Genomic DNA, 124,062 nt, shown 5'->3' on the forward strand with positions numbered 1-124,062 from the left:
ATATTTTCTGATTCATTACTTAATTTAACCTCTTTTGCAAGAAGAATCTTTATGACATAATTGTCCAAGATCTGAAAATTCAAAATTATTAATACCTTCGATTTTTCGCCAGGCTCGGCCGTATAATTTTAAAGCTTCAAGGAACTTCTTATGTTCTTCATCTGTCCACTTTTCTCTCTGTTTTGTGATAGTATATGGCTTCCTTGCCTATAAAAGTATACAAAAAATTGATTAAAAAATATGTAAATTGACACAAAAATGTACAAAAATCAAAGTATATAAAATTAAATAGACAGGAATGAAGGGAGAACCTTCAAGGCATGGTCATTTCCACATGAAAATTGATCAAGTAGTTTTTGAACATGTATAACAGAATGCATTCCTTCTTTTTGACCCTGCATAAATCCAAATAGCAAATATACAATTAAATCTAATGCAACAATCACAAATAAAATGAAAATTTTCTTATATAGTAGATAAGTTAAGTAGACTAAAATCATAACAAGAAAGGATTTTTTTTACCAAAATACCCTTTTTTAATTAAACTTTTCATCCCTTAATAATTGAACCATTCCATTCACACACCACAAGAAGACATAAACCAAATATCATACAAAAAAAAAAACACCATCCATCCATTCAAATTACCCCCACATGATTTTATTTATTTTTTATAATTAAAAGTATTCCAAAATTAGACTGTGATGACTCAACAAAGTTAGTTACAAGGCTAAGGCCTAGCTTCTTCAAAACAAAACAAAAAAATTAAGGCCCTGTTTGGCTAGTTATATTCTTATTTACTCTACTAGTGATGAGACCATTAACAAGAACCACTCAAAAATAACTTTTTTTCAAGAGCATATATTGAAATTAAATTAACCAAATAATTAAATCTATGCATATTTGACATGTGAAAGATGTAAACCAAATCACAACCAATATATTTATCATTTCTTTTTCTCTTTTCTCAAAATAGAATCTAACATATCCAACACAAATCAGAGCAAAAACAACCTTAACAAACAAAATAAAAACCAAATAACAACCTCAATCTCAGGTTCCTCACAAGTATATAGAATAAAATACAAAATAATACACATGAAAAGAAAACATAGAAGAAACTTGTAGTTACATGATATACATACCAAAATCTCCATAGAATCAGAATCCAGTGATGAAAATCTTTGCTTCTCTGTAAACAGAACAAAATTTTCTTCACAGACAAGTTAACAAACTTTTACAACTTCCTCAATGGTTGAAGAAAAACAGAAGAGGGAAGAGGGTGAATAAGAGAGAAAGAAGAAAATAGTTTTGAACAAAGTTGTGAAGTAAGAGAAAGAAGAAGAAAGATAGATAGATATAAAAAAGCAAAGTGGGAAAGAGACCTTTTGAAGGTGGAATATAAAAGGAGCAACCAAATGTTGCCACCTCAGCACGTTGAATTTTGTTTCTGTCCAAGAAAATATATCTTGTTTTTCTGCTCTTTTTTTCTTACTTGAAATGTTGAGAACTTGATTGAATCTTGTGGTTTACATAAAAAGAGCTCCTAACCACGTGTCGCTTTATCTGCTTTAATGTTTTAAAAATCAAACTAAAAATAGAATAGTCGATGGTCGAGATTTCCAACTAAATTGGATCATCTCTTTTGTTTTTCGCTATTTTCTCTTCTAATTCTCTATCTCTTTAATTTTTCTCTCTTTATTGAAATAAAAAATGAAGAAGATTCTATCTCGACTACTAAGTCATGATCTGATGATAAATCACTAAAATTAGTATAAAGTTGGGATCAAATTGTTCAAACGACATTGATTTATGATTTGTCTAATTTAATTTGATATTTTTATTCTTTAATATATAACTTCCACCAGAGGTTCCCTAAAAAGATCATTTGCGATGTAAGTTTTGTTCCAATAAATCACACAAAATTAAAGAACCAAAATTATTATTAAACACTCTTCGATTAAAAACTTGCATAAGATGTTCTCTTTCCTTATTCTATTTGAGACAATATCAACACAAGCATGAATACATAAATCAATCAAGATTCAAACCCTAATTTGACATCCATTGTGAAAGTGTAATATCACACAACACAACTATCTTTTGCTTTATGATTTTTGTATTATATTATTTGTAAAAAAAAGTGTTGTTTTTTTCTGATTGGGTGGGCGGAAACTAATACATTAGACAGCTCATTGTGGATAATTCGGTAACATATCATACTCGCGGAGAAAAATGTTGCATGCTACTCGCATTTTTAGTGGTGCTATGCCTAACATGTCCAAACTAATTTGTGGTCGTTATTTTTCCAGATATGTATAGATAAATAGAATTCTTTGTGGTTTCTGACTTTTTGGGAGAAAAGTTCTCGTTGGTTCTTTTGAATTTTTATTTATTTGATTTTTAGAATCACATGCTTTATGTGTTTTGAATTGGTCACTGGTCAATTAAAATATTAAAGTTCTTCTTATTAAAATATAAAAAATTAAAGTTCTATACATGGCTATTTTTTATAGTAAGTATTTACATTTTCAATAAATGGATTTTTGTTTGACAATTATAAGTGGATTTTTATATACAATGCAAAATATATGCTATGTTGATGTTCTTTATTATACATACTTTTGCAGCAAATCTTGAGATAAAATCCACCTTATATGGTAATGACTGTGACTTTCTAAATATCATTATAATTTGACTAGATACAAAGTACCTTTTCTATTTTGGATTCTGCAATATACTCATGTTTTGTTTGAAAATTTATAACATGGACCTCACCTAACAATAATATGTTGGATATGAGAAGTTATGTGGATTACTATATTAGACTTTGAATAATTTAAATGACTCAAAACATTAACCATAAATATCTTTTAACATTCACTTTTACTCGCATTTAAAATATCAAACATTTGCTTAAAAAAATAAAAAAATCAAACATAATATTATAATAAATCTTTTTTTACTAAAACAATATTAAATCTTAGACACGTATTTGACAATATTAAACCCCTAGCTTATATTGATAAGATTTAATTAGTATATCATGTTACAATTATTTTATGCATACATCAAACGATTTGTTATCATATTAATTAATGGATCATTATTTATTACTCCCTCCGTCCCAAATTGTATGTCGTTTTGGAGAAAAAAATTATCCTAAATTATATGTCGCTTTACAATCCCAATGAAATATTAATGTTACTTTTCCTATTATATCCTTAACTATTAATTACTCTCTCTTCTTTCAATTATTTCATTTATCTTTTCCATACCATTTATTAGGGATAATTTTGTAAAACAACTCATAATTTCTCTTCCCCACACAATATTAATTACATTTTTTAATATGTGTGAAATGGCCAAAATATCATACAATTTAGGACGGAGAGAATATGAGAAATTGTTATTTTTTTTTGTTTAGCATTGTAACAAAAAAAAAACTGTGAGCGAGTGGGAAATGAAGCTATAAAATAGCGTGACAATGCTGCTAAACAAGTGGGTCAGTGTACCAATCAAATTAATTCAAAAAATCAATTATTATGAGCTGTTATTATCATCATTCTTATTATTCTTACAAAATTAAAATAGAGGATATTTATGTGTACTAGAAAAAGTGTTTAAATATCTAGTGCTTTTTAAAAAAATTCAACGATGACAAAGAAAAAGTGTAAAGTGAAGGGTAGGCCAAAGCTTGTGGATGATAAAGAACGAGAAATAGAGAGCATCACTTTCTTCCATTGCGCTTTTAGCCACGTCAATGCCACTTGCCGCCAAGCTATATGAATCATGACACGTTACATTAACAAAAAGGGATAAACATCATTCTACACCACATAATTTTCTTTTGTTTGGCTTTCAATTTTCATCATCTCAAAAATTTGTGGCCACAACATTTTGTACGGCTTTTGTTTATTGAATTTTCATTGATTATTGGTAGACAAGTAGAAAACATGAAAATAAAATGAGAAAAAGTATCATGTTCATTTATTGTATGAGTGTGGTTTAGTTAGGTGAAGACACTAAACTTGCTATGTTAGATTTGTTCGGACCCATGGTCTTTTCTTTAGAATAACCCCCAAATCATCTACTAGTGTCTTGCATAAGATTCAAATAGATGATTGTTGTAAAAGGAACTTTTTTAATACATTTAAGTCCCTTAACACATCTATACTTAAAAGGTATGTACATTCTAGTTATTTGTCTATTGTTCAATTTATCTTTGATGAAATATCGATCGGTCTTATATATTCCGTCTCATTACGCTAAATAAGATTATGTTCAATACAAATAGTTAATTTATCGTCATAAAACAACTTCGTACGACATTCACATTATATCTTAAAATATTCTAGCACTTATTTCATCCAAAATAGTTCACACATTCCTTATATCATAACTCTAAATTATGTTTAACACTTGATTGAGCAATTACGTCTGATTTCTTACTCATTCAGGCAACAAGGTTCTCACACAATAAGATACAATAGTCTAAAGTAGATATTATATCACTCATTGAACCTATATAATCGATTTAGGGTAAGCATCCATGGTTAGAATTTCAATTCTTTTAAACAAGTTCATCTCCCTTGAGTGACTTTGAGGTATTTTAGAATGCAGTTTATATTCTGCATGTCTCTCACCTTTAGGTCATGTATAAAGAGTTTAAATTTGCTCAATTTATTGTTCATTTATGAGAGAGATAGATACATGTAATATCTTAACGGGGTCCACTAGTGATATCCGTTAAATCACTAATTTATCTCTTATGTATGTCTATAATATAAATGTACAATAAATGAAGCAAAGTAAATGGAACAAAGTCGAACTCGTGTATAAATTGGTTGACCATACTAATTATATATACCAAATATAGTCTATTGTGTGCCATGTAAATCAACTTTCTCATTAATCTCTGATATTGACCCTTGTCAACTTAACATTTTTCACCTTAAAGCTTAACTTATGATTTTGCTCGATAAGAACACATGTAATTTTGCATCCAAGTTTTTCTATTTCCTACAAAAGATCAAATCCCTTGCTTTGAGTATGCTACCGCTCAATTCCCAAATACTTGAATTGTCCAAGGTCTTTCATCTCAAACTCTAATAATGATTTTTCTTTATGTAGTTGTCTCTCGATCAAATTATCTCTTATAACAACAGTATCATCGACATAAATAATAAGTATAAACCAAGGACCTTATGGTTGCTCGTCCCATCTCTGATTTAGAAGAATCTTAATACTCTCTTCATCCGAGCCAACAACACTTTGTTCACTTTGTTCTAGCATAATCTCATCAAAAGATTTAGACGTCAATTTTCGAACAATATGCTGTCTTTTAATGGTTTCTCGAGGAGTTAACTTATTTTCTTTAACTAACCTCTCCTTTAATTTTGAAACTAGTTTTAAAATATTTAATCGAGTGAATCATCAACTTCGTCCCTGAATTTTCACGGGTCGGTCAAATTCGTCCCTTAATTATGCGAAATATCAATTTAATCCCTGAATTTATTAAATGTCAATCAAGTTAGTCCTTCGGTTCAAACAGAACGTTAACGGGGCTGACGTGGCCGTTAACCTCTCACATGTCAGACGCCACGTAGGCATGGACTAATTTGGCCGATAATAACAAACACTTCGAAGGACTAAATTGATTGATTTGCAGAAAATGTTTTAACTTTCTTCCCAAACGGCTCTTTTCTTCCCTAACGGCTTTTGCTTCCCCAATTGTATAACATTGGAACCCTAATTACACAATCTGCAATTTACACTATAAAATCACCAAAATATCCTCCAAATATAAATGGTCAAGTTCTTCCCCAATTCAAAAAACTTCAAACCCTAATTTTTTCGTATTGAATTTAAAAGCCAAAATCCTCAAAAAATTTTGAAGCAAAACTATTGAAATTGAATCTGAAATGATGGGGGTGGGAATATGTGAAAAAACAGTTATGAAAGTCGAGCTTCATCTTCGAGCTCCAAGTTTAATGGTGTTGTGAGAGTGCTTGAATGTTGGTGTTCTAGAATTTGTGTTGTTAGAAAATCCAATACTTCAAAAAACCCAGGAAGGCCATTATATGCTTGGCCTATGGTAAAGTTCTAATGAAAAGAGGTTGAAGATGATTGAGGAATGTAACATTTCTGTAATAATATTACCATCAAATTAGTCCTTGAATTATTTCTCTATCTATCAAATAGATCCCTACGTTATATTAAAAAATCATCAAATAAGTCCCTGAATTGTTTAATCAGATATCAAATTGATCATTGAAACTGTTTTATTCAACCTATAATTTCCTTCATTACAAACTTAAATGTTCATCAATTTTAGAAACCAACCAGAATTTTTTTTAAATTTTTTTAAGTCTTAATCCAAAACCCTAAAACTCTAATCAAAACAATTGTCTCTAAAACGCAACAAACACAAACAAAGAACAAAACAAACATCAACGATCACATAAACAAAATAAACAAAATGATAAAAACTTAAAACGAAAAACAAAAAAATGGACAAAAAAAATGGTAAATACGAACACAGAAACTTGATAAATTAGAGGAAAGGTGTTACCTTTAACCACAGCCGAACACAACAACTTCAAAAACGTGAAAATCGTCGAAGATGATGATTGATGACAGTATGTCATTCCACATTTTTAGAGTCTTTTTATGATATTTTTGAGTTCACAAGCAAGCTTAAGCAGCAAGAAAAGAAAGAAAAATAGAAGATTTTGAAGAAAGCAAAATCGTGTCATGATTGTTGAAAACGTGTCACGATTTGGAGCATAGGATGAGTTTCATTCGACATTGGTTAAAACGTGTCACGATGACTATTTCGTGACACGATTTTAGGGACATGTGACATACTTTGAAGTGCTTAAGAGTGAAGCTAAAAATTTATCATGGCTTAATTATCATATAGCCACACTTACGGCATATGCTTGGCAATTGGAAAATAGAAAAATAAAAACAAATGGGCTTTGACCCAACCATTTTGGTGTTGACTCGTGAAAGAAAAGAAAGAAACTAGCTAGGTTACCTGAACCTATAAAAAGGAAGCAAGTGACACAAATAAGAGGAGGATTGACGGCTTGGCACAAAGCGACTTTCAGCAATCACGTTTTCGGCAGAGAGGAAGGAAGCATATGGGAAAAGAACATCAACCGTAGTGATTGAGAAGTAATTGAAGAGCAAGCCGGCAACTACGGAATTCTGACGGTTTATTTTCTTTACTATGTTGTTTATTTCTTTTATCATGTCTAGCTAATTTTCAGAGATTAAGTCTAAGATGATTCTGTGTAACACTAATTGAACCATTTTGCTGTGAAACTCTATTTATTATGAATGACAATCTAGTTTTTATTCAATTCAATTGTTCAATGCTTTTTATATCCTGATCAAATATAAACATGATTTGTGAGAACGAATGACTACTGACCATAGCTTTCGACTTAGACCTAATTGAATTGTTCTAATAAACATGGTTAGTCTAGGAATGGATAATCGTTTGTTAGTGATATTAGGTTAACGTGCTTAAAACCTTCAAAGATTATTATGATTCGAAAGACCTGATCTCATCTCTCTTATTCTTTTCCAAAACTATATTTATATTCTGTTTATTTAATTTTATGCAAACCAAAACTACTGCTTCAGGCACTAAAATAATAATTTACACATCCTAAATATTAACCTTATTGATAAATTGAGATTAACACAGTCCTCGTGGAAACGATATTTTTATTACTTCGATACATTTTTAGTACACTTGCTAAAATATTTATCAATGATGGTTTTGGAGAGGTGAGAATGGAGAAAGTTTTAGCGGGAAGGAGAAGAGTCAATGACGTTTTTTATGTTTCTGAGAGAAATGTGAGGAAGGAAGTATGGGTAATGCAGGGGCAAAATGGGAAAAGCAGGAAAAAATTAAGTGAAAATTGAACTTTTTCCAAATCATTCAAATTATTCCTTGAACACGTGGCTTCCTTCTTGCTATGTGTACAAGACAACACAGCATGTAGGACGACATATCAACATGACTAACGGAGCACTTTGACAGAAAGACCTTTTAATTAATGGTCGTCTGACAAATTCAGAAATTAAGTTGATATTTCGCATGATTTGTTGACTTACAATGATATATATCAAAATTAAATTTTTATAGAAGATTATGACAAACAGCTAGTCATTTTGCCAAAGATTATTTAGGATCTTCATATTTTTGTTCAGGACTAATTTGGCTCAAATTGGTGATTATGATGGACTATTTATTGAGTTTTTTCTTTTTCCTGAAAAACTAAATAAGGTTTCTAATTTTTGTTTGATGTATTAAATTGGGACTAAAATGGATTTTTACTTATGTATAGGATTTAAAAATCTTAATGAAATATTGAACTTTATGAAGATAGAGTATTTCCTTCAAAAAAAATAAAAATGAAGATAGAGTATTTGACAGAGGCAGGTGTGGGAATAATGTAGGAGAACGTGGAAAGGTTGCAGTCTACATTGAAATTGAATTCAATGTTGGAGGGGCCAATATGTCTCTGGACAGATATATTCTGTATACGTTGAATCCATTGTTTGGTGGGGAAGACATAGACAAGCCAAACCATATGTATTTTCGTTAGCTAATGCTTCATTTCTATGGTGTCGGCTCACTATTAAACCAGTTTTTACTTTGATTTTTCAATGAAAAAAAACTTGGTTTGTATTTTGTAGTAATTTGTGTGCGGTTTTTATTGTTTTTGAACCAGATTTTAATACTTAGATAATGTGGTTTATTTGATTTTTTTTTCTATAGTAAAAATGTTATACTCTATCCAAAATTAAATATAAGTAAACTGATTTTTTTATTTTTATTTTTTTGATAGTAAACTGATTTTTTATCTATTTTTGACGAAAAGTATAACCTAAGTGGTTGAAAGGTCGTTACATATATCAACATTTTTATTATCATTTTTGTTCATATTTCAATCTAGATGAATTATAGAGTTCATTACTCTTCGTGTAAGAAACATGTTGGATACAAAGTTGATTATTCCCTTATAATCGAATTTTTTTAATACATAAAAATTAATAATCAAACATCGAATGGTATAACCATTTATTTAAGGTTCTTTCAACAAAAAAAAACATTTATTTAAGGTGTTCGAACATTATCACTTTCACTAACCACATGTTGGTAATTTATAGTATTATTTATAACCCGTGAACAACACCTGTTGAAGTGCATCTAAGTTTGTCTTTCTTATTTTTTTTTTTCTTATCCTTTTTCTTCTTAAATTCCTATCTTTAGGCCCTAATATGACATTCTACTAAATAAAAAAATATTACCTTAAAAACATAAGTTAAACATATAAAAAAAAATCACACATATTTTTATGCAAAAGTTACTATTATTGATTGCTTAAATAATGTCTGAAGGGCACTCGTTAGCATCTCCTATATTTAAAATTTTATTTTTGAAAAGTTATAGATTTTAAAATTGTGTTCCTTAGAACAACATAATGAAAATAATTTCAAATCTCAAGGATTAGGTATATTATTAAGCTCTGATATATTATACCTCTCTAAATTTGAAAATTTAAGAGACTAAATCCGCTAAACAAAACAATCAAGAACGCTTAGATGAGATGACAGGCGTATCTTCTAACTTAACCAATGTTATGGGTTAAATTCAACATTAGATATACAACAATGTTAAAACTTTTAAGGAGAGTTTTCCGCCTTATTAGGTCTCATTAGGCTTGAGGGATTAGTCTCAACATTGCACGCGGAGGATACCCAGTTTACACAAAAAAAATAAAAATCGAGAGACCAAAATTGTGCATAATATATAAAATCTCATTTTGGTACCTCTAATTTGTTTTCTTCAAACAATGGTCTTTCTAATGTTTTCTATCATCATTTTTTCCCTATGTTTTTAAGTCAAATTCATGTGTATCATTTGAAATTTTGAATTATATTTTTCATTCACGTCTAATATATTATAGAAATCTCGATTACAAAAATGAAGAATTCTTTTAGATGAATAATAAAATGAAGATTTTTTTAACATTAGATGGATTTTTTAAAATATGAATTCTTTGAAGCGAGTCATTCTCAAGCATTTTAATAGACATATACAGTGCAAACTTGAAGCAAGCTAAGTAATACAAAAACCAGGAAAAGAAATGTAAGAATGAAACAAGAAAAACAACTATGAAGACATTGAATCTCAAACACGATAAAGATGGAGTAGTCAATGGTGGCTTTTGAGTGGGTGCTCATATGACTTTTTAATTGAGATGACATCCATAACAACGACATGTGGAGGCGGTGGATGTGGTGGTGGAAGATCCGACGAAGGAGTTTAGGGGGGTAAATTGGTGGCCACAAAGCAGTTTAGGGGGAAGCGACTTGCACATAAAACTAGTTGGGGGTGAAATAAATTGAGGCCATAATCGATTTTAGAAATATTATATAATATCTATAATTTAGAAATGAAAGATAAGATTTCCCTCCCTTTTCATCCGAAACAAGACTTTTGGGGGCAAAATCATAGACAATTAACCAAATAATTGTGTTCAAGTGGTCAGTGAGGCTTCATCAAAAACAAATTATTCAGGAGAATTCAAATTTGGTTTTTGGATCGAATAATTCTTAACTAGAGTTTATTTACATGTCAATTAAACTTTTGATTACTAGGACTCTTTTCTTTGAGAACTGAAGGGGTAACTAAAAAAATGTATCACATGCAAGTTAGTTGAAGCTATAGGCCTGCATGCAGCCACAAAATGTCGGGAGTCGTTGTGTTAATGAACATATAGTTGACCTATGCGAAGTTGTGAAAGATTATGTAATACTTGCTCGAGGAATCATATCGTGGAATCCTTAGAGAACTATCGATAACCCTTTGTGGGCTAGTAGTGTAGCCTTTTGGGTTTCTTGAGAGCTAGGCCCTTTGGGCTCAAAGGAAAAAGATACGAGTATTACTTTTTCCACCCTATGCATGACTAGCTCGCCCTGTAAATTTTTCAAAAATGCCCTTGTGCAATCCGGATTTTAAAATTTGGATTCATGTTTCACTATTTCGGATTTTATAATCCGGACAATTCTTATATATAATCAGCTATCAGACTCTCTCACATTTCAACAATTTTGAGTTTTGGATTTAAAAACAACAAAAAACCTAAGTAAAAAAATGCTAAAAACCTATCAAATAAAATCATAAAAATAGAAAAATACCACCAAAAAATTCTAAAAATCAAATAAAACTAATGCAAATTGTTTCTGATTTTCTGAGAATATGAAGAAAAAAAAAATGGGTCTAAACGATGGAATTTTGGATTTTGAGGGGCGGAGTCCCATAAGAAGTCCCTTCTAGGGGAGTCATGATCCTTGAATTTTTTCTGATTTTCTGGGAATTTTCGGAGCAATCCGATCAAGTAGCCCGAAAACCCGATTTTTGACTACGAACATGTAACAATGACTCAAAATAGAAGGATGAGAGTTAGGAAGATTAATATTGTTCCCTAAAATGACTATCCATGTTACAAACATGTTTAAAATTTGTGCTGATACAATTCGAATTATATAATCCGAACTGTTTTTCCCTTGAAAAAGGGTGTTTATGGGGTGTTCGGATTATGTAATCTTGAAAAATTATCTAGCGCGCCCTATTTTTTGAAGTTTCCGGATTACAAAATCCGGAAAAATCCGAATTTGTGAAAAAACTCAAATTTTCACCCTATAAATGGAAAAATTGAATCCGGATTGCACAAGGACATTTTTGAAAAATATACAGGGCGCGCTAGTCATGCATAGGGTGGGAAAAGTAATACTCAAAAGATACATTTTGGTTGTTTTGAATAGGAAACTAAGGCAAATGATGAAGGATTTTGCTTTTCTCATTTCTATTTTTGCTTCTAAACACTGCGTGGCAAATGTTGTTGGGAGCAAGCAACAGTTAATTGTTGTTGGAGTTATTTTGGTATTTTTATGGTGTTTAAAGAGAAAAAATGAATGTGAGAAGAGTTGCTTTCAATGATGAATGGGAAGTGTTAATAACATTTACCTTTCAATGTACCAAAAACCCAACTTACTAGCTAGATTTTGTCTTTAACTTTGCTATACATAACATTTAGAAGAGATAAACATATGTTTTTATTAACGACAAATGTCATGATGTTAATTGTCATTTTAGTATTTCTTGAATAGTGATATTAGTATGTTAATTAGTAGAGCTGTTAAGGATATATTGATCTACTCATGAAATTTTTATTGGACGAGCCTTAAATTCTTACTATGTAGTATTTGCATCATCACCCATCAATCCCTTGTGATGGTGCAACCATACATATGTCCAATTCTAAAATCATAAATAAATATTGACAAAGTAAAACTAGGGAAAATAGCTTTATTTTTATACTATCTTGGTTCCGGAATGGAATAACTAGTAATAGTATATGTGCATATCTAGCTTCATCTTAGGCTTAGCTTAAACAACAAAAAATTGAAATATTTGCCCACACAGATAATGAAAAAGTGAAATATAGCATTAGTGGAAAGAAAAAGACATCATAGAAATTGTTACGGAAAAAAAAGACACGAATTTTTTGTTTGTTTTTCAAACAGCATGGTTTATTAACAAAACTCAGCACAAGCGTATCATTTTATGCATGCATGCATATGCTTGAATTTACAAACTACACTCACACATGATTTGTTTAAAGAATTTTTCAACTGAAACAATTCACACACCTATGGAAAATATTTTCAAAAAGAAGTTTCTAAACTCAAAAATCACTAATCTGGCGCTCAATAAAGGCCATTCAAAAAACAACAGGCCACAGGAAAATGAATTCAAAACTAATGGGCTCAATAGTGAGAAGAACATATTTTCTTGGAAATTTCTTTTTCTACTCTACTCATTTTTCACACGCCGCTTAAAATTCTCATTTTACGCCCGCTTATATTATATAATCCGAATCGAAAATACAGTTTGGATTATAAAATTCAAAACACGCCTATGCATAAGCAAACAATTAGAATCTCTTTTCAATTCGACGATTGTGACTTTTAAATTAGAAAACCACCAAAAAATAAAGTGAAAAATGACGAAACATTTAAAATAAAAAATATATAAAAACGCCATTAAAAATTTCTAAAAATAAAATAAAGGTATTTATTTTTATTTGTTTGAAAATATGAAAAAATTAAAATGGGTCTAAATGAAAAAATTATGGATTGTGAGGGGTGGAGTCCAATAAAAAGTATCTTTTTTGTACCTTCTTTTTATTCTGATGTAAGCTCTTTTGTTGTTAAGGGTTCTGGCCCTTTCGAGGTCTTTTATAGCATTTCTTTGCTTGATAAAAAAAAAAGTTTGTGTTTAGAGTTGTGACATTTTTTCATACCATTTGGATACAATTTTGGGTATTGATGTTAGATTGCATTTACCAAGATTTTTCGTCTTCATTTTATATGGTCTGATATAATGCTATTATTTCTCCTATTTTTGTTTCGACGTGTACTCTGCATGGCCACAAGAGTTGATTTTGTTTTGGTTGATCTATGTGTTTCGTTGAGCATATAATTGAATAATTTAGTTTTTTTAAAAGGGCAATTGAATTAATGTAGTTGTATGTGAATGTGGTGCTTTGTTTAGCATAACATTTTAGTCGTATCTCATATTTTATTTGCAAGTTGCCAACTTGAGTAATTTTTACAATTTTTATTAAAAAAGTAATTGCATTGTAGAGAAGATACTCATGGTAGTAGAAATGCACTATTCTTTGCGTTTTGCATAATGAAAAATATAAACAACTAATTTATATGCGATATGTGTAGCTATCATGCATTAGATACACCTTGAATAATGTTCGGAGATAAGTCCTTGTCCTTCTCATAAGGACTCGTTCAAAACCAACCCTTCTAACCAAGGGCTAAAAATCACTCTCCACATTACTGTCTCTTATTAACCAATCATTTAGTTTTTTTACGGGAATATTAACCCATCATCTAGTACTCAAATAACACCATGTATAACATATCTTATCGATTCTCTATCCATATTATGTCCCTTCATTCACCCACCCACTCCTTTGTTCACAAACTCCTCTCATCCATGCAAAGAAGAAAGGGTGGAAGGTCCGGAATAAATCATTCTCCGGTCACCTTGAAAACCAATAATATTCCATTGTTGATAGTTTCTCATCCCGCCAATGTCTTCATCGGAGCCTAAGTACGACACCCCACCGGCCCCAACATACAAGACCCCACCGGCTCTAGTAGCCTTCACCCTCACCGTCCTCATCTTATGCTTTGTGGCTTTCAGCGTTGTGTATGTTTGCAAGTATTGTTTTGCTGGCTTTTTCCACACTTGGGCCTTGCAACGCACGACCTCAGGTTCCCTCGTTCGTCTCTCACCTGATAGGTCACCCTCTAGAGGACTCGATAATACCCTTCTAGAAAAATTCCCCACTTTCCTCTACTCCTCCGTGAAAGACCTTCGTAAGGAAAAGAGTTATAGCTTAGAATGTGCCATTTGCTTGCTAGAGTTTGATGATGATAGCATGCTTCGTCTCCTAACCATTTGTTGTCATGTTTTCCACCAAGAATGTATTGACCTATGGCTTGAATCTCATAAGACATGCCCCGTTTGTCGAACAGACCTTGATTCACCTCCCAACCAAATGTCCAAACACGGGGAAGGCAACCACAACAACAACAATAACAACCTTAATGTGCAAGAGGGTATGACATCGTTACCATGCGATGATATACACATTGATGTTAGAGGAGAGGAAAGTGACAATGTTGGTGAAATCACTAGAGCTCAAGTACATGAAGGTGATCAACATGATCATCATGTGGGTATGAGTATGCAACAACAAGAAGATCATAGATTTTCAAGGTCACATTCAACGGGACATTCTATAGTAACTATTAGAGGTGAAGAAAAAGATCATGAGAAATATACATTGAGATTGCCTGAACATGTTATAAGGGGAGGGCACAATTACACGAGGAGTTGCACAAATTACAACGAGATGAAATTGACAATTCCTACACCTTGTAGTAATTGTGGTTTTGTTAAACCGGTTATTGGGTCCTCTTCACTTGCTTGTGCTCAAGAGGCTTGAAGCGTATCTTTTATCATTCAAAATCATTTTATTTTTTTGCTTTTACTTAAATCCTTTAATGTTTAAATTTCAAATGTATAGGTTAAGATTTTAGATAGAGACTATTAGAAGATAGAGATACCACACTTTTTTTAAGGTGTTAGCAATTAGATATATCATACACTGTGCTTACTTAGTTTTTTAATGAAGTTTTACCATTCAAGAGTTTGTAAATGCAAAAGAAATCTCATATAACTAGCTAGGCAAATACCTGTGTGATCACACAAGTTTGTTGTAGATATCGTTGTTAGAATATAGAATAGGTGTAAAACTATAAGTTTAAGATTGGATCGACGTTCGATTGTGAAACATATTTTAAGATCTATAAAACTCGATTTTAGTTTTTTTAAAACATATTTTATGCTTTGAAAATTCATAAATTTCAAGTCAACTGAAACCTATTTATTTATTTTTTTGAAAAACTCATTCAGTTTAAAAATACTTTTTTTTGCTCTAACAAATCTTATATTTCAATTTTTTTTAGGGATTCAATTTAATTTTTTGAAATATCTTAAAAAATAACTAAAAGTGTTAAGATGTTACATTAATGTTTTTGGCAAAATGCATAACAATTAGGGGTGGAAATAGATGAACTCAGTTAAAGTGACATACTCCTGAGCCTACTTGAGATCCAAACAAAATCAATTTATTTTCTTCCAAAAATAGACAAGGCTAAGTTTTTTGTTTTGAAAAAAAAAAAAAATCTATTTAACTAAGAAGAAAGTCAGAATTCATGCCACAAAAAAAAAGGCTTATAACACCTCTTTTGATTTAAAGTAAATTAAACAAAAATGAGTAAATAAAAAATATTTTTTTTGGAAAAAAAATATTTAAGCTTCTAACACCTCCTTTGATTTAACTTTTAAAGTTTAACATGCAAGATTACAAGTCCATCTCTACACCAATGGTCTCAACTCTTTCCCTCGAGTAGGACGTACATGTCTGGATTTACGACGTAAATAAGTTGATTTTGGAAAAGACATATAATTAAGAGTAGTTTTGTTATACATATATACGGTTTCTACCAAAATGTAGTGTGACTTGAAGAAATATTATTGGTTGTCATAAATGAAAACATATATTTTAGAATTCGTAGCTCAATGTCTATTGTTTTAACAAGGAAAGATAGGGCATCATGATCTAAACATGTATGCTTCAACCACTAGAAATATAAGCGTCCAAGTATATAAAGTTCAATTACTCACAATATAATGAACTATTCGACCGACATAATTGTAGTTTCATGGTGGACGAAAATATAAATCCAATACAAAGCCAATAGAAGAACAGTCAGTTTCCCTAAAAAAAAAAAAAAGAACAGTCAGTTGGTCAGTTCGAGGTCGATCTTCGTAGAAAATGTCGCGAATGCAGAAAATATCTGGTGTTACGTCTGCGTTGTTCACATGTCACAAATGCATGAGGTTTATGAGATTGCTAACGTCTCCAATGGATATGGTGAACATATCATTGTGGTGCACAACGGAGATACTACCCCCACGTAAAGGTGACAAAACATGCGACAATTTTGAGATTAGGAGACTTAAAAGGTCACCCAAATTGTATTCACATAAGAACTGAAAATGGACATCAACGAAAGAGGACTATAAAAATGCGTACTATTTTGGATACATGGACACAATAAAAAATATTGTCTGAATGTTGCCGATTCCTTTACAAAAATTATTTTTTGGTCAAGTAGTATAGTTATTAAAAATTCACCATTTTTTAAAGATGAATAAGTGAGATGTTCCGAGTTTGAACTACGACATCTGCATATATTATGCTCCCTTGCATATATTATATAACGTCCCTACCAACTGAACAAAACATAAGATGACATATAGTACATTTTAATTGTATTTTTCATATATTAATTAATATTTTTGATTGTTTTTTGTTTTAAATATATTTTAATTAAATATAACTAACCAACAACAAAAAATAGCTTGATAGGATGCGAAAATCCAAGTATAACTAAAGAAGATTTTTTTTTTGGTAAGGTGGTATATCGCATCTTTATGAATCTATGATGCATTGTACGGGGAGGAATAAAAAAAATGATATTTTGCTATATATCTTGAAAAAGAAAAAAGTTTAGTTGCATTTCTTATGATTTTTAACTAAACTCTCTCCATTATCAAGATCATAAGTTTAACAAAGTTTTATGGGTTAATAGTGTTTTTCACCTCTGTAATATAAGTCATTTTCGTTTTCGTGGTTTGATTTGCATCCTCGTAATTTTTATTTTATTTTTCGAAAAACATCCTTAATAAGCCATTGAAAAACCAAAATTTCTTCGAAAAAAAATTCTGAAAAATAGTCTATTAAGGGTGTTTTCCGGATTTTTTTTTTACGAGAATACAAATCAAACCGAAAATTTTATAAAAGCGAAAACCGAAAATGACATATATTACATGGAGCGAAAAACACTATTAAGAAAAAAGTAGAGTGAAATTTACTGAAGTCTCTTTTTTCTTATTTAGCTTTGCGTGAAAAACGCGCTACTCTTTTTCACGATTGGACGGTAGTACCAACCTGTGCATGAAAGAAAACCAATAAATACTAATTATTTTTCTGGTGCAATAGAAAAGCATATTCGGTTTATGTCTAAATATAAACTGAGTGACAATAGCGTTTTGTTTTCGTGTCAATTTCTTACAGCAAGATATCACCCTTAAACACCACACCTTCTCTTCATTCACTCATTCATCACCTTCTTCTCGCTCTCTTCTCTCCACACACACATTTGCATCTTCCTTTCTCTCTAGAATCTTCCATCGCCAATGGCTACCGCTACCGAAACCAATCTCGCCAATCTCAAATCCGCTGTTACTGGATTGGATCAAATCAGGTTCGCATTTTCTCAATTTCATCGATAATCATCGAAACTGTTAGAGTTTTTTCAATTTTTTCATGATCTAAGATTTCAAATCTGATATGTGTTGTTTTTGCAGCGAGAATGAGAAAACCGGATTCATCAACCTCGTTTCTCGTTACCTCAGGTAATTCAATCATCGATTTCAGTTTCACATTTTCATCTGTGATGTAACCGAAGAAGTTTGATCTGTGATGTAACCGAAAAAGTTAATGTAAATCGTTTATTGATTTGAATTTCAATACATTGTAGTGGTGAAGCGCAGCATGTAGAATGGAGTAAGATCCAGACGCCAACTGATGAAGTTGTTGTGCCTTATGATACTTTGGCGCCAACTCCTGCTGGTAATTAAATATTAACGAATTATTATTGTGTTCTATTTTATTTTGTAATATTGATGTGTTATGATGGATTGATTTCGTTATATTTACGTGAAAGAAAATCGGTTTTGATTTCAGGTTCGTCGGATATAAAGAATCTTTTGGATAAGCTTGTGGTGTTGAAGCTTAATGGAGGCTTGGGGACAACTATGGGTTGCACTGGTCCAAAGTATGTATATGTTGCCTATGCATGAAATTCTATTTGAGATTTGATATTTAGGCCTTGTTTGGATAAGCATCTTATTTTGCAGCTTATAGCATAAGCTATTTTAATAATAAAAGATGAAACAAAATTAAACTATTTTACGTATATGCTATATGTTGTTTTCTTAAGTTATCCTGGAGAGCATATGGAATAAACTGAAAACAGCTTATGTGTGTCATAAGTTTTTTTCATAAGTTCTCCCAAACAGCCTCACAAGTGCTTATGATAGTAGATAAGCTTAAATAAGTCAATTCAAAGTTCAAACAGGCCCTTAGATCATATATGATATTGATTAATTGTTAATATCCTGTTTTTAGAACTTGATGATGATCAAAAGATTGCCTCCTATTATTTAAGGAAAAAATGTGAACTATTTCTTGAATATATTGAATGTAGAATCTATGTAAAGTAGAGAATTCATTTGATGACATGTAGTGGGATATATTTTTTCTTGAACCATTGTTTTTTTTGTCCTAGATCATTATTTTTTGTTGATCTGTATTTGTAAGTGTTAATTTGTATGTAAATGAAATGCAGATCCGTCATTGAAGTTCGTGATGGGTTGACATTTTTAGATTTGATTGTCGTCCAAATCGAGGTTATTTTCTGGTCATTCTTTCTTATTGCTTGATTTTTAATTTTGTTTTCCCCCTTCCACGTGGACTTTCTAATGATAACTTCAACTGTTGTAGAATCTCAATTCCAAATATGGAAGCAACGTTCCTTTGCTTTTGATGAACTCATTCAACACCCATGACGACACTCAAAAGGTACTTGTAGTTTACCTTTAATCCACTCTGCTGAATTTAAATATAATCCAAATTGGCATGTAAACTGACTGTGCGTCTGTTTGTAGATTATTGAAAAGTACCAAAACCATAATATTGAGATCCATACATTTAACCAGGTTTGTAACTTTAATTTCTTGTTTTACTATGTTATGAATTTTCTGTAGTTTCAACTTTTAACTTCTTGTTTTGATGTTTTGTTGCACTATTTGAATTTATTCAGAGCCAGTATCCTCGATTGGTTGTTGATGACTTTTCGCCATTGCCTTCCAAAGGGAACACCGGCAAGGATGGGTGGTATGTCTTCATTTGTTCAGTGTTTTCACTCTATTATTTTATTTTATTGATTTCACAACTTTCACTAGATTTATGTCTTTCTTGTGTTTCCTTTATCCTGCGTATAAATTAGTAAATGATTAATATAGGCATACATCTAAAGGGATCCATGTTAATCTATCTGAGAATTATTCAAGGGAATGCCTTTTTGTGTAAAGCTCCTAATTGGTTTAGAGCACTCACCCTGTCATTTTTGTTTTCAGTATGATATTTTCTTAAAATGTCAAATGAATTAATTTATTATGGAAATATTTATTTTATTTATTTATTTATTTATTTTTTAAATACGATCTTCGTGAAAATAGACATAGCAGATAACAGAAATCTTGGGATGGATTAAAATATATCTGGTACTTGTTGAAGAAAAGGGTATAATATTTGTCTATGTAAAAAACTTTGCTCTCAAAGCCACATGGCGTGATATGATGTTTCTGCCCATAAATTGAAGGTCTTAGCAACAACTTATATATTTCCTTTATTTTTTTTTATTGTTGGTTAATTTTAAAGAGATATATAGCTTCTTCTCATCAATTAACATGTAGTCAAATCCTATTAATTCGTCTAACTTTCTGATAAATAACACATCATTGGCCTTTAACTCCATGCATTAGCAATTATGTACTTTTCGATTCATCAAACTGTTGTTGATTTTTGTATGTATATCACTTGTTTGGGTTCTTTAACACCATGTGTCTGCTATCTTGGAGATAAGTGGTCTGGATATAATTAATTTGTTTTTGCTTTGGGAAACATCTGCACTTTTTAAAGGCTTGTTTTAGCATTCCCTGAACGTTTTGGGCCATAAGTTACATGCATGACCTAAGTGTGATTGTGAGAGGCTTGCTAGTGTCGTGGTTCAAATTTGATATCGTGGTAATGATGTCCCAGACCTAAGTAATATCATATTATGGTTATGTGCATAGATGTCAAATTCTTAACTTGGAATTGTGTGTATTATAATTGGGTTAACTCGTTTGCAGAGTCATAAATTTATGTGCAAGTGCAACCTATATTGTGATCTGCAAAGAAATTTTTAATTGTGATGTTGTGTTTGTGTATTCTGGTCCATTCTATCAACCCATCTTTGTTTAATTTACTTGCTACTTATAGAATATTTACATTCTTTTTAGGTTGGTATGCTTTATTAATAAATTAGAATATTGAATATTTATCACAAACATATTATTAGATTATGTGTTAGGAGCAACATCTTTATCTAACAGAAACAAGTACCAACTACCCCAGCTAGCTATTTATTTGTATTCCTACCTTTTTTCTTTAGTAAACCCACATAGGCTTAGATTGGTTCCTAACATTACGTTTATATTCTTATATTCTGTAATAAGCATTTTACTTTTAAACATATGTCTGTATTAGCTCTATGAATCTAGTGTATGGCGATTCCACAATTTCACACAGACTAACAGCCTTGGTTATAATGTATGTGATGCATATGCTTGATGGTTGTTTTTTACCTTGGAAATTGTTAAAGCTAGTTGAAACTAGCCTTGAGCCTATCTGCAATTAGAATTTCAAGTTTGGCTCATGAGTAATTCTTTGCATAGGTACCCTCCTGGCCATGGAGACGTCTTCCCATCATTATCGAACAGTGGAAAACTTGATGCACTATTATCACAGGTTGACCCCAGAGCTCATATTGTTTGTAGTTTAACTTTCTTTAATTTAATTTTATGACCATTATCATCACTATTGTTTTCTTTTCCCTTTTGTTTTTACAGGGTAAAGAGTACGTGTTTGTTGCCAATTCAGATAACTTGGGAGCTATAGTTGACTTGAGTATCCTTAACTAAGTCCATTTGTTCATTGTTTTTAACTGTTACTTTCACATGAAAAGCATCCCTTTAGTTCTATTTGTGTGCTTGACTCATTGATCTAGAAATTTTAAACCATCTGATCGAGCACAAGAATGAATATTGTATGGAGGTAAGGAAAGATGATTGTTATCAAGTAGTTCCCTTTTACTTTTTAGGCTTACAGTAGTTTTAAAAATGTTATGCTCTTATCAAACAGGTTACTCCCAAAACATTGGCTGATGTTAAGGGCGGCACTTTGATTTCTTATGAAGGAAGGGTTCAGGTATGTCATTTTGCTGATTTAGTTTCTTCTGATCGATATTTCATCTGATTGCTTTAGTACTCTAGTTATAGAAGTATTTCATCTGATCAATTCTTTAATGCAGCTCCTGGAAATTGCCCAAGTCCCAGATGAACACGTAAGCTACTAATCTGTGTCTTTTTCATAAATCCTCTCTTCCAAGTGTAGGCAATGTTTTTAGATAACTTACTTAGTTATGTAATGTTAATTATAATTGTTTGAAAATAATTGTAGTGATTAAGCATTATAGAGATGGTGTTGACTTGTTTGAGTTCATTTTCTTTTGTGGTGAAAAACTCTAAGTTGGACTGATATGTTACTTGTTTTACCAGAGTAGTCATGTGTATGACTGGCTAAACCTTTCTAATAAAAAAGTGAAAGAAAAACCATACAAATCTTGATTGTTTTTCTCATTTTCATTGAAGTCACACCAGGTTTCCTTTCATTAAACTTTTAAAGGTTGGAAATGATGTACAAGTTATTCTATGCATTTATCATTTGTTACGTAGCAATGTACAGTGTCAGCTGTTACTTTGGTCCCTAATTTTAAGCAAAGTTCTGTTAAATCAAAACTGATAAGGAGTTCTTAATCTTATTTCAAAGCAATTGCATGGCGCAATTATTTCAACACAATTTACGGTGGCAGGGACGTGTTTGTAAATAGTGATTTTAAGCCTTCACTTTTGGGGAAAGCGGAGAAAAGATTTGCTAATTATTCCACTCACATGAAATGCTATTCTCTATGCAGGTCGGCGAATTCAAGTCAATAGAGAAATTCAAAATTTTCAACACAAATAATTTGTAAGTTTCACTGATTATTGCCTAATTGTTTTAGATTACACATGCACAAGTAGGTATTGACAGTAATCTATAGGTGGGTGAACTTGAAAGCAATCAAAAGACTTGTCGAAGCTGATGCTCTTAAGATGGAGATTATTCCCAATCCAAAGGTACAAATTGGTTATTTTTCAAGTGATAGCAGCCTTTATTTCCTTATTGGCAGTATGCTATACTGTGAGTTAGTTGTTTGACAAATATATTTAGTTGTGTAATTACTCACATAATTTATGGATTTCCAGGAAGTTGATGGAGTAAAAGTTCTTCAGCTGGAAACTGCAGCTGGTGCAGCAATAAGGGTACTCAGTGCTTATTAACTTATTTATAGGTTCTCATTGCTATAACTCTCTTCTAGTGCTTTTAATTTCACATTTTTTTAACAGTTCTTTGACAAGGCTATTGGGATTAATGTTCCTCGATCCCGGTTCCTTCCTGTGAAGGCAACTTCAGATTTGCTTCTTGTCCAGGTTCTAAGCTTTTCTGACTCAAGGCTATTTGCTTGGAATCTGACTATAGTCTCTTATTTGACATGGTTTGTTATCTCTTTTTTCAGTCAGACCTCTACACCTTGGAAGATGGATCTGTCATCAGAAACACAGCTAGGGCTAATCCTGAAAACCCTTCCATTGAACTGGGGCCAGAATTTAAGAAGGTTAAGATCTATATTACGGGATTGTTTTTGCTATAAATCTATATTACGGATTATTGGGTTATATTACAACTATGATACTAATTGTCTTTGCCTCCTTCACAGGTTAGCAACTTCTTGAGCCGCTTCAAGTCAATTCCTAGTATTGTTGAGCTTGACAGTCTAAAAGTGGCTGGCGATGTGTCGTTTGGAGCTAGTGTCATCCTCAAGGTATTGGATTTAATCATTAATTTTTTTTTATTTGAAGCGCGAAACATTTTAATAAGTCAAGCTATTAGAGTTTTAGAACTGTATTTCTCAAATTATTATCTTAAACTTCCGCCCCTAATATAATGTGATTAGTTTAGGGTTGACGGTAATTTAAGGCTTTACAGTGTTGACAGATCCATTAGCCGATCCCACCTGGCGGGAATAACTTTTGGTGGTTGTTTCTGGATACAAGAAATGATTTATGTTTCTTCAAAAATTATTTATCACGATCATTAGAAGTCATAGGTTATACTTGAGTTTTTCTTTTTCCCTAAGTTCTTTGACCCACACACACACACACACACATGCAAGAAACTGTAGTGTTCTTATAACTAACTTTTGAAGATTTTACTACCAAAAACTGTCAAAGTTATGTTTTATTAATAGGAAGCTCAGAATCGTTTTTCTAATGTTCGGCTGTTTGAATTAGTAACCATATACAGTTGAAAGATTCATCAAAATAATCTTTGTTAATGTCAGGAATTTTATACTGTCCTGGTTGAGATAACTATCCATGTAAGCAAGAAAACCGGGTCATCATTTTATGGTTTAAAGTGAACTTTAGTCCATATAGTTTCCATGGAGCTGGGTTTTGATTTCTATATTTTTTTGCTGTTTTTGTCCTTAATCAATCTTTTCGGCCCCTATCTGAGTTAGACTTAATGAGATGGGAAATGATCCACATATTTTAAGATTGGAGTAAATATTCAATTTGGTCTCTAAAATTTTAGGATTGTGTCAAGTTGACCTAGTCCTCACATTGTCATTATTCTAAAATGATCACTGTTATTGCTAAATGTTAAAACAGGTTTGATATGTTATCAATTGCATCTTTAACATCATTTAGTTTTAAATGCATCTCCATCATTTGTAGTACCTTAATGTCATTACAGTACCTGCAAATACTGATGATAGAGAGACTAACCTGATTAACATTTTAGAATATTGATAGCATGTAGGACTAGATTGGTACCTATAGTCGAACTTAATAAGTTTGGTCCCTATAACGAAGAAATAAAGTTATAGGGATCAAAACCTGAATGAAGGACAACTACATAGACCAGAGTCTACTTTGAACCTTATTTCATTGATGTACTAACTGGTCCAAAACTATTTTGATGTTCTCAGTTTATTTTATGACTGCCAGTAACCATTCTGTCTTGAAATTTTTATTTTTTGACATATGTTGTTTTTCTGGTGCCTTAACAGGGGAAAGTCAGTATCGTAGCGAAATCTGATGTAAAGCTGGAAATTCCCGACGGAGCCGTAATTGAAAACAAGGTATTTAACAGTACATGGAATTTTACATCACGCCATAAAATCACCGTGCCTTAGCTGAAAATTCCTGCAAATCTCTCTCTCTCTCTCTCTCTCCCTCTCTCTCCCTCGTTAAGGATCCATTTTCATAATTGGAATCAGGCTTGTTAATGTTGTAGGGAGGTTTGTCTTTCTGATTGTTCGACCTAATGGTTGGATTGTATGTGCAGGAAATTAATGGCCCAGAGGACCTGTGAAGAAACTAATGAGTTTACAATGACTGTATACAGTCATGGCAATCTTATGTTATTTCAATTATGTATTATTGAAGTTTGGTAGAATAGGGAAATAAGAAGGCACTTTTTGTTGGGAGTGTTTCAGTATGGAGCCTTGCTAGTTGTCTTGTGATTAAGGTCGGCTATGAGTTCTTCCCATTACATAAGTTTTCATGCCATTTTGTGTAACAACGTTATCCATCTGATTTTGTCATCTTTTCTGTAAGCAGTATAATGCATTCTCTTGCTATAAGTTGTTTAATATTTTTATTTTTTTGAGAATTGTTTAAGGCTACAACGTACCACATTTATTCCATATTACACAAGTTTAAAATTTTGACACATAAATTGTAATTAAATATCAAGTCCTCGGTGTTACAACCTAGTGGTTTGGATGTGAGAACATTTTATATAAAATCTTGGAATCGAACTTGGATCATCACATTCCTCCTCCATGTGCATGTGTGTTTGGGTGTGTGTTGGCAAACGTTACCAAACAACAAAATTCTCGCATATCAACAGCAAAGTTTGACAAACAACAACCTTTTAAGGTCAGGACCCTCGCTCAAGGGATTCAAATTACTTTATTTTTATAAAATAATTTTTTCAGTGAACATAATTTTTATGTTAATATCCCTAAAAAATATTATATATATATATATATATATATATATATATATATATATAGAGAGAGAGAGAGAGATAAACACGGTGGATAATTTATTTTGCATTGTCCATGCCAATTGAGCTATGCTCACGGAGACTTTATTTTAAGTATTATTAGTGGTTATGTGTATTGGGGCCATTAGTATAATAGTCTTGCCCATCAAGTTACATTAGCCTATATAAACACATTGGTGGTTGTAAATTTTTTAGAACTATATATTCAGTTTTCACATGGTATCACGAACTCTCGTTCTTGAGTGTCTCGCTTCCGCATAAAACCTAGCCGCCTTAATTGTTTGGAAAGTAGATGAATCAATTGGGTTAGATTGGAGAAGGCGTGCTTATCAAAAGAACGACGCTTCGGTGTCAAATATTTGCATATGTTTAATTTCTCGGTATAAGTAAAAGGTTGTAGAAGTTGAAGTTGGTCTGATTCGATTAAGTTTAGATGCATTCCTGCAGCAGAAAAATTGTTATGTTTGGAAGGTGCGAATGCGGGAAGGTTAGACTCAACTGGAAGGGAGTGCGATACAGAATCAAATTGGTTTGCAAATGAGGTCATAAGGGAACTTGGCAATGGTGAAATTATTTTATTTTGGAGAGATTTATGGTTTGGGGATCAACCAATTTGTCAACAGTTCCCACTCCTCTTCAATTTGGTTGTGGACAAGGAAGCTACAATATCTCAAAGTTGTACAGAATGAAGGAAACCTTCAGAATGTTTGGATTTTTAACCCTTCAGTTCATGCAATTGGTGAATCAATCTCCTATAGAGAGCACTTGGACGCAAACCTTGAAGGTTTACCGAGAGATTATGAATCCACAATTTCCTTAATCAATGATAAATTTGGCAATGTTTCCATTGTCGAAGTTGAAACAATATCCATTGCCGTCCATTAATGTTGCTACTACTCCTACTTCCTATGTTCAAGATGATGATTAAGGGTGTGTTTGGTAAAATTAAGTTATATGGATAACAAATGTGGTCTAGTAGTGAATAGAGTGACGAGCATTATGATAATGAAGGAATCACTTTTGTTTATTTAAAATGTTTTACATTTGGATGAGTTATTTTAAGCCTTAGAGTTAGAGGCTTAAGAATTATTTGCTTTACATTTGGTTTGAATGTTTGTAACAATGAACTTTGATTAATACTATGAATGTCTTTAATTTTGTATATATATTAGTTATATGGACTTTTTTAATTGTTTCCCTAAACTTCGATATAGTTGCCATGCCGCTAGAGCGTTTTGAGGGCCAGCCGCAATCCATCGTTGAGTACATAGATTTTGAGAAGAATAAATTGAGAATAATTAGCTTTATGTTGGTTATACTTTTGCTTGCATAACTTAAGAAGCCTTACCAAGAAATCTCTTATTTTATTTTATATTTTATTATATTCTAGCAAATGGTTCAACGTCTAATTTGCTGATTCCTTTTTTGTTGCATTTCAGTCTAATAATGGTCATATTGTTTGCTCTACCTGCTGTCCTAAACTTAGGAACAAGTGTTACAAGTGCTCCTTGCCCATTAGCGCAAAATGTTGTAAAGCCATTGAGAATTTATTGCTATCTATCGAAATGTCATGTCCGAAATGCAAAGCATGGTTGCAAGGAGAAAATAAGTTACACTGGAAAGAGTAAGCATGAAGAAGAATGCTTCTACTATGAGCCATGTTACTGCCCCCTTTCAGGTTGTGACTTTGTTGCATCATCAAACCATTTCAGCTTTAAACACAGGGATTCTCAAATCCAATTTTCGTATGGTCACTCCTTCATTGTCTCCTTGAAGTCTAAAGTTGAAACCATTGTTCTTCAAAAGGAAAATGATGGCAAACTATTTATTCTCAATAATAGTACTCTGAGTTTAGGAAATGCAGTTAATATTTGTTGCATTGGTCCTAACTCTTGTGAATCCAAGTATAGTTCTGATATATCGGCTAGGTCTCAGATATGCAAATTGAAATTACAGTCTTTTGTGAAATACGTCCAACGGTTTACTTTAGCAACTCTTTCATCAGAGTGCCTTGTGATTCCATTTGGTTCTTTTGAACCACCTCATAAGCTAGATATTTGCATAGCCCCCATGGTACCTCCTATCTCCTTTTCTTTTCTTTGCTTTTATTTTTTTTCTTCAAATTAAAGTCTTATTTTTTTTTTTTTGGGTTAAATATGTTTTTTTTTGTCCCTATAAATATTTGAACTTTTCATCTTAGTTCCCCTAATTTTTTCTTTTATGTCTTTAATTTTCAAATTCGTCAATTTTATCTCAAATTCGTCAATTTTTCAAATGCCAAAAAAAGGTTGTTAGTGAATGCTCTTTTTGGATCAGTTTTTGAAGTATCGGTCTCAATTTTTCTTATATTGATTTGATCATGAATTTCTTTTGCCTTGTTGAGCTGTAGTAAAGGTTGCAAGGGGTCCTCGTGAGCTTAGCTCCGTTGGTATGGACAATGCATAAAATATGCAAGGTCAGGGTTCAAATTCCGGCCACCACCAAAAAAAAGGTTGCAAGGGGTTTTTTGCTTTCTTTCTGTTGCTTTTATTATGCGTTGGACATTGCAATGCAGATGCAAATATTGATACCGACTTATTTACCGAGAAGATACCTCTGTGGGTTAAGAGTTCAGACACGATAGTCAATGTGAAGGAGATGATTCTTGACAAGGAAAAATTACCAATACACGGCCAACGTCTGATATTTTCCGGTAAGGAACTAGATGACACGACTTTATTTAAAATTTTCTTTGTTAAACTTTATAATCTTATTTCCATAAGCCCCAACCTATTTTAATATATTATTACTCTTTAGAAACATGTTTATTATAATCATTTTGCTTTTTTGAAAAAAAATTATTAAATAAAAAATTATTAATATAATTATTGTGTTTTTGTTGCTATGAAAAAATAAAAAAAAAATGTATTTTTTAAATATTTTATAAAAAAATAAAGTTTTTGTGGGTGGGGATGGGGGCAGGGCTGGGAGACCGTCTCCATTGAAGGCGGGGTTAGGTGTTCAATTTTTACCTCCAATATAGTTTGGGGACGGGGGCGGATGCATGGAAGCGAGAGCGGGAACGGGGATACTCAAACACGCCCGCCCCGTTGCCATCTCTAAATGGGGCGCTATGTCATATTGTGCCATGTGGCACATCATTTAAAAAAAAATTCAAATAAAACAAAACAGCAACAACAAATATGTTCCATTCTGGTTTTTCTTCTTCTTACTGTCCCTTAAAAACGAAACCCACAACCATCATCATCTGCTTTTCCTCCACCGCCGGTCGGTGCACCTCCGCCGCCTTTGACCTGCCATCGGAGTTGGTCATCGGCCGCCAGAAACAGTAAGAAACTCCATTCAGGGTTTCTTTTTTTTCATTATCGGTTTTCCCTTCCCCTCCCTTATTGCGCGCGAGTATGCGATTCTCACATAAATTTTGTGACACTGTTTGGAAGAATTTATGAAAACAACTTACGACATTTTTCATAAGCTTTTTCAGCTTATTTTCATAACTTCTCCTTGCTGCTTATTAAAACAGCTTATAGCATATTCAAAAACAATTTATCTTTATTTACCTTTCATTATAGTAAATAGCATATGTAGAGCTTATCATGATAAGATTTTGCGTTGTAAGCTGCAAATAAGTTGTTTATTTTAACTTTAATTCTTCTTGTGCTTGAAAGTTGAGGTTTTGATAGTATCAATATTATTATTGTATTGGTCTGAGTAGCTTTATGGCATTATCTTTCTTTTTTGCAGGAAGAGTTTTCCTTTCATCGACTGAATCTTTTGCATTTGCAGAAGGGTAGTTAACAGAGCATGCATTGAAGGACCACTTACAATTGAGTTGGGCGAGGTATTTCAATTACTTACACATTATTTATATAAGCTATAGTTTGCAAAGTATGTAATTCTTTGTAATTTTGTTGAAAGTGAACCCTGGTTGTACATGTCCATGTAAAGTTCTCCACTTCTTGCAGACTCTTAACTTGGTCCTATGTTATTTGCATGAATCTATCAATAACTACTCTTGGTTGTACAGTTCTCTTCTTTAATAGAAGACTTAACTTCCATCTCTTACAGAAATGTATTAACATGTTCGTAGTTAGGGATAGAGCATTGATCCTTGTTGGTGATCAAATAAATGCAAGTATTTTAATTTTGTATTACCTGATGAGATGCACACCATTGAAAAGCTCCTTAGAGGGGCTTGCAATGATTTTGTTTTAGTGGGCTTGGCATATATGACATATATGCTCTAATTTGAAAGGGTTTGTTATAATTAAGCACATTTATTATGAGTTGTTAGGAATAAGAACATGGATAATATTGAGTATTAGTTGTTACTGACATCTCAGTTGATCAGCGTTTAGGAGATTAACACTGGGGTCTAATGCAAATGGTTGGTCCGTAGTGTGTGTTGTAAACCTTGGTGTACTGAGTTTGATTCTTACTGAAAGAAAAAAAATACCGCCCCCATGGAAAACAACCTTATCCTCAAGGTTGAGGGAAGGATAATTCTTTGATAGTTGAAGCCAATCTTCCAAAGTAGCATCATCACTTGAAACCCCTTCACAGTGAACGAGTACTTGCGGTACTGCCTGACCTTGTTGAAGTAAAATGCAAGATTGTAGAATGGATTTTGCCTCTAGTATTGGACCTTGCTCACTTGTTAACAAAGGTTTTAATAAGAAAATGCGAAAAACACAGATGTATTTTAGCAGCTGATGGCAGCAACAATTTATATGTAACTGATCCCATTTTCTCAATGACTGGGAAGGGACCGAAGTAGCATAAACAAGTTTCTGATTACGGCTCAGTGACACCATGTTGACGAGAAGGCTATAATTTAACCAACACCATATTCCCAATTTGGAACTCACAGGAACACAGAGGCCTTAGCTTGTTAACATGGGATGTATTCAGAGACAAGCTTGTGAATATAAATTGGCAATTCTGACGTTGGTGTGGTTAATGCCAGCATGTCCACCAATGGGAGAGGAGTCTGGATTTCCAGAAAAGTCTGCTGTTATGTACATGGTAGTGAGGTTCAGTAGCAATTCCTTGCAAGCATTGTGCTTTGATTGGATTTAATTTAGGATCTGAATTGACTGCATCATGAATTTGTTGCAGCAGGGAATGGTGAGGGTTGGAGATAGCCATGAAAGATGATATGGAAAGTGCATCTCAAGTAAGACTAACCTTTCTGAGCTTGTACTCAACAGTGAAGTCATATTCCAACAATTTATGAAGCCAAGCTTCTTGTTCTTGAGTTTCAATTATTTGATCCGTGAGGGCCTTTAAACTCTTTTGGTTTGTGCGAATGAAGAATTTATGCCTCAACAAATAATGGCAGAGTCGAGCATTATTTGATCCATTCTGGTTTTTCTTCTTCTTACTGTCACTTAAAAACGAAACCCACAACCATCATCATCTGCTTTTCCTCCACCGCCGGTCGGTGCACCTCCGCCGCCTTTGACCTGCCATCGGAGTTGGTCATCGGCCGCCAGAAACAGTAAGAAACTCCATTCAGGGTTTCTTTTTTTTCATTATCGATTTTTCCTTCCCCTCCCTTATTGCGCGCGAGTATGCGATTCTCACATAAATTTTGTGACACTGTTTGGAAGAATTTATGAAAACAACTTACGACATTTTTCATAAGCTTTTTCAGCTTATTTTCATAACTTCTCCTTGCTGCTTATTAAAACAGCTTATAGCATATTCAAAAACAATTTATCTTTATTTACCTTTCATTATAGTAAATAGCATATGTAGAGCTTATCATGATAAGATTTTGCGTTGTAAGCTGCAAATAAGTTGTTTATTTTAACTTTAATTCTTCTTGTGCTTGAAAGTTGAGGTTTTGATAGTATCAATATTATTATTGTATTGGTCTGAGTAGCTTTATGGCATTATCTTTCTTTTTTTCATGGCTGGAGATAGCCATGAAAGATGATATGGAAAGTGCATCTCAAGTAAGACTAACCTTTCTGAGCTTGTACTCAACAGTGAAGTCATATTCCAACAATTTATGAAGCCAAGCTTCTTGTTCTTGAGTTTCAATTATTTGATCCGTGAGGGTCTTTAAACTCTTTTGGTTTGTGCGAATGAAGAATTTATGCCTCAACAAATAATGGCAGAGTCGAGCATTATTTGATCCATTCTGGTTTTTCTTCTTCTTACTGTCACTTAAAAACGAAACCCACAACCATCATCATCTGCTTTTCCTCCACCGCCGGTCGGTGCACCTCCGCCGCCTTTGACCTGCCATCGGAGTTGGTCATCGGCCGCCAGAAATAGTAAGAAACTCCATTCAGGGTTTCTTTTTTTTCATTATCGGTTTTTCCTTCCCCTCCCTTATTGCGCGCGAGTATGCGATTCTCACATAAATTTTGTGACACTGTTTGGAAGAATTTATGAAAACAACTTACGACATTTTTCATAAGCTTTTCCAGCTTATTTTCATAACTTCTCCTTGCTGCTTATTAAAACAGCTTATAGCATATTCAAAAACAATTTATCTTTATTTACCTTTCATTATAGTAAATAGCATATGTAGAGCTTATCATGATAAGATTTTGCGTTGTAAGCTGCAAATAAGTTGTTTATTTTAACTTTAATTCTTCTTGTGCTTGAAAGTTGAGGTTTTGATAGTATCAATATTATTATTGTATTGGTCTGAGTAGCTTTATGGCATTATCTTTCTTTTTTTCATGGCTGGAGATAGCCATGAAAGATGATATGGAAAGTGCATCTCAAGTAAGACTAACCTTTCTGAGCTTGTACTCAACAGTGAAGTCATATTCCAACAATTTATGAAGCCAAGCTTCTTGTTCTTGAGTTTCAATTATTTGATCCGTGAGGGCCTTTAAACTCTTTTGGTTTGTGCGAATGAAGAATTTATGCCTCAACAGATAATGGTAGAGTCGAGCAATAGCTTGAGTAACTGTATGAAGTTCATTTTGTCAAAAAATAAAATAACTATGAAGTTCACGAGTATTAGCGGATTGTTATAACAACCGCATGCTCAGTAAATTTTGAAAAAGGCAATGGGATGCTTAGTTTGGCTTACGACAACACCTATCCTTCAGTGGCGGAACTGGGGGGTGGCAAGGGGGAGCCACCGCCACCCCATCTCTAAAAATAAATAAATAAATATTTATACACTGGAAATTACTATAATGCCCTTAACTAATATGAATATTACCAATTCAATTTCATTTCCTCTTCCCCTTTCTCTTTCATCTGATGCGCGTTCCTTTTTTTCTTCTCCCAGCCAAAGCAAAACCACCGAACAACATCCACCACCACACCACTGCCGGCGAGCCGCGACCACTCTTCTCCTTCTCCATCCATCACCGCCGCACCCCCCTCAATCTTCTGTATTGATTCTTTAGTTTAGAGAGCTATCTCCATCCATCTCCACAAACCCTAATTGTTGTAACTTGTAAGGTAATGTGAAATTGAATGTAATTTCCTTCAATTCTGATTCTGATTTGATGATTACATGTTCTTTAGTATTGTGAAATTGAATTTTTTTAGTTTTCGATTGCTACTGATTACTACAGAACTCAGAATGTTTTACCAAGACATGAATGTTCTGCTTATTATTATGGTTTAGAACATGAACTCTGATTGCTACTGAACTGTTACTTGTGTTTAAATAATTGTATTGAGTGTGAGAGACGAATTCCAATTGAAAGCATCGGTTTTAAATAATTGTTTTAGAGTTACTATAGGTAATTAAGAAAAGTTAACTTACTTCCTTTGCCAATTTTAATCATGTATGGCAATGACTTTGAGAGGAGGACGTAATCAATAATCCTAAATAGTAGAGGTGGAAAAGATGGAAAATGTAGGCTTATTTGATTCAAAAAAATGTAAGCATATCTTCAACTTCTAGCATGCCTAGATGAGCTAATCTTCCTCTATTTTTGATAGTGTTTGGTTTTTCTGTATATGACTAGCATGTTCTAGCAACTTGTCATGAAAAGTAGCAACATTCATGGCATTTTCCATCAGAAAGATCTATCAAACCTGGCTCAACTTTTGAATTCAGCTATCATCGTCTTCTGTTTTTGAAAATCAAGTGAAATTGGTTCATTTTGAAATCATTTATGTTATTTCAATGAAATTGAAACCGGCTATTGTTATGAAATTTGAATGTTATTAGAATTGATGTAACATTGAAACCATGTATTGTTAGTTGATTTTGAAACTGTTTCAACAGGAAAAGTTAAGATGAAAAGTCGGGATGCGTAAAGCATCACTTTGAATATGATGATCGGTTTTTAGTATTATTTTGTTGAAATTTTTTATGAACTACACCGAAATGGGTCGTATTGTATATTATATGATTTATATATTTTAGTTTATTTTTAAAGCTGCCACCCCAAAATTTTAGGTCTGGCTCCGCCACTGCTATCCTTGATCTAGAAGTGTCTGTCTTGAGAACGAATGACTGATTAGAGTCAGGCAGTGTAAGTATGGTTGGAGTTCTGTAGCACCAGGGTGCCACTTTTTTTCCTTAGGCAAAACCATTTTGAACTGATTGTTATTTAATATAGGTAGAATATGTTCTTGAACTGGTTTTAAACCAATCTGAAATCAGTTCTTGAATTGATTTATTTGGGAACTGGTTTGTAAAACTGGTATAATAGATGATAAGGTCAAAAATGTATATTATACTGATAAATTCAGACCAAATTTACTGATTTCACTATTTTACCAATAGAATAGCACAATGATGATGAATGAAAAGTGTAACAGGACTTGAAAAGTGTATGAAATGAATTCCATTTCTTAGAATTATTGATAATACATGAGGGAATAGAGTAAAAGAAGAAGGAATCTGGGCTAAAAGAGAGAGAGTAGCAACCACCAATTTCAGCCGATCCAATCATAGGTTTCCTTTCCTATTTGATTTGTTAAGATTGATTTAAGGATTAGACTATATTTAAAATTCAAATCAGAATTAGATCAAATTTTGTTTGTTTCAGATTTGAAATTAAGAGTTAATTTAATTATTTGATTAGGCTATATTGTCAATCGTTGTGCGATTGCGCGCGATAGAAGCTTTGGTTAGCGGAGTCAATGTCTACTGTGACACACTCTGCTCTCTGCTGGTGATCTGCATTTGCAGCTGAAAATCGCGGCCCGATCGAAGTTTTCTCGGGTTGTTGGGGCTGCAATCAGGTCACAATTTGGTTAGGCATTTAAAAACTCTAAGCTAATCCTCGTATTTTAAACTTTCAGCTTCTTTTTTCAGTGTTTAGGTAATTTGATTTATTTTAAGTGACTTAACCCTTCATCTGCAAAACTTTCTTCTTTTCCATTTCTGAGGACGAAGATTGGTATTTTCGAAGAAGGGCTGCAGCTGAGGGGTCTGTTCACTGTTGTTCTCCTAAACCCTCTGCTGTCACCTCTACCTCTGTTTTCAGATTCACCTCTGCTTGTGTCCTCAACAATGGCATTATCATCTGAAACACCAACCCCTGTTTTCTCTTTCACCTCTTTATTCATATCTACTTCTGTTTTGATTACTGTTGGAACTTGATTTTAATGGGTTGTCATTTTGATTACGTTTGGAGAATATCTTTTGATGTTTTATTTTCCAGATATCATTTTATTCAAGCTTGGGAGAAACCCAACCCTACTTTAACTCTTGATTTGGAATTCCTTTACCTGTTGAACCACCACTATTCCCTCTTACTCTTTTCCCTTAATTTTAAGAAAACAAATGTATTGATATTTATTCGTTATGTTTCCATTGATTCATTGGATTTCATATTTGAGTTTCTTTGTGTTTTTTTCTATGCTTGATCCATGTTGATATAACTCTATCTTTTATCTAAATTATAGATTTTACTTATAAATAAAAACTATATTTTCTGAACATTTTGCTAAGTTAATATTGTTTTTATTATGATTATTGGTGGATAAATTTGAATAGTGTAAAATATAATACTTTATTCAATCAATCAATCCTCAGTGTTTACTTTTATTGACTAGACGAAAAACGACATCCATGTTCACCAATAACCAAAGGCAACTAGAGCGGACCGGAAGATATGGTACTTCCAGATTGCAATACCTTCAGGTGCTTTGACTTCTTTTTGGTTGTTTGTATTGTGATGATTTTTCTGTGTGAGAACCTTATATGAATAACGTTTGTTTCAGGAATTGGTGACTCAGTTTCAGAATTCATCAGAGGATGGTATGCTGTTTCTTTGAATCAACGCTATAAATTAAACAATCTTTCAAGCACCTTTGTTGGTACTTGGTAGGATTCTTTATTTTTACCATCTCCTTATCTGTTGGTGTTTCTCGTGTTTGTTTTGCAGAAATTAAAGAGAAGATTTTGGCAAATTTGGCCAACTTTGCCTATGATCCTTACAATTTTAACTTCTTGCGCCAGGTATGGACCCACTAATTGTCTTTGCAATAAGGAAAATGCACATTATGAACACTAAGATGCTCTTGTATATTTGCAGCTAAATGTTTTGGAACTTTTCCTTGACTGCGTAACTGAACCCAATGAAAAGATTATAGAATTTGGTGTTGGAGGGATCTGCAATTCTTGTGTTGGTAATTCTGACTGTTGTACCTTTCACAGTATTTTTCTATTTGATAAATAAAAATATTTTGTTTTTGCAGATCCAGCCAACGCTACAATTGTAGCTGGAGTTGGTGGGATTCCTCTTATCATTCAATGTTTATCAAGCCCAGTTAGGAACACTGTAAGGATTATAGTTTGCTTGTTGATATTGTTTCATTTTATTGAGTTGTGATTTTGTTTGAATCTCAAGTTGAAGAATGCAGACCCTTGAGCTTGTAGGCCAAAGGGATATTGGCATAATGCCAAATCATGAACAACCAGATTCTCAAAATTTCTTGTCTACACCTTTTTACACCCTCATGCTCAAGTTATATACTACCATAATTTGTGTTTGCTACGTCATCACTAAACATAACTTCTTAATGTTTATATATGAAAAATATGTTTGATTGTTCATGTGAAATTTAATTATTTGAAACATACTTTTGTATTTTCTATTTTTTTATTTGATTTCTCAGAAACATACGTTATTGTGAACCCTTATACTACTTAATTTGCATCAGTAACACCTGATTTCTCATAATTGCTTAGCACATAATGTTTCTTACATTGATTTGTACGTTCTAATTTTAATTCACTTCCATAAAAGATCCCCTAAAAATTTGATAAACAACTAATGTATTTATCTGATCAGGTAAATTATGCACTCGGGGCGCTTTATTACATCTGTAATGAATCTAACAAGGAAGAGGTTTTAAAGCCTGAAGTTATTGATGTCATCAAGAGGTATGCAGCAGCTGAAGAAGTTAGTGTGAGCTTCAGTAATCTGGCTAAAGCATTTCTTGACAAACACCTATCAAGGAACTACTAAGAGAGACAGTCCATCATTCCATTCTCTGTTATGATAGTGTATTTTTTGACTTTTATATCCTTTCTATCTTAAAAAATTGATAAAAATATTAAGTGACTTTTGTATCTTTTTGTATAGAATGAAGACCTTCATTTACTTTCTTTTTTTCCTCCATGGAAAACCAAACCTATTAATTGAGTAACATTGTTAGAGTCGTTGATTTGATAAAACACAACTAATGCCTAACCAAGACAAAACATCCAACAATAACTTACAAAATACGTAACAATAAAAAAAAACAAAATGTTTCATTTATCATACATCAAAAATAAATTCTACTTAATCATAATTGGATTCTCAAAAAAATGAGTGGGAATAAAAGGTTCTCATGAAGATAGGATTTAGTTCGGGTAACTATCTATATAGCCACCTCTCACAAATAATTATCAAGACCATGCTATTTTATTGTAAAAAAAAAAATTACTATTATTAATCAAACACATTTTTCTAAAAAAAATGTTTGGGTAATATTCCCATTCTTATTCCGTGCACGTAAAGTTATTCATGAGAATTAAATTTTCACTCATTTTTGTGCATGTCGACAGGAGCGGACTTGGAGGGGCACAATTTTTTTATCAAATAATTAAATAAAACTAAATTTAATAAGAAATTATATTAAAAATAATTGTAGCAACCAAAATTACAAAAATATTATATTTTCATTTGTTAAAAATGAATTAAAATTACATCATTAATAATTGTTCTAAGAACATCTCTTTACTCTGTACATATTCTTCATCCTGATTCAATTTCAAACAATATAAAATTAATTTTAGTAGTCAAAACCTAATAATAGCATGACAAACATATGTTGCTAACAATAAAAACTCAATTTTTAGGTCTTTTGTAAAACCACTTTTCAACAAGCAGCACAAAAAATATAGCTTGATAATCACAAAACTTATATTACTGTTAAATTAAATAATTAATTTCATTCTCTATTTTTTTTTAGAAGTAATTCCATTCTCTATATGTCAAAAAAATACTTCATGTTATATGCATGTGTTTTGTAAAACATAGACAGATACTAATTCCCACATCGGCTGCATTGCAAGCTTACAAAGCCAAACTATAATATAAATAAGTGAACAATATGAGGCAAAGTTAGAACAATAATCTTTGTGTTGCATCAAATGCACTGCACTAGTTTAAAAAATTTAAAAATTTGGATCTTCGGTGTGACACTTACCACACCAAGACCTTAACAGGTCCGCCCAGCATGTCGATAACTCTTTCTTATATTACAAAAGTTTATATTATCATAGCATTCTTTCATTGTCGTTTTACATCGTGATCTTTATACCCTTATTTTTTGCATGGACAACTTATTAAAAAACATACAAATATGAAACACACACAATTCTCACTCGATCACTTGACCTTGAGTCAATCTAGGTCTGCCCCACTTTGTATGTGTTTCATATTTGTATGTTTCTTTATACCATTGCATTCAAACTATAGACACAAAACCAACATTTGGCATGGACAACTTATTTTTTGACGGGTATACCAATACTTCACATGATATAATTCAGTTTAAAACTGAGTAGCAATACAATGAATTACTTTTCACTAGATATCAACACTCAAAGCACATATGCCTAAGTAATAATCTCTATAAGAGATTAAGAGTCACTACTATACTATAGTATATATGCAGGATTTCACTAATGCAAAATATTTTCACTAATGACATTTTACTTCATTGTTTCATCTTCAATCCATCATCCATCATCTTTTCCAATTCTTCTTCACATTGATTGCATATTTGTTTGTCTCAATCATTTGCTTATTTCAACATCATCAACATCTTGCTTTGTTTTGCTTATTTCATTTCCATTTACTTTCTATTATAAGTTTTTACTTTGTTCCTTATTTCTTTGATGATTTCATTAAGTATTTTAGCTTTCCAAAAATTTTTGTTTCGTTCCTCATTCTATTATGATTTCGTTTTGCTTATTCTGTTTGCATATCGTTTATTTTGTTCAAAATTGTGAATGGGGTATAAAATACACGTTCTTTGAAAATAAGCGATATCACTTGGTTCATTTTACAAAGGAAAAAAATAGTAGTAGTAATTCATTTTACAAAGCGATAAGGACCTGTTTCAATACTAAGGAACGTGTATTTTCATTTTCAAAGTAATATTAGTAATATATATCCATCTATATATCATACTTTACCTCATTCCTGTTATATCCACGTTCTTTGAAAATAAGCGATATCATAGGCCCAAAAACCCTTTTGTTTTCCCCTTTTCTTTGTTTTCCATTTTTATTCTAGGGAAACCAAATATTTTTACTATCACCAAATCAAATATTTTGATTTGTTATAATTTGAAAGTAAAACACATTTATATTTTTACTTTTAATCAAAATTAAAATTTCATAAAAAATATTATTCGTAATTTTCAAACGTTAATACAATAAAAAGAGCGGAAAGACAGACACATGAATGTTCGTCTTTTCGCTAGTGAAAATCAAGTGAAAATGTATTTTCTACCTTCATTACACACACACACACGTCTCGCGTGCGCACCTTCATTACACACACATACACAAACACTATGATAATCATCACAACATAAATATATACACATATATACGTACGGAAGCACGTGGAGCGAAACCCTTACCTTTACGATAACAATTCTTAACCTTCCTACACGACAATCTTTTGCTCCACTACCTCCTCTATATACCTTTACATAATAATCCACCCGTAGTTCCAAGAGTCAAATTAACTAACATTGTTCTTATTCAAGATTGCATGCTTTAACTAATATATGACTCACAATTAACTCCTACTTCATCCCTTCAAAAAAAAATTAACTCCTACTTCATTATTCCTACTACAAATTTAAAATAAATCACATAAATAGTTAAGAAAATATAACATGTCTTAAATAAAATCATTCAAGTAAATTGAATATATATATATATCGATTTTTTTCATGAAAGCTCGTGCCTTCGAATCAAACGTACGGTCGCAAAACTAGTTTGCTAACTTTATTACAAAAATAATTTAAAGAAAACACTTATAATAATAATAATTCAAAAATTTATATTTTTTTTAATAAATTCTAGTGCTATAAAAATTATGTAAACTAAACTACACTTTCTATAATAAATCCTTAAGCTTCTTACACTTTCTATAATAAATTATTTTTCAATCATTTCAACTTCCTAAAAACATTTCCAGCAAGCTAACCAATTCAAATATATTTTTGTTTATGTCTCGAAATTCTAAAATAAAAAATCATTGTAAAGCCTAGATTATGTTGAAAAGTCATTTCTACAATCACCTTGCTACACTAATGACATTTTACACTTTTTTAAAAATCTAACATTTTCGGCCTATAATAAAAAGCTCGACGTATAAAATATTTTTACAAGTTATTTTTCTTCTTCTTTTAATCTTATAAGTCTTACAAAAATCTATCCATACAAATACTTTAGCCACAATCATCATCATTTTCAATAACAATTTTCTGAATTTAAAATATGACCGAAATTGAAGCATTATTGCAAGTCCACGGCAAAAGCATGAAAGAACATTACCCTACAATGCCTCGATCCGATCTGTCGTTCAATAATGAGGGTCAAAACAGATTGATATATGATGAATTAAGATATGACCGAAATATTCTAAAAAATGAGCATAAACGATTGATGTCAACAATGACATTGGAACAAAAAACTATATATGACAAAATCATGTCAAGGGTTGTCTCAAACCAACCAGGATTTTTTTTCCTATACGGATACGGTGGAACAGGTACGATAAATGTTTGGCACCAGATATGTTATTATGTTTTAGTTATCAATGATATATAGATGTCTTTATTCAAATATTTATTGGCAAGTGTATGGTATTAATCTAATTAGGTTCCTTAATGTAGGTAAAACATTTATTTGGAGAGCTTTGTCATCAACATTGCATTCGAATGGTGAAATTGTGTTAATAGTTGCATCCAGCGGTATTGCCGCATTGCTTATCCCTGGCGGAAGAACAGCACACTCAAGGATTTGCATTCCTTTCATGGTGGACGAATGTTCGACTTGCACTATAAAGCCTAAAAGTTCGTTGGCACAATTGATTATACGGGCAAAACTACTCATCTGGGACGAAGCACCTATTATGCACAAACATTGCTTTGAAGTTGTTGATCGCAATCGGTCTTCTCACTCAAGGTTTTGCATTCCTTTCCACAATCGGTCTTCTCACATGGGCAGCTATATGTTGCAATATCACGTGTTACATCAAGGGATGGTATGAAGATATTATTAACAAATGACAATGGGGATTGTATCAGCGCCACTTCAAATGTAGTTTATAAGGAGATATTCGAAAATGTGTGACCCAATATTTTGTATGCCCTTAAATACTTTTTATGTTTATTTATTTTATTTTTTATGTAATGAATAATTTCGTAACTTTTTTAGCTTCTTCATTTTTAATGTCCCGGGCGTTAGCACGGGTAAAAGTCCTAGTTTCTACAATCACCTTGCTACACTAATGACATTTTACACTTTTTTAAAAATCTAACATTTTCGGCCTATAATAAAAAGCTCGACCTATAAAATATTTTTACAAGTTATTTTTCTTCTTCTTTTAATCTTATAAGTCTTACAAAAATCTATCCATACAAATACTTTAGCCACAATCATCATCATTTTCAATAACAATTTTCTGAATTTAAAAGATCACGAATAAAATAAGTTTTCTAAAATCCAAAACTACCTTGATATGCAAAACTCACTTTCCTATTCATCTTAGAATAAACCAACAAGAAAATCTTACTACTAATTAAAAATGAAATCTTTAATTTACCTCTTCAAAATTCCAGAATTAAGCATTATAGATATACTATCTTTTTTTTTTTTTTTTTTGACAAGATAGATATAGGATGTGTTTGGTTTTGCTTTTGGAGGATAGAAGCAATTTTAAAAAGTCAAATCAAACAACATTGAAAACTCAATTTCCACTTTTGAGACTTATAGAAGTGTTTCTTGTTGCTGAAAAGTCAAAACAAACGAACACATACTATCTATTAATAAGTTTTAGATAGAGCAATGTTATTTGAACAACCCTTTCTTGTGACAACTTGTTGGACAATCAAAATATAAAAAGAAATTTAGGTAGTAACACAAAAGTCAAAGCAATAGAAAAAGAAAGTATGAGAACAATGTGAGTATGAAAAAGAAAATTGTCACAAAAGTTGTCAAAAAATAGTTGTTCAAATATCATTTCTCTTAGGAATAAACTATTAACAAATTTTTAATAAAAACGATTTCAACACTGTTTTAAGTCTAATTTAAAAGAGTAGTGGTATTTGTACACCTTTTCTAAACAACTTCCATGACAACTTTGTTTTTCTCTATTTTGATTGGTCAAAATCAATAGAGAGAGAAAAAGGTAGAGAGATAATAAAAATATAATGTGAGTATGATAGAGAAAGTTGTCAAAAAGTTGTTAGAAATTGGTTGTACAAATATCATTTCTCAATTTAAAATATCAATATCCTTTTGGCTACTAAGTTTTTTTTTTTTTTTTTTTTTTAAACATGTTTGATATGTGATGCCGTGAATTGTAGAAATTGGATATAGTTTGTTTCTAAATATCCTAATATAAGTATATAATTCTAACTGATCAAAATTCAAGTTTTCAAAACCAAACATTTCTACCAGAAGGAAAACTCTACACTTACAATGAATCAACATTTTCTTAACAAAAATCAAGATTAAATTTGATGATCGAAAAGGTTTACATTTTCATTTTTTGTTTTTAAGGTACAACATGAAGCTAAGAGAATACATCTTTAACTGATAGTTGTAAATTATGAACGTCAATGTAGGGTGCAAGGGACCTTATGAAGCCAAGAGAACTCTAAGGACAGGACCAAAAAGAGGAAGAATCTGATCTGGCACGCGAGCGAAACCATCTTTGAGAATATTTCTAGCAAAGGATAGCTGACCAAATAACAGAATCACTAGAGTGAGTAGTAGCATAGGACTTTAGAACATGCGACATACCTGTTAGAGAGAATATCAACCCATAACTTCTTTGAGGATTGAACCATATCCCACACAAGCTTTCCCAATAAATATATATTTGTTTCCCTTGTTGTCATGATGCCTATACCTCCATGTTTTTTCGGCTGAGCAATTTTATTCCACCTAATCAGATGAATGCTCTTATTGTTTGCATTCTTCCAAATGAAATTGCAAGTGTTTTGATCAATGCTATCACAGATGCTTTGAGGAAGCCAAGTAACCTGCATGTAGTACGATGGGATGGAGGAAAGAACATATGATGCTAGAGTCACTCTACCTGGTTTATTCAACAACCTATGTTTTCAAGAAGCAAGTATGGATTGCATTTTCTCAATGATAAAAAGAAAGTCACTACGCTTAGCCCTTCCTTTTAGAATAGGGAAGCCACATATTTGTCAAAAGAGGTAGTGCTTCTGATGCCAGTGATGGAAGTAAGTCTATTAATTTTTGCATGAGGGGTACCTGATGAGTAGAAAGCCCGAGACTTTGATAAAATAATTTTCAACCCAGAGACCTGACTGAAACGACTAAACATATTTGTGATGAACCGATGTTGAAATTTTTTTGCCTTGGTGAAGAGGAGGACATCATATGCAAAGAGAAGGTGAGATATATGAGGTCTGTTAGCAGAGATTTGGATGAGATCCCAAGAACCTGCCTGAACGGCGCTGTTGATAGTTGTGGAGAGCTTTTCCATGCAAATGATGAATAAATAGGGAGAGAGCGGGTCTCCTTGGCGGAGGCCATGAGAAGGCTTGAAAGGAGGCAACTTGTTCCCATTTCAAAGGATAGATAGTGATGGAAATAATTAATGACATGTATTAAATGAGATATATGTATTATTCCCTAACTCTCGCCCCCTTAGTCATAGAATTAGTTTTTTCTTGTTAATGAATATCAATAGTTATAAATGATGCATTTTGTCCGTCGTCAAACACATTGATTTTTGTACTTTCAAATAACATTATCAGTAACCAAGTTGCTGGGCTCCAGTGACAAGAAGCTTCTTCCAAAGACGTATCCGGAACGATTTTCAAGGGGAACAACGCTTGACTAGTGCGCATACCTTTACGCACGAGCCGAATTAATCGTCCACCATTGGTGGGTCGGAAACATTACCGATTGTTAATAGTGAGAAATAATGGTTGTTTATTCTCTAGTGAATTGTTGTTAAAGAGTAATTTTATTTGAATGTTCAAATAACTTTATTTCGATATAAAAACATTGTTACACTAAGATTGAAAGTTAAACATACGTCTTTGCGATAAAATGACAAGAATCTCCAAAGTTTGATAACCATTGATTTCAATCCTTTGGAAAGAAAAACATGTATTGGTTGGTAAGAATGTTGGATATACATCAATATCAATATTTTGGACTGTATAAGATAAGATACTTTGTGTTGATGATGAATGACACTAATAATATGAATTAAATAAATCAAAATTTTTTTTTTGACAAAAGGAGTTAATAAATCATAAATAGTGGTATATTTTTATAAGGAAAAAAATAATGATAATCATCAATAGTGGTTGTTTGTTGGTTGAATATTCATATTGAAAAACATTGGTTGGGTCAATAAAACACACCATAAATAGAGTCGCGGCATAAACACTTTCTCACTCTCTAACATTTCTCATTTCTCAATTCTCACCTAACCTCTCTTTCTCCGCATCGCTTCTGATCACCACCATGGGATTCCAGAAAATCAAAGTTGCCAATCCCATCGTTGAGATGGACGGTTAGTTTCTTCAACCTTCGATCTGATCTATTATTCCTTCATCATCGATCTCTTTTCTTCATTTTTTTTCTTCTTGTTATGTCACTGTCGATTTGATTCCTGTACTGTGCCTCGATTAGATATTTTGTTTCGGATATTTTTTGTGTGGACCATTCTCTGTTTCGTTACTTTTTGGTTCAATTATATGATATGTTATGTGCCTCGAATAGATCGATTTTTCTATCGTTTTTATTTCACTCTTTATTTTTGTTTTCAAGAGTTCAGATTCAGTTTTAGATGCAGAAAATCGTTTTACAGTACTATAATAACCGGTTGTAGCTTTTATCGTTATTCTGCAGATTTGATTCTTGTTTGGTTAAAATAAGCATCGGATAAAGTTTAGTTCAGTCATTTTCACTTTTTTTTTTATTGGTCAAGTTTTCACCTTTTGTTTTAATTACGTTTTCCCGGCGAAAAGTGTAAAATTTAAATTATGACAAAAGATATCCAAATATTGAGTTTATGTTTGGTATCATTTTGAGATGTCAGAATTGTGGTGGCACACTGTGATGGTAGGTTTTGCAAAATCACAACGGTCACCATGATTCTGAAATACTTCATTGTGATACCAAAGTATTTTATTATTGGTAAAATGAAATACAACATGTAAGCACTGAAGTATTCTGAACACTTGTAGCTAGTTTGTATTTGGAACGAGTTGACTTTATGAGTTTTTGTGGTTTGTGCTCGTAATTCAGAGGAATAATTTCTTGTTCAGATAATTTTATGTGGCTTCTCTGCTTTGTAATTTTAAGGAAGATATGCGTAATTTATTTTGAGAAAAGATGTCTGTCTAATTGTAAGAAAATTACATAAAATGTGGGAGTCAGGTATAATTTTGAAACAAAAAAGGTGCGTGCAAGTGTAAATGTCTCTAGTTTTGAATACCCAATGTATAGGTCACTGAAACACTGACTTTTTAACCCAAAAGATAGAGGAATTGGAATATTCAATTTCATTCATATTAATTTCCTTGGTCTATGTTTATGATTTTATGCTTTTGGGTTTGACCAGTCTTTATCTTGCTTCTGACGTGTTTTTTTTTTTTACTGCATTGCAGGAGATGAAATGACCCGTATTATCTGGAAGTATATCAAGGATAAGGTGATTAATCATTTCCTTGATGTTAATGTGATCATATACCAGTTTCATTTTTTCCCGGATGAAAATTGCTTTTAATAATGATGTCTTTCTTTCTTTCATTCTTTATGAAATAGCTCATTCTTCCCTTTGTGGAGTTGGACATCAAGTACTTTGACCTAGGCCTTCCCTATCGTGATGAGACTGATGACAAAGTTACAGTTGAAAGTGCAGAAGCAACTCTCAAGTATGTTTTTATTTAATGTATGTAGAGTTTTTGTTTTAGGAGTTTAGCTAATACACTAAGAAATATATAGTGCACTGATTTTTTAGTTATAGTATTTTTTCCATATGATATAATGTTGAGTTAAATCGCTTTACATGTTGATCTTGTGTGATCTTGTGTGATTCTTATCATTGTTTTCTATGTAGGTATAATGTAGCAATCAAGTGTGCAACTATCACTCCAGGTATTGTAGCTAAATCATAACATATTATTTTAGTTTTACCTTCATGCAGACTTGTGTTAGTACATGTACGTGTTATGAGTAAGAAATAGGGGACATCCTATGTATTGCTTGTTCATGAATATTGCTGATTAAATTGCTGCATGGTAATGTTGTACTCAGCATTAAATATTGACAGGGCTTATACTATTGTTATAATTGACAGATGAAGCTCGTGTCAAGGAGTTTGGTCTGAAGAGTATGTGGAGGAGTCCAAATGGAACAATCAGAAACATTTTGAATGGTAACCGAACTTAATTTCCTTGATTATTGTTTTTTATATGATAATAAATACTAGTTAGTTTACATATTCTGGTCCATCATTGGTAGCTAATCAATTGTATATGAGTAGAGATATATATATTGGTTTCTTATTTGCGGTCTGAAAAATTTCAGGAACTGTCTTCAGAGAACCAATTATTTGCAAAAACATCCCTCGCCTTATTCCTGGTATTTATTGAATTTTTCTTTTCTATTACTCCTTTTCCTTGATGAATGGAGATGTTTGAATATCTCAACATTTCTAGGTTGGACAAAGCCAATATGTATTGGAAGGCATGCTTTTGGTGATCAATATCGGGCCACTGACTCAGTGATTAAAGGGCCAGGAAAGCTGAAGCTGGTTTTTGGTATGCTTCTTTTCTTTATTTTGATGGTTTCACGAGACTGTATTTAATACTACATATTCTCAAGTTAGAAAGCATGTAATTGCTTCTTGTGGACCTAGTTTTTTTTGTATTAATTTATGTTGCCAACTGACGGTTATTTATATATATTATTTTGTTTTTGTAGTTCCAGAAGGCCAGGGTGAGACCACCGATTTGGAGGTTTATAACTTCACCGGTGAAGGAGGTGTTGCATTGGCCATGTACAACACTGACGAGGTTGGATCTGCGTTGTCTTTTATTAATTTTGGTTGGATGTATAATATTTCTATGATATCTGCCGGTACTAAACTATATATTATTTGGTATGTGATGCAGTCTATTCGTTCTTTTGCTGAAGCGTCTATGGCAGTTGCTCTTGAGAAAAAATGGCCACTTTATCTTAGCACCAAAAATACAATTCTTAAGAAATATGATGGAAGGTATGCTATTTATTGTTAGTTTCTTATTTGTTTACTTTCAAAAGCCTTTGCAATATTAATTCATGTTTAATTAATTATATTCATTTATTGGTTAAAGATTCAAGGACATATTTCAAGAAGTTTATGAGGCAGGCTGGAAATCAAAGTATGAGGCTGCTGGTATATGGTGAGTGAATGTGCATTTCGTTCTTGAGAAAAAAATTATTCATATGATATTATTGTTTATACCTTTATCTAATGGATTTCTAGGTATGAGCACCGGCTCATTGATGATATGGTGGCATATGCACTCAAGAGTGAAGGAGGTTATGTATGGGCATGCAAAAACTATGATGGAGATGTCCAGAGTGATTTCTTAGCTCAAGGTTTGTTTTGTCATGCTTGTTTATCAGTCATTTTCTTTTGGCAATTTCGGATGGGTGGATTTTTTTTCCTCTAACTAATATCTATTCACACTTGTTCAGGTTTTGGATCATTGGGTTTGATGACTTCTGTATTGGTAAGTGTCATTCAAAGTCCTTTAGCTTACTTTTTGTCGGTTTATTTTTTCCCCACATTTGTTGAAAATCCTCTATATCTCTCAGTTGCTGTAGTGCTTCGTTAAGAATGAAATAAACTAATCTCTTTTAAATGAATTATTAATTAAAAATTTAACCAGATATTCTATTTATTCATTAAAATGAGGCTAATATAGTCCTTTGCGATAGATCTTAATGTTCTACAATCTGATACATACTGGATTGGCCTCTAGGCATATTTAGTATTCTTGGTGTTTTCCTGCTGGTTGGTACTATTGACTTAAGATTTAAAGGGTATGCATTGTCAGTGTAATTTTTTTTTCGTTGACACCTAATGAAAAAATCCACTACGCTGCCACAATACCTAACTTTTGTATGGTTATTTTGAAACCAATAGTGTGACATGGAAAAATGGTGGCTTCTCATTGATTGTTAGTGTAAAACTGTTTTACACATACAATGTGGTTAACTCATTGAATTATGGTATTATTTCAGGTTTGCCCTGATGGAAAGACCATAGAAGCAGAAGCAGCCCATGGGACAGTTACCCGTCATTTCAGGGTTCACCAAAAGGGTGGAGAAACCAGCACAAACAGCATAGCATCCATCTTTGCTTGGACAAGAGGTCTAGCCCATAGGTAATTACTGTGTAATGTACATAGTTCAGTGCTAAGATTTACCCATTTTATCAGAAATTCTTCGAAATAATATAATTGGGATACTGGGGAATTAAAAGGTGTATATGTTGACAGGGCAAAACTGGATGACAATGCTACGCTCTTGGATTTCACTGAAAAGCTAGAGGCAGCTTGTATTGGAGTAGTAGAGTCTGGGAAGATGACCAAGGATTTGGCACTTATTCTTCATGGATCCAAGTAAGTTACTTATCAGTTATCACTGGGGCATTGCCACAACAATGGCCAAAGCATTTGTTTTTCTACTAGACATTATTAAATTAACTCTGCTTTATTTTTCTTGCAATTAGGCTGTCTAGGGAGCATTATCTGAACACAGAGGAATTCATCGATGCTGTGGCTGCTGATCTTAAAACAAAGATCTCTGCTTAGATTTGTGATTTTAGGCAGGTGATTGCTTCGGTTCCCTTCATATTTGAGCACACAAAAATAGATTTTTTTTTTTGTGAAATGGCCATGGAAATATATACTATAACCATAATTATATCGCTTCTTATACCTAAAGGGATTTTTGTTTGTTTGTTGGTATTATCAGATGGGAAAAGGGACGAGATTGAAGGGATCAAATGGACTTTCAAAAGAAATAAGAAAGGGGAACGAAGCATGGCTACTTTTGCTTCATTTGTCTGATGGATGGGAATGCAAGGGTTGGGTTCTTCCCCATATTGTTTGACTGTTTTATTTGTTTGTAATTTTGAACTAAATGCCTTAGAAGTTTAAATGAATTTTCCTTTCTTTCTGTTGATTTTAACTTTTTAACTTTGCATGCTTGCCTCGTTTCGTTTTAAATCAATCTTGTTAGCATTAGAAGCCTTCAGCAAAAAACAAGGTAGATAATGTGTGTACCCTTGCTTTTTATGGTTTCCTCATTATTGCCATTTTTACCCATTTACGGTCCCACCATTACACCTTACACTCTTCGTGCTTTGCTTTGGTTCCATTCTCAATTACTGATGGTGACTTCATTCTTATCCCTTATGCAACTTCATTACTCTTCCCCACACGACTTTATCACTCTCATCGCATCTCCCCTCTGAACCTCTCAATGTCCCTATTTATTTTGGTCAAATGAACATCATATATATCATATGATAATAAAGGGTAACACCCAACTTACCCAGCCTCTTAACCCGTTGTGGTACGTTTTGTTTGAACATGTTAGACTTGATGTAAACTTACCCGTTTACTCTGCAAATGATTCTCACATTTATTTACTGCAAACTAATAGTTTAACTTTAAGGCCTAAATTTGAAAATTTAAATCATAAAAAAAATGTTTATGTAATTATGTTGACAAAATTGGAAAAAAGAAGTTTCACAGAAAAACTATAGAAATGAAGAACAAATAAACCATCAATTTAAGACCATGCATTCTCTTCAAGTTATTCTATAAGATAACCAAAACTAACAACTCGCTTATAAAAACTGTCAATTTAATTTCTAGATTGTATGAAAAACTGTCAATTTAGTCCTTAATATCTTAACAGTAGGGATTAAATTAACATATATCAGGAAAGTACAATAAAACTTATATAGCCATTGACAAAAACAGCGAACTGTTCTAACTAACCAATTAAAGTGACTAATATTTATACCTAATGGAAGCATTGGTAAGGAGAACTAGGTTTGCAAAAAGCTTTTACACTAAAAAGAAGTATGAAAATGCTTGAAACTTTTTTTTTTTGTCGAAAAAATGCTTGAAACTTGAAACCATCCCACCAAAGTTCTTGGAATAATAATGTAAAAAAAAAAAAACTCTAGGATAACTTCGTTGGTTCACGTTGATTTAATCTAGAATAAAGCAGTTCATTTAAAAGTGTCCTTATTTATTCCGCGTTTTTCTAAAAACACACTCCCTATAAAGGATAACTTGACTAGATATGACATTATTAATATAGATTCTCAATTTTGTTTAGGTGGTTGTGGGAGGGATGAAAATTCTCCACATTCATTTTTTGATTGTGCATTTTTTTTAAAGTGTGCGGTATCATGTTTTGAATTGGTTGGGTATTCTAGTGCTTTGCCTAATGAAACTATCGTGTTTGTATACCAAACTTGAGGACTTCATTCAGGCAATAAGACTTTTCGCGAATACTTTTTAGCAATTTGGTTGACTTTTTTTGTTTGTTTAAAGAAGCTGTTAATGAAACGAGATCGATAAAACTATTTAGTTGACTTACATTGATTCTTTATCGAAAGAACATGATAGTCCTCTTTTTAGCTATAAAGAATCAACTTCGAATCAGTTACTTAGACAAAGTGGAAATTTAAGTTTGGTGTTGGATTAAATCAAAGATTAAAAGTAATCATTGGTGGGTCCGCTAATCCACTTTGGGTGTCTTGTGCTAATTTGTAATGTAACTCAGCGATAAACCCCTCACACGAAATGGCACCAAAACCTTTCCACTTTCCCGCCAAACGAACAACCGCCATTTTCCTTCTAACCGCCGCCACCGCCGCCATAGCTACTGCCAACTCTGACGACCTCTCCTCCCAAATCCATGGCATCGTCCGCACCGCTCGCGCCGTCTCCACTGTATCAATCCTTTTCCATTTTCTTCTCTCATCGTTCAATTTCGCTTCTTCATCTTTCGTTTTTCAATTTTCCAGGTTACTTCCACTGTCGTAGATTACGAATTCTCGCTCCGCGGCCTTCAAAAACACTCCGATCAGTATCGTCATACGATTTCCCAGGTAACCGTCATCTCTTGAATCGTATTCATTGTTTCAATTGGCGTCGTAATAGTTTCAATTTTACGTTTTTTTTGGTGATTAGGTTCATCAACGTTCCGCGAAGAGGTTTCTGAAGCTATGTGAAGCTAACAAAGGGTTTTATGTGAAAGCTGGACAATTCATTGCTTCGCAAAAAGTGATTCCGAGAGAGTACTCTTCAACTTTATCAGTGTTACAAGATCAGGTGTGACGTGGCTTTCAATGTATCTGTTCAATTTCAATTTTCTCATTGGTTTTTTTTGTTTGATTTTCTTTCTAATTGGAACATTTTGATGATTTAGGTTTCTCCTCTTCCTTTTGAAGTCATTGAGAAAGTGTTGAAAGAAAATCTCGGACCGGATTTCTCTGAGAAGTAAGTTGCACTCACTAACTGAATTTTGATTTTATGAATTCTTTATCGTTCATTGTTTATCTTATAAGAGCTTTTTTGTGTATAAGCTTTGACTCTGTTTGGTATGGTAAAGGCACATATTTGAGTTTATAGTTTATGACTTATAGCTTTTAAGTTCTTCTGACTAAAAGAGACTCGTTTGGTAATTGTCATTTTCTCACGAGCTTATAGCTTATTTTTTTGAGCTTATAATGTTTTTTGATAAACTAATTCAAGTAGCTTAAAGCTTACAGCTTCTCACTTTTTATCTCAATTTTACCCCTGCAATCTTAATTGAAAAAAATAAATATTAATTAATATACCCTTTTTATGTCATTTCATATTTATAAGCTACTTCACGCTAATTTTAACCAAAAATTTGTCCACTATCAGCTATAAGATAACTTATAAGTCATTCTCTATAAGCTAGTTTATCAGCTATCCACTATTTTTTACCAAACAAAACCTTTATATACAATTAGAAAAGGAATAAGAGTAAACTCTGGATAGGCTCGTTATAGCAATAAAAATAAGCTGAAAAGAAGTTATGGACATGTCATAAAACTCTTGTCATAAGATAGTCCAAATAAGCGCTTTAAATGGCCATAAAAAGGCTTAAGTTGTTAGTATGAAGTGCATGAATATAGTTTTTAATTTACGATTAGTTTCCTCATGGAAGAGTTCTTTGTTGTTAAGGTGTGAACAATGCATTAACCAATTTTATAGCTTTGATTGGACTTACCTTTGAGACAACTGATACACCACGTACACCTCTTAAATCACCATGTACACTTATTCTTTTTTCTATAAGTTTACAATTTCACATTTTTTAGGTCTTCTTTTTGACGTTACAATTCTTATTTTTGTGAATTCCATTATTTCAGATTTTTGTCCATTGATGAACGACCTATTGGTGCTGCATCTATTGCTCAAGTTCACCATGCAGTACTAAAAAGTGGTCAAGAAGTAGCAATCAAGGTTTGTGTACAGGTTTTGAGACTTTACGGAATTCCCGATGGACTTTTCTGAAAATGACCACTAATTTTTTGAAGTTGAAGTTCAGTTTTTACATCTCAGGCACATTGCCTGCCTGCGACTGTGTTGTTTGAGATGGGAAGACTGTTTAACTTATTATTTGTTATTGGTTGGGTTGATACTATTTGGCATCACAGATTAGCAAGCACATTGTTTAGAATCGTACTAAGTTGATGTTAGTTTGAGCTTTTGAAGTTGTTATAGTAAAAAGCCCTGTCATTTCAAAAGCATTGTACCTGTCCAAACATTTTCATTTGTTACCATTGTACATTTTGTTGATAATACAAGTATTTTGTTGTCTTATTTTAAATGATTATATTCGTGATTTGTTAGCTTATTAGACTTTTTGGATCAAATCAACCACTTGTTTTCTCATCCCTTTAGTTTATTAATACGGTTTATCGATTCTATCTCCAATTAAACCACATTTATGTGCAACCACAAATGTCAAAATATGATTAGCTATTTGAGCCTAAACTTGGGTTTGAGAATAAGTGGATTGGTATAAATGATTTATAGGGTTTAGGGTTTACGGGGTACTGGCTGACTAGTTATGGATTGCATTTGAATCATAATGATGTTTTAGCAATCTCCTCAATTAGTGGAATTTATTATTTCTGATAATCATGCTAACTAGAAGATACTGTTGTTTTGCTGATCATATGTGGAATTCGGGTAGAGGATAGTAACACATGGACTACAAAATGCTAACACTATCTGTACTTCTGTCATTATTAAGTAAGTTAACAAGTCTTTCATTTCCTTCCATGTGATGCTTTTTCCAACTTTTTCCAACTTTTTCCAACACATGCTTTGAATTGAGGTAAGCTATATTTGGAAAAATACTTCAATTGTAAAGTCATTTTCTTCCTTGCAAACTAGGTGCAATATCCTTGGATAGAGAAGCAGATGCATTTCGATACAAGAACAATGTATTTCCTATCAAAAACTATTGGATGGGTATATGCTCTAACTCTTAACCACTCTTATTTAATGAATGGTATTAAAGAACTTATGTTGGGGCTGTTTATCGAAATTATAACTTTTTAAGCATCTTGAAGAGTAAATAGTCACTTTAGTCCCTATAAGTGACAGACGAAGTCAAAATGGTCTCTGTGTTGATTAAAAACATTTAAAAGCCCCCAAATGTAACATTCGTTGGCTTTTTTATCCCGGGCGTTAAATTAGTGTTGCTTCTCCATCAAATATGCTCATGTCTCATCCATTTTGCCTCGTCATCTACTTATCTGTCTCGCGAACGTTGGCAAGAATCATAATGACTGTTATTTGAACATTTTTGTTCCCTTTACATGTCGAAAAATCCCCAAATGTGAACCCTAAAAATATTCCAAATTTTATTCTCTGTTCTCTAAAATATGATGGCAGGTTTGTTATGATTAGAATTGTCATCATCTTTGTGGAATACCTACAACAACTTCTAGAGCTTAGAGCTGCCATAGAGAAAATAAGACCCCCCCTGCACACACAGCCTTACACCCACCAAATACGCCTCCTTTATATATTTTCACAAAGCTCTAGAAGTGAGCAGAGAGAGAGAGTGAAGGTTTATTCATTGATTCCGTTGAGTGTTCAGTACAAGCTTATAAAGTAACAGCTTAGATAGCTACCCTACCTGACTTGGAACCAAATAATGGAAAGGATAACTAAGTGTGCTGATTCGTAAGTCGTAACTACGGGCCACATTTTCTCTCTTCTAACAAACTTCCTACAATCTCGCTAAATAACTAACTATGTCACCAACTTGCCATCCTACCCCATTTCTTTCTCCTAGCATAAATTTTTTCAATAATTTAGGTCTCTCAACCAGTCAACCCCCCAACTCAATTTTACTCTTTTTCTGCATTACGGATTCTATCAAGACTGTAGTAAGTACTTCATCATTTTCTTGAAAAGAGAAGATTTCATGAATTTAATGTCTAATTACAGGTCGAGGTTGATCTACATGCTCGGCATGTCATGCTGTCTATATACTCTCTTACTATTTAGTTGCTTTTGTTTCTTTATATTAAGATTCCTTCCTTTGGCTGCAGCTATACCCTCAATACAGGTTTGGGTGGCTACCATTAGCATTTGCCAAAACTGTGTCTTCAGAACTTGGTTAGTAAGAAAGCTACGTAAATACGGATGACTGTTACTCCCTATCTGAAATGCATTCTATAATTCTGCTATCACATTTTTCTGTTTGCTTCTGGGCATATTGTTTATAATTAGAACTCCCAGAAAAAGTGCTATATGTTCATGTTCCAACCATTGGTTATTGTTTAGTATTTAAATTTTGTAACTATCCATGAAATTAAGGATAAGTAGTCTAAAATGTATTAATCAACTAAACATATTCAGATTTTTTTTCTTTGGAAAAAGTTATTTTAGCATTTTAAGGCACACTTAGTCATGAATGAGATATATTCCCTGACTACTTTCCTGCAGATTTTGTTCAGGAGGCAAGGAATTCTGAGAGAGCAGCCAAAAATTTCAGAAACAACAAAATGGTCAGAATTCCTCATGTATTCTGGGTATGATAACCGAGTTAGTTCTATTCCTCCTATTGACTATCCACATACTACCTCTGTCCCTAAATATAGGATCTTCTTGAAAAAAAAATCTTGTCCCATTTTCTAGGACTCCATTCAAATATTCATCCACATTAATTTTGTCTTCACCAAAATACCCCTAATTATATTTTGTAGCCAATAAAGAAATAATAAATTAAATACTATAAAGCGTAAAATTGAAAAAGTTATATCAATCGTTAGCAAATATAATACCATTACAATATTTTTTTTTTTAATTTTCGCGGTTTTGTCATTGGGATCTTATATTAGAGACAAAGCGAGTAATATTTAGTATACTACTTACAAACTTTGCATTAAAATGCATGCAGGAGTTGACAACAAAGCAAGTCCTAACCATGCAATTTTATGCAGGACACAAGGTATGATGGATCTATAATGTCAACAGATGATTATTTCTGGGAAAGACTCTCACTATAGGATAGTAGTTCTAAGATAGGATTTCTATTATATCTGAAGCTACTATTATACGTCTAAATTTCACATGATAGATTTTATCAGCATGAGCCACTATGTGTTATGTTGTCTTCTTTACGCTCTTTCCAAATGAATCTATTACCATATATTACTTTCCAGTTCCACTATCCCAATTTTTTTTTAGATGACATAAACTCTTTTAAAATTGTCAAGATCCTTAGATGAATCTTTTGTTCATGGTATAATAAAACAAAGTTTAATTTTAGGATAAAATTCTAATTCAGTTATTCAATTTTGGTATTATATTATTCTGATTTACAAAGGGGAGCCTTGATGCAACGGTTGGAGTTGTTGCCATGTGATGTGAATATGGTACCTGTTTGAGTTTTGGAATCAACCTCTTGCCAATGCAAGGCTAGGCTGCCTACGTATATCCATAATGGGTCCTACCCTTCCTTAGACCCTGCATGTAGGGGGCTTTATAGAACCAGATTGCCTTTATTCTCTAGATTTAAATTCTATTCAGAGCATCGTACAACTTATGAGAAGAGCTATTTAATGACGGCACAAGTTGAATGGAATTAATCTTGTTGAAGTTATGGGTTTTAGATAGAATAAGGAGAAGAAAAAATATTATTATGGTGAAATATGATTGATGATGATCTGGTACTAACACTAATCCCTGGATTCAAGACTCCTAATCCTAAACATATTAGAAAATCAAGAAGCAAATCATGATAATAACTAAGTAATCTGATAACTAATTCTAGGAGATAATCTAAGATACTCTAAGATTAGAAACTGATCCTAGAACTGAGATTAGGCTGGTGCATCTGGGCTGAAGACACGTCAAGACGAAGGCTGAGGCTAGAGTATCTCAGATGAAATTCTAGAGTTTTGTCCTTCACTTCAAACTTGTACAAAGAAGGGTCATCATGATATGAATGATAATTTTTTTCCTTCGAGAGTAAAATTAGAATGAAGGATGGAAAGGAAAATGTGAATATTGAGATCTGGATCTAGTATATTGAAATGTAAACTTCTGAAATATCTGCATTATTACTCTTTCTTATTGCGGTGGGGATTTTTTTTATTCTGGTGAGCAGAAACAAAAGCTTTATTATTGAAGTTGCATGGTTTTCTGCGTAGATAGCGCAAACTTGTGCACTTCTTTGCAATATATTTCTTTAGTATATGAACAAGCGAAAAACCTCTAATTTGTGCAATTAGTACTCAACAAAGATTTGTATGGTCCATTTCATATTATGCTACTCCAGTGTGGTTTTAGTAATTTTGCTTTTCAAGCTGTGCTTTGCTTTAGGTTTCTTTATATTAAATTATGTTACATTCTATTAAATGGATGCTTAATAAATTTCAGATTGATGACTTGGATTTTCTGAATCAGATTGGGGTTGATCCAGAAAAGGTTAACTTGTCACAGCTTTGGTGAACTCATGAATTGAATTTTTACGTTCTTTATATTGGATGTAATTGTTTCTTGTGGTAGAATATTAGCAATTGGTTGATGTTTAGTGTACAAAATCAGACGGCTATGGAATCTGAAATTCTCACTCAGCTTGTCCTACTATTGCTGTGCTAACTATTTAACTGATGGATTCTAAACCTTTTACTGAAGGTAGCAAAATCACTGTTTGAGCTGTTTGCCGAAATGATATTTGTGCATGGTTACATGCATGGTGATCCACATCCTGGTAATATACTGGTTTCTCCTGAAGGTCGCAATGGTTTCTCTTTGGGTATGTACGTTTATTTGAGATCAATTTCAGTCTAATTGGACTCCAACTGAAACTTAGACGAGTGGAATAGTTGAACTTTGGCCCACACTGACCCTTCTCTTTGGAACCATCATGCAGTTCTTCTAGATCATGCAGTCTACAGGGAATTAGATGAAGAATTTAGAAAAGACTTTTGTCAGCTATGGGAAGCTTTGGTTCTAAAGGACTCAAAGAAAACAATGTGGTTTGGCGAGCGATTTGGTGCTGGGAAGTATTCTCGATACTTGCCCATTATTTTCACTGGAACAACTATTGAAAGGTTCCTTCTTAACTTTGTCTATTAATTTAATGTGTCTAGTTTGCATTTTGACGAAAATATGGTTTTGGTCCCTGCAAATATTCCTCGTTTTCGTTTTAGTCCCTGTAATTTTTTTTTGTTGTTTTTGGTCCCTGCAAATATGCCTTGTTTTGGTTTTGGTCCCACTTTTGTGATGATTTACACACGTGGCACATGATGACTGAACCCATTTATTAGAAAAATAGTCCCTGCAAAATCTTTTGATTTTTGAAAAGGTCTCTGCAAAATATTTTACTTTTGAAAATAGTCCTTGCAATAAGAACAAATCCCTCTGATAGAGAAGTGAAGCTAGGTTGAGCAGAAAAAATACATCCAAAGGTGAGAGTGGGACCAAACCTAGTGCATTCTTCAATGTCACTTGGGTTCTTTCGAGGGAGGTGCTTCAGCAGTTTGTCCTCCTGTTTGTAAAAAATTGTAAACAGAAATCCTGAAGCATCAATTTCAGAACCGGGTGGCATGACCTGATCCAAGCCCAACCGATTCGTTGGAGCAGAATTCTTGCACATATTTGTTGTGGTATGTGATTGAATGTTTCCCCTCTCTTTGGTTCTTAGCCTATGATTCATTGCTTGAAACTCATCGACAGATATTAGCAGAAGGATGAAAAAAGTTTGTTGCGTCAATGAACTTGTTACGTTTTTGCTGTCTTTTGTTCGCATACTGTTCTTTTTGGAATGGCATCTGGTTCTCTTATGTGATCTTTGCTCCTAATAAGTTTTTTTTTAGTTAAAAAAATATGACGTAACTTTTTTCTTGTGAGTTGCAGCAAATATTCTTCTGGAATGTCACTCAAGGAAAAAGAGAGTATGAAACATGAATTGAAATCTCTGTTGTTTGAGGACTTATCTTCATTCATGGAGTCTATGCCACCAGATTTTATTGCTATATTACGCGTAGAGTAAGAAACAGTGTTCATGCTTGTCGTATTGGATGCTAAAATTTTGTTACTTGATGTAACTAATATTTCTTCGTCATTCTAGTGCACTGCTAAGGTCTACCATTAGAAAGATGGATGTCTCACGGCTCATCAGATTGTTAACTTACACCAAATATGCAGTATATGGCCGTCTCTGTCCAAAATTGGATGGTGAATTGTGTAAAATGCCCGGAACAAACGTTTGTAAGTTACCTTGTAATTTCTTGAGTCTACATGAAAGCTTGCATTGATTATCAAGGCCTTGCAGAATGAGTTTTGCATCTTATCTTTCTTTGCATGCTTCCAGATTTTGCTGTGAAAGCTGTTTTCTTAAGTTCCATATCAACGCTAAAATATATTCGCATCCTAATCAAGGTCCTTTTTGGTGAGAACTCTTAATTATAATTTGATATTATATAATTATCACCTCTAGTTTGAACTAACTAATATCATTTTTCTCCCTTTATCAGGGGCCATATTTGACAGTACCCCTTGGCAGCAGAAAGTGAAGAATGTACAAAATTACTTGTATCGCAAGATTGGTAGTAGTGACTTCTGGGGCATTCTGGTCCATTCCGCCTTTCTTCTTTTTTGTATTCATCCTAATGCTTTGTTTTGAACATTGAATTCTATGACTAAAGTGAGTGCTTGTTTGAATGTATACGAGCTCCGTCCCGATGCAGCTTGCAATCTACAAATAGCCAAAGAAAAAAGGGATCCATCTTCGTGCCTCCTTCTAAAAGCGAGTGGTGTATTGCCTTTCCAATTACATGTTTCTGTCAAATGCCACAAACTGTGTACAATAACAAATTATAGAATCAAAGTCTCAAACTGAATGATAAAATTACTACATAAGGTTTAGTGCCAAAGTCACACCGAAGCTTCTAGCACTACATTTATAACTTTATTATCTAGAGTGCCTTAAAAACAATTGATTCTGATTTTACTACCGAAAAATAAAAACAATTTGTTCAGATTTATCTACTAACATAAGAAATTGTGTGAGTATTTAGAAGAGCTAATGAAAATAATTTATGACATGTTTATAAGTTATCTTTGACTTATTTCAATAGGTTCTATTTAAAAATAATGTAACTGATTTTCACTTTTTCTTTGATTACTTAAAATTGCTTATAAGAATTTATACGATAAGTGTTTTTTATTTTATTTTTAAATTATTTAATTAAGCTATTTTTTTGGGACAAAATTTAATAAACTCTGTTTCTTTATAAAAAAAAAAGTCAATGTGTTTGTTCTAATCACTGAAATGAACTAAGTTTCATTTTCTGGCATCAGATAGTTTACTGCAATTAAGTATTAAGTTCCATATTGGCTCTTCTTAATATTGAAAATCACCTAACAACCAAATTACTCAAACCCCCTCAAAAAATAAAATCAGACTACTCAAATTGGTCCTTTGTTTTGTTTTCTATTGAGTTTTACTAAATAAATTATCTTTTGTTTCTATGTTACAATTCTCAAACTATTAATCTCCTTCTATTTTTTTTAACAATTAATCTCTTTCTATTATTAAGGTTAATTAAGTTATTGAATTGAATTAAAAGATTAACATTTCTTGCTGAGCAATGTTATATCTCTAGAAAAATAACATCAAGAATTCTTCAAGAATAAAAAGCAGCCAATCACAATGCACTATTTGCCACAATTCAAGGAGGTGTGGCTAAAAGATAGGAAGTGAACAAATAAATCATGCAATTAAAATTTGTCAACTGTGTCTTGAAAAATTGTTGATGCTATTTTTCTAGATAAATAGCATTTTCCTTGCTATATATCACAACAAAATTCTTCAAGAAAATTTTCCGAATCACCAAATATCATATAATCTTCAATTATTAAATTACTATTAAACTTAAAATCAGTCACCACATAACTAAGTAAGCTTCTTCCCTACTATCCACTTTTGTTTTATACTATGTTTGGTATCACATTTTTTTCACGGTGCACGTTTTCCAATGTCTTTTACCGTGATTTTATGAAGCTGGAAATTCCAGCTTTTGCCTAAACGTGGGTTTTTTTAGCTTTGCACCGGTATTCCAAACACATACTTAATTGTTTGTGTAGAAAATCTAGATGCCACCTCCTACTATGTGTATTGGGAAAACAAAAATGCCCAACTTTTAAAACTATCTATATTGTTATTTTTTTTTTTTTACGGAAATCATGTTGATTGTTACTCAAACCTTTTTTTCACTGTGATAGAGAATGGTTGGAGCATCTTATTGTGTCTAATGGTTTAAAAAAACAATTCGTGTATTTGTCGTGAACTTTTTTTTCGCTGGATTAAGCATTTCTGTTAAAAGATAGGTGCATATCTCTTAGATGTTTTTTTATAGATTAATACTGTTTTTTTATAGATTAATACATGAATTTAATTAATATACTCTTCTAGTGGATAATTATTTTACACATGCATCCAATAATTTATTGTCGTATTAATTAATGAATATGAAAACACATGAGTTGTCGTATTCATTGATTGATGTGGCAACACACATCATTGAATGCAGGGCTAAATAAGTTTTTCATCCCTATAAATATGGTAAATTTTGATTTTAGTCCATAAAAAATGAGATGTTTTCATCCTCACAATATTTTTTTTTGTTTTAGTTTTGGTCCCTAATGGATATAATTTTGACATCTATTTTTGAAACATAATATGAATATATAAAGGATAAACATAATAAACAGACATAACATAGATACATCTTGATCATAAAAGAGTTATAATCCGGACATTTTTATGAACATAAATTGGTCTTGTTCAAAAATGAACATAAATTGGTCATTAAGGACCAAAAACAAAATAAAAAATTGTGAGATGAAAACATTCAATTTTATTTTATAGAGACTAAAATCAAAATTCGCTATATCTATAAAGAAGAAAAACTTATTTAACCCTTAAACTCGATATATATTACATGCTTTGTTTTGACAAAGTATATATTACATATTGCTAAATGACTAATACTAACAAGTCTTGATAAAGGATAAGACTACATAACTTTCATTAAGAATAAGTTATTATTAGTTTAATAAAAGTATAAATATTTTTTGTAAGAAAAAGTATAAATATTTTTATAAACAACGTATTGGTTCAACTGGTAAGGAATTGCCCCTTCAGAAAAAGTGGAAAGGGACTTGGCGGCCTTGTTAGGTTTTTTTTAAGGAGTTTTATTTCTAACGTATGAAAAAAAATTCAATTGGAAGGAAAGACCCTGTGTTGTGTGTCTCACAGATTTTCTCATAAAAATTAGTCATTGCTAAATAGTAGTAAAACTTTGTTTGGATATCATGGTAACAAAAAAGTATATATATTTTATTTATTTTAAAAAAGCAAATGACACTTTTTTTTTTTTACAAAAGCTGATGACACTTGCTAAAAGTAAAACAATTCATCCAACAGTAATAATAGTAATAAACATACTAAATAGAGACAAATTCACAGTGCAATCCATATAATTCGGTAAATGAATGAAAATAGGATGGTGTAAGTTTTGTGATGATTAGTATTTACATAAGTAACTAACTTAATCACATTTCTTTCATACACACATCTTTCATCACAGCACTCACTCTCTCACTGAACAACAAACATCCATATCTGATCTGAGCTAGGCAGCCACCGTACACGATGGTTCTATCAGAAACTGCAACCCATATGGACGCCTCTGTCCATTCAACATTCGCCTCTCGCTATGTCCGCACATCCCTTCCCAGGTTTGTCACTTTTTTTTTATGTTACCATGTTATTGGTACGAAGTTTCCTCCGCCATTTAATTTCTAGCTATATGTATGTATTATATGGTTATCATTACACATTGATATACTGATGGCACATTATATATGTACAATGCATGTAGGTTCAAGATGGGGGAGAATTCGATCCCAAAGGAAGCTGCGTATCAGATCATAAACGATGAGTTGATGCTTGATGGTAACCCTAGGCTGAATCTTGCATCATTCGTCACCACATGGATGGAACCAGAATGCGACAAACTCATCATGGCTTCAATTAACAAAAACTACGTCGACATGGATGAATATCCTGTCACCACTGAGCTCCAGGTCATACATTCATGCACTCTCAATAATTAACGTACATATATGCATGTTGTTTTTAATTATTAAAATAACAAAATAAATTATTTACAAAATATTAGTCTAGAATTGCAAAATCATAATATGCGATCAAAGGTAAAATCATAATTAAGAGTATATTACTGGGCTATCTGTAAAAAAATAAAAAAATATACTGCTGGGCTAACTAAAAAAAATGGAAAAGAAAGTATATCTAGGGGACGATGAGTATGAGTATGAGTATGAGATATGCGAATCAAGTCATTCAAATCAGTCAACTTATATTTTAACCGAAATCCAATCAAGTCGAGATCCAACCAGTTTAAACGTGTTTGATTGGGGCAGCGGATTTTGAACATACAAATCCAATTCAATGATAGGATATACACATTTATATTTTATTTTTCTTAAAAAAGTAACACAACCACTTTCCCTGAATCTATTTTTTTCCCTTACAATTATAGTTTTAATTAATTGTAAAACTTAACTTTAAATCTAATTTGAGAGACATCATGATTCCTTCATTCACATTCTTCCCTTTGTTTAAGATAATATGCATTTGCTATTGAATTTGATTCAAATTGTGGATGCATTTTTAAACATTCAATATGTGTTTTATGTTTTGAGTACTAGAATTTTATATTTTTTTTAATGATTAAGTCGTACCACAAATTTGTTCAATGAATTACACTTTTTATAATTTAAAGAGTCATGTTAACAAGTGTCATTAAGTCATTGTTTAAAAAATCTGAAGAAGAAAAAAATGAAATTTTATTTTGGAAATACAAGGATTTGTTCCCTAGTATATTTATCAAAATTTTACGAGATTGAGTTTGCATAGCTCTTGGACCATCTGTTTTTTCAAATGAACCCCTTTCTCTTTTTCATTTTATTTTTCTCATAATTCCTTTATCGAAAATTAGATTTCTTAACACTTTCCCAACCCTTATCACAAACTAAGATGCATATACATTACTTCTACTTCCCCCTCTCATTATCATCCATATTCTCACATATATAGTCATACTCATGTTTAAGTTAATTTCTTGTTCAACATTAGATGAAAATACTCATCGTTATTATTATGAGACACATTTAAAAAAGAATGTATTGTTTAATTAATTATTTCAGTTGCTTCAAGAATTTCCTATATATATGTGACTCGGCATGTTCTAATTATTATTGGTCGTGATGTCAAACATTTTTTAATGTAAGTATTCATAAATCATCATAAACATATGCGAAAAACACAATATTTTTTATTAAAAAATTGTATACCATAAACTTAAAAGTTTACGTTATATCTTGATAACATAAAGGTGAGGTGTGGAAGAAAAAAATAGAGAAGAATATTTTTATCCGAATAGGAAATAATGTGGAGGTGTGGTACAGATGTAAGGACATGGATAATATTATCTTCCCTTCATTTTTCTTTAAAATAACCATTCTTGGCTATTACCAACCCGTGAGTAGTGTGTACCCAATAGACCACAAGATGGGTGAGAATTTTAGGGTTTTTTTTTTTTTTTTTTTGGGAAAGAATTTTAGGTTGAGTCGCTTCTCTTATTTCACACTTTTGCCTAAACCTTAATATTAAAATTGTGATTCATTGGTTATTGTAAATGAAATTCAAAATATTCTTAAGCAGAAGGCGCAGAGAAAACTATATGTTTTCAATATTTTTTCCTGTGCAAAATTTTGTTTTCATCTTGGAAAGTTGAATGTGTAAGGACAAAATTAAAACCTGTATTTTTTAAGAGTAAGATTACAACAGAATTTAGCAAAAATCCAAATCTATCCACCTCATTGCCAATCTTCTCTGAGTCCCCACATGCATGAAAATTCTCCAAAAATTAATAATTTAGTTAAGGAGAATATATCTTCCTCTATACAAAAGTAACTAATATTCTTACCCAATGAGAGGTAAACAAAAGTAAACGTCATCCTCTTCTCTATCTATACTAACAACAAACAAATAAGGTCATTATGAATCGCATGTGTTGTTGAAAGGAGGAACACCAAGTTGGCATGCATGTGGGTCTTGAATAGTAACTATATCCATACACATGCATAATAAATTAATAACTTCGTACTACAATATAGTAATAAATTTATAACATTGTACTAGCTAGAAACTAGGGGGCAATAATATTATTTGGGTGATTTAGTATTATCCTACATAATTCAAATGAGTATAGCTAAATATAAAAGACAAATACATATTAAATCTCATAATTTGTCAAATATTCCAAATGTGACACTTACTTAATATAAGACAAAAAAAAATATTCAAGTGATTTTTCAGTACTTGATTTTCCCTGTATTCTAATAACCCTCTAGCTATTATAATTTGATGTTTTTGAAAATTTCAAAATATTTGAGTTTGCTACTATATTTTGAATTTCAAATGACGTTACCATGCAGAACCGTTGTGTTAATATGATAGCTCATCTTTTCAATGCACCACTGGAAGACTCAGAACCTGCAGTTGGTGTTGGCACTGTTGGCTCATCAGAGGCCATAATGTTAGCTGGATTGGCATTCAAGAGGAAGTGGCAAAACAGAAGGAAAAGTGAAGGGAAGTCTTGTGAAAATCCCAACATTGTCACTGGTGCCAATGTTCAGGTCTAACACATGTTTTGTTCTGCCAATTGTACAAAGAGCATCCATCATGACTATTGTTGAAATTTGTTTCTGAAAATTATGGCTCCAATTTTTATAATGAGTCGTTAATCGAGTTTAATCGTGTTTGTATGAAGGTTTGCTGGGAGAAATTCGCAAGGTACTTCGAGGTGGAACTGAAAGAGGTGAAGCTGAGGGATGGATACTATGTAATGGACCCTGAAAAAGCTGCGGAAATGGTGGACGAGAACACTATCTGTGTTGCTGCTATTCTTGGTTCCACGCTAAATGGAGAATTCGAAGATGTCAAGCGCTTAAACGATCTCCTAGTTGAAAAAAATGCCGAAACTGGGTACTTCTCTCACTCTCGTTTTGTGTACCTTTTTTTTTTTTTTTTGTAGGATACAGATTCCCTACTGTTATAATACCAAAGTTAGTCATTGATTAGAGATCGAACAACTCCTGTTATACATAGATTAAATTAACTTTAGACGATCTTATTTCGCATATCAAGTTTAAACTTAGACTTGAATTGACATGTGAAATCCTTTGGCAGTTGGGACACTCCAATTCATGTGGATGCAGCAAGTGGTGGATTCATTGCACCATTTCTTTATCCAGAGCTTGTGTGGGACTTTCGTTTATCACTTGTGAAGAGTATTAATGTTAGTGGACACAAATATGGTCTAGTCTATGCTGGTATTGGTTGGATTATCTGGAGAAGCAAAGAAGACCTTCCTGAGGAACTCATTTTCCACATTAACTACCTTGGAGCTGACCAACCAACCTTCACTCTCAACTTCTCCAAAGGTAAACATAGAATTGATACAACCAATAGAATACACTTGGATCACTCTCACTATGATCTGGTACTATTTATTAGCTTTTACTTTATCATACTGATTTGTTTCATAAACTAACCAATGCAGGTTCTAGCCAAGTTATTGCTCAGTACTACCAACTGATTCGTTTGGGTTATGAGGTAAGTAAGACACTGAGAGTGACAAACTCTACCAACCAATTTTTTGCTGCTCTACATGTAAACTCACAAGTATCAAACATCTTAACTAAGTGCTTATCATATATGTATAAGCTATTTATGTAACAAAAGATAAAATCAAATCAAATTGTCTTTACGTAAACGAAAGGCTGTTTTCATACGCTATCTCAAAGAGCTTATGAAAATAAGCAGAAAACAGGTTATGAAAATATCATAAGTTGTTTCCATAAGCGCTTATAGCAGTAGAGAAACTCAAATAAGTCAATCCATACAGGCCCTATAACTAAAACTTTTAAGTGAAATGATTGAGGAGGAGCTTTGACATAACCATTAGAGTTGTAGTCAAATGATTAATTAGGAAGCTACAAGTTTGAGTTCTAGAATCAATCTCCCATAAGTGTAAGATAAGACTAAGAGACTCGCATTGAGTTCAACCCTTCTTGGATCATGCTGACATGGCAGGTAGGAACTTTATGGACTTGGATCCTCTGTAGCCTCTCAAGCCTCTCCAACTACATCTTGATCACTGGATTAATTTAGCGGATGAGTATTATATTTCTACATCTTGTTAGATTTATCTAACTACCGAAGTGTGACTGAAGAGATCGCAGAGGCAGCAGATGATCTGAATCAGAACATTACAACACCAAGTCATCCTTTTATAGTTACATTACAATACATGATCCTAATCACATAAAACATTTTTCTGAAACTTAATGCTGCGTATAATTGATAATTTCTTTGTTAATTGGGTTGTAGGGATATAGAAATGTGATGGAAAACTGTAGAGACAACATGATGGTGCTTAAGGATGGGCTCGAGAAAACAGAGCGGTTTGAGATTGTATCCAAAGATGAAGGCGTACCATTAGTGGCTTTCACTTTGAAGGACCACAATAACTTTAACGAATTCCAAATCTCTGATATGCTGAAGCGCCATGGTTGGATAATTCCGGCATACACCATGCCACCGGATGCAGAACACGTGACAGTGCTCCGTGTTGTGATCAGGGAGGACTTCTCGCGCACCTTTGCAGAGCGTCTTGTCATTGACATCACCAGGGTGATCCACGAGCTGGATTTGGTTCCTTCGAGGGTAGTCAGTACAAACACCATAACAGTTACTGGTGGAGAAGAAGATGCAGACAATGATGGCACAGTAACGATTGCTAACCAGAGTGTACTGGAGACTCAAAGGAAAATCACTACAGCTTGGAAGAAATTTGTGATGAACAGGAAGAAGACAAATGGTGTTTGTTAGAGCCTTTTTTTGGATAATTTTGAAGCTAAATAAGAGTGAGTTTATGTATTTTTTATACATGAATAAATTAGGCAGTATATTTGAGTAACTCAAGCCATTTCTCTAATTCAGATTTTGATTGAGGTGAAAACAAGCTATATATGTATGCTCTCAACTACAAGTTATTATTAATATATTCCCAAAATATTGTTTGAATTTTCTTATTAATTGTTCTTAAATTTATGTTTAAGCTATACTCATCTTTAGTTTTCCAATACATAATTTGATGTCTCTTATTTTTATTGTTTCACTTATTTGTGTGTTTGGGAACACTGCAATATTTGTAGATATCCATTTTTACTAAAAAAAATATTGGCATAACTTAGAAAGCAGAATATAATGTACAATTTCTAATAAAATATTAATACTTAAAATGTTAGTTTTAATACACTGTCAAATGTATAAAATACAAGTTTAATACATAGTATGTGTATTAACTAACCTGAGATAACATCTTCATGAATCAATACGTTCATTTAGCTCCCATTCCTCATCAAAGTTTTAGCAACTCTGAACTGAGAAATCCACCATGCTAGAAAGGTCAATATGATGGCAAGTAGAGTAGGAGTTGTGTAAACGATTAAAAGATAATCACAGTCATTTAGAGGTACTCACCTGCATAGTGGCTTCTCAATTTTATGTGCATGAAACAGAAAGAGTAGCTATTGACTGCATACCAGAAAAGGTTGACATCTAAACAGTACATATCAAACAAGATGTGTGCGATCATATAAGTTTGCCAAGGAAATGTCCATGAAATATTAAGTTAAAATTACGCGTTTAGTTTATTAAATATTGACAAATTACTAGTGGCACCAAAAATACAATGAAGTTCTAACTTCTAATGGCACCAAAAATAATTAGCAAAAGATGAACATTGAAGCCATCGGGAGTCAAAATTCTATCAACAGGCAAACACAGAAAGATAGTGTGAAATATTTAAAGGGCAGTTATTAAAGCTAGGGAGTTCAACATTAATCTACAGAAACAGGGTAGTAATACATTAATCTAAACACTTATCCCCTAAACTAAAACTTGCATTAAAGAGAAGTGCAATTTTTATTTTTATTTTGAAGGAGAAGTGCAGTTGTTGTAAGTCACAAAAAAAGAACACACTTGCATGCACACATAGGCATATTACTGAACTTTATAAGTGGAATTATACAGAAACTTGGAAAGCCATGGAGAAGACATAATAGATTTCACCTTTATTAATTATTATACCATGGTAACAAAATTCAAATTTTCAACAGAAAGGTTGTTTAACATCAATTTCTTAATTCAAACTTGCCTTATACAAGTCCGTGTCCATTAGAACTAGAACAATGATCTAAGCAAAAGTCCCATAACCTTCCCCAGATTGTGCTAGTAACATTCTACAGTAACATCTTGCGTTGCTCTGCATCATCAGATGAATGAACCACTTGTGTTGAATAAATTTGCGCCAAAATGTGTACACCAGAGGCAGAATTGCATAAATAAACCCCAAAATTTCTTTCTCAAGGTCCTTAATTGCATGCTATTGTCATTGACTTTACATCATGAACAAATGAATACATATATATCTCTATCTCTATTTACACCGAGTCAATAATTAAAAATGGCCGTGTTCAACCGAAAGATTTCCATCAGACTATATCTCCACCGTTGAAGCTGTTCTCTGATGTGGAAGTAGAGATGGTGAGTATACCATCACAGTCAGATACACTATCTTGCAAGCTCATTAAGAGGTGAGAGTGTGAAGTACTGAGACCCGTAGAAGGCTTCGTTCTCGGTACAATTGGCACTTCAGCTTCACCTCCTAGCATCTGAACCACGCTTCTCATTGTTGGTCTAGCCAAAGGATCAGGGTGTGAGCAAGCTAACCCAACCAAGAGTACCCTTGTCATCCCCGCTTCATCGAACTCGCCCTCAAGCCTTGGATCAACTGCCGCTAACAACCTTCCTTCCCTGTGTAAACTCCAAACCCATTCCACCAAATTGCTACTCACTCCAACCTTGCCAACACCAGCAGCATCTTTCTCTATTGGTCTCCTCCCACTAGCCACCTCAAGAACCACAGCACCATAACTAAACACGTCGGTTTTGTCGGTGGCTTTACCTGTAAGGAGATACTCGGGTGCTAGATACCCCATTGTTCCAGCAGCCACCGTCGCATCCGGAGATTTGTCATGCTCAGTTTGCCTTGCTAATCCAAAATCTCCCAAACGCGCATTGAACCCTTCGTCCAACATTATGTTACTAGTCTTAATATCTCTATGAATTACCTGATTTTCACACTCTTGATGCAAGTAAGCCAAAGCGGACGCCACACCCAATAAAATCTTTCGGCGGTGAGGCCACGGAAGAGGCGTTCTAGCCTCGAACAAAGCCTTATCCAAACTACCATTAGGCATCAAATCATACACCAACAAAATCTCGCCTTTCTCATGACACCATCCTTGAAGTCTTACAAGATTCCGATGTCTAAGGCTACCAATTATAGACAACTCAGATAAAAACTCATTCTTACCTTGACTACTATGACTACATCTCTTCACAGCAATAATGTCACCATTCTCAGTCAAAATTCCCTTATACACAGTCCCAAATGCACCATGACCAATAATCCTATTAGCATTGAAACACTTTGTAGCAGATTTAAGCTCCTTGTAACTAAACTGCTTAGGCATTTTAATTATCTCCGATCCAAGCGAATCAAATCTACTCACACGCTTCACTTTCTTCGAATACAACCAAATCATAGACCCAGCAAAAAGTGCTAAAACAAAAGCACCAGCAGTAACAACACCAGCAACAGCTCCCAAACCCTGCTTACACAACCCATTATGACAACTCTTCTTACTCTCTTTTCTTTCCTCATTCGAAGAATTCATTGTTGGAGCCATAGAAGGAGGCGGTGACCTTGCTGAATTCGCCGTGGTATTCATCATACTAACTGCTGGAGGAGGCGACAAACCACCCGAACCCGTCATAAAAGATGAGCTAAAACTCCACCATTCAATCCTATGAATCTCTGTACTACCTTGAGTAGAACCAGAAAAGCCAACATACATAAAATCATTCAAATACAAGCCCATATCAAGATTCATAGTCAAAATTGGATCTTTAGGCTTCAAATTAGAATAAGAAACCCAAACATTAAACCCATTATTAGATCCATCAAATTCAATCCAAGCATTGACACTATCACCACTTTTAAGATCAACCCCAATTGAATCCAAATCACCAACTTTACTAGAAACAACACTATTAAGATCAACACCAACATGATTCCCATTAATATCCTTAAACTCAACATCCATAAGGGTATCAAATTCAACCGCCACAAACCCATTTCCGGCAAGACCAAGATAACCACCAGCGTCACCAAGAGATTCATCGTCCGGTGAGATTATAAAGGCAAGTCCACCGCCGATGGAAGAAGGGTTCAAATTGGTGACTGAGAAAGAAAAGAAAGTGGTGAAGCTCGCCGGAGTGGTGGTGCCCGGTTGACGGAATCTGATTGGACGGGAATATAATGCTTGACCGGCGCCGGAAAATGGAACGGTGAGGTCACGTGTGAGTGTGACGGTGCCGTTGTTGAGATGAGCGTCGCCGAGAAGTTTGAGGCTTGTGAGTGTTAAGGTTCCGAAGTCGAATTCGGTGGAAGCGATTATTGAGAAGGTGAAGCTGAAAAATGAAAGAGTGAAGAAGAAGAAGAAGAAGGAAGAGAGAGAAAGTTGAGACATTGATGAGAGAGAGTGAAGTGAAGTAGTGAAGAGAGTGTTGTTAATGCTGTTTCAATTGGTGTTTATGTTTATGTTTTTGTATTTTTCTGAGAAATTGAGTATAGGCATTGAAATTGAAATTGAAAATGAAAATGAAAATGAAAGAAGAGGTGTGAAAGTTTCTTTGTTCACGGGAGAGATTTTTGAGAGAGAGAGAGTGACAGAGAATCCCATGGGAAACTGAACAAGACAGGTGGATGGTTAACACGCATGTTTATCTTTTTTTTTAACGGTTATTTTTTTCTTGTCTTTTCTTCTTTTTGTTTTTCTTCTACTTCATTAATATACTATTGACTTAAAGCTAAGTAAATGGATTTGTTTTGGATACTTGATTTAATTTTCGTATATACTTTTGGATTAGGTATAATAAAGGAGTATACCCCGTTACTCCTTTGGTCCTATTTATAAGAAACAATTAACCTTTTTGATTAATTGTATAAATAATATATTTAGTCTATATTATATATCGAATATATTAATTATTCAATGAATTTAAAAAGACAATTTTTTCTTATAAATAAGACCGGATGAAGAATTAATTAATATTTTAATAATATTGTCAAAAAAATAATCTAAAAATCAAACCGAATCGAACGATTTGATTGATTAATTTCCAAGAATGATATTATTGCAGTTGTTTGTGTTCTAATTTAGCAATTAAGTATAGTTAAATCGTGATTTAGAGATCTTGTCAATTTGAAGTATGGTTTAATTTTAAAAAATCGATACTAATAGACAAACAGTAGATTGTTTTGTCGTGACGTGGTGTTGGTATTGAGATTGATACATTATTTTAACGTTGTCTTAGCTTATGATTTGAATACACCGTTGTAACTACATCACGCAATTAGTTATCATATAACTATTTGATCTAAAACCGACGCCTGAGATTGATTATAGTTGACTTATGCAGTGTCTAATATGAAACGTCCAATTTAAAATCGATGGTTGAGATTTAAAACAATGTGTAAATAGTGTCTAGATCCTTAGTTTCATGCATATCTATTTGTCTTCATGCATCTATTTTGAACAAGGATGTCAATGGGTACCCATGGATACGGATAGTATGATATCTGTTCCCGCCCCGTTGGATAAATATGATACCCGTGCCCGTCCCGTATCCTCTTGGGTACCCACTACGCGGGTATCCATGAAATTTTGAATTTATTTATTTTATGGTACAAATAATAACTTTTTTTAATTAAAAAAAAAACTTCAACTTTTAAACATCTATACATAATCCATTAGGAATTTCATAAATAACACATAATCAATAGAAAATTCATGATTCTTACATAATACATAGGTTATGTTTCATGATGTGAATGAAGTGGAAACGGTAAACTTAATAAGATGAATTAAAAAAACTAAAAATAAAAATAGGTTATTAATGAGGAATCTTAAGTGAGCCGTAAAATTTTCTTCAATAAGATAACAAATTTAAGTAATAAGATAATATATATATATATATATATATATATATATATATATATATATATATATATAAAGAATATTTTAGTAATTTAATTTATTATCAGGTATGAGTACCTATGGATATGGATACAATCAAATCCGTGTCCGTATCCATATAATGATGGGTAGTCGAATACCCGTTTATTATACCCATAGATATCTTTTTAACTATCTGTCCTGTACCCATGACGGATTTTATCCACGAGTACCTGTGAGCATGAGTATTTTTGCCACCCCTAATTTATTTTGAAGATGTCTTACTTCATGCATCTATTTCTTTGTGTTTTTGCACCGTTATGCACCACCATGCTTTAGTACTCCTTGTATGTTTTGAATACGTTTTTCTATTTTTGTGAAATTTAATTCTGAGTATCATACTTTGACTAGCCGACACTTGACTAGCACCACAACCGAGTGCACCACCTCTTAAGTCAAAATACATGCAAATCAGTTCTCTCAAAATAAAAATTATGTAATCAGTATTCATATTATAGTCAACTAAAAAAATATAAATGTTTGTTGCTTTCAAGTTATAAAAAATCAAACTAATCATGATTATCTATTTCAACGACACCAATAATAATACAATATGATAAAGAAAATATAATCTAAATTCTTTTTGTAATGACACCAACAATAATTTTATTATAGAAAAAGTTGTTTAAGGATATAATTGGAATGATGAAAAAGTAAGTATAAATATACTCATTTAGTTTGTTACACATTTTAAATGAAAAGGAAAAATAAAAAATAAATATATATTCATATCGTGTTTGTTACAATAGTTTTAATATTTAAATTTATTCTTATTTATTTGTTACATGTGTTATTTGTATTGAAAATTGAGGGTATTTTTAAAAAGAAAAATACAACTAAAAAATACTGAAAGGGGTAATTTTCTTTAAATATAGTATAGATCATACACCTTACCAACGAAAGTGAAAATTTATATATTCATCAAATAAGTTCACAAATATATGCACACATGATACAATATAATTAGATGTATGCGTAAATGTTTATATATCGATAATAATGCATAAAGAAGTTAAACTCCAAATTATTTTTATAATCAAAATACATAACCATTCCATAAGGAATGTACTGTCTTTAGACCTTTATGGTTAGCAGTCATATGATATGATTAGTTTTTCGCAATATATGAAATAAATGTATTCTTTAGCTTAGTACGAAAAAAAGGTAATCTTTGGCACACCAAAATAATAAATGAAGGTATTCTTTAGATTACTAAGAAAGCAAACTAAAAAGTGCATGTAAAAGTCATTAATCATATATTTTTAAGAAAAGTGATGTTAATATACATTTGACTCTATTGATTATATTTAATGATAGTATAGTAAAAACACTTTTCATAATTAATGTCTCTTTTCTATGCAATTAAATAAAATGAAGGATAAAAATGAGATGAACTTTTAGTTAATTAAACAATTCCTCATTCCCATTTTTTTTCCTTTCTCAAATTATAAGTTGTCAACCAGCTTATTGTGCTTGTTAAACAGACCCAACAAACTAATAAAGGTTGAGTTTAGCATAATTGACTAAATTTTCATAATGTAGTGAATCAATATTCAAATTTCAATCGATAGAAATGCTCATTCATATTTAATATTTTTTTAAAAGACACTCATATTTAATATGTGATATGTCTCAAATAAGATTTTCTCTGATGAAGGAAACTTATATTAGGAAAAAAAAAGAGTATGAATAATTAATTTCTTTTGTCAAAAAAAAAATTAATATTTTTATGTAAATGATTAATTATTGGGTTAATTACGTAAATGGTTCCTATAAATATTCATAATTTTATTTTTAGTCCCTACAAAATCAAATCACAGTTTTTAGTTTCTAAAAAATTTTCCACCAACATTTTTAGTCCCTATCAAATTTTTCCATCAACATTTTTAATCTCTGTCAAAAATTTTCATCAACATTTTTTGTCCCTAAAATGTTTAAAGAAAATGTCACAGGGACTAAAAAGTGTGATTTTATTTTATAAGAACTAAAAATAAAACTGCGAATATTTATAGGGACTAAAAACTTAATTAACCCTTATTAATATTGTTAGTGTTTTTATGTTGAAAGTTGAGTTCGAATTTATGATTTTCTTATCAGTCCGCTCTTACATTCTTCCACCATGCAACCACCAATCATCATTATAGGTAACATAATTAGCAATGTTTCTTTATCGTAGATATGACATTTACAATTTGCAAGTGCATAACCCAAACCATCGAGCTAGATAACACTTGCTTTTATGACTGAATTCCATTAATCGAAAACATAATTTATGTTTAATCATTGTGTTAAGAGTGGTGTATATTTAATTAAGAAAGGTTAAGTTAGCGTATGAATGCGTTAAAATGAAATATGCAGACAAATTCTTAGCCTCGAGTCAAGGACTCTCATTCTCTCTTTCCCCGTCACAATCACGGACATGTGCACTAACCACAATGTATTCTGTATCCATCCCTTTTATGCGTACGTCTTTTTATATTTATTCCCTCCTTTGCTTCCTCATTTTCTAAGGTACACTACCTTTTCACGTGCTAACTAACGGTATTCATGAAAATATATACTCTATGAAAATGACAAGTTAAATGAATAAAGAAATAATTTGTGAAACACGAAACATTTCTCGGATTAAAGATGTTTTGGTGTCTGACACCAACACGACACTTATAATATATTGAAATATTTTATTTTATTAAATTATTATTCATGTCGGTGTTTTTGTTGCGTTCGATATCCGTGTCTATATTTGTGCTTTATCGGTATGGGTGGAAATAGGTTAAGCCGAATTAGGCTTTGTAAGGCCTAAGCCTGGCCTGTCAAAATTTTTAAGGCCTAAGCTTGACCTGCGGTCTGTCATAGACTTGTTTTTTAAATTTGAGTCCGACCTTTTGAAAGTTTGTTACGGTCTATTTAAAAGTTTATATCATAAGAACATCTTTAAATAAACAATGTGATATAAGTTTAAATAGGCTAGCGAACTATAGATCAATTTAATTAAACTATCTTTTGATAATCGACATGAGTTTTTACGGAATTTGACTATATATTGTATCATATTTCAATTCTAGTTTATAATAATACATTTTTATATGCGAAAAATTAATGTATACTAATAAACTTAAATTATTGAAAAAGTTAACAAATTTATATTTTAATTCAAAATACAAAATATAATATAATAAGAAATAATATTATTCATATTGATTTAAATAGGCTGGCCTACTAGGCTTAAAAGGCTTTTTGTTTGGCTTATGACTTAACCTCTTAAACTAAATAGACTTTTTTGAAAAGCCTATGCCTTCTCTATTTAAGAAAAAAGTCTGGCCTGATCTGGTCTGTCGTAGGCTAGGTCGTAGGCCCTTGTAGTCCGACCTGGCCTATTCCCATCCCTATTTATCGAATATAATAAAGCAAAATGATTTTCTATTTTATTAAAAAAAATAGTTAATTTAAGTCGAACTACAAATATAAGGTTAGAAGCATTCAACTTTAGTTAAAAAATAATAATTTCTTTTTAATTTTTAATTTTTTCAGTATGACCCATAAATTTACTATACCAATCGTATGTGAGTGTAATATTGTAATTTTAAATGCTGCGTTATTAGTATAGCTTGCAGTTTGAATATTGCCAAGATTCTTGCTAACAACATATGAGTAGAAAAGAATAAAGGGAGGTAGTAATAATTTTTTCTATATATTTAAGATAAAAAGAACAAAGGGAGGAAAAAGGACTTTATTTTTCTTGCTTTTTATATTTACAAGGATCCAATAGTAGAATTGGAAACGAATCCACCCTTTGTTATTTTGTGTTACTTTTTCTTTCTTTGGTTATTCCTTTCCTTTGGAGATGATGTCTTGATGATTTCAAGTTTGGTAAGGATATGTTATTTTAAGAATTTGGATTCTCTACTATCGCTTAAATAACGCATTCACGCCATCATCATGTTGTAGCAAGATCGAATGATGGAGATTTTAAGATCCGGATTTTAGTTTAATCTACAAAAAACACCAAAATAATTTATCGAAATTGGCACTATCCGATCTTTATCCAACAGTCATTGATGTCATCGACATAATGACCGCGTAAATGCAGAATTTTGGTGACACATGATTTCGTTATTTTACACTATTAAAAAGTTAATGGAAGCTTTTAAAAAAGGAACATCAACACTATTTTTTTATGAAAAGGACATCAACACTAAAAAATGGACAAGAGAAACAAGTTCAATTAAAACAGCCAACCGGAAAATGTTGCTCAAGAAACGCTTGTTTAAAGTGGACAAATGAAAACATACACCAATATTTCATTGAATATTGATGTGCACGCAACGTTTGTTTCAACAATTTCATAATAACAAGAAATAAATGGACCGTTATGATAAATAATTTGCATTAGAATAGTCTAAGAGGCTATTTTTCAATGATGATATCATTGTTTTATGATAAGTATAGATAAGATGCTGTTCCCACCTCAACAACTCATAAAGGTATATAAATGGAGCCAACCTTTTAGTCCTCTAACTTTACCAAACTTATACTCAAACTATGTGCCTTTTTGACATTTTGGTTACTTCATCTAAAAGCCCTATATGCTACCTTTCCACAAAGTTATGTAGCATCTCTTTGGTCTCAATATACACTTATGTTTTTTTATTTGTAAAATTTCCTTCACGAATATATTAACTAGTGTCTCTGAAGCACTGGTTAGCAAGATCCAAGAAAAAATTCATAGTTAAATTTTTTTTATATACATATATGTATGCGCGCACGTGGGCATATACATGCATGTGAATTGTGTGTGCGAGCAAAGTAGTTTGATAGTAGTCTTAGAAATCGTGGTTGGGTCTAACATAACCCCTCAAAACCGGTTTGTGAGGTGATGATTGCCTCCACTTATAAACACATTGTCAGATCATCCTCTATTCAATGTAGGACTCTTAACACACCCCTCACGACCAGCACTATTGGGTTTGGTTCGTTGACATAAATGGTGGGTGACCCGATAGCAGAAACCTGATAGCAGATGGCCCAATGGATCTTGAAGAGGCTCTAATATCATCTTAGAAATTGTGGTTGAGTCTAACACAACCCCACAAAACCGACTTAAATGGTATTTTTACCTGCTTAAATGAAAATGCTAGCAAAGTAATTTCCTCCCCAGTGAAAAATATTATTAATTCTTGTTATCTCTTAAAAGATTTCACACATGTGGGGGAGTTATCCTAAATAGTATGTGTGTGGTATGGATTGTTTTATGTGGCAGTATGAATATCATCAGTACATAGTGTGGATAATTCTGTTGGGAATTTGCTAGGGTTTGCCATGCTGCACAGTTGACAAGGGTCCCATATATGGTTTGGAATTTGGACGTTTGGTGGCATTGCTGATTCACTTGAACCAGGAAGTGTTAAATCATCATTTCTTGTTTATTTTGTAGGGCTACTCTTCAAGTGTGTTGGATCATTGTTGCCTACAAATGTTGTATGTTTTTTCATATAGTTTAAGTGGGCACACACATGTCACATGCTCAGCAACTTAATTGTACATTATTTTTATCATGTTTTATGTTTTCCCTAATTTTTCTGGTGAGATCCATTTGAGTTTTTCTTTTTGGTCCCTCCCTTACCTTAATAGGAGTATATGTTTGTCATTTTTATCTTTTACCTAATAATCCTTTTGAGTTTTAGTTATTTATTTTTCAAGATGTTATGCACGTTTGCCCTTTTAGCATCCATTTATGTTAATTGAGAGCTGAATTGACAGTTAATTTGTATTCCAATCTGAAACTCAGGTTCACAAACGTCCATTTCCCTGTGATATATAATATTTTGCTTAAGTGGCATTCTTCATAAATATTTCCTGACAAATCATTTCAAACTTCATGATTATTTACATCAATAATGTGATTAACTTAAAAGAGTATATATTTGAAACAAAACTTAACAAATTGAATGAAATGTTAAGGGATATATCTTCAAGCTTAATCAAAGTTTAGTCAATCATTACGGTCGTATCTGATTTAATGGATTATTCTCTGCAGTTACATGTAAATGATATCTGGTTAAATAAAATGATACAAACATATTTCATGTGTTATTAAGGGTTATATTATCATAAAGTTATAAAAAAATGTAAAAAAAAATGGATTTATATCCTATTAGTATACCCGTACATCAATAATGCTTAAAAAACATAGTACATCGATAATGACTTATTTAACTGCTTTAATTAATTGAAAAAATTGTGTTGCTGATTATAAATCTCAACAACTCACTGTTAATTCGTGTAATGGAGCCAAATGATGGATACTTCCACTTAGGCTTTCCAAGTTCACTATGCATGCTTGATGTGAAGTCACTTTCAGAAGACACAACAATAATGGATCTTAAAAGTTTAGCTTTAACGACGTTTAATGTTGATTTTGATCAAATAGGGAAGTTTCTTCAATAATAAAAGTAACAAGGTGGACCCATACCAATGGGCCTTGTCTGCGCAACAAACTGATGTGATGATCAATTTTTCAACGATTTATGCTCTTCCCCCGGCACAAAACACCTACGCCTTACAGCCATGCTCAAAATACCCATGCGCTACTTAAGTAACGCTGCGTAACTTAACTCACGTAGCGTGAATTAAGTCACGCAGAGTTACTGTTTTCGTACAAAACCCATCAGTCCATACTTCAAGCACCATTTTCTTTCCCTCCACCTTCAAAAACCCAAAAAGTGCGAATTTTTGGGTCAAAATTCTCATCCCAAACCATTGCAAATCGTCATGAAGCAAGTTTCTACACTCATCAAGCACCAAATATCAGGTATTGTATCATCAAAACTCATCTCATTTTCTGGTTTTTGTGCTTGGTTCATATGTTTTTCTGTATTTTTGAATTTTAATGAATTTGTGTTTATGTATTTGGATCATTTATTTGAGATTTTGTGATTTTGAGAATTTAAAGACAAATTGATGTAATTTGGATTGTTTATGTGTCATTATGTGCGATTAAGTGATTACGCGTCATTAACGACGGATTTGTATAATTTGGATCGTTTATATGTTATTATGTGATTTTGAACGATGAATTTTGGTTATTTGGACCGTTATGTGATTTGGGGAATTTAAGTGCATATTCATGTAATTTGGATCGTTTACGTATCGTTAATTATGATTAAGGGATTACGGGTCATTACCGGCGAATTTGTGTAATTTGTACTGTTTAGATCGTTATGTGTGATTATGAGAAAAACAATGTTTTTGTGTAATTTTGATCGATTGTGTCGTATTATCCGATAATCTTGTTAAACTGGTGTAATTCGGTCTGATTATTAGCGTGTAAAGATTACGGGTCATTAATGACATACTTTGCATTCAATGCATATCAGTATAGCGTGAGTTAACTTACGCTTGTGTTAACACTTTAAGTGAGTTAACTCACGCAGTGTTTTACACATGCGCGTCTTAAGTGACGATGCGTTAGTTAACTAACACATGTGTATTTTGGTCAGTTTTGTTGGGTGCGAGCGAAAAGTGTAGCGGGGAGAGCAAAAATCTTTTTCAACAAACAACTCATAATATAGTACCTCTTGTCATTATTATAAGCAAAAAATCAACTTTTTAGGTTCATTTATTAAATGATGTATTTAGTCTATAATATAGACTAAATACATCATTATTATAGACTAAATACATCATTTAATGAATGAACCTAAAAAGTTGATTTTTTGCTTATAATAGTGACCAGAGGAAGTAAACGGGTTTCTATAACGTGTGGTTAGAGTTCTATTTCAATTTTAATGATGATAATGAGTCTCTCTGATCATCATGTATAAACACGTCTTTTTTAGTCTAATTTTTATATTGTATGAAGAAAAAAAAAGTTAAATCTTTATGCAAAAGATTAAATGTTGGGAGATGTCAATGAATTTCCCTTCATAAAATACCATCAACGGATTTTCGAATGATACCTTAAATATAAATGGATCTTTCGGGTTGTTTTTATTTTGCTAAAAAAATTCAGTTGCAATCACACTATAGTTGAGGTAAACCTCTAAAATCGAATAGCACTTTAAAAGATACTTACAAAAAATTTGCATCAACTGTAGAAGTTGAATTGACACCTTTGTGAGATATGTAGATGCTATATTTAAAGAGAAATGATATTTGAACATTCATTTTATGATAATTTTTGTGACAATTTTCTCTCTCATACTCACATTACTTTTTACTTTATTTATCTATTGTTTTGGTTTTCGTGTAAATACCAACTTTTTCTTTATAAATTATGATTGTCCCAAAAGTTGTCAACCAAATGGTTGTTCAAATAACACTCCTCATATTTAAGTAGGATCTTATCCTTTTTTTTGTATGAGAATTGCTATATTAACCTTTTAATTTCTCATGCTGCTGATCTTGTACCTTTTTTCTTCACTACTTTGTCAAATTTGCAGCCGCATAAAACAATTGATTTTGCTACGATGATATGGTGCATTTGGAAACGGCAAAATGAGAAGATATGGGACAATGTCGAGAAGAACACTCACATTTCTGTTCAGTTTGCACGTGACTATAAGATCCAATGGAATGCAGCAAGACGACAACAAACTACACCGGAGGATAGCAACAACAACATCCAAATTCGATGGCTACCACCGATGAAAGGAGAGGTAAAATGTAATGTTGATGCTGCACTTTTTAAAGAACATAATTGTTTTGGTGTTGGAATGTGTCTTAGAGATTCTAGAGGTCATTTTATGAAAGCAAAAACAACAACATTTTATGGTGTGCCTCTTCCATACGAAGCAGAAGTTTGTGGACTCAAGGAAGCTATTCTTTGACTTGGAGATATGGATGTGTCAATTGAGCTAGATTGTAAGCTAGTAGTAGATGGCATATTAGATAAATATACAAACCAATCCGAGTTTGGCAAAATTATGTCTGATTGTAGGATGCTTCTTTCTAACTATCCAAACTTTAAGATAAGTTTTGTTAGGCGACGAGCAAATTTTGTTGCTCACTCTTTAACAAGGGCGTCAAAATTGTATGCTAGTTACCATGTATTTGATTACATATCATTTTTACTATCGTGTATCTTTACCACTTTGATGAATGAAATAATATGAGTTTGTTCTTAACAAAAATAAAGTAAATAAGAGTAAAACATAACCAAAAACTAAATATAATCAAACGGTTCATGTTCATTCGTTGAATTTCGTCGCTCATTATCTCATACTTTTTCTCTTTTTTATATAGATAGATGAAATGACAATACCCATTAAAAATTCAAACATAAATGAATGAGCCGATGTTCAAACTCTAATCACACAATACTACTTAACAGTTTTGACAATTATATTACGATTTATGGACAAATAGGATCTTTTCCTATTCATCCGGGTTTGTAATCTTTAGTTTGTTAGTATCACATTGTATTAACAATTTTTTTTTTTAAGGGACATAGTATTAACATCTTATTTATTAGTTCGTGTTTGAAAAAAAGTAGAGACTACTCTTATTAAAAAAAAAAAAAACAGATATAACAGTGTTGTATTTTTTTCGCCTGTGTAAAACCCCACTATGTAAATAATCGGCACATCAAATCCTAGTACTGGTACGTAGTAACATGACTATAGCATCAAATATCAATCTCTAATAGTGGAAACCAAATTCCTAGTACAATTTTACACATTCGGATGTGTACTATTCACTTTTCATTAAAATAAATTCATTTTTCTTGGTCCCCTTCAAACATTCCTGAAATGTTCCTTACAGCTGCAAATGTATATAAATGAATAGATAGACATGTTACTCAAAGTGTTGGAAAATTATGTTTTATATAGATAAATATGCTACATTAAACATTCCATACAAAAGGTTTAGAGAAGAGGTATCTTGTGAGCTTTATACTAAAACTGCCTCACTAGTGTAAAATCAATTAAATGGGCTAAGAAGATCTAGAAGCAATTTTTCCAGTGTACAATTAATAGATGATCTGTAAAGAAGTTTTTACGACATTATAAGGAATCATATAAACTTCTCTTAATTGAAAAATGAATTTTATACGTTTGGTTTTAAAATTTGGATGTGTAAAGTGGAATTTTTACCTATCTGGATTTTAAAATCCGAATGTATGTACAGAAAAGTGCATTTTTTACATAAAATTTGGACGTGTTAAAAATCCTGAAAGTTCATTTTGTTACGGTTCTATCGAGACTAAATTAACTCTGATTAATAGTTTTTAGGTCTTGCAAACATTTTAACCATTGCTAATATTTCAAGAAATCCAAATGTAGCAATTTTTCCATTGAAAAAACACAAACCTTGACTTTAAAGATATATTTTTTTTGGTTACATACTTTAAAGAAATGCACGACATTAAACACGATTTTTTTTATTATGAATTTATTGACATGAGTTCTTAAGACACACATGTTAGCATTTGTCATTTTTTTTTTCCTTTTTAAATGGTGGCTTTCTCATAATCGTTCGGAATGTTATAATTAAAAAAAGAAAAAAGTCTGATTTTAAAATTTGGAAAGAGTATTATATTCGACAAAAAATAAATAAATAATATGGGATGTGTGTAGGAGACATGTGCAAGAAAAGAATTTCACTTTTTTAATATGGGCTCCAATCAGAGTGACCCATCAAGTGTTTGTTACCACAATCATATTCATAGCAATGCCTACTCAAAATTGATTGTTTCTTTTCCCACCCTCCACACCTACTTCGGATTATATTATAAAATGTCGGACATTGAAGAATGTTTTATCGTATTTTTAGACCTTTCGGATTATGTAATCCAAAATGGTGTACGACACACAGAAATCTCATAGGTGGGATAAAAAAAAAACTCCCAGATGGCTCTATAGTTTATTACCCTACCTACCTACTTATGTATATATGTTTATTGTATCCATCATTTGATCAATGAAATACGATTCTTAATAATACCCTCTATATGGTATAACGATCCCTTATAGCCTAACAATCATATATTTTTTTGTCATCAATCATGTCATCTACTGAAAAATTGTGGATACTTTCCTATGAGAAGAATATCATCAACATAGATCATAAAGTAAGCAACAATGTCTCTGATCAAAATATTGAATAAAGAAGTAACATTGATTGTGACAAAGCAATATCACCCTTACGCAATCGCGGAGCCACACACAAGGTTGAGTGGGCTCCTGTATGCACAAACATTTCTTTAACATCCCTCTACCAAACTTGTAATATACCCGTATTAAATTTTGCAATCAAATTAAATATATGAATTAGAATATACTTGTATGGATTTTGCACACAATTTATTCACTTTATTTTGATTTCCCCACCACACAAACAAAACATGTTACACTCTATCTCTCATATATTTATATTTTTTTAAAATTAAAATAAGCAATTTTTATCACACCCAGCCTCACTATTTGTTAAAATGTCTCACATTGGTTGAAATATAACATGAATAAGTGTTTATAAGTGGGGACAATATTCACCACACATGCTGTTTTTGTGAGATTTTATTTCTAAACCCACCTACGATCATCTCTTTCTCTCTTTCTCAATGAAAAAAATGAAAACCATTCCTCCTTGTTTCATGGAACCGTAAAATCAACCACACAAACTCTCCTTCCTAACAAATTTCGTGCAATGGTGCCCCCTACTATTCAAAATTCCTGGCTCCTCTAATCCCTTATGGAACAATTGTTTCATGAATTCTCAGTTGTTTTGTTGTAAACAAGCCTCTCATCAATATATGACACATAAATAACTATCATGATAAGAGTGTAACTCAGATAAAATTATAATGAATAATGATGGTTACTCAAATTTATATTCATAACAAACCATGCCAAAAGACAATTATTCAAGCTAGCCAAAGCATTTCAAAGGGTACAGTACTTTAAGTGATTTATTTATTTTCATATGTAAACAAACCCAAAGTAAATATTAATAATAATCATATCAAATCAATGCCTAGACTTGGAAGATTGCATTCCCTTGACTACAGTAACCGGGCAAGAAGCATTTGTTACCACATGCTTGCTAACACTGCCTAACAACACACTGAAAGAAGAAGAAAAAAAATCAAATGTTTAAACAATCTCTTTGAATCAAATTAAACACAAAATCTTCAAAAAGCTTAAAATTAATTTACTGAAGGATAAACAATAGTACCTTTTAATGGTACCTAAACCCCTGCTTCCAATAACCAATGAGTCCAGATGAAGATCTTCCACAGCATTGCACAATTTCTCCCTTGGATCTCCCCAGTACACCTTTGCCACTACCTTTGCCTGCTTCAAAACACCAACAAAAACACACATAAAAAATCTACCATATATGTGTTAACTACACCATACTTCTATGAAGCATCGACACTTCAAATTTAAGACATGTCCGCTAACTGACACCGATACAAGTAATTACATTTAAATATAATTATTTTTTACTCAAATTATTATCAATGTCAGTGTAGTACCTGATATCTATATCTGTGTCGGTGCTTCATAGATACTTTCTCACACTTATTTCTTATAGTAAAAACACAAAAATAACACTACAAAAAACAACATAATACCCCTTTGATTTTTGAAGCAGTTTCAAGAATATCTATGACTTCAGGATCCTTAGCAATCCCATATTGCTTTGTGAAGTTTATCTCTCTTAATTCCTCTAGAGGCACCAAAGCTGCAAACCCATCAACAAAACAAAACAAACAAAAAATTGTCATGCTGCATAAGCACAACTTTATCATTTCCTAACATATAGTATGTGCTAAGCAAGGTTTAAAAACAAAAATCCATGATTGCAATCTGGGCTGCTATATCAAGATTTTGTGTCTCGACAACGACCATAAATGAGATTTTTTCAGCCAAGATTTTAAATAGCAGTCGCAGTAATTGTTGCGATTCTTAATAACTAAAGAAAACCACGGTCAATTATAGTCGATTTTGCCTCAATTATGGTCGTAGAGACATTGAAACCCTGATGTCGCGGCCCAGTCCAGACCACAGTCGTATATAACCGCAATTCTTTGAATTATCATAGACTGTGATGCAACAACTGCTGTTATTTAAAAGCTTGGACTGTTATTTATAAAAGAAAGAGAATGAAAGAGGTACTAACGTGATCCAGTGTCCTCAAAAAGCTCCTTTCTAGTATGATCAGCTGAGGGAGGCTGAACATTGATCATGATGATTTGATCATTTTTGTTGATCAGATTATCAACAGCCCATCTAAGTGCTAATTTGCTGGTAGGAGAGAAGTCCATAGCTACTCCAACTATGTGTGCTTTTGCCATCTTTTCCTAGAAGTTTTGTGCCTCGGAATTTCAGTGGTTTCTTGCACTGAGTTTGAGACCAATATCCTTTTTATAGGTGGTGTTTTGATTCAAAATAGTTTGGCTATTTTAGGAATTGACAAAGAATGTTCAAGAAAGTGGTAGAAAAAGAGGGAAAGGAATTTGTCAAAGTTTGTTTTGTTCCTTGGAGATAAGTGAAAGGAATTTGTAACAGTAATAACAAAGGTGGTATGTGGAATATAGCATAAATAAAAGTAAAACGTATGAAGAAAGTTAAACTTGTTTTCCTTGTAAAAGAAACAGAAAGAAAAATATAGATACAGCCATCATACAGGTGTATGTCATTGTCATGGATGCCATGTCATGTCTTGTCTTCCAATTCATCTGTCTTTTATGTTTAGCTTATAAGTGCTTGTATTAATTTGTTAATTGAAATAATGACATTGCTAGAAAAGAACAAAGAATAAGATTGTTCTTGAAATCACTATTATTCTCTAATTAATTAAAGCAATAATAACAGATGTAAATCATAAATAGGTTAAAGAATCCTTATGCAGCTATGCTTCTAAATTCTTTTTTTTTTAACAACCTAAAATGGAATTATATAAACAATAAGGCAATCCCAAACGCACAAGGTGTGCCCTAGAGACTACCTCCAAAATCAAGAGTTACAAGGGTTACAACCAAGCCACAACAGAAAGACATTAGCCAATACCCAAACAAACAAGAGGACTTGACCACCACTGCTGAGTTCCAAAAACAAAGGTAGCTTTTTTAACTTTAAGCCAACCTAAAGACAACATCTTAATCTTATCTAATAAACAAGGGATGGGGGTAACAACATGATTAAACAGACGGTTATTTCGTTCATTCCAAACAACCCAGGCACATAGAAGCCAAATTAGTTGCATAAAAGACCGTCTAGCAACACCACCACCTGTCAAATGAGTAAACTGTAAAAAATGATCAGAAATATTATCTGTGTCCACCCCATAGCAACCAATCCAATCTCGCACCAAATGGCACATAGAACCAAAAGGTATTACACAATAAAAAGAGATGTTGCGCCGATTCAGGATGACCACAACCAGCAACACACAAGGACATGTCAGGCGACAACACCCGTCTAGCAATCAAATTTGTCTTTGTTGGTAAACGATCTCGGATGAGCCTCCACGCGAAAACGGACACCTTCAAGGGAACCTGTTTGTGTCACACCAAATCCAGAGCATAGTCTGCGACCTGAGGTACCTGAGAGGTCAACAAACTATATGCACCACGAACTGTGTAACCACCATATGGATCCGGAAGTCACACCCTGCTATGCTTCTAAATTCTAATTTCTAAGGGTTTCTTTTATTGTTATTTGTTATTATTATTAAAAATTGAAAGGCTATAAAAAATCTCTATAAAACTGGCTTTTATTATTTATATATGTAATATTGATACATGTGTTATTTGATTTTGTCCCACATACATACATACATACATATATCGATTTAATAGTTGTACCTATTCTATTGAATACTTTGGGCAATAGAAAGTAATGACTATTCTAATTAAATTCATGTATTTTAAATCAAGTGTTTGATAGCATCTTATCATGGAGCTTTCAAGGAATATAATTATGGTAATGCTAATTTATGTTTGATTCTTTAATCAAGTTGTAAGAACCAAAATTGCTCTTTTTGATAAATTCTATGAAAAGCATGAAATTTTAGATTACAATGTTTATATTATTCCAATAAATCTTGCGCAGGTGAATTGATTGCTTCATCTAAAAAAAAATAACAATTTGTTTGCTTGAAAACAAAATAAGAAGTTTGGCGACTGAGTTGAAATTAAAAATGAAAATTCAATTCCACCTACAACATGTAATGTAGAAAATCAAAGGTGTTTAAATATATGACCAACAAAGACTTTCTAGAAGAATATAACCTGTGTACTAGTATGTTAGAAGTTAATTTAACAACAAAAAATCAATCAGCATTTGTATATAGAAAATAAAAAAATGATCTGTCTTAAAAATAACTTTTCACGTAAGTTGAAATAAGATTTAGAAGTATTAGCTACAAACTTTCTAAAAACTTAGTCCAGCACTCTATAAGAATTTACATGTGTCAAACTAAAAAAGTGAGCCTCGTTACCTATTTAGTGTGACCTATTTTTAAAGTGGTATAACTCATATGAACTTCACCGAATTATAAAGTGTTACGAGAGTGCATTGTTAACACTTTTGTAAGTTTTTTACCTTCATTTTAAGCTTTTCATTTAATTTCTCTATACTTATAAACTTGTACGTGTTTTTTTCTCAAATTATTATGAATAAAATACTTACAATTAAGAATTTCAAGTCAATCAAAAACTCATTCAAATTGGTCTAATGTTGCAGCTAGGAAGGTGATAAATGAAGGCTGTGATCCAAGCATCAAAACCTCTTAAATTACAACATACACTTTTATAATAAATAAATAAATAATAGTTCAACAGTCTTATACAGGTGCAGTGGAAAGTAGAAAATCAGGTTGTTTTCTCTGTAGCAGTATCCCACAAAAGGGGCACAACGGTTTTGAGGATACTGCTCGAGAGGAAGATCCATTTGAAGAGTCTGAATCTAGACTAGATGAAGACATTCTAAAAAGTGCTTCTGGTGCCAATCTAAACACATATCTGTGGCAACAAACACACAACCATAGGGGGCTACTAGGGCAAACCTCCATAGAAACAGCACATCTCAATAACTTGTGACGTTTAACATTACCACCTGTGCACTTTTCACTTTGACAGAAACCAAACTCTGGGGAATCGAATGGAACAGGTGCTGAACAATAACTGCATGACTCCACCGTTGAACATCTCTTGGTCACAAACCTGTTATTTAAGAGAATACAAAGTGATTAGCGTATATTTTAAGTTCAGAACTTAATCAAAACATATCACGATATAATGTGTCATGCATAGAAACGGGTTCACAGTTTTTACTCTGCAAATTCATGAAAGCAGATTTCTATTAGCTGTAAGAAATACTTTTATCAATTAGAATTTACTAATCTGTTCCGACCTCAAGTCCGCAATACCACATTTCTGATGTATTGTCAGTTTTGAGTCTTCTGTAAAAGGTACCTTGGAACAAAGGAAATGTTACAAAATTATCACAATACCTTTTTTCATGAGTAACTTTTGATACAATGAATTTCAACTGGTCGCGTACGTGTTCCTGATTTAAAGCAACCCATTTTTCCATTTGTGCCAATCCAACAGGATACCAACGGCCAGGTTGAGCTGGAGGTTCTTCCAGATGAGACATGGCAGTTTTGACAGCAGAGAAACTAAAACCGATTTGCCTTTCACGAAGCTCTCTTTCGCTGACTAAAAGAATTTCTATCCACTTTGTCATTTGCTCTTCAATGACAGGACATACCACTTCTATGTTTTGAACTTTGCTGTTTATTCTGGTTATCTGATCAGCATCCAGCTGTGCTAACATTACACGTCTACACATTATATTGAGCAAGTGTAGCAGCCGCGAAGGAATGTCTGACAACCTTGAAATGACACGTGATAACACTTCTTCAGCAGGAAGATTCAAATGAGATCCAAGAAATGATAACGAGAGCCATTTGATCACTAAATGTTCAACATATTTTGACTTGTTATCCTTGAAAGCCAATAATGCTGCAATTATATCCCAAAAAATCAGAGGCTTATCAAGACATTGATACTGGTTTAAAGACCATATGACATTGGCTCCCCAATAAGTTAATTCTTTCTCTGGAAAACTAGGAAGTTCTTCAATGTAACATGAAAATGGAGATTTCAACCAATCATCCACTTGTAGCCCACCAATCCAGAAGTATTCAATTGCTGCCTTCAGAATCCTGTCCAAATTTTAATTCAGAAAATCTCATATTTAGAAAAAATGCAAGGTACAAAAATAAAAATAAAATATTATCTAAGGAGTGTAAACATGAAGCTCCCCAATACTGTTTCTTGTTTCAACTTTAAAAAAAATAAAATAAAATAAATTCAAGCCATAAGGAAGGACACAAATCTGTAGCTACGAAATTGTGTTGATACCTTCCTTCATACATTCGATTCAACTTATCAACATCAAAGCAATGGACCTGAAATAAACAATCCATAAATAGTAAAGTAAACAATCAAACATCTATGAACAACATTTATCATTGGGAAGATCAATCAAGAAAAAGATATGATATAGGAAGTTACTGTAAGAAATACATTGTTATTCAGTAAAGAAATTAAGGACAACGGAGACTTGATCCGATCATATTTTGGTCCTTATATTTAAAATCTCAACATGAAACTGACATGGTTTGAACATATAGAATTGTTGGAAAGGATCTATCAGATTTTGGTAGATACAGGAGGTTACATGAACAATTAAACTATCTGACAATAATTAGAAAAGATATTCCTTTGCAATCTGTGTGTTGAGTCAATTCATGCAATTTGCATGTGTTGAAATTAGTGATGCAGTGTTGAAATTTGCATGTCTTGAGCTATTTCTTTGATTATGATTTGATGATTTGTTACAATGAACACTGAGATCTTTATATAGGCTTCTCACTATGTAACTAACTTCTCAGAGTTAGTTACAGAGATCAGGTTAAGCTACTACTGTCCTATATTAACTATCATGCAACTTTAACTAACATAATTTAGTTACAGTTGCTTACATTGCTAGTAGACTACTGTGTGTGTCATACACCTTAACTACTATATACTCTTGATACAGTTTTTCAAAGTTTTCTCTTATTAAGAATGCTCGGTTCAAGAATGTTTGTAAAAAAACAGGGAATCATCAATATTGTGTGATATTCAATTGCAGATAACACCTACTGATATGCGATGCACTCCAAGCTATTAGGTCTTAGATGGACGTAAACTTGTATCCTAAAAAAGTAACAAGCAGAATATGGTTACCCGATCTAGTGCTGAGGTTGAAAATCAAGCTATGGCAATGGTTACTTGTGAGCTTATATGGGTGAAACAGTTACTTCAAAATTTAAAGATGGAAGTTTGACAGTTTGTCGGATGAAACTGTACTCTAATAATCAAGTTACTTTCCACATTACTGCAAACCCAGTCTTTCATGAAAGAACCAAGCTTATAGAAAATGAACGTCAATTTACCAAGAATAAACCCTAAGGAATCACTGTGTGTTGAACACTAATGATCAACTTGTATGAAGTCTCTTTGAGGTCCTCCGATTTTGATGTATAAAATATACAATGTATATAGTGCCATGACTTTTTTGTTTTTATGTGTATAGCTGTCATATAATGTTTCCTTAGCTTCCTTATATATGTGGTTTCCAATGCAATTGATTGTGTGCTATGGGATTTCTAAAGCAATTCAATGAATATTTCCTCTTCTCCAGAAGAACGATCAAGATATCTTTGACGATGGTCAAAAACTCAAGGCTACACCGACGATTCCAGATATTTGGGGTATTGACAAATTGAAACATGCAAAGATTAAAATGGAAAAGAAATATCATACAGTTGCAATGATAAGATTTCCAGGGGACACGGCTACACCAAAACATGAATCAAATGCATCTCTTGAAGGCTGCAGGAGAAAAATGCATATTCTATTTAGTTGGAAAAACAAAGATCAAAACTAAAAACAAGATAAAAACTACAGAGGATGGTAACATCATACGCAGGTTGAATCGTTACTACGGGGCATCTCAGATAATATGGTGATTTCCTCTAGGCAGCGCTCGTGCAAAATCCAGCCACGCAGTAAATTATCCTACCAACATTTGAGCAATCAACCAAGAAACATAAAGACATCTTCAAATATTCATAGGAAGCACTAAAAAAAGGTTTAATGGACATCTTCGAAACCATATGGAAAAAGGGAAGATGGACATTCAACATTATGCTTGAAGTATTTGAATATTTTAGAGTTTGATGTTTAATTTAATTAGCTAATCTTGCTATTGAACTCTTTAGTTAAGATAAACAGAAAATTAATTATTGTAGGTAATTTTTTCCGCAGTATGGAAACCAGTCCTGAAAGCAGCTCAGATTTTCTCAGTTCTAGAAGTTTAGGCAGATTCGTCACTTTTTGGAAGCTTGCATGCGTGCTTAGAAAATTAAGTGGATCAGTTAAATATAACTTAAGAAAACGGTATAAGAAATGACACTCTAAACTAAAAATATTCAAGCATTTACTTGAATGGCCCAGTTGTAATCCATGATTAAAATTTAAAACAGTTAAGACGTCATGTTTATTTACCTAGAGAAATGAAAATACAGAATGTAATTGGTGGAAGATGGAAAACATGATGTGGATTATGGAATGTATTTATGTCCATATAATTATAATTTTGTTTGCATTTAGTTATAAATTTAATTAATGATACTCAGTAGAAAATTGACCGAGTAACTTGAGGGAAAATAAAACCTGGCTACAGCTGCACAAAAACCTTCCACCAAATGCCCAAGTTAATCCAGTAACCTGAAGGATATAAAAATGGAGAAATCAATAGAGGAATACAACCTCAAGTCTTCAACCATCTCCAAAAAAGGAGGGGATGAACTTACACCATAATAATGTGCATCATATGACCCAAGCTTATCAAATTCCCTAGAAGATATGTCGCATATCCATATCTCAATGGAACCAGAAACTTTGCCTATGGCTAAGAGCATCTTGGAGGGATATTGAACATGCACAGTTACTGAAAGTACCGAAACTGGGACAGCATTGACAGTTATAACCTAATTAGAAATTAAGAGTTGCATGAAGGAATCATTCACAAAGAAGGGATAGAAATGAAAAGAAATGCAAAAATTAAGTGGGATGTACCTCCTTCAATAACAAGAAGGAAGTTTGATCAACTTCTGACGATTTCAGCAATTTGTCAGTGTCCCCCAACCAAACCTTCACACTACAAAGCACATATACTTTTCAGCTTAGATCTGATAATAGGTGAAAAAAGAATAATATCATAAAAAGTTGATCTAATCAGAAGTGTGAGTGAAGTGAGGATCAAATCTTCGACCACTTAGTACACAAGATTATTAGTTTCACAACCAAAAGTAGCACATCTTATACACACCTTGGGTATTTATATCCAACAATTACCTCAAGAATGAAAACAATGAACTCATGAAATTCATAATAACACAATTTTCTAAGCTTAACCAACTCACCTCCCATCAGAGCTTCCGGTAGCTAGTATTATTAGAGGATTTGAAGATTCGTAAGCAAATAACAGCCAACTCATTGTTGTGATCCATGAATTGTGTGCCCGAAGAAAACCAACAAACTTCACAGCAGTTGGGGCTCTTCTCTCTTCAATAGTATAGCAATCTGGTTGGTGAAATCTCCAAAAAGAAATTTTACCAGACTTCGCTCCGACAGCAAGAAGACTGACCGAAGCACATGTATTAGGATCAGGATAAAATTCAGATGCTACACGCAGCAAGGGAGACCATGAAACGACAAGTGAATATAGCATTGCACTACGAGAAGCATATTCATCAGCGCTAATTAGTGGCGAGAATTGATTCTCAGGCAATTTTTTCGACCGTTCGTCATTAGATGTGATAGAATCTGCTTGACCTGAAGCCTTTTTCAGCAGACACGGTCTAATGCTAGGAACCTAAAAACAAAATAAACACAAATAATGGTGATCTTAGAATCAACTTAAATACAATCATTTCATATAGAACTTAACCATGGTTTACAAGAGAGCAATACTATACTGGTTTAAGTGCTACTAACTGTAGATAAAACTTAGTTGACACCACGTTGTGCATTTTACTTTTCATGAAACATATGAGAAACTACAAAGGATTTGTTTAGTATTTAACTTCAATGGAAATACTAAAACACATTTATCTTTATTTTTCCATATCTATCCGGGGGCAGCCGACCCCGCTTAGTGGGACAAGGCTTGGTTGTTGTTGTTGTATCTATCTAGGGGCTAGAACAAACATTTTGATCATCAAATTTAATTCCAGACATAGTAAATGACATTGCATCAATATTAAAATACAAACAAAAGTTAATTTCTTATTGGGTGAAACTAAAAATGTATACACATATGCCACGTGTATGCTTGTATACATGTAACATGGAAGTTTAACGTTGGCCAGTTGTTACAAAGACTCGTCCAGAAATATTGAAAGAATCAAAAAGATTTACTCATTGTTTTTATTGATTTGGAAAAAGCATACAGTAAGATCCTAAAGAAGTTGTGGAGAGGCTTTAGACAAGAAATGAGTTTGCATTTCTCACATTTGTGCAACAAAGATACACAAGAAGAGCCACAACTAGTGTTGGACACTTGGGTCACAAGGTTTTCCTAAAACTATAGGTTTGCACGAAGACTAAAAATTGAGAACTTGTATTTTATCTTAGTTTTGGATGTGCTTACTTTAAAGGTTTGTACCATGGTGCATATTCTCTATGCATAGCCTTGGATGGAAAGTGAAGATATGGATATGACCTTTGAAGACTTTCTTTAAGTAGAAGTAAAACAGAATACATGAAATGCAAGTTAAGTAAAAAGCACACAACTTCTACTTTACAGGTGAAATTGGAGACTAGACCGTATGCAGTATTATCGATGGAGGAAAGCCAAAAATCTGCCATTTTTAGTCAGCATTTGTCAACACTGACGGTATGACAAATCACACATGTATATCATGTCTATCGTATAAAATGACAGAAAGATAGAGGGAGTCGTCAACCATAGGATCCATGCAAGGATAAAATGGGAGAATGTTGGACGGTAAAGAACCAACAAGAAAAGACAACGTTGAAAGGTGAGAATGTGAAATCATTAGAGAGAAAGTTAGGGTGGCTTCCTTTATAAAAAATAGGGTATATCTCTTAGGTGGGTTTTATGTGTGTATAAAAGCTAGTAAGGAGGGTGACCAAATGAAAGATAAAAAGTTGGATAGATGGAAAGGAAGACACACTATTATCTAGATTTCAATGGTCTGTCTATAGACATTGTTCATGATATGACATCATTTGATGCATTTAGTTCACCCCACGTAATGGGAAAATGTTCTGGTCGTTGTTGCTTGTATACATGCATATTAATAGACTAGTTACATATATAATATCGGTGACATAACATTAGTTCACACGCACTTTGTTTATCTCCCTTAAAACAGTTTATTACACGTTTATGTGTTTATCTTAACTTTCCAACCGTTATCCAACTTGAACGGATGATACCCAAGTTGATTAATGAGGAAAAAGTGTAAATGGATCATACACATGGAGAACTATAAAAGAAGAGCAATAAAAAAATGGGTGAATGAGATAACTTACTTCCGAAAAATCTGATGAAGGAATCCCTGTATCTTGAAACTCAGTAAGTTGAAAATATTCATACATCCTTTCGGTTATGTCCACGACCTAAACAGAATAGGAATAGCATGTTATACTTACAAGTTACAACAATGTATGGATACAATATTAAACTCTTAAATTATATATGTTGCACAAATCCATAAATGGGAATTGCTGACAAAATTGAAATAACGTTCTTTTTGAAGACGTGTTCAATATATTATAAACCAGCTTGTTCAAAAAAAATATATTATAAACCAGAACAGATAGCATGCATTCCAATTCCACAAATTTGCAATTTCTATTGCACATACCTCGATCCATTCAGCACAAAAATCACAAAAAGGCGGGCGATAAACCTTCACGTGTCCTTCAGAGGTGCAAACAGCTAGCAAGCACCTGTTGCAAATTAAATCTGAAGATATGATTTCAATGCATAAAAGTAAAACTTTTCACTCTTCACTTGAATATAATGATACGTGAGATCGCCTAAAAGTATTTTGACCTATAATGTTTTGTGGTCTCCTTCTCACTTGTATGTTTAAACTTTTAAGGTGAGAACACCCATTTCTGCATTGGAAGCTACCCCAATTTTTTCTCTGGTGATTATATTTTTAATGTCATTTTGTTTAGTATGAACAATTTGATATCAAACCCCAAAAAAATTGACTCAATGATTCAGGAAAGATAAGAAACTGTACCCTGAGTTGGCAGCCATGCCAAGTGGAGACCATGATATTGATCGGACAACTGGCTTATCATCCCGATACAAAGACGTAGGCATGAGGCACCCAGACAGTAAATCTGTGAATAACTCAATAGCAACATGTTAACACTCTGCTTGGCACCGTAGCAACTGAAAATCTCAAACTCTCATTTAACACTACCACATATGAATTTATAATCCTAAAAACAAAAATTCATAAATGTCACTTAACAAATAAAACACACACTTCTGTTATATTATATACTTCATGATACAGTTCATGTATGCCAGTGTAGCTTAATTATGCAAATCAAACATGATCATACTAGAGTTCAAGATAAAAGATGTTGGCATCAATGCATTTTGAAGTAATACAACAATGATTAATGAGTTGTGACATATATCTTGTTCTATTTAAGAAAAGTAATCCCCTAATGGGACACATGGTGGTGGAATTTGAAACCAACATTTTTTTCTCCACATTCATGCATTCTTGGAATCTTTACTAGTTAATCTTCTATCTATCTTTTCTAAAGAAAATGTTTCAATTAATGACATGTGGAAGAACTTCACACCATTATTTCCCGCCAATTTTTTAAAATTCAAATTTTATGCAATATTTTTAGAAATTAAAATCTGACTTTGAAATCTACACCGATCTCAATCCAACTGTCATCGAAGTGGTGACTGCTACATTGCAGGATTTCGCTATCTACCTATATGGCCCTGTTTGAATAAACAACTTAATTTGCAGCTTATATCATAAGCGCTAATGTATAAAGTATTTCTATAACAAAAGATAATTATTTTCACATAAATCATTTTCATAAGTTATCTTGATCATTTAGTGAAAATAAGCAAAAAAACAGGTTGTTTGTAAATTCTCTGAACCAGTGTAACAAACAAATGCGTACCTTGTCTTTGTAGAAACCCTAGAATAAGAGGCTGACGTGGGAGGACTTTAATCAAGCCACGTGGACCATTAGGCATGTCTGGTCTCTGAAAAACAAATAGTACAAAAAAAAAAAACAGTCAACAATTGAAGAGTTTAATGTTAGAAGTACAAAACAGAGAGGGAAAGTACAGACAAGAATGGTGACGAAATGAGCAGAAGCAACAGCAATGAGGTTGTCATCAGACCAAGAAATGGCGTTAGGAAAACAGGGTGAACCCATTAGCATTGCTGACTGTAACGGAGTTGGACCCATGTTGTATTGTGTGAAGAAGAAGAAGAAGAAGAAGATGACTAGGGTTCGAATCCCTCCTTGAACTGTAAATTTTAATCTATTAATAATTCAATTTTTTCAGTGTGTTCGCGCTCGCTCGCTACGATGAAAACAATATATATACAGAAAACGAGAAAACAGAAGAAAAAAGGACCGCATAGCGCAGTGGATTAGCGCGTCTGACTTCGGATCAGAAGGTCGTGGGTTCGACTCCCACTGTGGTCGCTGAAATTTTTTTATTTTTTATTTATTATTTTATACAATCTAACTATTAATCTACTTATTTGCTTTTAAAATAAAGGTTAAATGTTTGTTTAAATCCTTATAAAATTATCAACATTTGTGTTATGAATATATGTATCAGTGGATGTCCATCAATTACCCTTTCACATGATTGTAACTCGTGTCTATTCATTCACCTATTTGTGTCTTATAAATAGGACTTATAATACACTATGTTTCTTTCTCTCTATTCTTATATGCTTTATGATATCTTGCAATGTTAATGATCAATTTCAAAACACGTTATCAACACGAAGCTTTACCAGAACAATGGCTTAATTATTAGCTTGGAGATAGATTTTCTTTTTCTCATTTTCTTTCAACTAATTTGATTTGTGATCATGTTATTTCTGATTTTATTTTTCTTTTTACTTGATTGAATTATGAAGATTTTACATAATTAGTAACAAACGTACATGAGCAAAGCATTTGCATTTGCTACAACAAAAAGTGATGAAGAAGCAAAAGGAAGAACTTAATTATACTTCAAACGTAGAGGGCACTTCTCTCCTTTGCATGCTACAAGGTAGTACCTTAACCCTACTTTGCATTATAATCCTAATATTAAACCTGATTACCAAGTTAACACATGATTGTCTACAAAGGATGATGGAAAATATTAGGGAAGTAAATTAGATTGATGGCCACCGGTCAGATATCAAAAGTAGATTAAAGTTTCTCGGTAGATCTTATTGTATGAAAAAATATTGTCGATTCAAATTACTTTTTATCAACACTTTTGGTTACCAAGTTTAATCGCAAACCAGTTATATCACTATCAAGATTATCAAATGCGATAATTAATTTGAGACGGAGAAAATAATTGTTTCCAGTTTTAAAATATATATATATATATATATATATATATATATATATATGTTATTATGTCCACCTCTAATACAAATCAAGGAAATGTGTTACTACAAATCAATGGAGTATGTGAGTTTTGTTATTGGGTGTTTGGTAAGTTTATGTTTACCATATAAATAACAGAAACTAACTATTATTTATATGAAATGAAATGAGGAAAACTATAATTGATTTAAACTAGCAACCAAGTAAATCAGTTAAGTTCTCTTGTATGCAATGGTATATCAATCAATGTCTCTTATGATCATAAAACTACTAATCACTCAGTCTTAATCCATTAACAAACTAATCTACACAAAGCAGCCCAATAATGAATAATGAATGATGTATTGTATATGATGACCAAAGGCACCCTTAGTCTTTCAAATGCTCCATAGTCTTTGATAAGCTACTCTTCTAGATTTCCAATTTTCTACCATCCATGAATTTGTTTTACTCGGTTGTTTTTTCTCTTAATTTTAAAATAAGTACACTTTGTTTGAAATTTAGGGATATAGGGAGAGAGGAGGGATCCACATAGAAGGGGAAGTTGGTCCACACCTAACTGTATACGATCCCAAACCTCAACAAAACCAGAGGTAGGTCCATTCCTAGTTCCCACTTCCCACACACTTAATGAAACATAAAATGCTGGTCCATGTCCAATTAGAACATTAGGTAGTAGACTTGTACAAATGTTTATTAGCTAATTAGTCTCCAAAATTGTTTATTAGTGATCATAAGTCAGACATGCATCTTAGTGGAAAATATAATGGCATGTAGAAATATGTTTATAGTTTTGTCTCCTTTTTTTAAGAAAAACAAATCTACTTCGTTTCATTGAATATCAAAGCTCTCAAATAAATTATTATTACACATAACGCAGTGAAATATACTCTCCATCAATTCTAAATTAAATATCAATGTAACATTACCTAACTCCACTTACTAACAAAGCTTGATTATACCAAATTTTGAAGTAAATCAAACTTTTGAATAAAAGGGAATTATTACAACACATAATTTCCTTGGATATAAATTGTTTAATATTGCCAGCTGGTCACTTTGTTGACTGATCATCGTTCAAACTTGGTTCGAACTAGCACACATGAAATTGTTATTGACTCTAATTATTATACTAAACAAAAATTCAAAGTATTCTTACATGTGTAAGTCGTCTATGTCTATGATGTGAATCAATTTTGTGATCTAAAATATATCAAAACTAATAAGTATTAGAAGACTACTCATCAAACAAAAGGTTGATTAGTTGTGTTCGTTGAGAGTAATTTGCATCATAGTTCATTATTTTTACTCAAAAAAAAAAAAGACTTGAATCATTATCTGGTATATTGCAATTTTAAAGCATGTTGCAAACATATCTTGAAACTTATGTACTAAAACATGATAGTTATTTTGATGTTGATGGTGAAATTGATCTATTTGCAAAAATTAAAATCACTAGAAAAAAGTGACTTATAGAATAATGATATTGACTATTAATAGTATTGTTGCATCTGTCCAAAGAAACTTTCTAAATCAAGATTGTTAAAATCTATCATACAACAAATTATTAAATAGTTTGCTTTGACTTCTATTGAAAATAATTTTAAATTATTAATGGTTTCACAACAAACAAATAATAGTTGGTTGGTCACACAAACAGTAGTAACCACCGGCCCTTGTTTTGAGTAATAATAATAAGCAAGTATAAATTGTAGGAACCTTAACATTAATTTATGTAAGTACTAGAATTTGTTTATGTCAGAAGACATGTACTTGTCATCATTCATTAACCATTCACAAACACGGTTCTTTTTCAACTCTTTATAATATTCATTCATTACGTACCATTTTAAGAAGTACGTGCAAATTCAAATCATATTATCAATTTTTATTTCATTTTGTTTTCTAAGGAATTGTCGTGGAAATTCCTTCTTCTCAACCACTCTCATCATGTACCTATAGGAACAAACAAACAAACAAACAACATAGCCATTGCATTTTCATTCTATGTTTTGTTTTGTGTCTGTATGTGGTTCTGTGTATATGGAAAAGTCAATGACATGTTTGGTTAGTGCCATTGTGATCCTATGTTGTTTCTGCTGTATTAACTATGTTACATCTGATGCATCAGATCATCGTTATAAAGAAGGTGATTTTGTACCGTTTTATGCAAACAAGGTGGGACCCTTTCACAATCCCAGGTTAGTTTTTTTAATGCTTTCACTTTTTCATTTACCCTTTTAAAATATATTTTGATCTCAATGCTCCTCAAATTATAACTTTTAATAAGAAAATAATTGGATTGTGTTATTATGACGTTACCATACAAGAATTCTTTAAGGTCGATGAAGAGGAGATGAATGTGTATGTCTTAGATTATATTTCCATCGATTGTTGTGATTTTATCAAAAACTATACTTCAGCGCTTCAACAAATTCAAGGTGTCATTATGATTTCGTCAAACTCACAGAAGTTGTGGTATTTAGTTATGCATACTTTAAATAGCTTCATCATTGAATATCGGAATCAGTAATGACATTTAATTCAATTAAGACTTATCTGTTCTGTACTGACATTTCTGATCGAAGGCCTGGTGTCCCGGACACGTGTCAATGTCCAACACCGACACATGTGATTACATTGGATTATATTATTTTCTAAAATTATAAACCGTGTCAGTGTTTGTGTCGTGTCTGTGTCCGTGTTTGATAACTTATCTTGACAATAAAAGCATTGCTCTGGTGTATCTCATTTCGACTTTTATCTGTCATTTGGTGGCAGGCCATTTCATTTTATTCCTTGTATTGAAGTGTGCTCATTTCATTTTTTGCTGAAAAACTGTTAAATTAATGAACTTTGGCTTAAATAGTAAAAAAAATAATAGTCTGAACCCTCCAATTACAATAGGAATGGGCTCTTGTATTCCGAAGTTCGACTGGAAGATTAATAACGTCTGGCCCAACATTATTTAAGTAAGAATTTGAACTCGGGTTTTCCCAAACAATTTGTCTTTAACTGAAACTCATTAAGGAGTTCAATCACTTGGTTGGTTAAATTGAAATAGCTATTAAATAGTGTAATGTATGTATTAATAATTTCTACAGCATTGTCATGGATTTCTTCCTAAATGGCTACTTTGTTAATACTGTGTTTTCCTTGAAATTATTTTATGCCACAGTGAGACATACAGATATTTTGATCTTCCATTTTGTTCACCAGGTTAGTTTGATGATATTCATTATCACTTCTCACCCAAATTTTCTATTACTGTCTTTGTATTAATTAATAATTAAATATACCTTATAGTTCCAAAATTTATTGGCTGCAGAAAATGTAGAAGAAAAGAAAGAAGATCTTGGTGAAGTTTTGAACGGTGATAGATTAGTTGTTGCTCCTTACAAACTTGAATTCTTGATTGATAAAAAACCTGAGAGCATTTGCCAAAAGATGCTGACAAGAAAAGAGGTTGCTCAATTCAGACACGCTGTTTTGAAGGACTATTTTTATCAAATGTACTATGATGACTTGCCAATTTGGGGTTTCCTTGGAAGATTTGAAACTGATGAAAAAGATGTTGACACAAACGAGGCCACAGTTTATCTTTTTAGAAATGTTCATTTTGAGATTCTGTACAATAACGATCGTATTATCGATGTTTTCGTTAAAAATGATCCGAATGCTGTTGTGGACTTGACAGAAGATAGAGAGGTAAATGTGGATTTCACATATTCTGTCAAATGGATTGAAACAGATATTCCATTTGAGAAAAGGTTGGAGAAATACTCACAGACATCCTCACTCTCACATCACTTGGAAATCCATTGGTTTTCTATTATTAACTCGTGTGTCACCGTTCTTCTCTTGACCGGATTCCTTGCCATGATTCTCATGCGCGTACTTAAGAATGACTTTGTCAAGTAAGAATCTACTTATTTATTTATCTCAGTAGCATGGTTCTAAACTGTGATTGCGATTTCGCTGCAAACTTTGATATTGCACAAAAATGCGAGCAAATGTGCTTGATGCAGCGTTGCATAGTCATCTGAAACCTTTATATTGCAGCTCCTACTGCAATTTAGAACTATTTTCATAGATTTAGACCATTTACTAGTTTGTGGAACTTATTGCATCTACATTACAAAATATTACGATAGGTTTACACCAGATGAAGAGGCACTTGATGACCAAGAAGAGACTGGATGGAAGTATATCCATGGTGATGTGTTCAGATATCCAAGATTTAAGTCTTTGTTCGCAGCAGCACTTGGAACAGGCACTCAGTTATTTACACTGTGAGTGAATTACCTTCTCAAAGTACTAATGGTATTCATATAATATAGTGTTTACTCATTTTCATGTTCAGCTCTTTTGTGACTGTATACTTGGCTTCCATTTTTCAGTGTAATCTTCATCTTTATGCTTGCTCTAGTTGGTGTTTTCTATCCATACAACAGGGGAGCTTTGTTTACTGCACTGGTTGTCATATATGCATTAACGTCTGGCATTGCCAGTTATTCTGCCGCTTCCTTCTATTACATGATTGAAGGGAAAAATTGGGTAAAATCCATCATCTTAGACAGCATAAACAGTTGGTGCTCCACTCAATACCCGCCTTTTACTACTTATTTAGGTTCCTCGAACCTGGATTCACAACAATCAATGATTTATGCAGTCACTGCGGTCAGTTGATCTAAGTCATTGGATAAAGATCAGATGACTCATATTGTAGCTTCAACAAAAGAACTTGGAATCTCAATGATCTGATATTCATCAATAGTCGAAATCATTGACTACAGTGACTGCTTACTGCATCAAATTCCTTTCCTTTCTTTTTCCAGTTGTTTTTCCTTTAAAACGATTGAAAGTATACTGCAGAAAGAAAAAACTAAGGGGATTACACTTATCAAGTATTTGTTTGTTGCATTTCAGGTGAAAATTTTGGTGTTAACTGGTAGTCTATTCTCTGGACCATTATTTTTTACATTCAGCTTTCTTAACACGGTTGCTGTCGCCTATAACTCCACTGCAGCACTACCCTTTGGAACAATTGTGGTTATTTTCCTAATATGGACACTTGTAACCTCGCCTTTATTGGTATTGGGTGGGATTGCTGGTAAGAACAGCCAATCAGAATTTCAAGCGCCTTGTCGAACCAACAAGTATCCGAGGGAGATTCCTAAACTACCTTGGTACCGTAAAACTCTTGCTCAAATGGCTATGGCTGGATTTTTGCCATTCAGTGCCATTTTCATTGAACTCTACTACATATTTGCTAGTGTGTGGGGTCATCAGATTTATACCATATACAGCATTTTGTTCATTGTTTTCATCATTCTTTTGATTGTCACTGCTTTTGGTAATGTGGCATTGACATACTTTCAACTTGCTGCTGAGGATCATGAATGGTGGTGGAGGTATGTATTATGTAACACCGAGTGCCCTCTCTACTTTCTTTGTTTATTCATCAGAAATTCGACCATGAAAAAAACAAATCAATGCTATGGGAATACACACTCCTTCCATTCAAACACAGTCACCTTGGCATGCATGACTAGTTTTGCCTGATTTAAAAATATTTTTCAAAGAAACACATGATGCTACAAAGCTTTGGCCATGCTAGATGGATCTTGATCCTCTTCTGCCTGCCTCTGAAGTCAGAGGTCGGTGCTCTTAATTCATCTAACAGTTGAATGCATTGATCTCTTTGTTGTAAGATGAATTTAGTGGCCGACATCTAAAAAAGTAGAGGTAGAAGAGGATCTAAGCTCACGCTCGACTCAAGGAAGAGTCAGATTCACGGATTTTTAAGAAAATGACTGTCAAAACAATACATGTGTATTCTTAAGCTAACATTGATGAAATTCATGTCCCTATATTTTCTAACTTATCATTTTTTTACATGATATTAGGTCTTTCCTTTGTGGTGGATCAACTGGGTTGTTCATATATGGGTACTGCATGTTTTTCTACCATGCAAGATCAGATATGTCTGGTTTCATGCAAACTTCTTTCTTTTTCGGCTACATGGCTTGCATTTGCTATGGTTTCTTTCTTATGCTTGGAACTGTGTCTTTCAGAGCTTCTTTAATCTTTGTCAGACACATATACCGTTCCCTCAAGTGTGAATAGCCCAGAAGAAGCTCACTGGAATAAACCAGACACTTTGTTTTACACTGTGCAGTGCAATACAGCAAAATCTCATTGCAAATGGTTTATTGAAGAGTAGTATAGGAGAAATGCAATTGCATTCCAAATATACAGTCTGATAGAAAATGTATCATGACAGTAAACCTAACAATTTTTATTTTTATTTGAAATTGTAGAAGAGGTTTTAGCATCACATATTCACATAGCTTCAGGTTTTCACCATTGTATTATTGCATCTTCATTGATGAAAAGGTTCTTTCACGGCCTATTATTTAATTACGTGCGGTTTATTTTCCTTTACATGAAGATAATAAAACTTTAACCTTCCTGCGTATTTAACTTTTATGTACTGTTCTAAAATGGAATTACACAGAACAAAAATTAAGCCAAAGGTAAGTGGCATGCAAATTCACTAAAATGAACCTACAAAAATAAAATAAAAAAGGCAAAATTACACAATTAGTCACTTAACTTTATTTTAGGTAACACTTTCGTCCTTTATCTTTTTTTTGTCACGATTTAGTCCTTTATGTTATAAAATAACAACATAGTTATCCTTTTTTATGAAAAAAATAATCAAAAACTCCAAAAAAAAATCATCAAACTCATAGGCAAACGTAAATCTTCATCATACACGCATATAAAATCAAATTTCTTTGAAAAAAATCTCATAAAAAATGATAAGATATTGTCATTTTATAACATAAAGGACTAAATCGTGACAAAAAAAAGATAAAGGACGAAAGTGTTACCTAAAATAAAGTTAAGGGACTAATTGTGTAATTTTGCCAATAAAAAACTATCATTTGTCAGATTTATAATATACTAATGTTGAGCAATATTATAGCATACACAATCCATCAATTTGCATCTAGACAGCAACTTATTCAGCAGCTTAGCATATTATAGCGACATCAGATTATTGACTCGGTTTAAAGCTCAAACTCCTAAAGGTGTTCAACATTAGAACATGAATTAAGTCTTTCATAACATAGTTTCAACTGAACAATGGAAGCATGGTACTTCAAGTCTCCATAAAATGATCATCAAGTCTAAAACTTGCAATTACAAAGCAGGGAATTCAATGTACCAGAAATAAATTTAGTATACATTATCTATATATGCTAAATATAGATGGCATTCATCAACCTATAACTTATGTCAACCAAGTGATAATAAAAGGCAATGAAAAGGAAAAATCCAATATGCTCTTTTTCAATGGAACAGTTATCCGGCATCAGATACAAGCATTCTGTGATCATTCTCAGTACTTCCAAGAAGAGCCACCAAGTCTAATAACCTCTTCACCGCTATTATCCCTTCTAGGAATTCTTTCCATGTTGGCATCTCCTTTGCTTTCACCTAAATCACCGTACAAATCTTTAAGTTTAGCTAGATTACTTGATGCAGAAGTCTTCTTACTTCCATCTCTCTGTGGACTAGAGCGTGAGTCATGGCGTGCGGTGCCAACTTGGCTCTGACTTCGGCTCCTGCTCCTACTTCTACTCCGACTCCTACTACGATGGCGCCTACTACCATTGCCAATACTGTTGTCATAATCCCGGCTACTTTCTCTCTCTGCGTACTTAGACCTCCTATCATAATCATAACTTCTCTCTCGGTCCCTATCCCTCCTGGATCTGTCCCTTTCATAGTCCCTATCCCGGTCCCAATCCCTGTATCTTTCAGCATCTCGGTCCTTGTTCCTATCTCGGTCATAATATCTGTCCCTATCACGCTCCCTATCCCTTTCTCGGTCCCTGTCCCTGGAGCGTGACCGCTCCCTGTCCCTATCCCTTTCAGGATATTCACGGCTCTGACTGCGATGATTGCTGGGAGATCTTCTTATGTCATCAGTGCCATTTTTTTCATGAGGAGCAGGTACCGTACGACGAATGGGTGAAGAATCCCTTGTAGAGGCTCGATGTGGCGCACGCTGACCAAAAGAGACTGAAAGGGCAGCTTTCACAGAAGGTGGTCTACGGGCAGTGTCATCAGAACCGTGACGGGTGGTTTCCCCTGTCGTACCACAATGTGTAGTAGGGAGCTTCAACTTTTCCAGATTCGCCACAACCTGTCGCATTACAGGAACTGGGATGCGAGGAAAAAGTGTGTCGAAGTAGTACTGCAACAGCAGAACAAAATCATCAATGTACTTATACAAGTTAAATTACCAGGAATGAAGGGTAAAAAAATGGGGCAACGGGGCATTCAACTTTGTCAATGATGACAGTTAATCATAAAAAATCGAACAAATAGAACACAAAAATGATAACCGCCAGAAGAGATAGTTACCCACTTTACCCTAAGAAACGGTGAGCTTTGATATAAATACTAAATATTCATGAAAAAAATGAAGGATGAGAAGAGCAAGATTGTGCACTTGTGCTGACAACATAAAAGGCTGAACAAAAATTCACAAGAAATTCAAATTCAAATAAAAAACAAAAGCAACCACGAATTCAATTCATACAAGACCAACAAAATATCAATGGGATAAAGAAGTAGCCTAAGTAGTATTTATTAAAAGAAGCAAATAAGGAGCATACTATAAGCATTAAGAATTCTCTCCAGAACCTCTTCTTGCATATGAAAAGATAATCAGTTTTTTCAGTTTTTGAATTTGTTCCTTCCTTTTATAAACCAAGAATATCAAAAGTTTGAATCATAAGTGAGGGGTTCCAGCAACTCCCCTACACCCAGAAAAAATGTTAAGGGAAATATAGGTTAAATGATCAGAAAATAAAGCAGTTGCAAAAACCTGATATACAAAGGCGTTTTACACTGACAAGTGGGCATTACAGGATACCCATTTCTTTCTCTAAGATCTCAAGGAAATTAAGCTTCATAAAGGATTAGAGGACCCTAAAATTTGCAGGGGAAACAAAAATGCAAAATTAACGACACGTAGGACAAATATCAGCTCAACCTCAGAAAGAAGAGGAGATAAAATTAAAAAAGTAGAAAGGAATGGATGATACACAAGATGGGAAAATCCTTTTTTGATCCCCCAACTAAAATATGCACTGGCTACGCTACAAATTTCCTCCCTCAATTTTATCAAATTTGAAAAGCCCTTGAAGAATAGTATTCTACTTGATTCTTAACTTATAATAATAGAAACACTATCCTTTTGGTGTTTCCGTCAAATTTAACCTCTATTCGCAGTCTCCCAAAATCTAACAATTTGATCACTCAAGTGCAGGTTCCCAATATTAGTGTCCCTTTAACCAGGACTAAAATAAGTCTTATTCTAAAGCAGATGTGGGATTAAATACTCAGTTTTCTTCTGGGAACCTAGGTGTAGTGATTTTAGAAATGAAACAAGAAAAGATGTCGTGGTAAAAAAGAAAAGAAAAAACATTCTATTGAACTAGTATACTTATAAGAATTGCTGGTAAGTGCAAAAAGTTTATGTCCAAAAATCTTGAAAGTGTGAAAGCACCTCATACTGTTACTCCAAAACATGTGATGATGAGGAACATATCTGCATTTGCATTCTTGTGATGCACCTGGATTCTGGTAGTAGAGCTCTGAAGAGAGATTTCTCAATTTAACTAGTCAATACTTCAGTTAAATGATTATTTTCCCTAGCCTTATAAGTCATTATGTTTAAAAATCTAAATATCAAGGGGTCGGGGTATAGTTTGCTGTTATCATGTAAATGCATTTGATTGTCTACAATCAAAATTAAATCATGAGCTCAAAGAACTTAAACCAGAAAGCACACTTCCATAAAAGATAACGAACCTGTCCAAGGAGCAAATCACGGATATATACACCCATCGTAGTCATCCGTCCATTAGATCCAGGAGAAAATTCCTGAAATAAAGCATTATCAGTTTTTATCGATAAAGTATCATAATTTGATATGACTAATATAATTAGCATGTTACCTAAGAGAGAACTTTTAAATGCTATCCCTAAAATAGATATTCATTCGACAAAATTGAAACCCAAACAAATAACTATCTTTCATGGAAAAGGACCATATAAGCCACAGCAGAACATACAATAAATACCAAAATCTTGATAAATTTGGCTAAAACCCATATCATATTTTTGACAAAATATACTACTTGCATAGCTCCATATCAAGCAAAGGTACAAAAAATTGTTATACAAGTAGAAAATAGAATGCTATGAAAAAGTACGACATCAAGACATCAGTGCCATAACAAAAACCCCTCATAGATAAAATTAAATTTTGTATATGATCAAAGTGTATGTAACAGGAAAGAAAGAAGTAGTCGTATAATTTGAAGTAAAATATAGAGAGAAAAAAATGAAATAGATTTACTCCATCCATCCCTAATTATAAGACCTACTTCTCATATCTCTTTATCCCTTAATGTAAGACCATTTTCAAACTTTCACTTGCATTAATACTTTTTTTATAAAAATACCTCTATATTAGTTTACAATTAGAAAACATAAATTTGTTTTCTCTTTCTTATGATATCAACTATGGAAAAGTAACTTTTTTTACAAATTTCTTGCTACAACAACTTTTCTTAATACCCGTGAATTTTGTAAATGGGTCTTATTGTAAGGGATGAAGGGAATGTTAGAATAAAGTAACAAGAAAAAGATGATAACTCAAAAACTTAATAAATGACATTGGATGACGGACATCCAAAGCGATAAATTTCAAAATCATATTCACATACCTCATCATCCTTTGCATATGGCTCAAACCAGCTCCACAGAGTCTTTGGATCAGCATAATATCTCAGATAGAGAAATCCAACCTATAACCAACATAAGGAATCAATGCAGATCACAAGATAAAATGGATATAAGGGCAAAACAATAAGAATGTTGATATATGCCTTAAAGCTAAAATTAAAAAAGGTTGAACATCTATGTACGCAACAGAGCATACTCTATTTTGATGCCAAACATTCCTAACTTCATGAAAATTAGAAGTAAAAGTGGAGGATTTTCATTATTACCAAAGCCTAAATTCACAACACTCGCAACAAAGTCAAATTTACCAACCTGTGGTATAAAACACAGTATTGTACAGCGCGTAAAACTAAAAGACTTAAATAATCATGGATATTGCGGGATAAAGCACCAAACATAGTACACAAATAGAGCAATCAAATAATCAACCAAGAATTCAGTAGAGCACTACAAACAACCCGAAACAAATGCAGATTGAATAAGAGGCAGGAAGTGGGAAGGTCAAACCAACAGCCAAGCTCTCTAAAATATCAACCACAAACCACATCTGATAGCAGCCACGGGCGTACAGATTACAAGGGAAGGTCAAATGATTGACAAATAGGTCCAGAACCTTAGGTCTTAAGATTTCAAGGGTGCTCAAGTCTTATTTTTCAAAAATGGACAACTTGGCCTCATGAAATTGGACCAAAATGGATCTAAGTGATCCCCTATAATCTCGCCAATTCATGCTTATAGATGTGAGCAATATCATAGCAGTAAGAAAAAACCATGGAAGTGTTCGATCCTACCATCTATCCCTGATTTTGTCTACCTTGGCTTTGATGATTCAACAAAATCCACAAACGCACTAAGCCCAAACTCTGTTATAACATTTCAAGAAATAGAGCCTGTTTGGATAAACAGCTTATTAGCAGCTTATAGCAAAGCACTTACCATGATAAGCGCTTACGTATAAGCTTGCATAGGCTAGTTTTAGAGCAAAAGATAAAATAATGTGTTTTTGTGTATGCTATAAGTTGTTTTTATAAGCTACTCTGTATATTGGAGAACTTATTAAAGTAAGTTGAAAAAGATTATAAAATTGGCATATTCTGTTTTCATAAGTTCTCCCAAACGGTCTCACAGAACTTATGTCAGTAGATAAAGCTCTAATAAGTCAATCCAAACAGACCCATAATTTAAATCAAACAAGTAAATGCTATATTATCAATCACACTGTCTCAGGTGCACTACTATTTTCTTGATATGCAAGATGGCTAATTATGAAGGTGAATATAAATTCAACACTTCCTAAACTCGATACAAAATGGTGAATAAGATATTCATACGCAAACTAACAAAAACATCATGCACATGAACACACACACACTCTTCATTGTTACAAACCTCTACATACCGCTCTTATGTAAGGAGAATCAGGGTGTTTCAATAGCCCATGCATCTGCTTGACAGTGAGCTTCATGGTGAAAAACTTGTAAAGAAGACAGAAAGCAGTTGAAGGACCACGACAGTTCCCCGTCATCCATGGTTCCACATGATCAACTTGATTGTATATCTCATCGATAACTTCATGGTATGTTTTTAATCGATAAAGTTCTTTGAAGTAATCAGATGACAGAATATTCATGCAAAGGACTTTCTCTAGCAAGGACTCAATTGGCCTGCCAGAAGTCTGTATCTCCATGATTGAGTCAGAAAATGTATTACCCCTCTCACTCCAACAGTTACACAATTGTCAAATGTTAACTCTCGGCGGAGTTATGAATATGAAATCACAACCTCATTCCTACAACAAAAGAGAAAACAAAGCTGTGAAAAGCCAAAACAACAATTGTAACAATGATAGAAGAACATAATAGAACTGGAACAAGCAGATAAAGAATAAGCCTACTGTTTCATTTCCATCACAAGTACATCCATTTAAAGTGAAGTGCTTATCATTGTCCCATAAGTACAGTCCCATATGTAACTCATGGTAAACACTTGCAGGGACATTTGATATGTTCGGGCATGGGTCAGTATCCTCAATTTCCAACTTCTCAACACTAAGGCCCTGTTTGGATAAACAGCTTACTTTCGGCTTATAGCACAGGTGCTTGTGTATAAGCTTACATAAGTTATATCTATATAGAAAAAAAAAAGGTTAATTCTTTTTTTTATATGCTATAAGCTGTTTTCATAAGCTATCTTGGAGAACTTATGAAAAATGTCATAAGCTGTATTCATAAATTCTCCCAAACAGTCAAACAAAACTTATGTCAGTAGAAAAGCTCGTATAAGTCAATCCAAACAGGCGCTTATGTATAAAAGTTTGTGAATTTCACCGCTAGGCTTATTGAAACAAAACAAAAAACAACCTATCTATCATTAAAGCAAAAAGTTCATAGAAAATTAACTAATAAGGGACAATAGAACAAATGAAGCGCTTCAAAATATCTTTTTTTGTTCTCTTTTACTTAAATTTCACATATATATTGCATTGAATCAATAGCACTAAGAAAGACCAAATTTCAGAACTTGTAGCAGTAATTCAATAAATAATTCACTATGATAAATAAATAAATTATTGAAATAAGCTACTTATTGAAACAATATTCAACATGTAAATAGAATTCAAATAGTACAAAGAAGGGGACAAGGGACGCGTGAAAAACCCTAAACGAAAGAAAAGAAATCATGGGGAAAAACCCCCCTTTTTATTGGAAATCAGAAATTGGGGGAAAATTGAGATTTGAGAATTTGAAGAAAAGAAAAGAAAAACGTAAGGAAGAAATTGGAAAAGGGGGAAGAAAACAACACGTACCAATTACACGAAGAGATTGGTTGAAACGCGATTATGAACCCTAGCGAGTTTTTGGTTCTGAGGCTTAGGTTTGGGTAATCGAAAAGAACGGAACGCGTATCTGAAGAGAGAAAGTACAATTACGCGTAAGTATCTTACTCCCACATATATATCCGGTCGGGCCGGACCGGTTCTCACACAAAGAAGGAAGAAAAAAAAAAGATGTACTTTTGTTTATTTGCAATTTTGATTCCCGTTTTTGTAATTAAGTTAACTTTTGAGGTGGGATTTAGCATGGGAAAGGATATTTGTTTCCCACCATGGGAAAGTTAATGTTAGCCATTAGATCAGGTAGAGAACTATACACCCTCAACACTAGATTATTTTGTAACCATCTTCCACCTTCATCTCTCTCAACATTTTCAGAATTTTTTTTTGGGAAACATTTTCAGAAATTAAAACTTAATAATCCAGAAATCAAATAAAAATAAAACAACTTAACAAAAAAAATTCTTCCAATGAAAAATACATTTTCATGCGTTGAACTTATCAAATGAAAATCAAACAACTTAAAAAATTCTTTTTCCTGCATTGAACTAGCCTAGGAGATCCAAATTTTTATTTATTTTTTTAATCTGGAAAATGAAAAATAATGAGAGAGAAGAATGCAGATAATTTTCAATCATGAAACAACAACAACATTCATCATCACATCACATAAAGCATATTCCTCAAAAATCCTTTCAAACTCATCATCACTCCAAATTTCCCACCCATTCAATTTCTTCAACTCCCATAACAAATCAAATTACCTTATTTTACCTTCTTTTATTGTGAGATTCAAGTGAAAAGAATAAAATCAAATTAAAGATAAAATAATAAGAAGATTAGATTATTAGAAACAAAAGTGGTAAAATATAGAATGGGGTTTTGTTACAAAGAGAGTGAATGAAGAATAATAAGATGATTAAGGAATTAAGAATTGTAGAAAAGAGTTTGGTATTTTTCATCTGTCAATTAGGGTGAAAACAATTAAAGAGATGGTTGTTCATAACATGTTCGTAACACGGTTTTAACTGGATTTGGATTTGATTTTGATGTGAAGGGAAGGAGAGTTGGGACAACCATTTTGATGGTGTTGCTGGTGGTGGGTTGGTTGGTATGGAGGAGAGATGGTAGTGGAAGATAGTGACAATAATCTAGTGTTGAGGGTGTATAGTTCTCTACTTAATCTAATGGCTAACATTAACTTTTCCATGGTGGGAAACAAGTATCATTTCCCATGCTAAACCCCACCAACTTTTGATACTCGTTTTTAAAATTCAGTTTTTCGATCCCATATTAAAAATATCAACGGAAATTTCCAGTATCTCTCTTTGAATTATGTGGATTATATGTGACATTTGTTTATTTGATATCGTTGTTAGACATCTCATTTCCATGTCATTAATATTAAAATATATGTTTCAATGTCATTCGTTCAATTAGTATAACCAACTCTAATTTTGATCCACAGGGGTCGACTTTTACAACTTTGTACTAATGGATAAAACCGACTCCTAGAAGGTATAAATGCAATATATATGTCTTGATCTTCTTGTCGCTTAATAAGGTAGGACTTTGAATGCGTCTTAGAGACAGAGTGTGATTATATGCTTGCAAAAACTATCCGGTTCTATCTGCTTTGTGACGTTGATGTGGGTGAAGCGATGGGTTATATGCCACAAAACAACAATAAATATACCAGAAAACTCCTAATGAAAAAAAGGAATTTATAGCGTAAGTTAGGGCTGACAATGAACCGAACCAACTCGAAAATAGTTCGAAACTCGATTCGGTAATTGATTCGTTAAACTTGGTTCATGAACCAAATGAGTCGAACTTGAGTCAAAAATTAAGCTCGTCAAATAAATGAGCCGAACTGGAGTTATGCATAGTTCAACTCGTTTTGTTCATGAGACAACTCGATATATATATATATATATATATATATATATATATATATATATATATATATATATAATGAAATGTTATTTCTACCTTTTTTGTCAAAGTTTTTTATCATACCACTTTAACAATATAAACTAAAAACGTCCAATTGAGTAAAAATAATGTTAATGCCCACAACGATAATTTTGATAGAGAAGTGTATGACATAATCCATATGCACTTGATAGATTTAAGCTTGTTTGTCTAGAAAAAATTAAGCGCAGTGATTCAAAATAGAATTGGAATTACAGGGATATTAATTAATTAATTTAATTAATAATGTTGTTATCCTTTTACTTAAGTTGTTTTTAGACAATTTAGAGGTTTATGAGCTGTTTTTGTGCTCATTTAAACCATATTCTTCTTTGTCTCTCTCTTGGTTCATCGAGTTATCGAGCTGAACCGAGTTGTTTGCGAGCTCGAATCGAGTCGAGTTCGAGCTTGAAAAAAAGTTTGTGATGATCTCGAGCCGAATTTCGAGCCAAGTTAATTTTTATCGAGTTGAGCCGAGTTTAGCTAAGTCCGACTCAGATCGACTCATTTCCAGCCCTAGCGTCAGTATTTACATACTTGTCGCATACACGAGATTAATACAGTTATAACTTTGTCTGACTGGATCGACCTGCTCTGATACCAACTATGTAACCCCCTAATTTCCAATGTTGATTTAATAAATAATGTGAATAAATTTAAACAAAAAGGATGTTACACATACTCATCAATCATTCATTCAAATAATAAATAATACGTTATATTTCAGAATGCGGAAAATACTTCAAAAATATTTCATTAAATGAACGACTGTGATTCTCAATCGTCATTGTGGAAAATATCATAATGATTTCAAATACTTAAAATTCCCAAATTTAAACATTCAACGTTTGACCCCAACTCTAGCGTTACAGATCAGAGCACGTGATTATTCGACTACATAAATAATTAGATAATAGCTACGAAAGTATATCTCCGTCGCCACCTTTTAAATGTCCCGCAACTAGAGCTCCTCGTCCTGAGTGTCTGTACCCCAAGAGTACAGACACCATAATACATAACAACAACAAAGGGGTGAGAATATTCATCGTAACATATATTGGATGCATGAATAATATATAAATAGACATAACATCATTTGATCATCATTTACAACATATTAACAATTCTTCATCAGGTTATACAACATCATTAACACATCATCATTATCATAATTTTTCAGTTTTAACACATTAAAAAAATGCAAATATCATTCACAATACATCACATTGACACATAACATATACCACATATATCACATATACTTCATATACACCTAACATGAGACATATGCAAATGCACTTCGTTCCTGGACCTATATGCATCCCGATACCGGTTTCTAATCAACATTTGTATGTCAGAGCTGTGTTACTGAACATACATACAACATTCAACATGGTCCTAAATATGATATGATGCATGAAGACTCACTAACAACATATAGAAAATACATCAACAACAACAAATCATCTTCACATCATAGTTCTTTTCGTCATTTTACTTGTTATTATAAAACAAGTACGTCATTCGTCATTGTTCAACATCATACAACATGGTTATTACTTCATTATTCAACCTTTTACAACATAGTCATTACATCATTACTCGACATCATGATTACTCAATATCGTCCTTAAAACCTATATTCAACATTAACTTTCTTCGTGCACTATGTGCTTCATCCTAACGACAGCTCTCTATTCTTCGTTCTCAGTTAAGTTTTTACTTCATCATTATCATTACAACTACCACTTTTATTCTCCCTATATAAACAACATTGTGCCATATTACCTCATTCACTCTTATCATCCTTCATTCATTCTAACTTAGGTCATTATCTCTCTAGTGATTTCGTTATCTTGTCTCATTGCTAACATTACCCCTACATTATTTATTAATTAACATAAAACTTTCTATTCCCATTTTATTTTGTCCTTTCAATTCTCTCAACATCACATACCCTCTTAAATCGACCACACTCGTGTCATTTCAACCTAAGGTCGTTACTTCATACTTAACTTCCTATCTTCGTTTATATTTCACCTAACAATCTCCTTGTCATCATCAATTCTCTAATTCGACCTCACTATTTACCTTGACTCTTCTTCTCTTCAACCTAAAAACTTTCCTACGTTCTCTCTCTCTCTCTCTCTCTCTCTCTCTCTCTCTCTCTTCTTGTACACATATCTCTACAATTATCCTTTATTCTGATTTACTATTATTTGCACCTTTATTAGTTCATGAATTACCATCTTACAACTCTCTCTATTTTACCTTCAAGTCTTCCACAACATCATTTATTACGTAGTGCATCGTCGCCATATAACATTTATACTATCAACATACTCCATCATATTTCAACGTTAGCATCTAATTCATGGATTAACATCATATCTACATATCAAATATATGTAGTTTACATCTTCATTATTTAGATATCATGTTTAAAACACACATCCCTCATTAGTTGCATCCTCTTATTCTTTTTAGCCTTATTAAGTGTATGAACATATTTTCATATATAGTTTAATCATTATTATCTTCTATTGTCTCAAGCCACTCTCACAATTTAATGTCTTGGACTCATCATTACCTTGAGGTAATCACTCCTATTTATGCCTAATCACACTTCTTCATTAGACATATCTTTTAAGGACCCTTATTTTTACTTGACACGCTAACGTCTTGCTTTGACTCGCTATCTCTTTCGTAGTTGTTTTAGAGTCCATAAAAAAAGGTTGTGTTGAAATTTCCTGAAAAACGCAGCATGTCTCATACGTGGTGTTTAAATCACAACTCAAGTTCTAGAGGGAATAATGGACTCAAACCAATGGGTAATTAAAGCTAACATATACATATGCAACTTTCTTGAAGACTTCCAAACCTAATTCGGAACATAAAGTGGCAGAAAAATTGATTTTCTTATGTTTGGGGAAAGAGGACGACCCTGCTGACCTTTGTGTAGTATCTTTATCATATCTTGGGTTCTATATACTTAAATAGATTTCCTCCAACGTCTAGTGAAAGCTAAAATCCATATCTACAACTTTCATGAAGACAAGAAAACCTAATTATGAACAGAAAAGTTCCCAGTTTTCTTTTTTTTTCGGTTACAGAATTCGACTAGAGCACGACCATCTTGACCGTTGTGTAGTATTTTGATCATATCTAGAGTTCTAGACGCTTAAATAAAGTCACTCCAAAGTATAGTGAAAGATAACATCCATATATACATCTTTCATGAAGACATCTAAACTCAGTTCGGAACTTAAACTTGTCAAATAGAGACAGTAAGAAACACACAGTGACAGCAAAATCGCAGTTCTGCTGCGATTTCACTTTGGGGAACCCTTTTCTACTTTGTTTTTGATCATATACTCTCCAAATTCGACCCTAATCTTCACCCCATGATTACACTATCATTCAAACACTAATTCTTTGTCAACCTAATGGATTATCCACTCTTTAAGGTAAAGAAAAAAAAAAAAAAACTCAATTAAAAAACCTAAACAAGTTTTCCTCGATTCTTATCTTTCAACTTCATCTTTTAATCCGTTCATCATAAATCTCACATCACAATCTCATCATAACAGCAACAACATATTAAAATTAAAGACAACCCTCCCATCAAGATTTAGATACTCTAAAGTGCAAAGATTCTCCCCCTTACCTCAATGTTTTGCAAATTTATGAATTCCTACGGTTGAATCTGTAACGCCCTATTTCTATTAAAGCAATTAAACATACGAATAATTCATATATTCAAGAAATAGACGCTACTTTCACCAAAATGAAAACCAAAGATCGGAAACTAACATGCATGCATACATAATCTCATTAGTCACAGCGGATACAAAATTCATATACAACGTGCATACATGTCATGTGATCTCAAAATACATAAGCATAAAACTCTCCAAGTCCGACACATGGACAAAATCTCAAAATATAAAAATAATCCAACAAGATCTAGAGCTAACAACAAAACCCTAGATCATAGTCGACTTTACTCTAACACCTGATAGTGGAGAAAGCTCCCACTATCCACCAACATCAGGAACTAACCAAGCTACTATTCCTGCACAACGTCTACTCACCCATACAGGCAAGTAGGCGGTTAAAAACCACTGGGGGTGAGTATTACATCAACATAATCAATAACACTGATAAGCAGGAATAACGTAGTCCAATATCGTATAATGAATCAAAAATAGATAAATTCCATACATCCATTATCACCACAATCCAAGTCTCATCGACAGATATTCAACGAACACATCATCATCAATAATCGTCATTCACAATTCCACCACTTCCATGAGTTTATCAATTCACATAGTTAATCATGACGTGACACAACAATCCATCAAATACAAACATCACCATAAATCACTTACAACCACAAGTACATCAAGTAATTTCACAACTAGGACTCATGTCACCTCATGATATGATCCTAGACACAACACCTATATGCATGCGGTACCGGTCATCACCAATATTTAGGCCATCGCCCATCATCACCAAAATCATCACCAATTGAATATATAAAAATATCCGTCATCACCAAAATATGTATGCATGAACATATGACTCAATAATAATGCATATGTCCACACAACAACTCACCATATCTTCACCAATATTTATTTGCATTTATGCAATCACACCATTAATTCATCACCTCATTCACATAATTCATATCAAATACATGATTTGCTCACATTCCAAGTAAAAAGGAAAGTACATCACCTTGAGATAACTTCTCATTCAACATTCAATTAATAATCAAGTACTTCCATATAGTCATACAAACTAGTCATAGTCATGAAAGATTTATAAGACGATTAGCTTAATAAAACATCTCCGATCAAAACCCATATCAAGTTTGAAAAAGTTTCACGGCTCAAAGAAAAAGTTATGATAAGTTTTCACAAAAATCCACATGATCCATATTTAGTAATTTGATCATAACTCACATTCTAAAAATTATTTGGACGTCAAACCAAAGCCATTAGAAAGCTAACATAACTATCTAAAACTTTCATATTAAAATCAGAAGCCAGTTCAAAACAAAAATAAGCGAAAAGGACGCAAGAATGCGAAACCTGGGATGCTGCCTCTGAGCATCTCGCCTGGCGAGTAGGGTTGCTCGCCATGGCGAGCCAACACAATAGCTGCTCGCCACCGGTTCGCCTTCCAGTTCACATGGCGAGTGAACACAGTTGCAGAAAATTCTGTTTTACGGGAAAAATCCATTTTCACCCCAAAATCCCAATTTTTGACTTCCCCATACCCAAATTCGATCCCAAAGTGCATCCAAACGTTTCTAAATATGAAAAGACACTCAAGTCCATGTATAAACTTGAATTAAACATCATCTTAGCAAAATCACCATTTAACTCATTTTATCAAAACAATAACAACATCTTATTTCTCATCTTCAATCCATGAATATGCAGACCCAAGTCATGATTCACCCACAACAACATCAGTTAATAGCATCAACATCAATGGAACATGAATCACATCTCTTTTCAACAACAACATAGTAAAATTCACCATTTGAGCACAATTTCATAACTTTGACCTTTATACATACTTTGAAACATGTAATTTCAACCACAATCATACAATTATCATCAAATCATACACACGAAAATAACATCACAGTTAGAGCACGAATTTAACAACAATTATCAATTCATTCCAATCAACCCATTTCATACAACAAAGGAGAAGTTGCAATAATTGAACATGGTTATGATGAAGACTAACCCCCTTACCTTAAATAATGATTAATTCAAACTTAGACTTCAATTTAGCTCCTAAGCTTACCCCAATTTGATTCTTCAAGCTCTTCTCTCCAAACCCTTATCTTCTCTTCACCACTTTCTCTTTCTTTCTCTCTCTATAAATATCTTATGAAATGAAATGAATGATATTTTCTAAGACAACTCATATGGTATCTCTCTTAATGGGCTTAACTTAGTTTCGAGTGGGCTTAACCCATTTCTATTCAACTCGCAAAGTTTCTTCACACACAACGGTATAACATAAATAATGGTAAAACATCACTAACGGTAAAATCTCAATTTACTCTAGTAACTTAATGAAGTAACTATTCTCACTAATCACTAAAAGTAATTTCCACCAAAATTATAATTTTACCCGTTCTCACAAATTGACCAAAATACCCTAAGTCTAAAATGACTAAAATACCCTTCTAACACGGAAACCCATGAAAATGCACCCAATGATGAATAATCACACACAAACACACATAAAACACATAATAAAAGTAATTAAAATAAATCTAGCTAAAAATCGGTCTGTTACAGAATCTCTCCTTGGTCGTCTCTTTATTCCTCCTTTCCTCTTAACCCTAGTTTTCTTCTTTTGCCTCCTCTATCTTTTTCTCCCTTTTTTGTTATCCCCCCAATTCTCTGATCTCCTCCTCTATTTATAACCATCAAGGGTTTGTTTCTCACTTAATATTTTTAACATGGTTACTATTTGCACCTCTATTTTGGTTACTATTCTTGTTGTAACTTCTCCGCCTTGCTATTCACACATCCCTCTGTTTAAATCATTAAAACACTACTCATCTCACTACTACACCTCTTTTCTTCCCAATTTTACTAATCCACCTCCGTTCGCAATCTACTTTCTTTTTCTTTCTAAAAACTATATTTTATTCCTAAACATTATTTTCTCCTGCTCTTTAACGGCCTAATCAACCTATCCATTTTCTCGTTACCTATTCTCTCAATGAATTCAAATAAATAAATAAATATTATCTAACAACCAATACTAATAATAACAATAATACTAATATTATCTAAAAATAATACTAATAAACTAATATTAAAAATCAAGTGTTACACTGATCGTATCGAATGGGTTTGACTATGGTGTGAAATGGAATAATGGTTTTCGAGTGATTATTTAAGTTAATCAAAGAATGAGTTAGTCCAAAGCATCCTTATGCTCTAATTGTTGATTATGTTGTTAGCATATAAAGAAAGTATATCTTAGAAGTTTTTGTTTGTCTTGATCTTGCCTGTGTTTTCCTCCGCTGATATTTTGTATGTTTTTTTAAGGATTTGTTATATATTATATTACATGTTATTTTTGGTATAATATTTGTATTTTTTTCAAAAGTATCTTATTTTGAATAGGAAAAATGCTATTTATTGTGACTAGTAACTTCGTCAAAAATCACAACAATGTATTATCTTCACGACTGCATTTTTCCTCCATTGTTTTTCACTAAATTGAAGTTGAAAGTTGTGTTAGCCTTCACGTGATATTTAATAACTAATATTATTTTTTATGTTAACTATTTGATTTTCTGGAGAAGAGAACATGATCACCTAGAGTTCGACTTGAGTTTTTTTTTTTTTTTTTTTTTTTTTTGAATTACAAGTATGCTTTAAAGAAATGCTTCAGTTTGCTTTACTGTAAAAAACTTACATCTTTTCCGAGTGGTGGTATAAAACCAAAAAAGTTATTTTGACAACTAAAAAATTGGTTGACGGTGTTCTTATAAAGTTTTCAATTTAATAATAATTTATCTCTCTTTCTCTCATAATCAAACTAACACTTATTTCATGTATATTTCAATACGGTTATCTCAAAAGTTATCACATTTTGATTGTTCAAATGTCACTTCTCATATACAAAATACAATTATCAAAAAGTGTAACTAACTAAGGATGTCACCACCCTCACACTAAAATGAACAACTTCATTTCCTTGTCTCTAAATACTCTAAAACTAAAATTGTGGCAAGGAAAGGATATCTTTCAATATGTGTGCTTCATAGCATAAATATAAATGGGTTAATAGACTTTTACCCCCCTGCCATTTGGACGACTTTTGATTTACCCCTTGTAAAAAAAAACTTGTAGATTTCCACTTGTAATATGAAGATTCCTTGGTTTACCCCCCCACCCAAAGCCAATAGTCAGCATCTGACTGGATAAAAATGGTGACGTGGCTTGCTGACTAGGTATTATTTTTATTTTTTATTTTTTTTAAATTTCCACGTAGATTTTTAAAATTTAAATATAAATAAAAAAAGTAAGTTTATAATTTCTCTTCCTTTCTCCATCGCAGCTACACTCTTCTTCTTCTTCTTCTTCTTCACCCCTTCCTCCTTCCTCCATCGTAATTGCAGTCCTCTTCTCCATCTCTTCTTCCTTCCTCCATCGTACGACTCATACTTTCGTATCCAGGTTTTTCTTCCTCTTCTCCATCTTCTCCTCTCATATTTAATTGGAGAAATTAAGGTTTATAATCAGTGGCGGAGCCGTAAATTTTATAGAGCCTGTGCAAAAAAGTTATCGCAAAATGTTACTTCCTTCCTACGAATAATTTCACATTTCCTGCAGATAATTTCACATTTCCTGCGGAATCTGCAGGAAATCCTAGGCAAAATCTGCAGGAAATGTGTTTCCTACGGAATTTACATAAAAATTTGCAGGTAAATCCGTAGGAAAAGCTAAAAGTTCTAGTAATGGCTGGGCTTGCTACAAAGAAAATTGGAGCTGAGCCTCGGCTAGTGCCCAGGCTAGCTGGGGGGTGGCTCCGCCCTTGTTTATAATGGGTGGAAGCAGAACTTTGTCAATTAGTAACAATGTTGGAAATCGACCACCAATATGTGGTTGTGAGAAGGTTATGAAGATGTGGATTTCAAACACAGATGAAAATCCCAAGAGAAAGTTCTGAAGATGCCAATTTTCTGGAGTAAGTGAATTTTTATTTTTCTGGAGATGTAAATGTTGTGTTTCAAATTTTCCTTACATATGCAGTTTTGTAATAGTTGCTAAATTTGTAAGCCGAAACTTATTGCAGGCTGAGTATAGTTGTGAGTTGTTCATTTGGGATGATGAACTCGATGAATTTCTTAAAAAATCTGGAAAGTACTATGAACCAAGTTGTTCTTCTGTTTTGAAGTCTAAAGCTAGTTGCAACAACTGTGCAATGGAGTTTTTGACACAATTTGGCAAAGACTTTGGGAAAGAGTTTGGCAAAGAACATGGAACCCAAATAAGTGCAAAGAAGCATGAGAAACTAAAAATGAAGCTTGAAGTTGAGAAGAAGAATTTTTTTGGCCTCATTGGTGCGCTAGCTGTGTCTTGAATTGTGTTCTCAGTTGTTTTCAAGTTAATGTAATTGTTCTCTAAGTCATTGTAATGTTCTGATTATGTAGTAAGAATTATGTCAACATTTCTGCTTTTATTTATCTCAGTAACTTCTTAGCA

General features: G+C 32.8%; 13 protein-coding genes and 1 non-coding gene across 25 annotated transcripts in view; 9 read left to right on the top strand and 5 right to left on the bottom strand.

The window, feature by feature from the left end:
* LOC11427268 (protein REVEILLE 1) overlaps positions 1-1,348 on the bottom strand; it is a 3,289-nt gene extending 1,941 nt beyond the window's left edge. The window contains exons 1-3 of the mRNA XM_003616128.4: positions 1,146-1,348; positions 312-395; positions 96-207 (exon numbers count right to left, since the gene is read on the bottom strand). Of these exons, the coding sequence (XP_003616176.1) occupies positions 96-207; positions 312-395; positions 1,146-1,157 (208 nt within the window). The 5' untranslated portion in view covers positions 1,158-1,348. The remainder of the gene's footprint in view (positions 1-95; positions 208-311; positions 396-1,145) is intronic.
* A 12,794-nt stretch (positions 1,349-14,142) lies between these two features.
* On the top strand, positions 14,143-15,122 carry LOC11442098 (RING-H2 finger protein ATL29). The gene has a single exon (XM_003616131.3). The coding sequence runs from the start codon at positions 14,202-14,204 to the stop codon at positions 15,120-15,122; it is 921 nt and encodes a 306-aa protein (XP_003616179.1). The 5' UTR covers positions 14,143-14,201.
* Positions 15,123-17,759: 2,637 nt separating this feature from the next.
* Positions 17,760-25,409, top strand: LOC11442099 (UTP--glucose-1-phosphate uridylyltransferase). Its single transcript, XM_003616132.4, has 21 exons — positions 17,760-18,012; positions 18,116-18,163; positions 18,289-18,380; positions 18,495-18,585; positions 19,159-19,219; positions 19,314-19,391; positions 19,478-19,528; positions 19,633-19,706; positions 21,311-21,383; positions 21,485-21,542; positions 21,643-21,689; positions 21,777-21,842; positions 21,946-21,978; positions 22,609-22,661; positions 22,735-22,810; positions 22,940-22,996; positions 23,081-23,164; positions 23,251-23,349; positions 23,452-23,556; positions 24,805-24,876; positions 25,083-25,409. The coding sequence occupies exons 1-21, from the start codon at positions 17,945-17,947 to the stop codon at positions 25,107-25,109; spliced, it is 1,413 nt and encodes a 470-aa protein (XP_003616180.1). The 5' UTR covers positions 17,760-17,944; the 3' UTR covers positions 25,110-25,409.
* A 3,588-nt stretch (positions 25,410-28,997) lies between these two features.
* On the top strand, positions 28,998-37,387 carry LOC11425955 (armadillo repeat-containing protein 7). Of its 4 annotated transcripts, XM_024785200.2 has the most exons (8): positions 28,998-29,136; positions 29,553-29,649; positions 35,805-35,892; positions 35,973-36,009; positions 36,137-36,210; positions 36,287-36,380; positions 36,450-36,532; positions 37,046-37,369. In XM_024785200.2, exons 3-8 carry the CDS (start codon positions 35,821-35,823, stop codon positions 37,220-37,222), a joined length of 537 nt encoding a protein of 178 aa, XP_024640968.1. In that variant the 5' UTR covers positions 28,998-29,136; positions 29,553-29,649; positions 35,805-35,820; the 3' UTR covers positions 37,223-37,369. The 4 variants fall into 4 exon arrangements, with proteins under 4 accessions (XP_024640968.1, XP_003616184.1, XP_024640970.1 ...); XM_003616136.4 differs by lacking the exons at positions 28,998-29,136; positions 29,553-29,649 and adding an exon at positions 32,900-33,245 and having other exon boundaries at positions 37,046-37,387; XM_024785202.2 differs by lacking the exons at positions 28,998-29,136; positions 29,553-29,649 and adding an exon at positions 33,308-33,673.
* A 7,505-nt stretch (positions 37,388-44,892) lies between these two features.
* LOC11425956 (isocitrate dehydrogenase [NADP], chloroplastic) lies at positions 44,893-49,742 on the top strand. 2 transcript variants are annotated; one of them, XM_003616138.4, is made up of 16 exons: positions 44,893-45,058; positions 46,158-46,201; positions 46,315-46,424; positions 46,610-46,647; positions 46,850-46,927; positions 47,080-47,133; positions 47,211-47,312; positions 47,476-47,567; positions 47,667-47,770; positions 47,868-47,936; positions 48,020-48,135; positions 48,235-48,269; positions 48,784-48,926; positions 49,041-49,163; positions 49,274-49,369; positions 49,519-49,742. In XM_003616138.4, the coding sequence occupies exons 1-15, from the start codon at positions 45,010-45,012 to the stop codon at positions 49,353-49,355; spliced, it is 1,239 nt and encodes a 412-aa protein (XP_003616186.1). In that variant the 5' UTR covers positions 44,893-45,009; the 3' UTR covers positions 49,356-49,369; positions 49,519-49,742. The 2 variants fall into 2 exon arrangements, with proteins under 2 accessions (XP_003616186.1, XP_024639616.1); XM_024783848.2 differs by having other exon boundaries at positions 44,895-45,058; positions 49,274-49,373.
* A 1,350-nt stretch (positions 49,743-51,092) lies between these two features.
* On the top strand, positions 51,093-60,018 carry LOC11423462 (aarF domain-containing protein kinase 1). 2 transcript variants are annotated; one of them, XM_024783846.2, is made up of 16 exons: positions 51,219-51,518; positions 51,593-51,676; positions 51,759-51,899; positions 51,997-52,067; positions 52,970-53,063; positions 54,003-54,080; positions 55,172-55,238; positions 55,569-55,654; positions 56,023-56,073; positions 57,507-57,554; positions 57,765-57,885; positions 58,003-58,183; positions 58,989-59,120; positions 59,203-59,342; positions 59,446-59,523; positions 59,609-60,018. In XM_024783846.2, the coding sequence occupies exons 1-16, from the start codon at positions 51,369-51,371 to the stop codon at positions 59,755-59,757; spliced, it is 1,671 nt and encodes a 556-aa protein (XP_024639614.1). In that variant the 5' UTR covers positions 51,219-51,368; the 3' UTR covers positions 59,758-60,018. The 2 variants fall into 2 exon arrangements, with proteins under 2 accessions (XP_024639615.1, XP_024639614.1); XM_024783847.2 differs by lacking the exon at positions 57,507-57,554 and having other exon boundaries at positions 51,093-51,518.
* A 2,757-nt stretch (positions 60,019-62,775) lies between these two features.
* LOC11433639 (glutamate decarboxylase 1) lies at positions 62,776-68,313 on the top strand. The gene is made up of 7 exons (XM_003616140.4): positions 62,776-62,876; positions 63,020-63,224; positions 65,661-65,861; positions 65,996-66,210; positions 66,415-66,668; positions 66,788-66,840; positions 67,618-68,313. The coding sequence occupies exons 1-7, from the start codon at positions 62,791-62,793 to the stop codon at positions 68,116-68,118; spliced, it is 1,515 nt and encodes a 504-aa protein (XP_003616188.3). The 5' UTR covers positions 62,776-62,790; the 3' UTR covers positions 68,119-68,313.
* A 1,015-nt stretch (positions 68,314-69,328) lies between these two features.
* Positions 69,329-72,109, bottom strand: LOC11433640 (L-type lectin-domain containing receptor kinase VIII.1). Its single transcript, XM_003616141.4, has one exon. It carries the CDS (start codon positions 71,886-71,888, stop codon positions 69,786-69,788), a length of 2,103 nt encoding a protein of 700 aa, XP_003616189.1. The 5' UTR covers positions 71,889-72,109; the 3' UTR covers positions 69,329-69,785.
* Positions 72,110-81,904: 9,795 nt separating this feature from the next.
* Positions 81,905-82,264, top strand: LOC112422161 (uncharacterized). The gene has a single exon (XM_024784961.1). The coding sequence runs from the start codon at positions 81,905-81,907 to the stop codon at positions 82,262-82,264; it is 360 nt and encodes a 119-aa protein (XP_024640729.1).
* Positions 82,265-85,234: 2,970 nt separating this feature from the next.
* Positions 85,235-86,920, bottom strand: LOC11426680 (universal stress protein PHOS32). 2 transcript variants are annotated; one of them, XM_003616143.4, is made up of 4 exons: positions 86,562-86,907; positions 86,014-86,123; positions 85,611-85,729; positions 85,235-85,499 (listed from the first exon to the last, which is right to left on the bottom strand). In XM_003616143.4, exons 1-4 carry the CDS (start codon positions 86,734-86,736, stop codon positions 85,403-85,405), a joined length of 501 nt encoding a protein of 166 aa, XP_003616191.1. In that variant the 5' UTR covers positions 86,737-86,907; the 3' UTR covers positions 85,235-85,402. The 2 variants fall into 2 exon arrangements, with proteins under 2 accessions (XP_003616191.1, XP_013454197.1); XM_013598743.3 differs by having other exon boundaries at positions 85,238-85,499; positions 85,611-85,732; positions 86,562-86,920.
* Positions 86,921-89,083: 2,163 nt separating this feature from the next.
* Positions 89,084-98,074, bottom strand: LOC11436891 (uncharacterized). Its single transcript, XM_003616144.4, has 14 exons — positions 97,879-98,074; positions 97,705-97,789; positions 96,786-96,888; positions 96,399-96,483; positions 96,064-96,150; positions 93,927-94,378; positions 93,580-93,661; positions 93,315-93,491; positions 93,175-93,228; positions 92,425-92,517; positions 92,263-92,331; positions 90,814-90,860; positions 89,898-90,614; positions 89,084-89,607 (listed from the first exon to the last, which is right to left on the bottom strand). The coding sequence occupies exons 1-14, from the start codon at positions 97,996-97,998 to the stop codon at positions 89,229-89,231; spliced, it is 2,550 nt and encodes an 849-aa protein (XP_003616192.2). The 5' UTR covers positions 97,999-98,074; the 3' UTR covers positions 89,084-89,228.
* Positions 98,075-98,167: 93 nt separating this feature from the next.
* On the top strand, positions 98,168-98,241 carry TRNAR-UCG (transfer RNA arginine (anticodon UCG)). The gene has a single exon. It is a non-coding gene; the product is annotated as a tRNA-Arg (tRNA).
* A 2,642-nt stretch (positions 98,242-100,883) lies between these two features.
* On the top strand, positions 100,884-105,600 carry LOC11425308 (transmembrane 9 superfamily member 2). Its single transcript, XM_003616145.4, has 7 exons — positions 100,884-101,354; positions 102,332-102,372; positions 102,482-103,070; positions 103,308-103,445; positions 103,554-103,710; positions 104,083-104,567; positions 105,063-105,600. The coding sequence occupies exons 1-7, from the start codon at positions 101,161-101,163 to the stop codon at positions 105,280-105,282; spliced, it is 1,824 nt and encodes a 607-aa protein (XP_003616193.3). The 5' UTR covers positions 100,884-101,160; the 3' UTR covers positions 105,283-105,600.
* A 648-nt stretch (positions 105,601-106,248) lies between these two features.
* Positions 106,249-112,950, bottom strand: LOC11436892 (pre-mRNA splicing factor SR-like 1). Of its 6 annotated transcripts, XR_005646461.1 has the most exons (7): positions 112,796-112,950; positions 111,389-111,778; positions 109,971-110,051; positions 109,051-109,122; positions 108,746-108,833; positions 108,062-108,165; positions 107,289-107,425 (listed from the first exon to the last, which is right to left on the bottom strand). XR_005646461.1 is itself a non-coding variant. In XM_003616146.4 (6 exons), exons 3-6 carry the CDS (start codon positions 111,674-111,676, stop codon positions 106,565-106,567), a joined length of 1,302 nt encoding a protein of 433 aa, XP_003616194.1. In that variant the 5' UTR covers positions 111,677-111,778; positions 111,884-112,115; positions 112,796-112,946; the 3' UTR covers positions 106,249-106,564. The 6 variants fall into 6 exon arrangements, 3 of the variants coding, with proteins under 3 accessions (XP_003616194.1, XP_024639603.1, XP_024639604.1); XM_003616146.4 differs by lacking the exons at positions 108,062-108,165; positions 108,746-108,833 and adding an exon at positions 111,884-112,115 and having other exon boundaries at positions 106,249-107,425; positions 112,796-112,946; XM_024783836.2 differs by lacking the exon at positions 108,062-108,165 and having other exon boundaries at positions 107,288-107,425.
* Between the last annotated feature and the right edge of the window lie 11,112 nt (positions 112,951-124,062).

Source organism: Medicago truncatula, chromosome 5, assembly GCF_003473485.1.
Source record: "Medicago truncatula cultivar Jemalong A17 chromosome 5, MtrunA17r5.0-ANR, whole genome shotgun sequence".
Taxonomy (NCBI): Eukaryota; Viridiplantae; Streptophyta; class Magnoliopsida; order Fabales; family Fabaceae; genus Medicago; species Medicago truncatula.

Excerpts from the sequence above, each read along its gene's own strand:
- LOC11442098 (XM_003616131.3), top strand. The coding sequence starts at position 14,202 with ATGTCTTCATCGGAGCCTAAGTACGACACCCCACCGGCCCCAACATAC.
- LOC11442099 (XM_003616132.4), top strand. The coding sequence starts at position 17,945 with ATGGCTACCGCTACCGAAACCAATCTCGCCAATCTCAAATCCGCTGTT. Across the intron at positions 19,529-19,632 it reads AGATCCATACATTTAACCAG|AGCCAGTATCCTCGATTGGT; the intron begins GTTTGTAACTTT and ends GAATTTATTCAG. Across the intron at positions 22,997-23,080 it reads CAGCTGGTGCAGCAATAAGG|TTCTTTGACAAGGCTATTGG; the intron begins GTACTCAGTGCT and ends TTTTTTTAACAG.
- LOC11425955 (XM_024785200.2), top strand. The coding sequence starts at position 35,821 with ATGTTCACCAATAACCAAAGGCAACTAGAGCGGACCGGAAGATATGGT. Across the intron at positions 35,893-35,972 it reads CCAGATTGCAATACCTTCAG|GAATTGGTGACTCAGTTTCA; the intron begins GTGCTTTGACTT and ends CGTTTGTTTCAG. Across the intron at positions 36,381-36,449 it reads GATCTGCAATTCTTGTGTTG|ATCCAGCCAACGCTACAATT; the intron begins GTAATTCTGACT and ends TTGTTTTTGCAG.
- LOC11425956 (XM_003616138.4), top strand. The coding sequence starts at position 45,010 with ATGGGATTCCAGAAAATCAAAGTTGCCAATCCCATCGTTGAGATGGAC. Across the intron at positions 45,059-46,157 it reads TCCCATCGTTGAGATGGACG|GAGATGAAATGACCCGTATT; the intron begins GTTAGTTTCTTC and ends ACTGCATTGCAG. Across the intron at positions 46,425-46,609 it reads AGTGCAGAAGCAACTCTCAA|GTATAATGTAGCAATCAAGT; the intron begins GTATGTTTTTAT and ends TTTTCTATGTAG.
- LOC11423462 (XM_024783846.2), top strand. The coding sequence starts at position 51,369 with ATGGCACCAAAACCTTTCCACTTTCCCGCCAAACGAACAACCGCCATT. Across the intron at positions 51,519-51,592 it reads CCGCTCGCGCCGTCTCCACT|GTTACTTCCACTGTCGTAGA; the intron begins GTATCAATCCTT and ends TCAATTTTCCAG. Across the intron at positions 51,900-51,996 it reads TATCAGTGTTACAAGATCAG|GTTTCTCCTCTTCCTTTTGA; the intron begins GTGTGACGTGGC and ends TTGATGATTTAG.
- LOC11433639 (XM_003616140.4), top strand. The coding sequence starts at position 62,791 with ATGGTTCTATCAGAAACTGCAACCCATATGGACGCCTCTGTCCATTCA. Across the intron at positions 65,862-65,995 it reads TCACTGGTGCCAATGTTCAG|GTTTGCTGGGAGAAATTCGC; the intron begins GTCTAACACATG and ends GTTTGTATGAAG. Across the intron at positions 66,841-67,617 it reads TGATTCGTTTGGGTTATGAG|GGATATAGAAATGTGATGGA; the intron begins GTAAGTAAGACA and ends ATTGGGTTGTAG.
- LOC11433640 (XM_003616141.4), bottom strand. The coding sequence starts at position 71,888 with ATGTCTCAACTTTCTCTCTCTTCCTTCTTCTTCTTCTTCTTCACTCTT.
- LOC112422161 (XM_024784961.1), top strand. The coding sequence starts at position 81,905 with ATGATATGGTGCATTTGGAAACGGCAAAATGAGAAGATATGGGACAAT.
- LOC11426680 (XM_013598743.3), bottom strand. The coding sequence starts at position 86,736 with ATGGCAAAAGCACACATAGTTGGAGTAGCTATGGACTTCTCTCCTACC. Across the intron at positions 86,124-86,561 it reads TTTTGAGGACACTGGATCAC|CTTTGGTGCCTCTAGAGGAA; the intron begins GTTAGTACCTCT and ends ATGGGTTTGCAG. Across the intron at positions 85,733-86,013 it reads CTGCTTCAAAAATCAAAGGG|CAGGCAAAGGTAGTGGCAAA; the intron begins GTATTATGTTGT and ends GGTGTTTTGAAG.
- LOC11436891 (XM_003616144.4), bottom strand. The coding sequence starts at position 97,998 with ATGGGTCCAACTCCGTTACAGTCAGCAATGCTAATGGGTTCACCCTGT. Across the intron at positions 93,492-93,579 it reads CCTTCTTGTTATTGAAGGAG|GTTATAACTGTCAATGCTGT; the intron begins GTACATCCCACT and ends ATTTCTAATTAG. Across the intron at positions 89,608-89,897 it reads AAAGTTACTCATGAAAAAAG|GTTTGTGACCAAGAGATGTT; the intron begins GTATTGTGATAA and ends CTTAAATAACAG.
- LOC11425308 (XM_003616145.4), top strand. The coding sequence starts at position 101,161 with ATGTTTTGTTTTGTGTCTGTATGTGGTTCTGTGTATATGGAAAAGTCA. Across the intron at positions 102,373-102,481 it reads TCTTCCATTTTGTTCACCAG|AAAATGTAGAAGAAAAGAAA; the intron begins GTTAGTTTGATG and ends TATTGGCTGCAG. Across the intron at positions 104,568-105,062 it reads GATCATGAATGGTGGTGGAG|GTCTTTCCTTTGTGGTGGAT; the intron begins GTATGTATTATG and ends ACATGATATTAG.
- LOC11436892 (XM_024783835.2), bottom strand. The coding sequence starts at position 111,676 with ATGGAGATACAGACTTCTGGCAGGCCAATTGAGTCCTTGCTAGAGAAA. Across the intron at positions 110,052-111,388 it reads ATTCTCCTTACATAAGAGCG|GTTGGATTTCTCTATCTGAG; the intron begins GTATGTAGAGGT and ends TGTTGGTTATAG. Across the intron at positions 109,123-109,970 it reads CATATGCAAAGGATGATGAG|GAATTTTCTCCTGGATCTAA; the intron begins GTATGTGAATAT and ends GCTTTATTTCAG.